Source organism: Hippopotamus amphibius, chromosome 8 (assembly GCF_030028045.1).
Source record: "Hippopotamus amphibius kiboko isolate mHipAmp2 chromosome 8, mHipAmp2.hap2, whole genome shotgun sequence".
Classification (NCBI taxonomy): domain Eukaryota; kingdom Metazoa; phylum Chordata; class Mammalia; order Artiodactyla; family Hippopotamidae; genus Hippopotamus; species Hippopotamus amphibius.
Genome location: NC_080193.1, coordinates 10,562,886 through 10,703,382, shown reverse-complemented (window position 1 = coordinate 10,703,382; position 140,497 = coordinate 10,562,886). Strand labels below are relative to the sequence as shown.

The 140,497-nt window shown below is 44.6% G+C and overlaps 8 protein-coding genes across 10 annotated transcripts; 4 read left to right on the top strand and 4 right to left on the bottom strand.

Annotated features, from left to right (window-relative positions):
• Positions 1–21,704: 21,704 nt before the first annotated feature.
• LOC130858073 (cytochrome c oxidase subunit 6A1, mitochondrial) lies at positions 21,705–23,612 on the top strand. The gene is made up of 3 exons (XM_057743842.1): positions 21,705–21,835; positions 21,982–22,124; positions 23,327–23,612. The coding sequence occupies exons 1-3, from the start codon at positions 21,733–21,735 to the stop codon at positions 23,408–23,410; spliced, it is 330 nt and encodes a 109-aa protein (XP_057599825.1). The 5' UTR covers positions 21,705–21,732; the 3' UTR covers positions 23,411–23,612.
• Positions 23,613–24,805: 1,193 nt separating this feature from the next.
• TRIAP1 (TP53 regulated inhibitor of apoptosis 1) lies at positions 24,806–26,961 on the bottom strand. Its single transcript, XM_057743813.1, has 2 exons — positions 26,708–26,961; positions 24,806–25,769 (listed from the first exon to the last, which is right to left on the bottom strand). Exons 1-2 carry the CDS (start codon positions 26,894–26,896, stop codon positions 25,686–25,688), a joined length of 273 nt encoding a protein of 90 aa, XP_057599796.1. The 5' UTR covers positions 26,897–26,961; the 3' UTR covers positions 24,806–25,685.
• GATC (glutamyl-tRNA amidotransferase subunit C) lies at positions 26,871–39,745 on the top strand. 2 transcript variants are annotated; one of them, XM_057743812.1, is made up of 4 exons: positions 26,871–27,040; positions 27,147–27,319; positions 34,159–34,262; positions 35,846–36,227. In XM_057743812.1, the coding sequence occupies exons 1-4, from the start codon at positions 26,960–26,962 to the stop codon at positions 35,896–35,898; spliced, it is 411 nt and encodes a 136-aa protein (XP_057599795.1). In that variant the 5' UTR covers positions 26,871–26,959; the 3' UTR covers positions 35,899–36,227. The 2 variants fall into 2 exon arrangements, with proteins under 2 accessions (XP_057599795.1, XP_057599794.1); XM_057743811.1 differs by lacking the exon at positions 35,846–36,227 and adding an exon at positions 39,248–39,745 and having other exon boundaries at positions 26,913–27,040.
• On the bottom strand, positions 37,103–43,671 carry SRSF9 (serine and arginine rich splicing factor 9). Its single transcript, XM_057743810.1, has 4 exons — positions 43,338–43,671; positions 40,777–40,937; positions 39,104–39,276; positions 37,103–37,594 (listed from the first exon to the last, which is right to left on the bottom strand). The coding sequence occupies exons 1-4, from the start codon at positions 43,523–43,525 to the stop codon at positions 37,451–37,453; spliced, it is 666 nt and encodes a 221-aa protein (XP_057599793.1). The 5' UTR covers positions 43,526–43,671; the 3' UTR covers positions 37,103–37,450.
• Positions 43,672–66,416: 22,745 nt separating this feature from the next.
• On the top strand, positions 66,417–68,882 carry DYNLL1 (dynein light chain LC8-type 1). Its single transcript, XM_057743814.1, has 3 exons — positions 66,417–66,570; positions 66,782–66,919; positions 68,454–68,882. Exons 2-3 carry the CDS (start codon positions 66,788–66,790, stop codon positions 68,589–68,591), a joined length of 270 nt encoding a protein of 89 aa, XP_057599797.1. The 5' UTR covers positions 66,417–66,570; positions 66,782–66,787; the 3' UTR covers positions 68,592–68,882.
• A 2,504-nt stretch (positions 68,883–71,386) lies between these two features.
• On the bottom strand, positions 71,387–86,347 carry COQ5 (coenzyme Q5, methyltransferase). The gene is made up of 7 exons (XM_057746985.1): positions 86,133–86,347; positions 81,691–81,840; positions 78,646–78,867; positions 74,548–74,654; positions 72,854–72,942; positions 72,157–72,268; positions 71,387–72,073 (listed from the first exon to the last, which is right to left on the bottom strand). Exons 1-7 carry the CDS (start codon positions 86,332–86,334, stop codon positions 71,972–71,974), a joined length of 984 nt encoding a protein of 327 aa, XP_057602968.1. The 5' UTR covers positions 86,335–86,347; the 3' UTR covers positions 71,387–71,971.
• Positions 86,348–88,953: 2,606 nt separating this feature from the next.
• On the top strand, positions 88,954–120,779 carry RNF10 (ring finger protein 10). The gene is made up of 17 exons (XM_057744460.1): positions 88,954–89,568; positions 97,783–97,988; positions 103,481–103,680; positions 104,914–105,004; positions 106,049–106,233; positions 106,313–106,449; positions 109,489–109,649; positions 110,881–111,006; positions 111,210–111,486; positions 111,701–111,834; positions 112,799–112,916; positions 113,157–113,258; positions 114,228–114,383; positions 116,191–116,291; positions 118,872–118,929; positions 119,027–119,185; positions 119,801–120,779. Exons 1-17 carry the CDS (start codon positions 89,412–89,414, stop codon positions 119,875–119,877), a joined length of 2,445 nt encoding a protein of 814 aa, XP_057600443.1. The 5' UTR covers positions 88,954–89,411; the 3' UTR covers positions 119,878–120,779.
• Positions 120,780–121,030: 251 nt separating this feature from the next.
• Positions 121,031–123,787, bottom strand: POP5 (POP5 homolog, ribonuclease P/MRP subunit). 2 transcript variants are annotated; one of them, XM_057744461.1, is made up of 5 exons: positions 123,718–123,787; positions 123,508–123,650; positions 122,349–122,498; positions 122,107–122,190; positions 121,031–121,998 (listed from the first exon to the last, which is right to left on the bottom strand). In XM_057744461.1, the coding sequence occupies exons 1-5, from the start codon at positions 123,735–123,737 to the stop codon at positions 121,886–121,888; spliced, it is 510 nt and encodes a 169-aa protein (XP_057600444.1). In that variant the 5' UTR covers positions 123,738–123,787; the 3' UTR covers positions 121,031–121,885. The 2 variants fall into 2 exon arrangements, with proteins under 2 accessions (XP_057600444.1, XP_057600445.1); XM_057744462.1 differs by lacking the exon at positions 122,107–122,190.
• Positions 123,788–140,497: the final 16,710 nt, after the last annotated feature.

Below are 140,497 nucleotides of genomic sequence, written 5' to 3'. Positions count from 1 at the left end.
GACTGACAGGCAGCACCCAGCCCTGGAGGGGAGACGCACAGCTGGGGCTGTGGTTCTGAGAGACTCTGAATCTTGTTGGAACCAAAAGCCCCACAGGAAGATTTTCTAAGGCAAAGAATTTTGGAACTCCTACAGTCTTAACTCCCTGGATTAGCGCCCTGTGACCAGACAATGGAGCATAGCAGGAAAAAGTTCAGCAATCTGGGCTTAGGATCTTTCTCTGACTTTGGGCAATTCACATCCCTTTTCTGCCTCAGTTTTTTAAATCTGTAAAATGAGAGCTTGATCAGTCTATAAGTTCACGCAAAGGGAATCAGATTGCCTGGTTCAAACCTCAGCCAAACCACCTACCAGTTATGTGACGTTGGGAATGACACTTACCTCTCTGAGCCTCAGTTTCCTCATCTGTAAAATGGGGATGGTAAGACCACCCATTCTTGTAAGAAGTAAATGAGATAATGCATGTACAGTGGAAAGCACAAAGTAAACGCTTAGTAATTGGTGGTGGTTGCTGCACTGTTAGAGAATGGTAAGAAAGGGGCTAGCTGGCAGCAGACAGACAGATATATATTTAAATTCCAAGTGTTCCCACCCAATCTTGCCAAGCTGAGCCCTCCCCACCTCCAGAATGCCTGTGCCTAGAATACAGAGTGAAATGGACAGGACTTTTCAGAGATTGTGGGTGGGAATATAAGGAAGGGTAATGTTTGAGAAATACTGGACAGTGCTCTTTTTAAGTGCCTGAAAAATGGGTATTGCCTTTAGCCCAATAACTCTGCTGCTGAGATACAAGGACAGTACTTGACGTAAAAGAAAAACATGTAAGTATAAAATGCTCATCTGAGTTGTTTATAATCACAAAAGCTTGGAAACAATTTAGGGATATGTTTGAATGAAGGATATTTTGTAACTGTTAAAATTATAGGGAATTCCTGGTTTCCCAGTGGCTAGGACCCCTTGCTTTCAGTGCCAGGGGCCTGAGTTCAATCTCTGGTTGGGGAACTAAGATCCTGTAAGCCACATGGGGACGGCCAAGAAAAAAAAAAAAAACTATGTTTGCAAGTCATTTATGATAACATAGAAAAGCATATGAAAATAAGCTAATGAATAAAAGGAAAACATAAATTTACATATATAGAAAGAATGTTGTTAAAAAAAAGAAATCAGCTCCCAAAAGGAAATGCTGCAGAGAAGCATTCAAAGTTTACATACTGAAATGTAAACAGTGGTTATTTCTGAATAGTAGGGTTTGAGTGGTGTTTATTTCCTAACTTTTCTACAAATATATCCTTTGTGTATATTTTTCCACTAGTATATTTTTTAAAGTTAAAAAGGCTTTAGAAATAAAACTAGAAGGAAAGAAACCAAAATGTTAACAGTGGTTGTCTTTGGATAGTTTAGGGGATTATATTTTGTTTAATTAACCTTGTATGTCTTTAATGAATTTTGTGTTTATTTAGCGAGTATTATACTTTCTTTAATGAACATATATTAGAATTTCATATATAGCTAAACTACATTTTTGTTAACTAGTTTAAAATTATAAATATAATATACACCCACATTAAAAGAAAACTTCAAACAGTACACAAAGGTACAAGGTGAAAATAAAAGTTCTTGAACCCCTCTTATCCTTTAGTTTCTTTCCCCAAAAGTAACTGTTACCAGTTTCATGTGTGTTCTTCCAGAAATTTTCTGTGCATATACACTTATACACTTAGATATGTTTATCCATTTAAATAGAGAGAAAGAGAGAGAGGGAGAGAGATTCACACAGTAGAAATGATTCTAAAATTTGCTTTGTTATTCAATGCAGTGTAGATTTTTGGGTATCTCTGCAAGTACGATATTCTGTTATAATGACTACAAAACACTCCACTGTAATGTGATGTGATAATTTCTTTAATTCATCCCTTACTGATGACCATCAAGGTTGATGATGAACCTCAAGTGTGTTGCTAGCTTTTGCTTTCGTAAATACTGCTGCAATGAACATATTTTTTTTTATACTACTTTTTCCCACTCATGTGACTATATCTGTAGAAAAGAAGTTTAGAAATGAACTTGCTGGGGCCTAAGGGTTTGTGTTTTTGTTTTTTTTTTCTTTTTGGTTGCAAGGCTTGCAGGATCTTAGTTCCCCAACCAGGGATTGAACCTGAGCCACTGGAAGTGAAAGCACTGAGTCCTAACCACTGGATCGCTAGGGAGTTCCTGGGTTTGTGTATTTTAAATTTCAAGATATTGCCATCCAGTAACATAGACATATACATTTATAATATTTAAATGTAAAAACATAAATATATATTTAAATACAAAATATAAATATATAACTATGTGTGTTTATATAAATTTAAATGTATATACTATGTATATATAAAACACAGGAAGAGAAAAGACAAATGGAAGAAAACCTCAATATGTGAAGTTGTGCCAGAAGTGTTTGTGCAGTGTAAGTATGCAAAATAAACAAAAATAAAACTGAAAAACTTTGCACAGAAATAAACCATCACAGACCATATACCTAAATATTAAAAGTGACTTTCTTTGGGGTGGGATCATGGGTGTTTTTTATCATTTCAGTGTTTGATACTGAATGTAAATTTCTTTTCTAATCAGAAAACAGTATCACAGATATTATGAAAAGTACCTCTTTTTTAATTATGACAAGCGATACATTATTGTGAGAATCATTTTATGATGCAGGCAAGTCAAATCATTATGCTGTACATCTGAAACATACAGTGCTGTATGTCAATATTATCTCAATAAAACTGAAAGAAAAAAATTTACATTAAAAAAAGGCAATACATAATCGTTGTACTAAGTCAAAAATAAAGAAAGGTGTTAGAAAAAAATGTTAATAATGTCCCTCTCCTCACCTCCAAGTTCATTCCCTGAGGTTAACAATGTTCAAGGCCTGGTGAGAATATTTCCATGCTTCGTTTCTAGAGCAGGTTATTTTTACACCGGAAAAGAAAGAATGAATAAAAGACCTTAAAAAAAATTTTTTTTTTTTTTAAATTGAGACCTCCACGGCCCTTTTGGAGAGCATCCCTCCCTACCACCCACTCTGCCAAATCGCGTGCCCTATTTGCACGTCCAAACCACTCAAAGAAAACCACTTGGGGCTCAGCTCCCCAGAGGCACCTGCGCCGCTGCCTTGATGCAGCCCCAGCCCCGCCGGCCCCGGGCCCGGGAGACGCAGGCTCCCCGCGCTGGGCCGCCAGGGGCCGGGACCAGGCGGGTCCGGGGCTGCCGGCGAGGCCTCCCTGCCACGTGGGTGGAGCCTGTGCCCGGCCTCCCTCCCGCCCGCTTTCTCTAGGAGTAATTAAGAGTGAAATCCTCCTCCTGGTGACCCCGGTGCTCCTGGCCCGGGCTGATTTACACATGAAAGGTCTACGGAGGGCCTGGGCTTTCTCCTTTTCACATTCACAATGAGGCGCGGCCTATAAATAAAACCTCTCTGAGAAACGAGAGGCTTCAAAAATGTCTTTGTGTGTGTGTGTGTGTGTGTGTGTGTGTGTGTGTGTGTGTGTGAGAGAGAGAGAGAGAGAGAGAGAGAAGGGGGGGGAGAGGGAGAGAGAGAGAGAGACGGGGTGGGGGGGAGAGAGCAGAGAAAAAGGAGAATGAAAAAGGGACATCCACGAAGAGTTGGTGTTTTTTTACTGAGTACTTACTCTGTGCTCGGCATCCTCACATCGCTCTTGTGAGACAGACGTGATAGTCCCTATTTTATAGATGAAGAAACTGAGGCTCAGGGAGGGGAAGACCTGCCCCAGGTCCCACAGTGAATAAGAGGGAAAGCTTGGGCTCAGGAAGTAGGTTGAGCGTGAGAGATACAAAAGGTGTTCTCACCGCGGGGCGGGCCGCAGGGAGGCGGGGCAGGGATGAACTGGGAGATTGGGATTGCCATATATACATTGATATGCATAAAATAGGTGACTAATAAGAAAAATATCAAATTGTACACTTTAAATACATGCAGTTTATTGTATGTCAATTATATCTCAATAAAACTCTTTTTTTTTTAAAGGGTAAAAAAATAAGCATCGTGGGAAAAACCGGAAATTTGTGGAGCTTGCGCTAATTTATTTGGCTGACTGTTTTTATTTGGGCATACACATGGAGATGCTTCCCCCTTTACAGACCTTAGGGCCTCTTCATCCAGCCCTGGGTGGACCCAGATCCCCTTCCTTTCTGCTGCTTTCTCTTTCTCATAGAGAATGTCCTAATAAAGTGTGAGGCCTACCCAGAAACAAACAAGCAAACAAACAAACAAACAAATGGTGTTCTAGGCCTCCATTATGTTGGTTATAGGTCAAAACTCATGGGACAATACACTAAAAAGGGAGAATTTTACTCTACGTAAAGCATACTGTAATAACCCTGACTTCAAAAAGGTAAAAGAAAAAAACAAAACAAAACATACACACACAAAAAACAAAGACACCCATGGGCCAAGGGTGAGGTCCCCTGGCTGCTTGGGGCTTTTCTGTACCCTTCTGCCTAGCAGGGCTGTTTCCTTATTCACCTCTGTATCCTCAGGCTCAGGCCTGATATTGGAGAAACGTAGATAGTAGGGAAATGTTTGCTTATTTCAATGAATGAATGAGCTAAATAATTCTCTCCAGATCCATTTCTCCATCTATGAAATGAGAAATTGATGAGACACTAAGGTGAACTCCTGCCAATCAGCTCAGAGGCCATCTCCTCAGGGAAGCCTTCCTGGATGCCCTCTCAATCTCAGGCTGGATCTGGTGCCTCTTCTGGGCTCTCACAGAGCCAGGTTTACTCCCATCTCTGCACACTGATCACACTGTATGGTGTTTCTTGTTTTTGTGTGTCCACGTGAATATTCAGGTTCCCTGCGGTAGAGCCTGTGTTTGTTTTGTACTCCCAGTGTGTGGCACATAGCAGGTATTGGAATGTCTGGGGAATTAATGAATTAATGCACTTATTAGTTCTGGTCTGAGGTCCAAAACTGAATCATGCTGGTGTTGGCTGGAGCTGGAGCTGCTTTCTGGTCTAAAGCAGCAGAAATGGTCCAGGGCACAGAACCAGGAAATCCCTGTGCAGCAGAGATGAGTTGAAAGGCCTGACTTCTAGAACACCAAGACAACAATCCTGCTGTGACCTCTGCAGGAAATCCAAGCCTCCTCCTGCACCAGGCAGGGGGGCCCAGGAGAAGAACAGTCAGACTCTCGAGGGCAGATGGTTTGGAGGGAGGCCCCCCTGGCACTGGGAGCTGGCAATCTGCCTGCTTCTGTCTAGGGCAGGGGTTGGGGTGGGACCTGTGAGGCACATGAATGTTGTCAAGTCCCAGCTCTCCTTCTTAGCTGTCATTCAGCCTCACCAAGCCTCCGTCTCCACGTCAGTGAAGTGGGCAGGGAGTAGAATCATACCTACTTCAACACGTTTATTAGGAGGGCAAAGGGATATAATGAGGTCAAAATGCCTGCTGCTTTGTACTGCTCGGAAAGATTTTCAACCCTCTACTATCCTTTCCTTTTTCTCCCAAATGTATTTCATTCTAATTAGAGCAGCCACTTGTGAGTTCCTAATAATAACATTAACTCTTCCTAAGGTTGATTGGGTGTCTGCTGTGCGTCAGGCACTGTACTCTGTGTATTTTCTCATTTCATCTTCACAACCATCTTGTAAGGTAGGTTTGTTATTATTCTTATTTTCCAGAGAGGAAACAGATTTACAGAGGTGCAGTGACTCGTCTGAGATCACACAGCCTCTAAGTGATAAACCTGGGATGTGAAACATCTGTTAACTCCAGGGAGCATCGAAATTTCCTGGAAGGTTTGTTCAAACACAGATGGCTGGGCCCCACCCCTAAACTTCTGAAGCAGCAGGTCTGGGGTGGAGCCTGAGAATGTGCATTTCTCACAAGTTTCCAGGTGATATTGCCGCCACTGGTCCCCGGAGCACACTTTGAGAACCACACTTTGAGCTGCATACCAAAATTTCTCTGCTGTCATTACCCCAATTAGGCATGTTAGGTCACATCCAGCCTATTACAATAGGCTCAATCCAAAGAGTTTTAAGTCTAGTATAGTTCATTTGGCACTTGGCATCTATGACCCGATATTCTTTATTGACTCAAAAAAACTATTATCCGAGGACTTCCCTGGTGGTCCAGTGGTTAAGACTCTGAGCTCCCAATGCAGGGGGCTCGGGTTTGATCCCTGGTCAGGGAACTGGATCCCACATGCATGCTGCAACTAAGAGCCCACATGTCGCAACTAAAAGATTCTACATGCCACATGCTGCAATGAAGGTCCCATGTGCCACAACTGAGACCCAGGGCAGCCAAATAAGTATATAAATAAATATGATTTAAAAACAAAAACAACAAAAAAACCTATCGTCCCTTTTAAAGGTGCAAAAAATAACTAGAAAATATAAATAAGCAGAAAGAAGGACAGAATTAGCTCTGGTCTCACCAGTTACTCAGAGAGATGGCTTTTTGTTATACACGGTTGTATAGCAGAAGCTCTCTGGGTTAACTAACTCACTGGGGAATTCCCTGGTGGTCCAGTGATTAGGACTCGGTACTTTCACTGCTGGGGCCTGGGTTCAATCTCTGGCTGAGGAACTAACATCCTGCAAGCTGCAAGTTGCGGCCAAAAAAAAAAAAAAGACAAAACCTACTAACTCACTGGATTAAGAACTTCCTGCTCACTGGAGCTGGCTCCTGGCTTAGCTAACACTCGCCTTAGCTACCGTGAACCCCAGAACAATGCAATGCCCGCAGCAGCTGGAGGACTGGCCTCTAGTAGGACCAGCCATGAACTCCTCCTGCTGACTTAACGATGTGGCTGTGCTTACCAAGAGTCAGCTGCGTGCCTTCTCCAATCACTCTTGTTATTAAATCATATACTTGTATATGACAAACTGATGACATAGGAGTGGGAAAAGACAACCGATGGTTCCACAAATGCAGTTGAATGCTCTGGAAAGATTCGTTTAAAAAGTTAGTTGGTATGCGTCATTATAAATGTGTCCAAGCCCATAGAATGTACATCGTTACATCAGAGTGAACCCTAATGTAAACTGTGGACTTTGGGTGATAATGACGTGTTAATGCAGGTCCATTCATTGCAACAAATGTGCCACTCTGGTGGGGGAAGCTGAGAATGGGGGAGCCCACATACCTGTGTGTGTGTTGAGGAAGGGTTGTATGAGAAATCCCTGTACCTCTTGCTAATATTGCTGTGAATCTAAAACTGTTCTAAAAATAAAGTCAATTAAAACAGAAAGAAAGGAAGAAAGGAAGAAAGAGAGAGAGAGAGAGAGAGAGAGAAAGAAAGGAAAGAAAGAAAGAAAGAAAGGAAGGAAGGAAGAAAGAAAGAAAGAAAGAAAGAAAGAAAGAAAGAAAGAAAGAAAGAAAGAAAGAAAGAAAGAAAGAAAGAAAGAAAGGAGCAAAACCCCAGCTTGACCCACAATGACCACATGGTATAAGCACAAAATAAATTTTCATCACAAACCATTAGGGCTGGGGCTGTGGGTAGAGGGGGTGGGGGTGAGGGAAGTTAGTTGAGTTAGGTGTGGCCTGCACAACTAAAGACTATTGGGTGGGGATGGAGGTGGAAGTCTAAAAATCTAGACAACTAGGGCCTTCAGATCTACATCAACTTTTAAGAAGCTCAAACTAGAACTCAGGGGAGTGGTTTCTGCAAGAAGGATGTGGGGAATGCCAACCAGCTGACTCAGATCAAGCTCAAAGAAAAAGCTCTGGCCCGACATCAAAAGATTGGTGAATGAATATACAGCAATAGGTTTTTAAGTTAAAATAGAACATTTCAGGGTTATGTCTTTTTTTTTTTATCATTGCCTGCTTCAGTGGACTTTTTCAATAAACCTATCAACTACTCATCTGATCAGATTGGATAAGAGAGGTCCTACTACAGATTATTTTTTAAATTAGAGACAAGAGGGAGGGGATTGTGCAGTTCTTGAATCTTTTTTGTTTTTTTGTTCTTTTTTTTATTGATCTCTATTTCGTCTTTCTGCAGCCAATGATACCTGATATTGGCACAGCACTTTGTAGTTTATAAAGTACTTTCAAATCTGCTTCATTTAATTCTCACAACTCTGGGCAGCAGCCATTACCCCCCTTTTTATAGGTTGGGAAACTGAGGCTCAGAGAAGGGAAATAAAAGCTTCAAGTAAAACTACCAGCAAGGCATTCAACTGAGGGAAGAACTTAGATTTACTTAATGAAGTAACTACCCACCAGGGCATTGTGGGTAGCAAAGGAATCAGAATGAAAGCACTAAACCTTTAGCAAGTGAGGAGGAGATGCCTTGGGGTGGGAGGTAAGGAGTAGAGACTAGGATGTGACGGTGTCTCGTTCATCTCTGGATCCTGGCATGCAGTAGGCCCTCAGGAAATCTTTGGTGCTTGGTTGAAGACATGAGGGGTGAATGAATGAATGAATGAATGATGTGAGAGACTTGGAGCAAGGCACCTCCTCTCCCTGGGCTCAGTTTCCCCTCTTTAAGTGGTTGAAAGCTAAGGTTCTCCGCCTTAGAAAAATGGACAAACGTAGACAGTTTTGTACTCCATTTCCAGATGTTCACAGAACACCCTCCTGAACCCCCACTATACATTCCTTAGGAGAGGGTGACCCACGGGACCCTGAGTAGGGAGTCCCTGAATTTGAGGCTCTGAGGTCCCTCTAGCTCCGATGCTAATAGCTGTAATGATAACAACACCAGCAACAATAATAGGATCCAGAAGTTTCTGGACACTGACTCTGGGCTAGGTACTGTTACTTCATCTAATCTCTTCCCAGCCCTGTGACTAACGATGATGCAGGCGTTTCCATTATCATCTCTACTTTGCAGTTGAAGACACAGAGGCTTAGAAGGACTCATTAACTTGCTCAGGTAACACGGCCAAGAAGTAGGGGCCCTGGTTTCCAATTCAGCTCTGTGGGCCCCGGAGTTTCTTTCTTTCTTTTTTTTAATATTTATTTATTTTATTTTCTGGCTGCATCGGGTCTTTGTTGTGGTACTTAGGATCTTCTTTGCAGCTCGCGGTCTTCTATCTATCTATAGTATGTGGGCTCTAGAGCTCTTGGGCTCTGTAGTTTGCAGCATGCGGGCTCTCTAGTTGAGGTGCATGAGCTCAGCAGTTGTGGCACACAGGCTTAGTTGCCCCACCCCCACCCCTGTATGTGGGATCTTAGTTCGACGAGGGATCAAACCCACGTCCCCTGCATTGGAAGGCGGATTCTCTACCACTGGACCACCAGGGAGGTCCCGACATCAGAGTTTCAACACTCTCCCACCTCCAATCCAGGAGAGTATAAACATATGAGATCCTCGGGGCTCTTTCAAGGCCAAAATCAAGTTGCTGTAATTGGAGAACGTATCAATATAATGCTGGCAACCATTCATCCCTTCAAACGTCCATTCCACAATTACGCGTGTGCCAGACACAGACTGGCTTACGAGGGCTCACGATGATCACGGTCCCCGACCTCCAGCAGCCCCGTTTATTGCATCCTTCCTCTGACAACCCCAGCGCCAGATTCAGGGTGTGAGCAGCTGCATGGCAGATTCTCAGGCCCTGCTCCAGACCCTGGAATCAGACTCTCTGAGGCTGGAGGTGGGAATCTGCCTCTGACAAGTTTCCTGGGGTTGACTCAGAGACAGTGAGGTGTGGGAACTCCTGGGTGGAGGGTGAGGTGACCTGGACAACAGCAAGCAATTGTTACACAGAGAAAAGTTTTCTCTGTGGATTACGGAGGGTGCCAGAGAAGGCTTCTTGGAAGCCTTTGAGATGAGACCTGAAGGGTGAGTAGGAGTGATCAGAGAGGAAGGGAAAAGAGACACAGCAAGGAAGAAGCCAGTCTCTGTCTTTAGGGGATTCACAGGGGGGATGGGGGAAGCGAGGAGAGGGGGCAGGGAACAGCAGCTTAGCAGAAGGATGCACCCAGGGGGCTCTGGGAATACGGAAGAGGCGCCTGACTCAGCCTGGGGAATCAGGGGTGACTCTGCAGAGAAGGTGACTGTTTTCCAACACCCAGGTATAAGCCTCATCTCGTCTTGAGTGAAAAGGATGGGTGTGGAAGAGAACCAGGGCTGGCTGGCGGTATGTTCTCCCTGGACATTAGAGGCCTCTTAGCCTACTAACAGTGGGCGGAAGCCACATCATCCTGTAATCTGGATGCTGTTTTCACCTCCATTGTCAATGCTAAGCCTTTGTTTGTTTGAACTAAGTCCTTCCATCTAGAGTCCTCAGTTCCCGGTAGTAAATGGCGGAGGACAATTCCTTTGTAATGGGACCCAGAGAACACCTGCTTAGATGCACCCTATTATAGAAGAAGCACAGGATCTCTTCCCTCTTGGAATAACCCTCCTAGACACATTGATGACAAGTATTAGGTGGATAGTAGGACTCTAGCCCTGGTCAGCCTGGACTCAAATCTCTGCCCCCCCCACCCCCCGCACCCCAGTCACTTTCTAATGACCTTTCCTCATAACTATGTTACGACCTTCTGGTGCCTCAGTTTCCTACTACTAACAGGATACTAATAGTACTTACTGTCTCTAAAGTGTTATTTTGAGAATGGAATGACTTTTCCTATGAAACGCTTAGAAGAGTGCCTGGTACACAGCAGGACCTCAGAAAAACTGGGTAATTAAAAAGAAACAAATGCACAGATTATGATTTGTGCTATTAAAAAAATGATACTTGCTATAAAGAAAGAGGAGCTCTTTTAGAGAGAGTGACCAGAGAAGTCCTCTCCAAGAAGGCTCCCCTTAAATAGGGGGAGGCACACCACAAGTTGGGGGAAGAGGGTTCCAGGCAGGCAGCACAGCATTTGCAAAGGCCCTGAGGTGGGAATGAGGTTGGCTTGTTCAAGGAACAAGAAAGCCAATACAACTGGAGTGTGATCCTATCCTTACCGTTGTCATCTTCCAGCCGAAAAAAGGAGGCTCAGAGAAAGCAAATGACTTGCCCAAGGGCACACAGGAGGTGCTGGAGGCAAGATTTGAACCTAGGTTCAGTTCGACTGAGGAATTTCATTTTTTTTCCAGCAGGGTTCAAGTTCATTCAATGTTTACAAACTTGAATGGAGGCCTAGAGTTTGATTTAAGCCTGAGAATGGGCCTTCATCCCAGGTAAGGTTTAAACAGACCTCCTCTCCATCAGAATCACTGGTGCCAATGTCTACCGACCTCAGCACAGAACATGTATGATGTTGGGATCAATGCTCTGTGCACAACTTCGGGGCAGGGTGTGGGGTAGAAAATAAGGAAAGAAATGGGATGCTCCAAGTTCAGGCTCACAGGCAGGCAGGTGCGCCTTGTTTTCTTCCCCTGCAAAGTCTACAAATGGAGACAAGGTTACAGGTGCCATTTAAAGCAGCAATGGCTCTAAAGCGTGAGCCTATGGAGAGCTCATACCTTCTAATTTATTTCTGTATGAAGTTTTTACAATTGGCATTTTGTTACTAGAAGAAGAAAACAACAGCAAAATAACAGCAAAAATCTTCAGGGAATTCCCTGGCGCTCTAGTCATTAGGACTCTGTGCTTCCACGGCAGGGGGCATGGGTTTGATCCCTGATCAGGCAACTAAGATCTCGTATGCCACATGGCAAAATAAATAAATTAATAATAATAATAAAAAATAATAGAAATCTTCAATGTAAAAATTTTTTTAGAACAGTTAGTATTTATTACTGTGCAGACTGTCATGGGAAATGCAGACAGTGGGTGACTGTCTGGGTGCAGTTTAGGATATAGCTGGGAGGCACATGAAGTTGTTAGCTAAAAATAGAAGATATGGACGTCCCTGGCGGTCCAGTGGTTGGGACTCCATGCTTCCAATGCAGGGGCCAAAAGTTCGATCCCTGGCCAGGGAACTAAGATCCCACATGCTGTGCGGCGTGGCCAAAACAAAACAATACAGAAGACATGATGTTATATTGCGTGGCAGAGTCCAAAAGTTGTGTCAAAAATTTAAAAGGCAGAATCATTTCATTTAAAAAAAATTAAGCACCTGGTTTGTGTCAGGCACTAGGTTTGGTGTTGGGATACAAGAGTAAGCAAGGTTGACAAGGTCCCTGCTTTCATGAAGCTCCTCGGCTACTTAGAATTTAGTGAGGGCTTACTAGGTGATGCAGTGGTTAAGAATCCGCCTGCCAATGCAGGGGACATGGGTTCGATCCCAGCTCCAGGAAGATCCCACATGCCACAGAGCAACAAAGCCCGTGCGCCACAACTATTGAGCCTGCGCTTTAGAGCCCATGAGCCACAACTATGGAGCCCATGTGCTGCAACTACTGAAGCCCACACGCCTAGAGCCCTGTGCCTAGAGCCCGTGCTCCGCAACAAGAGAAGGCAGGGCAATGAGGAGCCTGCTCACCACAATGAAGAGTAGCCCCCACTCACCGCAACTAAAACAAAGCCTGCACACAGCAAAAAAGACCCAACACAGCCACTAAAACAAATAAATAAATAAATTTATAAAAAAAAATTTAGTGAGATGAGGAGTGGGAAAGCATTTCTGGCAGAGGGGACAGAGGGGACAGCATGAGTAAAGGCCCTGATGTTAGAAGGGACTTGGCATATTTCAGAAACAAGAAGATTAGCTCACAGGATGACTGAGGTATCCTTAATGAAAATGGTGGCAATAGGCAGTGATTGTATATCCTTCAGGACCTTGAAGGTCAGAGTGAGGCACTGGGTTTTATCTTCAGGGAACAGGAAGCCACTGAAGGGTTGCAGAGAGGAGTCCCGTCAGATTTGCCCTTTAGAAGAAACATCACAGCTGCTCTATGGAGAACAGATTGAAGGTGATGAAGCTGTAAGGAGACAGAGCAGCCCTCAGGCTCATGCAGTAGTCCAGGGGAGAGAGAAGAGTGGCCATGATGAAACAGGGATGGAGAATGGTAGACAGACATTTCCAAAGTAAAATCCACTTGGTGGTCGATTGGTTGTGAAAATGAAAGAGGACACAATGAAAAAGATCGACTCCTAGTTTGTTAGCTTGGGGACTGGGCGGATGGTGGTACCTACAAGGGACACTTAAAATTGATAATCCAGTAGGAGAGCCAGGCATGGAGAGAGCCACCATCACATGTGGTACAGTGAAATGGGCTAAAAGAGAGAGGCTAGGGCTTCCCCGGTAGCACAGTGGTTAAGAATCCACCTGCCAATGCCGGGGATTCGGATTCGATCCCTGGTCCGGGAAAATTCCACATGCCGCGGAGCAACTGAGCCCGTGTGCCACAACTATTGAGCCTGTGCTCTAGAGCCCGTGAACCATAACTAATGAGCCCACACACCACAACTACTGAAGTCCGCACGCCTAGAGCCCGATCTCCGCAACGAAGAGTAGCCCCTGCTCTCCGCAACTACAGAAAGCCCGCACGCAGCAACGAAGACCTAATGCAGCCAATAAATAAAAAACTAATTAATTAATTAATTAAAAAAAAAGAAAAGAGAGAGAGGCTGGCAGGGCATCTGGGGGCAGAGCAGAAGGGAGCATAGATTCTGCCTGGGGAGCCTCAAAGGGAAAGAGATCACAATAAATGAAGCAGTTGGAAGGAGGCTGGAGGCAAGGAGGCTGGAAAGAGGGCAACGTGATGTGGAGCTTGGAGAAGACCTATGTGGCTGATGCATAAAGTGGGTGGAGGTGCCCCTGGGAGGCCCTGCATGCCAGTCCAAGAAGTTAGTGAAGAGAAATCATACCCTGTTCTAGAAGAAGAAGAGGACTTGGTCCTTCTTATATTTTAGAAAGTCACTGATGAGTGTGTGAGAGGCAGTAAAATAGGTGTTCATCTATGTACCGAATATCTCTAGAAAGATCTTCAGAAATCTCTAGCATGGTAACCTTTGGAGTAAAACAGGGATAGGGGAGGCTTTTCATTCTTTATTATTATTGTTATTATTATTATTTTGTAATTTGTACCATATAGATGTATGTATTCGATACTTCAACACTTAATTATGAAGGAAAAATATGTACTGAATAAAAGCAAAGACTTAGGGGTCAGACAGCCATGCATTTGAATCCTGGCTCTGTCCAACTTGTCTCCATGTATGTCAATATTTGCATCTCTGAGGCTCAGTTTCCTCATCTGTAAAATGGGGATAATAGTTCTTCCAAGTGTTGCTGGAAGGATTAAATGAGATAATATATGTCGAGGGCCAGTACCACAGGAAGGGTAGGCTAAACAAATGCTATTAGTATTAATAATTAGTAATGGTAACTTAGATGGTACTCACCCCCTCCAAGGACATCTCAGCTTGACACACGGCGGGGGGTGGGGTGGGGGAGTTGGTGGGGGGAGGCAGAATCAAGGGAAGGGATTCGGAATCAGACTCAGCTGAAGTCTGCCTCTCTAACCGAGCACCACCTCTCTAAGCAACTGTTGTGGCTCCTGTGCAATATGGAATGCTAGCACACCTCCCTTCTAAGATCAAAGAGCTATTATTGGGTGGGAACAATTAGTCAACTGCCAAGCACAGCACCTTGTGAGTTATGAGTTGTGAAGATGACGATTTTCGGGATGGCCTCTCTCTGTCTTCTTCTGTCTCCCAGGCCCGGGGGCCTCTCAGTCTCTCCTCTCTGCCCCCCATTGTGGGGTGAGGTGGGGTGAGGAGACATTCTCTAGAAAGTGAAGTTTTCCTGCTCCAACTGGGGGAAGATGCAGGAGATGTCTCACAAGCAAGGCCTTACGAAGGAGTCCCCGAGCCCGCGTTCCGTCTGTTCCTCTAGCAAGGTTCATTCTCTCTCCCTCCTTCAAGGATCCTAAGACCGGACAGCCACGTTGAAGGTCGCTGACGCGACTCATCTCTGGCCAGACTCGTGGGCGGCGCCCGCACATGCGGAGCCTGCCACCCACAGGGAGAGTGCGGTACTGCAGGTGAGGGCATCAGAGAAACCCCCATCCATCCAGTCACCTTTCCGTCACTCATCGCCTTTCCTGTGCCAGGCAGAAGGGGTCCCTGCCCTCATGGGACTTACAGTCTGATGGGACGAATACCAGCAATAGAAGTGCTGGTAGCAACGTCATAGTCTGCATTTTGGTGAAAGCCTTTGTTTTGATAGCACAAGTAATAAATATTCATTGCAGAAATTTTTAAAAGAAAATTAAAACCCAGACCGTACTTCTCTTAACATGTAAGTCTAACCCTTGCAGTACTTTTCCATGCATGTTACCAAAATGTAAATATACATTTCATCTTATTTTGTAGCCTGCTTTGTTGCGTTTAACAGCTTTATTGGCATATATTTCACAGACCATACACTGGTTCTTTTAGCTTAATGTAATAGTAGATGATTAATAATAATACAATACAGGGACTTCTCTGGTGGGGGCAGTGGTTAAGACTCCACACTCCCAATGCAGGGGTCCCTGGTTCCATCCCTGGTCAGGGAACTAGATCTCACATGCATGCTGCAACAAAGAGTTTGCATGCCACAACTAAGACCTGGCACAACCAAATAATAAATAAATATTTTTTAAAACACTGTTGAAAATAATATAATACAGGGGCTTCCCTGGTGGAGCAGTGATTAAGAATCCGCCTGCCAGAAACAGAGACACAGATGTAGAGAACAAACATATGGACACCAAGTGGGGAAAGCAGGGAGGGTTGCGGGGGAATTAATTGGGAGATTGGGATACCAAATTGTACACTCTAAATATATGCAGCTAATTATTGTCTGTTAACTGTATCTCAATAAAAGTTCTTAAAAAAAAAAAAAGAATTTGCCTGCCAATGCAGGGGACATGGGTTCGATCCCTGGTCTGGGAAGATCCCACATGCCACAGAGAAACTAAGCCCGTGCGCCACAACTACTGAGCCTGTGCTCTAGACCCCGTGTTCCACAACAAGAGAAGCCACTGCAATGAGAAGCCTGCACACAGCAACGAAGAGTAGCCCCCACTTACCGCGACTAGAGAAAGCCCACATGCAGCAATGAAGACCCAATGCAGCCAATAAATAAATAAATGTTTAAAAAAACTAATAATATAATACAAATTGCTGCTATTTGTTGAGCAAGATGCTGAGTGTTTTTACACACTGGGATTACATTCAGTCTTCCCAACAATCTTATTAGGTGGGTGTGTACTATGATTGTCCCCATTCTGCAGATGAAGAAACTGAGGCACAGAAAGGTGAAGTGATTTGTCCAGAAAAAGTAGCAGAGCCAGGATTTTAATCCAGCTTTGACTGAGAAACTGAGTTCTTAACCATTTTGTTATGACAGCTCTGTGCCAGGCTGTGTGGGAATTCAGAGGCATCTTGGAAAAAGGGTGAGGGGCAGGGGAGCTCTCCTGGAGCTCAGAGCGGAAATGAGGAGATGAAATAGTTCTCATACACGGTGTCGTGAGCTTAAACCTCACTGGGGGACCAGAGGCCAGGGGCATGGTGTCATCAGGAAAGTCTGCCTGTAGGCGGTGAGAACTGAGTCGGGTGTGTGCAGACAGAGATGGGCAACAGGGTGGGAAGAGCATTTCCAGCCAGAAAGGGCCAGCCTGTGCATAGCCTCAGGTGCAGAACTGATCACCTCTCTCCCAGCTTAAAAGCAAGTCTTCTCAGTATCCTTTGGATAAAATCCTAACTCATCATAGCCTGCAGGACACTTTAAGTTCTTGCTCCTTCTCTCCCTTCACACCTCCAAACTTAAGGCACTGATTGGAATTCTGGATACAGTACTCATATCTTTCCTCTGTGGTGATGTCTGCCTGGAAAACTCTCCCATCTCCCTTCCAAACAAAACTTGTCCTTGACTCACTCATATTTATTTGGGGGAGGGGGTGGCATGACTTAGATGTCACCTCCTACAGGAAGCATTCCCTGACAGCCATTCCCTAGTCCAGGCGAAATGCCCTTCTGCTCTGCTTCCGCATACCTTGTCCCCCCTACCCTAATCATGGCAATAATAATAGATAACAAAAAATTATTGAGCACTCACTTTGTGCCAGGCACTGTGCTAAGGTCACTTGAGTTATTGAAGGAGTATCACAGAGTGATTAAACGTGCAACATTTGAGGCCAGACCTCTTGGATTTGAATCCTGGTTCAGTCACTTAAAGGATGTGAAACTTAGGCAAATGACTTCACCTCTCTTTGTGCCTCAGTTTCCTCATCTGTGAAACGGGGATAAGAACAGTAGCTATCCCATAGGAGTGTTGTAATGATTACACTAATGCATGTGAAGGGCCCAGTACATGGTAAGTGCTTAACAAATGTTAGTTAATAACTATTATCCTGTTAAGTCCTTGTAATAACTCCAATTCAGGGACTTCTCTGGTGATGCAGTGGTTAGGAATTCGCCTGTCAATGCAGGGGACATAGGTTCAATCCCTGGCCTGGGAAGATCTCACATACCGCTTAGCAACTAAGCTCATGGGCCACAACTACTGAGCCGATGTGCCACAACTAATGAACCCCACCCACCTAGAGCCCGTGCTCCACAACAAGAGAAGCCACCACAGTGAGAAGCCGGCGCACCACAAGGAAGTGTAGCCCCCATTCTCCACAACTAGGGAAAGCCCATGCACAGCAATGAAGACCTAATGCAGCCAAAAGATAAATATAAATTAATAAATTAAAAAATAAAATAAAACATTAAAAAAAAGAAAACTCAAGAGCCTCTAAGAGGTCACTTGACTTGCCCATGATTACGTAGCTACGTAGCTGACCTGAGACTTGAACTTGATACCAAGGTTCATGCTGTACTGGCCCCTATTGTAGAATCCATCACACTGGTTGTAGTAACTGTTTACTTGTCAGTCTCTCCCTCTAGACTGGGTGTTCCATGAGGTCACTGCCATTGCCCCAGTCCAAGGACACAGTTGAGACCCTAATTAAATGAACTGATGCTGAGCATCTCAGACAAGTTATTCAGATGATGGAAGTGGTGGTCATCGCACCCCAGCCTCCCCTGCAGCGTGCTTGGAAAAAAGCTTCAGAGCCTTCTGCTTAGTACAGGCCAAATGCTCCTCTACTCTGCTTCCATAGAACCTGTACCCCTCCCCTGATCATGGAGAAAATAATGATAAACAATAATTGAGCACTTAATTGAGACTTGGGATTAGTCTCTTGGCAGACAAATATTTATTGGTCCAGGAACTGGATGAACTCTTAGCTGGGAGAAACCACAGTAGAAGTAGCAGGCAGAATGCCCCAGATAAGCTTTCCCCTAAGCAAGCCCTGTCCTTGGCTAGGCAGCCTCCCCCAGCCTCCCTCCAATCCTCCCATCCGCAGCTGGCCCCAATATTGAGGTGCCTGCATGCCAGCTCCCTGTTTCAAGGAACTAGAGCACCAGAGACCTTAGTGGCTTCAGCATGAGTGTAAACATCACCAGCTGCCAGAGAAGATGACGTCAAATCCAGGCCCGGCTGGCCATGGCCTTGGGGAGACTCCCTGCACAGAGAGGCCAGATGCCCTGGGGGTCACTGAGAGGCAGCACAAGCTGGGAACTGCCAGCTCAGCGCCTTGAAAACACATTTGATGGTGCCGTCCATTCTCAAGGACCCCATGACTTGAAATATTTTTCTTTCCAAACCTGCTGAAGTCAGAAATTATATAGCTCTTTTTTTTCCTTGCTAATCCCTATTCAGAGAATCAGATTAGCATGAGCTTGACAGGGTGACCTCTCGGAGCTCGTGTCTTTCTACCTAAAGCAAAGTCAGTGTGGTTCTGATCTTAAAAGAACTGGCTTGAGTTCCACACTGTCTGGGTCTGCTACTTACCTAAAGCTTTGTGATCTTGGGCAATTTCCTGCACAACTTCGAGTCTCAGTTTCCTTATCTGAAAAATGGGGAGAATAGTATCTAGCTCACAGGATCGTGGTTGGGATTAAGGAATATTCAGTAAAGTCCTATCATGTGCGAAGTGCTCACACCAGTGAACAAAACATAGTCCCTGCCCCCATGATGTGTGGTGAGGAAAGGCAGACAATAAACCAATAAATATTTAACACAGCAGATGGTGGTAAGTGCCACAAAGATAGACAAGGCACAGTAAGGAGGATAGAGTGTCAGGATGGGGACGGGCTATTTCACTTCAGGGTGGTCTGGGAAAATCTTTTTTTTTTTTCCTTTTCTTTCCCTTTTTTTTGGGGGGGGGGACTGCTTTGGGTCTTTGTTAGGGCTTCCTCTATTCGAGGTGGCTCCGCTTGTTGCAGAGCATGGGCTCTAGGCACTCGGGCTTCAGTAGTTGCAGCACATGGGCTCAATTGTGGCACACGGGCTTAGTTGTTCCATTGCATGTGGGATCTTCCTGGACCAGGGCTCGAAGCTGTATCCCCTGCATTGGCAAGCAGATTCTTAACCATTATGCCACCAGGGAAGGCCCCAGGCCTTTCTGATAAGAGATGGCTTCTAAGCAGACCCTTGAGTGAAATAAGGAAGCAATTCATGTCCCTACCTGGGGGGAAGCTCTTCCAGACAGATAAATGAGCATATGCAAGAGTCCTGAGGCAGGGGCGTGGCTGGTATGTTCAAGGAGAGGCAAGAAGGCCAATGTAGCTGGAGTGAAGTGGGCAAGGAGGCAGGTAGACTAGATGACATCAGAGATGTGGCTGTAGGCAGGGTGTGTAGGACCTGACAGCCCACCGTCAGGGCTTTGGCATTTACTCTGAGTGAGATGGGATCCATTGAGGATTTTGAGCAGAGGAGGCAAATGATCTGACAGATTTTAAAGGATCCCCCTCGCTACGACATAAGAACAGACTGTAGCAGGGCCAGGTAGCAGGGAGACCAGTTTGGAGGCTGTTGCAATTGTCTAGGTGAGAGATAACATCTTTGATTAAATTGGTAGCAGTAGGTGGTAAGAAGCGGTCAGATTTTGGATATAAAATGTGTGTGTGTGTGAGAGAGAGAGAGAGAGAGGGATCAAAGATGATTCCAAAGCGTTTAACTTGAGGAATGGAGTGGCCATTTGCTCAGGTGTGGAAGACAATTTATGTAACGTGCTTAGCATAGATGAGGGCATGAAATGAGTGCTCAGCAAACTAGCTATTCGTTGTATTGACGATTTTGGTTTCCTGGGCTGTCTAAACTCAGTCACTGAAGGCTTTGCAAATGCTGAGCATACCTGGCAATAACATCATAGGCATCATGCCTGAGAATATACTGTGTGCCAAACATATGACAGACAGAATCTTTCCTTAGTACCACCCTGCAAGATGCATGCAAGTCGTATGAGAAAATAAACATTTGTTGAATTGTTAACATATCCCAGGCATTGGGCATTTTTCACTTAATCCTGTCTCTAAAACAGAATTGTAAATTGCATGAGAGATCTTATAGCTCTTGCATACCACTGTGTACACCTGGCTCATAGTAGCCACCGTAGTTAATATTTATTAAATAAACCATCACTATTATGGATGGAGGTTGAGGAACTTCCTCAGATGGAGCTCTGTCTTAAATGATTGTTTGTTGGATAAAGGGATGAATATGTGCATATTACATTCCTATTTTGGAGAAGAGGAACAGCTGGGGGCAGATCAGATTTGAACCCAGGATATCCTGATTCTTGAGCTTGGACCCTTTCCATGGCTACACTGTGGGGCTTCACAGCCCCTTTGGCTGTGTTTGAGGATGCCTAGGGATTTGAGAATCCTAATTTCACCATAACATGCAAAAACCCAAGCTACTCAGAGAAAGAAAGATCAGATTGTGAAGCTCTAGTAATATGATCCTCAATTTTTGTTTTTGTGAAACTGCAGGACCTTAAAGCATTCGTTTTATCCGACTTGCTCAAGCTCAAACAGGCTGTGAGGGATGGAAACAAAATGTGAATCCAGCCTTCCCAAGCCAGAGTCCCTGTTTATTCCTCTAAGTAGGGGTTCTTAACCTGGGGCACAGAACTCTTAGAGGGTCTCCGGATGTACTTTATAGTGCCTTCTTCCCCCAACGTTGTGTGCTTCAGCTGTGCGTGGTTAGGAGCAGCTGCATTTTTTGCGAGGAAAGGATTCATAGTTTTCATTACATCCCTAAAGGAACCTATGGTCAAAAAGTTTAATTTTATCATGTGTCTATTTTTTAACTTTTATTTTTAAAACTGTTTTTAGATGAGTAGAAGGAAAGAAAAAAGAAATGAAGGGTGGGAAAGAATTGTAGAGATAAAATATAACCGATGCGAATTGTTTTTTCCTGTTGCTATTCATTCACTCACTCACTCATTTATTCATTCATTCAACAAATTTGTGTTGAGCACCTGTTACTTGCCAGGCACGATTCCAGAGTCTGGGGCTGCTGCAATGGCAAAATCTTGTCTCCCCTGATAAAATATAAACTCTGTGATGCCGACAAAATATTGTAATAATGATGATGACCGTTATGTCCTGGTGCCACGAAAAAAATAGCGCAGAGTCAGAGGAGGAGGAGGAGGGGAAATAGCATTTTAGATACGGCGGTTTGTGCTCAGAACCTCCTGCTGCTGTGCACGGACTCCAACGAAGGGAGCGACCCGGGATGCCAGGGTGCCCTCCACAAACCCTTCTTTCGCGCTGAACCTCACCAGGGGGCTGACCGTAGGCAGCAGGCAGCGCACGCAGGCGCGCAGAGCGCATGCTCCATCTGGCTGCGCACTCGGACTCTCTGGGCCCGGAGGAGAGCGCGCAGGCTCCTCTGGTTAAAAGGCGCAGCCCAATAGGAACTTCCTTTTGAGGTTGTGGTCCCGCCCCCAAGCCAAATTTTTGCTTCCGTTTCCGGCGCTGCGGCGATCCCAGTCGAAGATGGCGGCTGCAGCGGGTTCTCGGGTTTCTCGGCTGCTAGGTCGCTCCTGGCTGCAGCTGAGCCGGCCAATGTCGAGTGGCTCTCATGGCGAGGAGGGCTCAGGTACTGGGGCTGGGGTCGCGGGGCGGGCCTCAGCCCCACTGGAGCGAAGAGCGGCGGGACTGTGACCTTGGCTTGAGGCCTTGGGGGAGGGAGGTGAGACCCGGGCGGGTCCGCGCCAGGCCTGAGCGGTCGTGCCCCCTCTGCAGCTCGCATGTGGAAGGCCCTTACCTACTTCGTGGCGCTCCCGGGGGTGGGAGTGAGCATGCTGAACGTCTTCCTGAAGTCGCACCACGGAGAGGAGGAGAGACCCGAGTTCATCGCCTACCCTCATCTCCGCATCAGGTCCAAGGTAACCCCTTGCAGTCTCTTCTAGTGTGTATTCGCCTTTTATCCCAAATGCCCTAGTCCAAGTTCTTCATTCACTAAAAGCGTGGGTGCTGGGCGTGTACGGTTTCTCATGTAATCCTCCCAAACACATTTTTATTTCCTCCGGTCATGTCTCAGTTTTCTTCTTCAAGGTCATATAGTAAGTGCCCTTCAGCTTTCCTTTCTCCAAGTCATCCCACCTTTTGCCTTCTGTTACTGTCCTGAAACAGCTGTCGGTTGTACAAAACTTGGCGGTTTGGGAAACTCCCTTAGACTGGTAAAGTCGGAACGCGGTTCACCTTTCTAAAACCTGGGCATCTGGCAGCTACTAGCTCCATAACGAGACTGACAGCTTCTGTTCACTTCTATATTAATTATCGTCCCAACTATGCCATCCTTTGGCTATTGATGTAGATGTATTATAAACTATTACCTTATTTAGCCCTGGTAGGACTGGAAAATTAAGGTGGATCCTTAGATCCAGAAAGAATTTTTGAGTCTGAGCGCCACTCCTACTCTTGTACAAGAGAATTAGAAGCCGTACAGTAAGGTTTCTTAATCTTAGTACTATAGACATTTGGGGCTGGGTTATTCTTGTTGGGACAAGGGGCTGTCCTCTGAGTGATAGGATGTTTAGCAGCATCCTTGATCTCTAACCACTAGTAGTACCCTTTCTCTCCCCAAGATGTCTCCAGATACTGGCCTACGTCCCCACAGGGGCAAAATCATTCTGGGTTGAAAATCACTGCCAAGCAAAGCTTTTCAAAAGTAGCATGCAAAATACCTGAGAGTATGTTGCAGTTTCCAGTCCAGAGATTTGTTTCAGGTCCAGAAATCTGCGTTTAAGTAAGCATCTTGTCCCCGATACCCGCCTCTGTCATTCTGATACAGGTGATGGGAGGATTGCACTTTCAGAAACAAAGCACTGATGTACAGTTACCAGGGAGAGGCTTTTGAGTTACAAACTTGAGCTTGCTTTTCCTACTGTCTACTTTACGGGCTCCCCTGGAATTTATAAGAGCTTCCTTAAGTTATGGGAGGGCTGAAATATGCCAGTAGTTAAAGGTCTAATTTCCATTTTGTTTTTATGTATTATCTGTTACTCACCCTATTTTAAGCCGTTGGTGGCAGTGCAGTTTCTGAACTATTTTCTGGAATTGCTTAATTGACCTCTTCACTCCACAGCCCTTTCCCTGGGGAGATGGTAACCATACCCTGTTCCATAACCCGCATGTGAATCCGCTTCCAACTGGCTATGAAGATGAATAGAGAGCCTGGACCACTACGCAGTGGGGACCACAGTGCTGGTTTGCACCATTACTCTGCACACATGGACCAGAAAAGTGTATGGGACCTTAAACTCACCTTCTTATATCCGGTGATGACCATTATACTTGGGGACCATTATACTGATCTTCCGTCCCTTTGCTTGTGGCAGGAGATGGCTTAAATAAACTTAGTCATGAGCTGAGAGTTGCATTCTTTGGTGGTGTTTTTCCCTCAGAAATTAGCATTGATGTTATTTCTATTTCTGTAGTGAAGGTTTGTGGCTGCTGTTTACATGTTTCAGATCCAGTTCAGGCCTCTAAATAACAATGTCTGTAACAGTCCTGGCCTTGGTTTCTTGTGTCTTGGGTGGGTAAAGCAGAGACCATAAGTCAAGCTAGTTAAGGGTCAGAATTGGGTCCTGGGAGACTTTGGATGGCAAAAACTCCAGCATTTGTTGAAGAATACTCCCTACAGTCAGATAATTTCCCCTAAAGGTGTCAAGTTCTCATCTTGGGTCATCCCTCAGCTCCGTTAAGGCTGGAAGGGTCAGAAACTTTTGGAGAAATAAAGGCAGCGTGATATATTTCTGTATATAGTACAGGCTTTGTTTCTGTAATTAAAACCTTCCTATAGCCATAGGAATTAGGAGAAATCACCATTAAAGAGCAATTAAGATTTTCTCTTCAAAATTTAAAACCTTTTAAGTAGCTGAGGTAGTTGGGAGTCATTTTATGGGTAGGGTAAAGTCAAAATAGCATGAGGAACAATCCGAAAATACTTATTCCTTCAGTAGCAATTATAGTAACATTTGTTTCATTCTCAAGTCTCAGCCAGAAAGTTGTGGTTATATCAGAATAGATATACTTAACTCCAGCTTGCTATCTGGACTCCCTCAACTGAGTTCCAAATATCTTTTGTATAGTGGACCTTAACTTGTCAAAATATAAATGTGGACTGTATTGCAATGACATTAAGGACTGGTCACATTAAATATGAAGTTACTAACTGATACAGTGGAGAAGAGATAAAAGGATCTAGGCCTTCTGTAAATCGAGTTTCATACTATATGGCCACATATAAAAATTTAAACCATATTACTCAAGATATGCAGTTGTGGAAACTATATGACATTGTAAAGTGTGTAAGTGTTCACCTGATGCTGACATTTTTGGGTGCCATTATATAAACATTTTAAGAAGTTATTTGTGTAACTTAACTGTGGAAATTTTAGAAATCAATGAGGTTTCCATTTGCTATACTATACTACCTAGCTTAGATAAATACTCACTTTTAAATTATAAAACATAAAACTCCCCCCAGTGTAAATATGGGATGTGTGGGGTTACAGGGTGATAGTTGTTCCATGAAGTGCACTGAGTTCCAGGGACAAATAATAATAGAAACTAAATGTTACAATTTATTCCATCTTCATGATTACAGGCATTACAGGGCAGGGTGGGTAAACAAGGCAAATAAAGCACCCCCCCCCCGCCCCTTAACCAGATGCAGCATTTTGGCACTTTTATGATATGCAGGTTGACTTAATTCATTGACTTAACTTGAAAGCTGGCAACAGCAAATCTTTGCAATTTAGGATCTTCCTCCATAGCCGCTCCAAGGATCTTAATTCCTGAACCACAACATGAGCTCTGAAATGGTGTTTGCCGCAGTGTTCTGGAAGCTTTCACATCTTAATATGAGATCTGATACCTCTTGTTAATGTAGGGAACTGTTAAAAGCTGTCTTCCTCTTGGCTAACCCAGTCCACCAGCAATCTTAACCATTAAGTTACTGTATAAAAATAAAACTGCTCCCAAGCATTGATCGAAACTGTTGTGCTGGGAACCCTTTCCAGAGCATTAGCTCCCTGAGAGAAAAGAGAGATCCTAACCAGTTGCTTCCATGAACAGTAACCCCAGTACAGTGTACATAATGTCCTTCGAAGCCTGACACAACCAGCCTTGGTCATCCTGACAAGCTTACCAGTATTTACATACAAGATATATTTAAAACTGATCCCAGACCAAGCATTGCAATCATAATCCCAAATAATCCTATTATTTAGCACATTGCATTCCTGCTGATTGCATAACCAGAAATTTCAAAGCAAAGAGTGATGGTTCGTCATCTTTTACAACAGAGAAAAATATCAAGGAGGACAAGAAACTCCTCCCTCCTAAATTCATCAAATCAATGCTATCTTCACAGCTTTGACACGATCCAGAAGCCTCAATTGCCTGATTTGAGGAGTCCATTTTCAAGGTGACTGTCAAGGTCAAGAAGAGCTTTCAGGCTTTTCTTTGCCATGGCCCATGAACTCCAGTCCTTCAATAGGAATCTCCTTCTCCTTTATTGCTTTCTGATGGGAGAAAACACACAGTAAAGGTCTACATGAAGTTTGGTCCTACATGAGGACCAAACTTCATAAATACGATGGTGCAAAAGTAAATCCGACTGGACCATAAAGACTACCAAGCATGATTCAAACCCCATACATTTTTAACATAAGATTACAAGGAAATTTAGTAAAACCAGAGAGATTGCAAAGAATCGTTAACATCAAAATTCAGAAGTGGAATATTAAACACTATCACCACTCTATTGTGACAGAAGTTCAGATCAGCCCCAGGACTTACCGGCTGTGTAACTTTGAGCATGCCTCATTTTCCTATTTGTATGTGTGAGAAAGAAAGCAACTCCACCTGGAATTAGTTAACTAATTGGGAGTGCCTTGCCCGGGCTGTTCTTGCAATTCAGGTCAGTTACACATTCACTGGGATGGAATGAAGGTTTTCTAGCCAATTAAGAGAGTCAATAGGCCAATGAAGGGATTATAACAACGAAAGGAGACCCTCCGTAATGTCTAATACGCCAGAGAGGCTAACACCCCTCCTTGCGCCTCAGCAATAGTGGAAAAGTGCACCACCGCAAAATCCAAGGAAACTTGATTTTAGTGAACTTCGACTAATTACTTCCTATTTCTGGGCGTGAGTGTTCCATGCATAAAATACGAATAACTACGCCCACCTTGCAAGTTCAGGTTGAGCACCAAATGAACCAAAGAATGTTACTGGGCTCCGTAAAAGGTAAAGTGCTGCAAAGATATTTAACTTGGTCATTCGGAGAGGCGGCCTTGGTGGTGATGGTAGGGGAGAGAACTCCTGTCGCTGGTCTCATCGAGGCTTTTCTTCACCCTGCCCGTCCCAACCCCCTCGATGCGATGAGTGTGGCCAGGGACACCGTAGAGAGAAGTTGGGGCCCGGGGTAGAGACGAGAGGGGCCCGGGCCGCAGCTCACCTGAACACACTGCTGGTAGCGCTTGAAGAGGTCGGTGCACGGGTCCCCGGAGCCGTCCCCCTTGAGGAACTTCTCGGCAAACCAGCGATTGAAGCACTGGTCGTACTCGCGCTTCATGTCTGTGCAAGCCTCCCCTACGCTGTTCATGGCGTCGGCGCCCGCGGCGGTGACGGCGCACTCGGATGTCATCACTTTTAAGCGCGTCGCTCGGCTTTACGAGAGGACGCACTACGGAGGCCGAGAAGGAGAGAAATGTGGGCGCGGGCCGTGCGGCTGGGCCTCCGGGCCTCGGCTGGCGGGCGCCGGCGCTTCACTTCCAAGGCGGATCCTCAGGTAGAGGCCGGGGCGTCTAGGCGGGTACCGAAGCGGGGCGGGAGGCGCAGCAGGCCCTACCCGTGACCCGCACGCTCCGCCTCATCCCCCCCCCCCCCCCCCGCAGGGAGGTGGCCGGGTCACGGCCGAGCTGATCGAACACCTGGAGCGGCTAGCGCTTGTGGACTTCGGCAGCCAGGAGGCCGTGGCACGGCTGGAGAAAGCCATCGCCTTCGCCGACCGGCTCCGCGCCGTGGACACCGACGGGGTGGAGCCCATGGAGTCAGTTCTGGAGGACAGGTGAGCTCGCGGCTGCGGCCCCCGAAACCTTGCCTGCGGCGCCTTCGCTACCAGTTAAGGTGGAGATGAGTGTCTCATTTCACGGAAGGGAAAAGAGCATTAGCGAGATGAGAGAACTTGCCCGGTGAACTTGCTTTCACTCTTTTCCTTGTTCATTATGGACCCTGCCCCTCTGTTTTAAAATCCTCGAGGTCTCGCAGTGTAACTAGGAACAAAAGCCGAGCTGCTAAAGCTTCCCCTTCGAGGCCCAACTTCCTAGAGTCCCTCCCTACCGCGCCGACGTACTGCTCTTATCACTCCAACCACATTGACTTCCTTACCGTTTCTCCAACACGCCAGATGCGTTGCTTCCCTAGGATCTTTGCGCTAACTCCTTATCCTGTCTGGTTTTCTTCTTCTTCTCTGGGTTTTCTTCTTCATTTTATTTATTTTTTGTCGCGCCTCGCAGCTCACGGGATCTTAGTTCCCCGACCAGGGATCAAACCCGCGCCCTCTGCGGTGGAACCCCAGAATCTTAACCACTGGACCACCAGGGAAGTCCCGGGGTTTTCTTCTAACATTTTTCTTGATTATCTTATTTTTGTCGATTTGTAATGTTTCGTATTAATAGAATGTGAGTTCATGTTTGACTTGCTTGCTGCTGCATTCCTGTCTCAAAAATTTTAAATGTACATATTTTCTGACCTAGTGGTTCCCTATGGAAATGTCTGTGAAAGTGCATCAAGATGTGTTCACAAGTGCCCAGGGTATGCAAATCTGTTTATAATACAGATCAACCGAAAACAAACAAACCCAGAGACAATCTAAGTGTCCTTCATGGCTAAATACATCATAGTACACTGGAATATTTGTCAGTTAAAAATAATGAAATAACTATATGCTGATATGGAAAGGTCTCCAAGATATACTTAATAAAAAAGGCAAAGTTCAGAACATCGGGTATGGTATTATCAATACTTTACGTGTAATCTATTTTATATATTCTGGTGCATGCATTAAGTTTTGTTTTGTTCCCTGAAAGGGCATGCAAGAAACTGTTGATGATGGTTAGTGTTAAAGAAGGTGGAAATGCAGAGGGAAGTTTTAACTTTTCATTTTATACCTAGGGCCCAAAACACAAACGCCTAAGGGGGCAGAGTAATAATCCAAGTAGTGAAGTAGTGTAATGCAACAGGGAGGGTTGGGTCTTTGACAAAGCAGCTTGTGAATACTGAAAGGGTGCATCCTCTACCCACCTCTACCAATTGTTGCCAAATCTTAGTACATTTTTAAAGAAAATCCTCTTTTTTGAAAAGCAGACTTGTTTGCTGTTTGGGACTGCAGCTTCTTAGAAAGGATGGGTACGTAGCTTATAAAGATCGGGGCAGTCTACAACTCTGTCCTAGCCTTTTCCTGATGGAGTTTTCAAAAATAAACTTCTGGTACAGGAGGGAGAAAGAAAGCTGCCATTAGTCAGTGCCAGTCGGGAGAGCCACACTTATCTGTAACCATAAACTTTATGTAAAGTGCTTGCTAGCCTCATGGTCTCACTCTAGTCTTTGATTCCTTCAAATCCTCTATTTTGTAATCTTGATGCTCAGGTATAGGGAGGTCAACCAATTTGCCCAAAGTTACAGTATATCAAAACAGAAATCTGATGTCATTCTCCTACCCAAGCCCTTCAGGTGGCTTCCCAGTGCTCTTTAAGGTAAAAAGGAAAGCCTGGTGGGGCATCATTTAACCAAACCCCTGGCCAGTTCTTTAAGACAGCACTTTCCCAGAGCTCTCCATTTTTTTGCCGTGTTAGAATTCTGGGCTCTTGCCTTTACCCCCATCTCATCCCACTCATTCCTTTTTTTTTTTTTTTTTTTCGTACTTAATTTCCTTTCTTCTTCAGATTTCAACTGCCACTTCCTCAAGGAACTTTTTGTTCTATATTGAGTCAGTTCCCTTTCAGGACCTGTGGCTTTCATGGTAATTCAAAAGAGCTGTAATTTCATATATATTTATATATCTGTTTAGTTGATATTTGATTCTCTGCCCCTCTCCTACTGCTCCTCCACATGCCTGGGAGCATTTCTGTTATTGCTCATCTGCATCTAGCACTGAGCACTCAGTAAATGTTTGTTGAATGTTCTTTTTTTTATTGTTATTTTTTAAAAATATTTATTTGGCTGCATTGGGTCTTAGTTGCAGCACTTGGGATCTTTGTTGCCACATGCGAGATCTTCGTTGTCATGTGCGAGATCTTCGTTGTGGCATGTGGGATCTTTAGTCGTGGCATGCATGTGGGATCTAGTTCTCTGACCAGGGATCAAACCTAGGCTCCCTGCATTGGGAGCGCAGAGTCTCAGCCACTGGACCACCAGGGAAGTCCCGAATGTTCTTTATTAATATCAGTGGGAAGGGAGGGATTGGAAGCGCAAAGCGGAGTCAGAATTTCCCAAGTCATCTAGAGGGTAAGTATAAAGAAAGGCAGCTATTACTTAGGGAAGAGTTTGTGGAAGAGAAGAGGGATCTGGATCTGGTAACTGGAATAGTGATTTGGTATTCGGTGATTTGCAATCTTCCCATAAATTAAGAAACCAGTTTGGGGTAATGATTCCATCTTAGATGTGGCATTTGTAGGATTTTCATGTTTTGCACATAGTACCTTCACTGACATTTGAAATGGAACCCAGTTAAGTGAAGACAAATGTTAAAATGGTTTTAGGTGATGGCCACATGAGCTGTAAAGGCTCTAACTGGCTAATAGAAATCCCCTGGCCCACTAATAACCTATTATTTGTTTTGAGCATTAGCGTGCTTATGTACCAGGCACTAAGATTTTATATGCATTATATCTCAATTATCAAATATAATCCTGAAAGGTAAGTACTAGTATTTTTTTATAGATGAAGAAACTGAGGCTCAGAAGTTTATGTAACCTGCACCAAAGTTTCACAGATAGTAAGAGGAGAACCCAGGACTTGGAACTCAGAGCTTCTCTCGAGTACTGCTGTAGATAAGCCTTCTGAAGCCAGCCCCCAGGAATTCCCTGGTGGTACAGTGGTTAGGACTTGGCACTTTCACTGCTGGAGCCTGGGTTCAATCCCTGGTTGGGGAACTAAGATTTGGAAAAACGTGTGGCACGGCCAAAAAAGAAAAAGTCAGCCCCTGGAACCTTTATTCTTTTTTATCTCAAATCCAGAGACTGACTCAGGTGACATCTCTGATTGCAGCCACATAACTTCAACAGTTAGCATGTCCCTAGGAGCCTTATTTGCCAAATCGATTAGCTCTCATTTCAGTCTACATGAAACTAGACATAAATTAAAAGGCTTGTAGGTGGAAGTAGAGTGGTGTCCAGAGAAACAACTCCTGGTAGCCTTGATAACAGGGAAGAGGCAGAAAGAAATTAAAACAACAGCAGAACTGTCCCACTGGTGAGCCCAAGGGCTTCTTCTGCCATGCTGCCATAGTGCTTCCCATTAAGTTAAATGCATTTCCCACAGTTACTGGTTTAAGTGCCTTATCTGTGAGCTTTAGAGGGCAGAGATTTCTAATTTACAGTCTAAACTTTTCTCAGCCAGGGTTTTTCATCTGATTGAGAACACAGAAAGATCAATGTACTCTTTTTTCAATTCTCCCAAGGATGGTACATAACTAACAACTAGGCCAGATGCATATAAGTTGATTTATTATTAAAATGGTGTCCTTCGTATCTGGACCAAACTCTCCTGTAGAACCCTGACTGAGAAAGATGAGGTGAGGTAGACATTCAGTCAGTCATAATTGATAGGTACCTAAAGAGCTCATCTGGTCCTGTTTGTTTTATGCATGATTCCAAGGTCAGGAAAAATTAAGCAACTTGCCATATGAGGGATCTCCTTGGTGTGCCACCTTCACAGAGACCCTGGGTTCAGTAGCCTATGATTAAGAAACTAGGCAGCTATGGATTTATTATACAAACAACTCCATCTTAAATAGTAATTAGGTGGAAATGTGTGATATTTAAAGAGGTGAATTTTGTCTTTCTGGAAATGTAACTTAATAGGAAACCCGATTAGCAAATGAGTGAACAAATCAATTGCTACCTACTGGTGGGAACAGCAGCTTTTAACCAACTCTTGGCAGTAGTATAGTCTTTTTGTCAAAATCTCCAAGTGCCCAGAACAATTAGCAGCCTCCAGTCCTTATGGACTGGGTGGATTGTGAGTGGTAACAGGTTAAGTGCATAGGTATTCTCTGAATGACTAGTGGGGACTGAGGTGTACCTGGAGTGTACAAACTCTTTATAAAAACAGCAAGTGCTATTCAGTGCCCACCTCTTTTTGCCCGAAGAATGCAAGCCCAGCAATATCAGACCTTCTTTTTAAACATCATTTCATTTAATTGTCCCAGCAATTCTCTGAAGCATTTTACAAATAAGGAAACTGATACATGGAAAGAAGTATAGGGTTGGCAAAAAAGTTCGTTCGGGTTTTTTCCATATGTTATGGAAAACACCTTTTTTCTTTTTAAAATAAATTTATTTATTTATTTGGCTGTGTTGGGTCTTCATTGCCACATGTGGGCTTTCTCTAGTTGCGGCAAGCAGGCTTCAGTAGTTGTGGCACATGGGCTCAATAGTTGTGGCTCATGGGCTCTAAAGTGTAGGCTCAATAGTTGTGGCACACAGGCTTAGTTGCTCTGCAGCATGTGGGATCTTCCTAGAGCAGGGATCGAACCTGTGTCCCCTGCATTGGCAGGCGGATTCGTAACCACTGCACCACCTTGGAAGCCCTGGAAAACATCCTTTCTGTAAGATGTTATGGAAAACCCCAAATGAACTTTTTGGCCAACCCAATAAATTGCACATGCAGCTCTGGGGTTTGAATCCTGCAGTGATTCAGGAGCCCAAACTCTTAGCCATTTTGTTATATTGGCCAACAGAAATATAAACTCCAGGACGTACAATGGTCAATTTTACAGATGATTTTTATTTTTATTCTCAAGTTTCCTTAAATGAGTTCATAATCCTTGTATGGTTAAAAAAAAAAAATTTTAACCTTCAATTTTTTGGCAAGAAACTTAAGGTCTAGAAAGATCTTATTCAAGGACACACAGTTAAGGACACACAGTGCCAGTCCTGGAACGGAATCCAGCTTTCCACTCTTTGTACCATGAACAAGTATTTATCGTGACTTGTCCAGGGCTGGGTGCCCCAAAGAAACAGAACCAATCCTTTCCTAAAAGTATCTTATCATTAGAACTTGGCCTTCTATGCAGCCTCTACGCAGATGTTCAAGTCACATCCTTGTCCCATTGTCCCATTAGGTTTAGCCCTCAGTCTGTGTCTGGCTCTGAGCAGAAAGAGCTTGGCTGCTACCCTGTTAGTGAATGAGCAGACTGCTTATTTTTCAGCCCAAGTATCTGGAAGCTGATTCAAACCTCTTGTTGTGCACTTTTTTTATTTATTGGCTGTGTTGGGTTATTGTTGCTGCACACGGGCTTTTAGTTGTAGCGAGCAGGGGTTACTCTTCATTGCAGTGCAGTGGCTTCTCTTGTGGAGTATGGGCTCTAGACACACAGGCTTCAGTAGTTGTGGCTCACAGGCCTTAGAGCACAGGCTCAATTGTTGTGGCTCATGGGCTTTGTTGCTCCGAGGCATGTGGGATCTTCCTGGCCCAGGGATTGAACCTGTGTCCCCTGCATTGGCAGGCGGGTTCTTAACCACTATGCCACCAGAGAAATCCTGTCGTGCTGTTTTTGTTTTTTTTTTAAATTTACGTATTTTTTATTTTTGGCTACTTTGGGTCTTTGTTGCTGACTGCAGGCTTCCTGTAGTTGTGGCGAGCAGGGGTTACTCTTCGTTACAGTGCGTGGGCTCCTTAGTGCGGTGGCTTCTCTCATTGTGGAACACAGGCTCTATGCAAGTTGGCTTCAGTAGTTGCGGCAATGTGGGCTCAGTAGTTGTGGCTCTCAGGATCTAGAGCACAGGCTCAGTAGTTGTGGCGCATGGGCTTAGTTGCACCAAGGCAAGTGGGATCTTTCTGGACCAGGGATCAAACCCATGTCCCCTGCATTGGCAGGCAGATTCTTAACCACTGCACCACCAGGGAAGTCCCATCATGCATTTTTAAACCTTAAAACAGTAATGAAGCCCCACAGATGTGTTCAACTCCTATTTGGTTTCACTAGTTTGCCATCTAGAAGAGTTTAACAAAGCCACTAAGCTCTGAAAACAGTGCGAAATTCTTGAGGTATGTTTGTGGTACATCTTGCAAGGGTAGGTACTTTTATATCCACAAAGGTAGTTGCGATAAAAAAGCACTCATCTTAGGGGTAACCAGAACTGGACTTGGATCCCTGTCCTGTCACTTAGCAGCTTAAGTCATTTATAACCACTCTTGAGCAAGTTTCTGCACCTTGCTCATTTCCCATCCTCCCCCTCCCACCCCCATCCAGCTATTTCTTGACCGTGGTTAAGGTGTGACATCACCTATTCTGAGGACCTCTCCCTCACCCAGGCTGGGTTAGGCCCCCCTATCTATTCCCTTGGCAAGCATTGCTTATCTGTTAGATTTAATACATTGTATTGTAATTACCTTTTTACCTATCTTGGCCAAAAGCATCTTACCCATAGTAATCATCAAAAATATTTATTAAAGATATCAATCCTGAGGAATAATTACCACTTACCTCACAGGGTTGTTGGGAGAATCTATAAATGGTAGGCTGCCTTATATGGTCTACTGTTGACCACAGCTCCTCCATCTTTTGAGCAGTGACCATACTCAAGAATATGCTGCTCCCTTGTTCTCCCATTCTTGACCCTCTCCACCCATGCCCTAGAAGCCATGTTCTGAGAAGGTAACCTTAAGCTTCTGGTTTTGTAGATGTCTGTACTTGAGAGCTGACACTGTGGTAGAAGGCAACTGTGCTGAAGAACTACTACAAAACTCCCATCGAGTTGTGGAGGAGTATTTTGTGGCTCCCCCAGGTACGTTTTGCCCAAAATGCCCTAACAGACTGACCCACAGTAAACTAAGAATGCAGTAGGAACTGCGAGGCCCAGATTTGCTATGTGAAAGCACTTTGACAAGTATAAAGTGGCAAAAGATGAAGGTAGTCAAAAGGTACTAACTTCCAGTTATAAGTTAAACAAATCCTGGGGATATAATGTGCAGCATGGTAACTCTAGTTAACAATACTATATTGTATATCTGAAAGTTGCTAAGAGAGTAGATTTTAAAAATTCTCACCACAAGAGAAGAAATTGTAACTACGTGAAATGACGGATATTAACTAATCTTATTATGGTAATTATTTTCTAATATACACAGATATCAAATCCATACCTTAAATTTATACAGTGTATGTCAATTATCTCAGTAAAACTGGAAAAAAAAACCCCATGTATTAATAACAACAAAGAAAGTATATATAGGTGGTGGCATTAAGGCGGCGGTAGATTCCAGGGGTCACATTCACCTCTAGGGGCCAGCTGGTAACAGGAATGAGCAAAGCAAAAACAGGACTGGGGCAGGGAAGAATGTGTACAGTGGCAAATCTGGAGCTCAGACTCTGCCTAGAGAGGCAACTGGCATGGGCTGCTTCTCATTCAGTGCCAGGCAGGAATGGGAGCCCATTTTCCCAGAGAACCTGGACATCTGGCATTTTGTGTGCTATTTCCCAAATTTTAAGTGTTAATTCAAGAATTTAAAAAATAAAATACCATGAAAATAAAACATACCTGCAAGCCAGATGCATCCTATGAGTCATCAACTTGCAACCCCTAGTGTGGAGATCTGCATCTTCAATCCTCACTGTAACTATTTTAAAACTCTGGGCCAATAATAAAACCCAGAACCTTGGGTGGCTGAACTGCAGATAGGTGAGCCCTCAGAGCTGCTGCACCCCTCTGGACATTTGGGAATGAGATTAGCCTAAGCACTCCTGGTAGATGGCTTTCCAAGTGCCAACTTCAAGTTCAGAAGATGCCTCTGAGTGGAGAACCACCCTGAGCAGCCTCCAGAGACAAACATCAGGCCTCTGGCTCAGGGATTACCTCTTTGATCAAGACCAACCAGTTGAAGCTCTGGTTGAAGCAAAGATGGGAAGGAAAGCTAAAAAAAAATGTTGAGCTCATGCCTCTCATTAACTAAACCATCTCCGTTAATTGTGGAGAGAAATAAGATTTTATAATCTCAGTTTCAGAGTCTGATAGTTGTTGCTGTTTCCTTGGACACATCCATTGATCACACATGCTGTTTCTCAAACACAACCTTGTGTCAGACTTTGCTTCTTGGGAAAAACTGAGCTCACAGTTGTAGTCTCTCCATTCCTCTTCTATACACATATAAATGTCTAATTAACCTGTCTCTGCTACTTATTGAAAAGTGTGCGTTAATTTAGGCTTCACTTATAACTGTGGTTCTGTCAGATACTCATAGTTAGAAAAACAGAATAGCTACACTTATTTCCATTGCTTATTTTTCATGACAAACCAGTTAGCTCAGTGTAGAACCAGTTGGGAAGCAGGCTTAACTATAACATTCCTTTTTTGTTATTGTTTTCAAACAGGTAATATCTCTTGGCCAAAGTTGGATGAAAAAGAGCCCTTCTCACACCGCTGAGTAGCTATTCTGGGAAGGGGCACACTATGAACACATAAAAGTGCAATGACTATATTTTGTTATTATGAACACTAATGTTCCCACTTCCTTCAGTCACCTGAAACAAGTGATGGTTAGCTATCTTTTAGTAACTAATTCTTCTGAAGACAGAATTGTTAAAGATCTAGCCAAAATAAGGCAGAGTCCCTGATGCCAACAGAAGTAGAAGGTATGGCCAGTTTCCATGGAAATGGATCAAGTGTACTCACAGGCCGTTCAGTATGGAAGACTTTATCTCCTCCCCAAAAGACTGTCTACCAACCTGCTCTTAAGTAAATTTTTCTATCTAAGTAGCTATTAGACATTACATCTGATCTCTATGCAACAAGCTGAGTTTTCCTTTTCAGTTGCTGTTTCCGTGGACTTGAGCAGCCTTTTATCATTACTGAACACAAATTTTTTCTTAGGTACCCACTTTGTTCAAAGCAGAGGGCTTTCTGCTAAGGTTAAAGGAGTACGGAGGTAGCTTTGGGAGGTGATGGATATGTTTATGGCCTTTGTGGTTGTGATTTCAGGTGTGTATACTTAACCCCAAATTCACTGAGCTGTATATATTAAATAAGTACAGCTTTTTACAGGACAACTGTATTTCAATAAAGTGGTTTAAAAAAAAAAAGTCCTGGGCCTGTGACAAAGTAGGCCCCCTGCCCCATGATTACGGAACTGAACAGATTCCAAGATAGTGGGGTTTTTTGTTTGGGGATTTGTTTTTTTTTTAAATCTCAGATACCAAGGACAAATGAGACAAATTTAGGAGTGAAAGTGACAGAACCAAAATTTAAGAGAGATTTTTTTGTCCTAACCAGCTGCCAAAGTTGGTTTTGGCTAAGAGTTTCCCAATGATCTTTATGCTGGTACCCACTTTTAAAAGTCTGTTTTTAGCCTTCCCATTCCCTTCCCCTATCTGCAGTGCTCCCCTTTTCTTTAAAGCAGCTTACTTCACATGGTCAGCTGAATTATAAGAGAACCCTGAACCTGCCCTTGGATTGAAGTTCTCAGACCACCATCACAGCAACTATCTTTATCCCCAAATAAAGTAATCCACTGCTGCTCCTTACCAATTGGGTACAAGCTGCCACTGCAACTCAATGATTTTTTTTTCTTAACTATACCAATGTGCCTGTTTCCTGAAACCTATGCACGTAATCAAGGACAACCACACGTCAATTACTAAACGTTTAAAATATATTTCTAAACAGAATGGGCTGACTCAGTCACAGTAACTGCTGATCTCCATAGAAGAGCAACCCACAAAGATACAGCACTGATTTTTTCCCATCATCAAGGGTGAAAAATATACAACTTGTTTCTGAACCAAAACCATAATTGCCGCAGTTAAAAATGTTTCACTGCTAATATGGCCCTGGTAGAAATAATGTAGTTTTATTTCCTTAAAAAAAAAAAAATTAAAAAAATTTCCTAAGACACTAAATCATCAATCTGGAATGTAGATTCTGAGCAGAAAGCAGCTCAGTTCACCTAAAAAATAAAGAAAAAATTCCCATCACCTGTCTCAGTAGGGTCTGAAAGGAGAGAAGTAGTGTGGGGAACCCCTGCTTTGGTATGGAGAGTCACGGCCCCTTGACCCAGACCGAGACCGTGAGTAGCCATAGCTGGTGCTTCTCTCTGGATAAACTCGGATGTAGGAAGTTTCACCCTGAAATTCAAACAAAAAAGAAAAAGAAAAAATAAGACCCAGAAGAATAAAGCAAACCAACACCTAACATGGCTGCTTAACAATAAAAGTTAAGTACTGAGCGCTTACTGTTTGCTTGGCACAATGTTATCTCATTAAATCCTCACAATAGTGCAGGGGATAGGTATTCTTGCCCAAGGTAACACAAATAAATGGCAACTGGACTGTGTGGTGAATAACTCAAATACTAGCTAGTACTCTTAACATATCTGATTAATGCCACTGACCCCCAGAATCTAAGAACTGGAAAGGATCTCGGAGGTCAGATATATAGTTTAATCCCCTGCCACCTTACAAATATGCATCTTCAGGTAGGTACCTATGGAAGGAACTAACCTGTATTCAACACCTCCCAGGTGTCAGGACCTAGGCTAGATGCTTGTATCTTCACAAATTAACTTCCTAGCAAGTCTTATAAGGGAATGCTATTATTGTGACTATTTTTAATAAACAGCAGAGGAGTCATGTCCAGGCAGGCCTACCTCCAGGCCCACCTCCAGGCCCTTTGCCCTCAGCCAGCATTCTCAGATCTAAAGATGCTAAGATGAAAGAAGCCAGATGCTTTTTCCCTCAGTGAAGTCAGTAATTTGATTTATCCTTACTGAGGCCCTGCTTTGTAGTATCACTGAGGACAAGATGCTGTTTTGTTTGTGCTCCAAACTGAAGTCCTAGAGGATAGTCTGAGCAAAAGCAATGTTAAACCATGCAGCCTCCAAGGCATAAAGCTAGGGAGGTATATGAATTCTTACAAAAAGAAATGGGCCCAGAAATTAATGTCCCCACATAATCCCTAAATGCCATAACAAGTCAGGACACGATAACAAGAAAAAATGTCCAATTGGTGGTCTGGTATCTGGTCTCAGTGGTATCAAAGGAACAGTCACCTTCTGAATCAGACTGAGGTCCAAATCAGCAGCCACCTACTTAAAAGGAAGGACACTGAGAGCTCAGTCCCCAGGGTAAGGTAATGAAAAGAAAATGCCTATGGGCTCGGGTTTCAAAGAGGCTCCTGTACCACTTTGGGAAAGGCAAAGTGAAGTGACAACTCAGCCCTAATAGCAGTACCTAAAAGGGCTGAGATGATGAGGTTGGCTTACAGAGCCCAAACTAGACCCAGAGGAGGGAGAGCCATAATAATTAGGTTTCATTAATTATTAATATAATTAGGTATGGAGGAACACTGAGGATTAAGCCAGTTATGAAAGAGTGTTACTAAAGGATAGGCTCACCACATTATGACAGACTGCACCAGTATTCTCTCCGGGTTAAAAATACTATGCAGACTTCTGTTATAACCCTGCAGGGCTCAGACAAGATGAATTCCTTGGCTTTGTCCACTTAAAATAGATCTTTAATGGTATCGTGAGGTCATCAAATGGCAAACTCATGCCTGTTGCTACTTCTGCTAGGTCAGCTTCAGATGGAGTGAAGGTCTGGGTACAAGCTCCTAAACAGAAGGTGGGAACCCACCTCATGAGAGCGGAACTTGGTGTCATCCAGTTTACGCAGGGCATATTCCATGTCTTCCTTTCTGAGATATTCAACCATCCCCATTCCATCTTTCTGCACATCTGCATAACAGACGTCTCCAGCTTCTCGCATGTGATCTTTCAGGTCCTGCCAGCTGCCTGATGGAGGAAGTCCTAGGCACGGAGAACATAAGAGAAGAGGCCGCATCCTTCATCCATGTTAGGAGCCACTGAGACCTAGGGTCCCTTCTCCATCAGTCACTACTTTTAAATCCTGAGGGTCCCCAAATCACAAATTTTGATAAGGGACACAAAACCAGAGAAGAGTAATAGAGTATGTGTGGTAAACCACCACAAGAAGCTGGTCCTGTGCTAACCTTCCAGAGACCACACCTTTCCGACAGAGCAAGATGTTCATCCCATTACAGGTTTAGTATCTGTTAAGAATTCAGAGCCTCTCTTTCTTTGTCCTTCATAATTAATAACAAACTCTGAAGACTTTGAGTTCTAACTTTTTCCACTATGAAATTTATCGGTACCAATTATTTCTTGCCTGACTGGGTTACCAGGACATGGGAATTTTGAAACCATCCAATAAAATAACCAAAGTGTAGCTGAAGTAACACAATAAAAATCTAAAGTTCGTTTTCTTGTAGGTGTGAATGACTGACAAACTAGACAAAGTACCTCTTAAAAGATCACCAACACTCTTCAATACAGTAGGGGAAAAGGTAAGACTCAGATGCTAAAACTAGTCAGGAGTCATACAACCCTACCTGATGTCATGAAAGGGAAATGTGCTCCTGCTCTCAAAGGCTGTGTTTACCGCTCACAGCTCAGGACTGCAGCCATTTCCTAATAGTTTTCTAAGCAGGATTTCAGAGCAGCATGGAGAGAAAAAAAGATATGTATGACATCCTGAAGGAGGGAATAGAGTTCTGGGGTTAAAAAATTACAAAGGGACACAGGCAGATACTGACAGTATCACTCTTAAGCACCATGGGAGTTTGCTGTAACTGTGTGACATTCACATCTAAGATGGTACCAGGCTCCTTGATATACTTTACTCCACCAGGGCCCTGAAACACGCCTGCAATGTGCAGAAGGCTCCAGGTTTTTACCAGTGTGTTCATATTTTAAAAAGATGCATAAACCTCTGAACATAGCATTTCATCACTTGTCAACACGATGTTTTGTTCTGTACTTTGCAATACAATCACTAAGACTCCAAGTTGTAGCTTTGGTTTCTTTTTTACATAATTCCAAACCCATCACAAAATCTGGCCTATTTTAGGATCCAAGGCTAGGTGATTTGTTCAAATCTGGCTTCTGGAGTGTCTTACTACCAAGTCCGACACCAGGGTACATTTCAAAAGAAAATGTCTTTAGAATTCCAGCTCAAGGGGTTTTGCCATCATCTTCCCTTTCAACACTAGAAAACTCCTTTATAAGAAGAAAGTTTATGTTCTATCAAGGCTGCACTATTAGTGCAGTTTCACTGGCAAGGTACCTGCCTCACTGGCAGGGGTTCAGACTGTCACCGTGCATGGGCTGTTGAAAAGAAAATCCCACACATCCCACGCACTGAAGAATAACAGCTAACATTTCTTGGAGGCCAGACTCTGTTCTAAGTATTTTACATGCATCATCTCATTTAGTTTGAAAAGAACATACCTGAAACAAGAACTCGGAAATCAGATCTTCTTGTAGGAGGCCCATTCCTCCCACCACGGGGCCACCCACCCCGACCTCCATAAGTCCTGGGGAACTCCACACGAAGCCGACATTGGCCATAATCATAACCGTTCCTTCCATAAATTGCATCCTCAGCATCTCTGCAAAGAAAAGTTTGGAGTTAGTGCTGCTCAGGACGGCCGACTGACTTCCCAGTGAGGGGCATGAGTAATAAGTATAAAAAGAAAACCTCAAGTGCGAAAAAAACAAAAGAGCATAAAACCCAGAATTTGATGCACTACTGCTTTGGTTTGAAGACCATTCATGATATTGGAATTAAACTTTACAGCTGTCAAACAGAGGGCCCTCTATGTAGGTAATGATAACGCACAGATAAGAGAACTGATTCAGAAAAAAATAAACCATTGACAGATGGTTGATTTTGCAAATAAAAGTGTTTCTCTAACCTTGGTGAGCTGTTTCTCAAAGTGTACACCACACACTAGTCCTTTAATATTCTTCCTCAAGGCCTAGTACATTCAAATCTACAGAAAGAAAAACCCATTTAAAAAGAGGTAAGGCTCAAAAGACAAATGCAAATTAGTGTTTTGTGAGGAACATGGAATTCCCTCTAGTGTACCTTTTCAGCAAGGTCTCTTTAGAGGACTAAGTTGTCAAAACCACTCTGGGTACAGTTTCACCAAAAAAGAGGTAAATATCCAATAAAGTAATACTTTAAAGTTTTTCCTAGGGCTCTAGGAGTGTTAGGAACACCAAGTTTGTTCTCCAGTATTGATAGGAGAGAGAATGCCCTCAGAGGCTGAGAGGACAAACAGCTGAAGACATACTAATGAAGGCATCATTCAGTTGTCACAGGCACATAATCACTATCAAGAGTCTAGTCCCAGGATTAAAAGCAAAGAGGACCACATCCAGTTCAGCCGTAGCTATATTCATACTACAGTGGGAGAGAGGCAGAACTGCTAGGGTTTAAGACTACGAATAAAAACTGACCTTAGTTCAAATCACTCTTCTGCTACTTACTAGTAGTTGTCTTGGGGTAAGTATGTAATTAAGATTTTACATCTAAATGTGAGTAACAAGCCTGTCTCACAGGGTTTTCGTAAGGATTAAATAAGATACGTGTGTGTGCTCTGCTTGAAACTTGGCATCTAGTGATATCAAAAGATAGCTTTTCTATTATGAAAGGAATGAGGGAAAAGATGACAATGTAGCATATCATACAGTAAGTCTGTATTTGAAAGGGCAGAACAGGAGATTCAAATCCTACCTTCCCTAGTAGCCTTCTCTTTTATCAACTCTAAATCCTCACTTTCCTCATCTGTAAAATGTAATTAACAGCACCTACCTTATAGGCTGTTGAAAATGCTAAACAATACACAGTATGGTACATGACATAACAACCGTTAAAAAACACACCGGAACTGTTACTAATTAATAGAGGTGCAACCTTTTCCAGTTTAGGTGTGTGTGAAAATGCCTGGTTCCATTTTTTGAGGCAAATGGCAAGACACTAGGAATAAGCTCCGTCAGAGTCTTCAACCATCAGAGCCTCAGGGTGAGTCCTGCCTCCCCATCCTCAGACGCTCCCCTTGCCTCGTATCACCGCCGCCCCCCCCCCCCCAAGATGGGCAGGATACCCCACGGGCAGTCCTGTCGTGAAGCCCACAGGGCGCAGACTAGGCAAAGCACTCCCTGAACTAGTGCTGGAAATCAGGCAGCGGGCTCCGATTTACCCCGAGTGTGGTAACCACAGTGCGGTGGCTTCTAAGAACCAACAACCGCAGTTTTGAAAGTTCTCAGGCCTTTTCTGGGGCAAGGGCCGACACTCTTTGCAAGATCACAAGAATCCCTTTGAGCCGGTTTCGGGATCGAGTTTCCAAATCCTCGGGGCCCTTAGCATCTAGCGGTGCCTCCCTTATTAGAGAAGAAGTGAAATCACAGACCCCCATCAGACTGTTTTAGAAGTTTTCCCAAATCCCGGATGCTTTTCTCAGAACGAGGCCCTGGCCCTGTGGGGCGGGGCGCGCGTGAATGGAGATCTGTTCCATCAAAGAGCCCCCTTTCCGCGCTCCAAAGGCATGCACACCCCCGCACGGTGCGCCCCCCCGCCAAAGGCGCGTTCCAGCCGGGGGGAGGGATGGGCAGGGAGGGAGACCGGCCTCCTCACTCCTCACCAAGTCCTCTCCGGGCCGGCTCAGCGGCCACGCTTACCAAACCCTGGGCCGCTTCCCCCGAAGGGAGCCTGTTCTGCCGCGAGGGAGAAAACGGGCATCCGCACCATCCCTGAGGCCGGTCTGGGCGGGCTTCGGCCTTCCCAAGACCCGGCTTTTATGTTTTCAAGTAAAAAAATAATAATAGAGGAAGTGACGGAGCCAAGGACGGCCCGGAGCCCCGCGGTGAGCGGGAGGCCTCAGCCTCCGCCCGGGGGCGCCGCGAGGGGTCTGCGGCGAGGGGGGAGGGGAGGCTCTGGAAGGGAGCGGGGCAGAGGAGGGGAGGCGGGGGCCCGGAGCCTCGGGCCGGCGGCGCGGGGCCCTCACCGGGGGTCCTCGAAGCGCACGAAGGCGAAGGGCACGAGGCCGTGCCGGTTCTTGAGCTCGATGTCGCGGATGCGGCCGTACTTGTAGAACAGGTCCTCCAGGTCCTTCTCGCGCACGTCGGTCGGAAGGTTCCCCACGTAGATGCGCCCGTCGCCCTCGCCGCCGCGCTCGTCCGCCCAGCCCGACATCCGCACCGCCCGACGCCACGGGCCCGCCGCAGCCCACGTCGCCGCCGCCGCCGCCGCCGCCGCCTCAGCCCGGGCGCCCCCGCAGCGTCCCCGCGGGCTCGGAGGCGCTCAGCCGCACAGCATTGTGGGAACAGGAGCGGAAGCGAAGGGGTCGGAGGAGGCAAAAGGAATACTCTTAAAGGGGACGCGGCTGCGGCGACTGCGCGTGCGCATGCGCCCCCTGTAGGGGCAAAGGAGGCGGGGGGCGACGACCGGGAGAGACCCTGGAGTCCGGCGGTTAGGACTCAGTTCGCGAAGGCAGGTCACTCGCCAGCTGCGTCGATTTGGGCAAGTGACTCTGGCTCCCTGGGCCTCAGTTTTCTCCCTCTGTAGCGCGGCCTGCCACACAGGCTTTTGTGAGCATTTGCGGAGGTGACGCGGTGTGGCGCCCAGGGTGGGCCCCGCGGGTCGTCCCTCCGCGTGCTGGGCGCCGTAGGGAGGGAGTCGGCCGGGGCCTCAGGCGGACCCCGCAGCGGCCTGAATGAGTCCCCGACCGCCGGGCTGAGCCGGGCCATCGCGGCCCCGAGCCTCAGGTCTGTAGCCCTGTGGGCCGCTCTGTCCCTGTTTTACGGTTGCTTAGGACTGAGGGGGTAAGAGGCCTGAGACGGGCTCTGTGGCTTGGACTTGAAGTTTATTGGAGGCAAGGAGGGAGTAAAAGAATCGTAACTGGGAATTCCCTGGCGCGCGCTTCCACTGCAGGGGCGCGGGTTCACGGGTTCTGTCCCTGGTTGGGGAACTAAGATCCTGCAAGACGCGCGGCGCAGCCAAAATAATAATAATAATAACTATAGCGACTGTCACTAGAGAGTGCTTCCCGCCACTTGTGCTCTTAATCCTCACCCAGTATGGAGGGATTCCAATATTACGAGTGAGAAAACGGAGGTATCATAGTGGGGTCAGGATTAGAAGCCAAAGCCATGCTTCCAGCCTATGCGTTGCAGGGGAGCTCAGGTAGACTCCCACCTTGGAACGTTTCCACATTTACATTCCATAGTGCAGAGCATTGAACCTGGGGACGATACCGGAATGAGATCTTGCATTTAAAGGGTCTTGATCTAAAAAGATTTTTCATGTTAAAAATGAAACCTCTGTGGATTGATGGATGGGTAGATACATGGGAAAGCAAATGCAGTAGAATGTTAACTCCGAAATCTAGATGGTGGGTGTATTCAGTGTGTTCACTGTACCATTCTTTCAACCTTTCTATATATTTGAAAACTTTCATAGTAAAATGTTGGGGGGAGTTATGAAACAAAAACAAATTCTGTTAGTGCTAGCAATAGCGAGAGGATAAAACCAAACATTTAATTTAAATGTAGCCGATTTGCAGTCATACCACCTTTGAACCTTTTAAAATCAACACAAACAAAAAATTAGATGTTCACACATAACTACTGAGTGTATAGCTTTTTGGAAGGCAGATTGATGATATATGTCATGCCCTGATCATATACCTCTTGATCCAGTGATTCTGCTTGTAGAATTTTATCACAAGGATGTAAGAAATTTTGTACCTTCATTACATTCTGCGCAATTAAAAAAAATTAAACTCCTGATAATAAGGGAGTGGTTCAATCAATAATATTGAATGTTACACAAATATTAAATGATGTTTTGAAGGATATTCTGGTCATGGTAATTTAGTTATAAAGTGAATTAAAATGGTGTACATATACACACATAAGTACATATTCTGAAGGAATGCATTAAACTGGTTGACACCAATTGTCTCTAAAGAGTGCAGTTGTGGGAACTTTCACTTTAGATGTCATACATTTCTGTAAAGTTGAAGATTGTTACTGCAACTGTGTTTTATTTTTATATTCTGGGAGGAAAAAGGAAATAAAATGTTATGCAATATTATTCAGTTCTGTGCAGGAGAATACATTTTTTTTTCATTGCTTGTAACAAAAAAGCATGGAAGAAAATAACCTTCCAAACGTTGTGGAGATATCTCTTGATGGAAATAATTTCTATATTTTTATTTGTGCTCTTCTGTGTTTATGAAATTGTCTGTAATTAGCATGTACTACTTTCATAATTGGAATAAAACAATAAATTATTTCGAAAATAAAACAATCAGAACCATCTGTTGTATTCTGGATTATGTAAAGCTTCTAGTTGTTCTTTGCTGGCCTTCAGAAAGCAAGCAGGAAAGAGCCCTGGCCAGAATATATAGGAGCTTATGTATCCTAAAGGCATCCTAAAGCCCACATGCCTCCTTATTTGGGCGGGGGGTGCTTAGGTGTATCAACACCACCCTCTGAGTCCTGCCACTCCTATATGATTGTTGCCTGGAAAGTGCTGGTGGAGACAGTTGGGTAGTCTCCTGGAGAGACAGAAGTGGAGTCAGCTAAGTGACCTAATAGGACTCTAGGTGTAAATAGTAATGATTCAACTTGTATTGTGCAAAGTCTTGCAGCTTGCAATCACCAAAGATGATCCTAGAAAATGTGCGCAGATGTGGGGATGTGACAAGTACAGCCTTTCTGGATTAGGAGGAAGACAGCTACATTGCTAGGAGGCATCATCCAGGGAACCCTGAAGGTGAATTTTGTTTCTGGGAGCCCAGGTACTAACCTTTGCAAGTTAAAACCCAAATGAAGGGCTTCCTAGGTGGCGCAGTGGTTAAGAATCCGCCTACCAATGCAGAGGACACAGGTTCAATCCCTGCTCCAGGAAGATCCCACATGCCATGGTGCAACTGAGCCCGTGCGCCAAAAAAAACAAAAACAAAAAAAAAACCCAAATGAAGCCAAAATTATGGCCTAATGCTTAAGGGGCCCATGGACTCCATTCTCTACCAAGGCCACATGTGCTAGGCGGGGACACCCTTTTGAGCTTTTGCTCATATAGTTATTCAACATCATCAAGTGCATGCTATAATTTAGGCCCTGTTTGCATGCAGTAATACCACTCTGTCCTCAAGGTGTATATTCAAGTTGTTATTCAAACGGTCATTTAGAACACAGTTGTGATAAGGGTGCTGTGAGACCACCTAATGCAATCTTAGCGATTATAAGGGAGAGTTCCAGGAGTTGTTTGGGTTGAGCCCTGAGCGACCAGTAGGAAGAAGGAGAAGGCTTTTCCGACAAAAAGGACAGCATGAGTGATTGCCCAGATCGTGAGATTATGGCAGACCAGGGGTAGTCCCCACCACCCTACAGTATAGCTGGGGCAGAGTTCAAGTAGGAAAAAGGAGGCTGAAGGAGCTGGGGCTTGTGCCTGCAAAGCCTAGTAGATTGTATTATGGAGTTTGGATTGAGGGCAGTAGAGGGCAGTGAGTAGCCACTGAAGGGTTTTTTTGTTTTGCTTTGTTTTTGTTTAATATTTTTGTATTTACTTGGTTGTGCTGGGTGTTAGTTGGGGCAGGTAGGCTCCTTAGTTGCAGCACGTGGGCTCTTAGTTGCGGCATGCCTATGGGATCTAGTCCGCTGACCAGGGATCAAACTCGGGCCCCCTGCATTGGGAGCTCAGAGTCTTATCCACTGCGCCACCAGGGAAGTCCCCATTGAAGGGTTTTAAGTTATGTTGGGATGAGACCTTCTCTGAAGGAAGTGGAAGATGAGGGGATGAGAGATACAGAGTAGGGGAGGAGACACAGCTAATTTGAATGGAGGGCAGCTGCAGGATAGTAGGGAAAGGAAAGGGAGTCAGGGAGAGATGTGGCAGCAGCTGCCATCATAGGGAAACTTGAGGAAAGAGGAGAGATAATGAAGGGGTCATTGTAGGAAGTATTGCTGTGTAATCACAGTGTAAGCCCCCTTCTGTGACTTCATTAAAAATCTGCATTGTCCATTAATGATTTTAGAATTGGATTCGTATTGTTCTGGGAAGATATGACGGTGTGCTCAGATTAGCCTAAAGGTGAGTATAGGTAAGAACAGAGATAGTCCCAGGTGGCCTATTGACTAGCAGATTATATGGGGAAGTAACATGAAAGTGGGTGCAGGGAGACACCAACGGGAAGACCACTGCCATCATGCACGCAATGCCAGTGGCTGAGATATCCCAAGGACAAAAAATCATAGGACTTGGAGATAGATTGGTCGTAGGGGCTGAGGAAGGAGGAGGCGTCCACGTCGATTCCCAGGTTTCTGGCTCAGGGTACTGGCTAGGCAGTGGTATTGTTCTGAGATGGGGAATAAAGCAGAAGGAACTGATTTGCAAGGGGATGAACAATGGCGAGTTGAGATACGTGTAGAGGACATAAGAAGGAAGGATAAGAAGTGTGATGGCTCTAGGCTCTGTGTGCCCTCTCCACTGAGAACAGAATTCCAAGTGCATGACCAGGTGATGGTGGATGGGCATTGGAGTCCTCAGATACATGGGATAGGCCTGCCCTTCCTAAGGGAGGAGCTTTCACTTAAGCTCTATGTGACTCAGTAAAATTCATCATTCCTAATATGGTAAGAATGGCACCAGTGGGACTGTTTTCAGACTGAAAAGAAGCCTTTGGTCTTGGCACACTGTTAAAGAGTTAATGCATTTCCCACAGCAAGCCATTTACTCCCTACTAGGGAGTAGGGCAGTGCCCCCCCAAAATAATAATAAAACAATTAACACTGGGGATAAAACATTCTACGAACCTGCCCATCTGGTTTCCTCCCTTTCCCTATGACATCAGTCCCCTCTGGCATCGAAGCAAAATGTTTTCTTCTCTGCCGGGCTAAATCATGAGGTTCTCCCAGACCCTGGCCCTTGGGAGCAGTAGGCAGAAGAGGAAGTGATGGGGGAGTAAACCATCGGTGGCAAAATGAGTCATCTCAGAGAAACTGGTCCAGACTGGCAGGGAGGGCTTGGGCTGGGTCGCTGTGGAATGTGTTTCTGGCCACCGTACCCTGGGAGCTTTCTGTCATTCTTTGCCAGTATATTTGTGTGACGGAGTAAAATGAAACATTCTGGACAGCAACATAATTAAGAACTGAGCTGTGCAGGGGAGGAAGGGGACAAGCAGCAGCAGAACTAGGAGATCTAGGGAGAGTTTGGAAGCGGGTGCAGAGAGCTTCAGGAAGCAAGTGCCATGTGTAGGAGGATGAGAAGAGGAGAAAGGTGGGAAAGATAATTCAAGAAGAGTTGCAGTACATCGTGAATATTTGGTGTTTTCTTAAGAGAAAATCGCTAACATTTTCAGTTGTTTTTGGATAATGAACTGATGGTTCTTTGAATGTGGCCAGACAGGTAGGAACACAAGGGCCTGATTTTATATGAGGTACATCTAAAGCAGTGAATGTGCTGAATTTGCAGCAGCCTCGTTGCTTCATTTTTGCCAACTTGCTGTATTCTGAGATGGAGGCCTCAAAGAGCTTGTCATGTCAGGGCTGCCTTTTTTTTTTTTTTTTTTAAGATTTATTTTATTATTTATTTATTTATTTTAGTTTTGGCTGCATTGGGTCTTTGTTGCTTTGCACGGGCTTTCTCTAGTTGTGGAGGGCAGGGGTTACTCTTCGATGCGGTGCGCAGGTTTCTCATTGCAGCGGCTTCTCTTGTTGCGGAGCATGGGGCTCTAGGCACACAGGCTTCAGTAGTTGCAGTGCGTGGACTCAGTAGTTGTGGCTCGCGAGCTCTAGAGCACAGGCTCGGTAGTTGTGGCACACAGGCTTAGTTGCTCCGAGGCGTGTGGGATCTACCCGGCCCAAGGATCAAACCCGTGTCCCCAGCATTGACAGGTGGATTCTTAACCACAGAGCAACCAGAGAAGCCCTACTTTTTTTTTTTTTTAAAGTTTTATCATTTTTGGTGATTACCATAGGATTTATTTATTTATTTATTGGCTATGTTGGGTCTTCGTTGCTGCTTGCGGGCTTTCTTTAGTTGCCAGCAGTGGGGACTACTCTTCCTTGTGGTGCGCGGCTTCTTGTGGTGGCTTCTCTTGTTGTGGAGCTTGGGCTCTAGGCACTTGGGCTTCAGTAGTTGCAGCACCTGGGCTCTAGAGTGCAGGCTCAGTAGTTGTGGCACACGGGCTTAGTTGCTCTGCGGCATGTGGGAATCTTTCAGACCAGGGATTGAACCCGTTTCCGGGTGGATTCTTAACCACTGCGCCACCAAGGAAGTCCTAGGGCTGCTTTTTCTTGGATCCATGGGCTTTTCAGGAATCACTGAAACACTGCCCCGCCTCCCAACCCTAGCATGACCCTGCAAAGGTGTGAAAGTTGTAAAGTTGGATGCAAAATATTGCATGTGAGCAGGAAAGCCCTGACTCTGCAAGAATATCTATACAGTTCTATCCAACAGAACTTTGAATGATGATGGAAGTGTTCTCTATCTTGGTTCTATATGGTAATCACATGTGGCTACATGTAGCTCTTAAGCACTTGAAATGTGGCTGCTACAGCTGAGAAACCAAACTTTTAATTGCATTTAACTGTAATTACTTAATTTTAATTTTAATAGTCAAATGTGGCTAGTGGCTACCATATAGGACAGTACAGTTTATCATTTTCAAAGGTCCGTAAACCTACACCCTCCAGCTCCGCACCCTCAAAAAGTTAAGAACCACTGGGACCAATCCCTTCCCTTTACAGCTCTGTTGTGTTGGCACACAGTAAGTTTTTAATAAACACCTGTTTATTAACTAGTACTTAAAGAAGAGTTGCTCTAGTTCCAGAAAAAGGGAACTGAAGTACAAAATGACAAATGGGCTTCTCAAGTTCACCAAGTTTTATTTTCTAAGCCCTAAGTTCCTTACCCTCAACGCAGAACTTTTCCCTAAACGTTTTCCACTCTGTCACATACCTTGGAAACTTGTTTTATGGCAGAATGAACCAGAAACAAGCAGAGGGTGGGAGGGGTGTGAAACGATTAATGACAGTGCTGATAATGTTTTTTGATGTAGCAAGAGGATGCATTGATTTAATACAATCCTAACACTTTTGCACTCAATTTTGTATTAAGCAGATTTTTTAAAAATGCATTTTAAGGCTTCCCTGGTAGCAGGTAGCACAGTAGTTAAGAATCTGCCTGCCAATGCAGGAGACACAGGTTCGATCCCTGGTCTGGGAAGATCCCACATGCCACAGAGCAATTAAGCCCATGTGCCACAACTACTGAGCCTGTGCTCTAGAGCCCAAGAGCCACAACTAATGAGTCCACATGCCACAACTACTGAAGCCCCCACTCTCCGCAACTACAGAAAGCCCACGGGCAGCAATGAAGACCCAACATGGCCAATTAATAAAAATAAATAAATAAAATTTTAAAATGCATTTTATTTTTATTTTTTAATTAATTAATCAATTAAGGTTGTACTGGGTCTTAATTGCAGCATGTGGGATCTTCAGTGAGGTATCTTTAGTTGTGGCATGTGGGATCTTTAGTTGCAACATGTGGACTTCTTAGTTGCAGCATGCGAACTCATAGTTAACAGCAGGCATGTGGGATCTAGTTCCCTGACCAGGGATCAAACCCGGGCCCCCTGCATTGGCAGCGTGGATTCTTACCCACTGGACCACCAGGGAAGTCCCTAAGCAGATTTTTAAAGAACTACATCAGTGTAATTTGGTAACAGCGCCTCAAAAGTTAACACATTCCTTAAAGGTAAAAACAAATGTGAGAAATATCTGCAGATTTTATAAAAGTAAAAAAGAAAACAAGAAAAACAACCTTCCAAGCCATACCTCCCCCAGTGCTAACATGTGCACAGTAGCTGAATTTCCTTCTGTCTGGCTGAGGCTGGCTCTCCCCCTCAGCCAGCACATGTGCAGGGCTTCTGTGAATGTCACATTGACAAACGTTCCCTGGAGCTAGGCAGCTGGGGCCCAGTTTCTTTTGTTATTCCATCCTTCTCGTGGGCTGCCAGTTTTTTCTTGTCATGGCACACTCCTTGACGGTGCCTGTAGGAGACCAGGGTTTTTTCCCTCGTGGAACACTCTGACCCCAGCTCTAAAAGCCTAGGCTTGTGTATGTGGCATCTGGGACTTAGTGGTTTTCCCCACTCCTTGCCCACTTGACATCTGTTCATTCATTCAACTGGGTATTTACTGAGCTGCAGAATAGGCTGGCTCTGTGCTGGGCGCCAGGGACACAAGAGTGATCAAGGCCTGCACTGTTCACAGACAACTAAAGGGGCAGTGGCAATGGGTACTCCTGCAGCTTTTAACCCAGAGCTGAGCGGGGTGTTCAGGGAAGACTCCCTGGAGGGAGCAGCTTCTGAGCTGAGACCTGAAGTACCAGCTTATGTTAATCAGGTACATGAGGAGAAGAGAAGAAAAGCTCTCCAGGCAGAAGGAAAAGCACATACTAAGAAAGCTGGGATGACAGAAAAGAGCTTGGTGCTTTGGGGAAGCTACCCAGCTCAGCACAACTGTGGTGGGGGTGAGGAGTTCTTTCTTTCTCACTCTAAAGCCACCAGTGACTTAGGGTGAGAAGTCCTAATGTAAATCAGAGCCTGGCTGGGTTAGATTATGCATGTAAAAAGTATTTCAGCTGCTCATACAAATGTTTATTGTATATCCCTGACTAGGATGATTGTAAAGGGGATGAGATCCTCAGGCTGGGGGGAGGGGAGAGCCTGAGGGGAATATAGTCTCAGTCTCCTAGGGGAGCTGTGCAAAGCAAAACGGTGCTTGTTTGAAGCCAGAAGGAAAGCAGAAGAGGGCCCAAGCAGAGGAAGAAGGGCTGCAGGGGGTGCTGTATTCAAAATGCTAGGATGAGCATTAATAACTATAATGTATTCAAAATGCTAGGATGAGTATTAATAACTACAATTCCCTAAGGAACTGGAAGCATCCTCAAGGTCCACCCAGAGGGTACTTGCTACATGGGAAACATGCAGTTCTGAGTACCATACAGATGTTAGAAAGATGAAGCCTATACATAGTTATGAAAAGATCCATGAGATATTTATGGAATGCCTACTGTTTGCACTGCGCGAGATGCTAGGGTCCCAGTGGTGGAGGGGACAGTGTCTGCGCCCCTGGAGAGAGCCCCATTTGCACCCCTTCATCTTGGCCTTCATGATTTGCCTCCAGCAGTCTCTTCCTCATCTCCCATTACTCCTGGACTGCCAGCTTCTCCAGGATCTGCTGTGTCTGAAAGCCTGTACCACGTCTTGCAGGGGCTGCTGCTTCTCCTTAGAACATTGATTTCTGCACCTCTGCCTCCCCTGACCAAACCCTCCTTGGCCTTCAGGTCCCTGACTTAGTAAGTTAGTATTCAGTGATGCCAAGACCTGTGTGAACACAGCCTAGAACTTTCCTCCCAGCTTGTACCTCTCTGAAAGGTCTAGGTGTCCCCTACTGCTCCTTTCATTCCCTCAGTATTTTTGCCAGTTGATTTGTCTAAGCACATTCTAGAATCTTTTTATCAAGTTCTATGTGGCACCTCCTAGTTTTTTTTTCATTAGAATGGTTGTTAAATCTGTAAACTTGCATGGGGAAAATTTTTCCATTCTTGCTATATTTGGCCTTCCTAATCAGAAGTTTGGTATCTCTATTTTTTTTAAATTGTTATTGATTGATTGATTGATTTTTGGCTGTGTTGGGTCTTCGTTGCTGCACACAGGCTTTCTCTAGTTGTGATGAGTGAGGGCTACTCTTCTTTGTGGTATGTGGGCTTCTCACTGTGGTGGCTTCTCGTTGCAGAGCATGGGCTCAAGGTACACGGGCTTCAGTAGTTGTGGCACATGGATGGGTTCAGTAGTTGTGGCGCACGGGCTCTAGAGTGTAGGCTCAGTAGTTGTGGAGCACAGGCTTAGTTGCTCCACGGCGTGTGGGATCTTCCTGGACCAGGGGTCGAACCCATGTCGTTGGCAGGCGGATTCTCAACAACTGCGTCACTAGGGAACTGCCTCACTTTTTATTTATTCACATCTTTTTTTTTCTTTTCTCCTATTTGTGGCTTATAATTTTCATATTTATTGAAATCTATATCTGTAGCACTGTGCTGATACCCAGGGACTACCTGTGGTGTCTTTTTTTGACACCACCTCTGACATCAAATATGTTGTTTTTCCACACCAATTCTCCAATTCTCCAACGCCAACTCAGTGTCCAATAATTCACAACTACCCACAGGTTAAGGGCTTAGTCCCACAAGACTTACCTTCAGTTCAAGTGGCTGAAAGTAGAGTTACCAGTCTACCCATACTTCTTCCTGGCTGACTACAAACTTGGGGTTCCTATAGACTGTTTATCCCCCAAAATTCATATGTTGGAAGCTAACCCCCAATGTGATAGTATTAAGGGGTGACATTTGGGGGAGATGATTAGGTCATGAATAGGATTAGGGCCCTTATAGAAGAGCCTCAGAGAGCTCCCTCGCCCCCTTCACCATGTGAAGACACAGAGAGAAGATGGCCACCTATGAACCAGGAAGTAGGCCCTCACCAGAACCTGACCACGCTGGCACCCTGATCTTGGACTTCTAGTCTCTCTTCCAGTGGGAAATACATGTCTGTTGTTTATAAGCCACCCAGTCTATGCTATTCTGTGACAGCATCCTGAATGGACTAAGACAGGAGTCATGAGCATGGAGGTGGTATTCAAAGCCTTGAAAATGGAAACTGTGAGAAGTGGTCCAAAGACTGAGGCCCAGGACACTTCTTCCTTTAGAGGTCAGGGAGAAGAGGTAGAGCAAGTAGATGAAGCTGAGGAGGAGCAGCCAGTGAAACAGGAGGAGAAGAGGGAGAGTCCCTGGAATGCTGGAAGCCAAGTGAAGAATGAGCTTCAGAGAGGAGGAGAGCAACTGTGACAAGTATATCAATGAAGGATGCTGAGAATTGGCCACTGGATTTAGCAGCATGGTGGCCCCTGGTAACCTTGATAAGCTGTTTTGGTGGAATGGACTGAAGAGAGAATGGGAAGTGTCTTAGTCTGTTTGGGCTGCAGTAACAAAATACCGTGTGCATCTCATTCAGCGTCCACTTCCTCTACACACAAAATGTAAACTCCATGAGGACGGGAGCCAGGTCTGAGTTGCTCTCTTTCATGTCCCTAGTGCCTGGATGGGGGCCTTGTACCAAGTGGGTGCTTGATAAATATCTCTTGAAAAAAATGAACACGTGACTAAGATGCAGGACAGGAACTCTCAATGTTTATCCTCTAATTGGCCAAAGCACTTAGGCAGGAAGAATTAAATAAGTATGGTGCGTCTCTTGAGCAGGTGCTGAGGGATGTGCATCTCTGTACCTAGCACCTAGCTCGGGGCCTGGCCCATAGTGAAAGCTCAGAGAATGTTGCTAGCTGAATAAGCATTATCTCTTCTATCTACACGTACTCCTCCCATTTGTGGTGATTTCATCAAGTCCCATGGCTTTAAATGTCATCTATAATCTGATGACTCCCCAAATTATAGCTGTAGCCAGGACCTCTTCCCAGAACTCATATATTCAACTGCATATTTGACATCTCCACTTGGAATGTCTAATAGACATCTCAAACTAACATAGCCAAAACAACTTCTTGTTTCTCTTTTGGCCAGCCTTCCCCACCTCAGTCCATTCTTCTCATTGTTCAGGCCGCAAGTCTTGGAGTCATGCTTGACTATTCTCTTTCCCTCACACCTTGCATTCAATTAATCAGCAAATCTGTCAGCTCCACCTCTAGAATATATCCAGAATCCAACCACCTCTCATCCTACCTCTGTTGCTGCTATCCTGGTCCAAGCCACCATCACCTCTCACCTGAACTGTTAGAATAGTCTCTTCCTGGCCTCTCTGCTCCCACTGGCTTCCCCACACTCTATCCTCCACCCAATAGCCAGGTCATCAAGTCTTGGCTCAAACGGCACCTTCTCAGAGAGACCTGCCTGGAAACCTCTATCTAAAACAAGATCTCTCACTTTGTCCCCTTTGGTTCTCTTAGTCTATCTTTTACCCATTGTACTTATAAGGGTCAGATATATTTTGCTTATTATCTTTATTCTCTTGCTAGAATATAAGTTCCACGAAGAAGGGATTTTGCCTGTTTTGTTCTCTTATGCATCCCTAATAGGGTTCTGGTCACCAATTACGATGTGTGGGGAGGTGGGAGTTTCCCTCACACCAGCAAGCAATTCTCTGGACATCAGCTTGGTGTTCTACAATTCAACTCAATTCTGATACTATCTACTCAGAGATAACATCAGATTCCACTGTCAAGGGTTCAGTACTACAAGACTGCCCTCCAGCCCCACTTCAGGTGCCAGTTGCAAGCCCAGGTTGTTACCTGTACTTTTGACCAATCGGCTATAAGTCAGAGCTGCCCACAACCCTCTCCTTGAGTTCAATTAATTTGCAAGAGCAGCTCACAGAACTCAGAGAAACATTTTACTTACTAAATCACTGGTTTATTATGAAAGGATACAACTCAGGAACAGCCAGATGGGAGAGATGCAAGGTATGAGGAAAGGGTGGGGGACTTCCATGTCCTCTGCAGCCCATCACCCTCCCTGAATCTCCACGTGTTCACCAACCTGGAAGCTCTCTGAACGCCGTCCTTTTGGGTTTTATGGAGGCTTTATTACACAGGCATGGTTGATTAAATCATTGGTCACTGGTAATTGAGCTCCGTCTCCAGCCCCTCTTCCCACCTCAGGGGCCAGAGGTGGGCCTGACATTTCCAAGCCTTTAATCCCATGGTTGGCTCCACTGACAACCAGCCTCCACCTTAGGTGCTTTCCAAAAGTCAGCTTATCAGCAAAAACCTAGTTGTAGTGGAAAGGGGCTTGTTATGAGTAACCAGACACTCGTGAGCTTTATGGCTCTGAAGTGACTTCAGGAACTGAGGACAAGACCAAACATTATAACAAAAGATGCTCCCCTTGCTCTTGTTGCTCAGGAAATTCCAAGGATTTGGGAGCTGTGAACTAGGAACCGGACAAAGACCAAATAGATATATATTTATATATAAATTTATTTTTGTTTATTTTATTTATTGATTGTGTTGGGTCTTCATTGCTATGCACGGGCTTTCTCTAGTTGCAGAGAGCGGGAGTTATTCTTCATTTCGGTAAGCGGGCTTCTCAGTGCAGTGGCTTCTCTTGTTGTGGAGCATGGACTCTAGGCATGTGGGCTTCAGTAGTTGTGGCACATGGGCTCAGTAGTTGTGGCTTAAAGGCTCTAGAGCACAGGCTGAGTAGTTGTGGCGCATGGGCTTAGTTGCTCCGCGGCATGTGGGATCTTCCTGGACCAGGGCTCAAATCTGTGTCCCCTGCATCATTGGCAGGCGGATTCTTAACCACTGCACCACCAGGGAAGTCCCCAAATATATATATATTTTTTTATCATAAATCATAATGTCAACCCCCAGCACCCAGAACAGTGACTGACACCTGGTTCTCTCTCAGCAGTTATGAAAGGAGGTCTGAATGAACTGTTGTTTTAAAAAAAAATTATTCTTGGGACTTCCTCGGTGGTGCAGTGGTTAAGAATCTGTCTGCCAATGCAGGGAACACAGGTTCGATCCCTGCCTCAGGAAGATACTACGTGCCATGGAGCAACTAAGCCTGTGCGCCAAAACTATCGAGCCTGCGCTCTAGAGCCCGTGAGCCACAACTGTTGAGCCCATGTGCCGCAACTACTGAAGCCCACATGCCTAGTGCCCATGCTGCACAACAAGAGAAGCCACCACAATGAGAAGCCTGCACACCACAATGAAGAGTATCCCCCACTCTCCGCAACTAGAGAAAGCCCATGTGCAGCAACGAAGACCCAACACAGCAAATAAAAAATTTAAAAAAAAATTATTCTTATTTAGCTCATTTATTTATTTATTTTTATTTTTGGCTGCGTCAGGTCTAGTTGCAGCATGCAGGATCTTTCACTGTGGCATGTGGGCTTGTCACTGGAGTGCGTGGGCTTCTCTCTAGTTGTGGTGCATGCGTTTTCTCTTCTCTAGCTGTGGCGCATGGGCTCCAGGGCTCGTGGGCTCTGTAGTTTGCCGCATGCAGGCTCTCTAGTTGGGGTGCGAGGACTCAGTAGTTGTGGTGCGTGGGCTTAGTTGCCCCGTGACACATGGGATCTTAGTTTCCCCACCAGGGATCAGAACCTGCTGTCCCCTGCATTGCAGGATGGATTCTTTACTATTGGATCACCAGGGAAGTCCCCTGAATGAACTCTTGAGTTCTGTACAGTCAGGTTTTCTCCCAGTCAGTAAAAATGGAGATGCCAGAAATCAGATATCAACTACCTGTCCCTTTGTCTGGAGCCCTAGAATAATTGAGATTTAACTTGGGTCCACTTTGCATATAATTAAAGAGTGACAGCAAGGTCACCTAGTGAGTCAGAGGAGGCTCCTAGAGCACACTCAGGTCCTGCCTCATAGTCTATGCAGGAGGAAACTTGTTCTGTAATTGTTGGACATCCCATCCCTTTAAGTAGGCGCACCTGCCTTGTGGTCCTTACGCAGGGCTGTGAGTTTGGGATCTGTGGCATTCAGACTCTTCCTAGATTATTAGGGCGCTGATGCTCAACTAGGGGGCAATTTCACCCTCCAGGGAACATTTGACGCTGTTTTCAGACTTTTTTTTTGGCCATGGGCCCTTAGTTCCCCGACCAAGGATTGAACCTAGGCCCTTGACAGTGAGAGTGCAGAGTCCTAACCACTGGACTACCAGGGAATTCCCTGTCTGCAGGCATTTTTGGTTAACAACTGGGTGTGAGGTGCAATTGGCATCCAGGGGGTAGAGGCTAGGGATGCTGTTAAACATCCTCAAATGCACAGGACAGCCCCCCACAACAAAAAACTTTCTGGTCCAAAATGTTGGTGCTGAGGTTGAAGAATCTTGGTTTAGGGTACCATAAATGATAATTGGTATCTAGCATCATTGACCTTTGCCATGTGCCAAGTCTTATACCACCTACTTTATATGCATCATTTCAATCTCCAAATTGTCCTTGAGAAACAAGGTCTATGACAGTCTCCATTTTACAGGTGAGCAAACTGAGACTCAGAGAGATAGAGTCACTTACCGAAGGTCAGACATCTTACTAGGGGCAGGGTAAGGCTGCACACCCAGGTCGGCCTGGCTTCAAAGTCTGTACTTTCAGACTTTGGGTTGTTCTGCTTACTGATTGGGAGCTGAGGGGGGCCCACTAGCCTCTCTGGACATGCTTGAGTTTACCTGCTGCCCCCAAGGACAGGGAGCTGAGCAATCAGACTTTGGAGGTATCTGTCCATTCAAGCAAGGCTTGGCTATGGGCCAGAGGGAAGCTTTTTCTTCCCTGAGTTGTCCCAGTCTGTCTGGTCTCACTCTCCCTGCACTGCAGTACAGTACTTGGCTCCAAAACTCAGTTCCCTTGCCAGCCCCAGGCTAGTGCCAGCCCTTCTTCATGGGGAGAAAGTTTCTAGATTCAGACCTAGGCCTTGCACAGTCTCCCACAGAGCCTCCTTTCTGGACGGGGGCTTCTTGAATCAACCCCGGAGACTGCAAGGTCACGTTCCTCACACTTCATTTCAGGTAAGGGAGGGTTGGAGCTGCTAGGTTGGTGACAGAACTCATGGTCCAAGAAAGGGCTTGAGGTCCCAGAAAACCTTGAAGAGTGATTGCTGGACAGGGCTGGGAACAGTGCAGTCCTGGGCCAGTGGTGGGGTAGAAGTGGAGCAGGCTGTGGTTTTTTCTCGCCTGTTTTGGGAGGGTAGAGCTCCAATCCCTCCAAGAAATCCCTCAGTGTGCTTTGTGAACAATTCCAAAAGGCTTTCTGAGGGCCTTGGGAAAGTCTGATGGCTAAAGTACAAAGGTAATTTGTTCAGGGAAGATCAAGACAGTCAAGACCAGGGACTTCCTAGGTGGCGCAGTGGGTAAGAATCCACCTGCCAATGCAGGGGACACGGGTTCGATCCCTGTCCCAGGAAGATACCACATGCTACGGAGCAACCAAGCCCGTGCACCACAACTATTGAGCCTGCGCTCTAGAGCCTGCAAGCCACAACTATTGAGCCCATCTGCTGCAACTGCTGAGCCCACGCACCTAGAGCCTGTGCTCTGCAACAAGAGAGGCCACCACCATGAGAAGCCTGCACACCACCATGAAGAGTAGCCCCCACTCACTGCAACTAGAGAAAGCCCATGTGCAGCAACAAAGACCCAACACAGCCAATAAAATAAATAAATAGATACATTTATTAAAAAAAAAAAAAAAGACAGTCAAGACCAGTCTAGGGTCAAGTTTGAGAGGAAACAATACTGAATTAGTTTGAAAAATCCATCCTTTCTTTCAATCCATCCATCCATCCACCCAATATATATTTAGGGAGCTCCTGCCAGGAGCCATGGATTCTGAGAGTCTCCAGGGACATGCATCAGCTCCCTTTGTCTGGGGAGGTAAGGCAGCTTAGAGGTTTCATCTACCATGTGGGACTGTGGAGTCAGACAGAGCAGGGTTCAAATCCCAGCCCTTTCATTTCCTAGCAGTGTGACTTTAGGCAAGGGAACCTCACCTCTCTGAACCTCATTTTCCTCATCTGTGTAATGGAGAGATCAATAACTCTTGACATCCACCTCGTAGAGTTCTAAGAAGTCAAGGAGATAATGTGTCCCAAATGCTTGGTACATAGCAGTAGCTACCATCTTTTGGACTTTTGCTAGGTCTTTAGATGCATTATTTAATATAATCCTTGCTACCACTCTACAATGAAGGTACTATTTCCATTTAAAAATCAGGAACCTGTACCTCTGAGAGGCTAACTCGTAGGGCACACAACTTAGGTTATTCCCAAGTCTGTCGGACTCCGAAGCCTATGCTCTCAGAGGTTTTGCCTCCCTCTAATTATAATGTCCAGTAGTAAGAATGGTAAATGAATGTTTTCAGGCTCAGAAGGGTTCTCAAGAAAATTTAGCAGCTAGCAGTGGAATATAGTGAGTTGCCAAGACATGGGATGCTACGGAACCCCAGATGGTCCAATTCAGTGGAACCTGGTGAGGGAATCTTGCATTCATTCCAGGAGCATAGGTTGTTCTAGAGCAATCATTCTTTATACTCTTTGGGTTCTGAATCCCTTTGTGCCTCTGATGGAAGATATAGATCCTCTCTCTAGAAGAATGCCTATGAGCACAACACACATCTTGTACATAATTCCTGGGGACTTGTAAAACCTTTGCAATCCATCCATGGACCCCCTTTAAGAACCCTCCTCTCGGGCAGCATTTCCCAAATGTGGGACACCTATCACTAGTGGCGTCCCAGATCAGTTTAGCAATATGAGGACAAAATGTTTTATATTATAATATTTATATTTTATAGTTACCTTCTGTTTATGATGAAAGAGACTAGTTTTCCATTTATGGTAATGATATAAATTTGACTTTCAAAAATATACTTATTAAAAATAGGGAGTTTAACTAAAGCAAAATATTGAAGAAATAATAGTAGAGGTAGGGTGCGAGTATGGTAAAAATCATGAGGATGATTTAGGAAGTGTCTCTGGGGTTTCTATTTGGTGGAGTCATAGTGCGTTTACTTTAGCGTCATCTGAACTTCCAGAAGACCCTGGAAATGACCTGTTCTTGGGCTCTCTACATCTGATGGTATGGTTCTGATCAACCAAAAATGCTGCTGAGTCTCCACGTTCATGCCTTCCCATGGAATGCCCCTAGTGTCTGTGATGAGCTGGACCTTCCCTGCTGCCAGTCAGAACTACCCCAGACACTGTCTTCATGCTGCTCTAGTGCAGGCGTTTTGATGCCATACCCATTCATTTACTCAGCATTTATTCAGCAAACACAATGCGCCAAGTAGCAAGCATAGGCCACGCTCCATTCACTCCCAGAAAGTGTGAAATCCCTAGCACCCAAAGGTAAAGCCAACCTGTCTGATATGATGGAAAGAGCACTAGATTTGGAATCAGACCAGGATCTTAGAAATCTGGTTCCATAACTAACTCTCTGTGTAATCACAGGCAGGTCCTTTCCCTTCTGTGGTGTCTTTTCTGACATGACTTTTTTTTTTTTTTTTTTTAGCCAAACTACATAGCTTACGGGATCTTAGTTCCCCAACTGGGGATCGAACCTGTGCCCTTGGCAGTGAGAGCTTGGAATCCTAACCACTGGACTGCCAGGGAATTCCCTGACATCACTTCTGATATTATGTTTGTTTGTTTGTTTTTCTAACACCAAATATTTATTTTTCCACATCAGTTCTCCAACATCAGCTTGGTGTCCAATTCAGTTCTGACACTGACTCCCAGAGTTAGCGCAGACCCACAGGCTAAAGGCATAGACCCCCCCAGATGCCAGCTGCAAATGGGGTTCCCAGGCTACCCTCACTGTGCCCAGCTGACTACACATTTGGGTTCCCACAACCACCTCCTCAGGTTTGATAATTCTCTAGAATGACTCACAGAACTTAGAAAAGTGCTCTACTTACTATTACAGATTTATTATAAAGGATACAACTCAGGAACAGCCAAGTGGAGGAGATGCATAAGGCAAGGTCTTGGGGGGTGGGGTGATGCAGAGTTTCCGTGTCCTCTCAGGGTGCACCACCCTCACAGCACTTCATGGTTTTGGAGTTTTTATGGAGAATTCATTACATGGGCATAGCCACTGGTGATTGAAGTCAATCTCCAGCCCCTCTCCCCTTGCAGGAGGTCAGGAGATGGGGAAGGTACGGGAAGGGGACATGGGTAGGAATAGGGGGCTGAAAGTTTCAACCTTCTAATCATATGATTGTTTCTTCTGGTGACAGCTATCTAGATGTCTGAAACTATCTGTATATCTGAAAGCATCTTGGCCCCCTCCCCACAGTCACCTTATTATCTATACTCCAGTGTAGTCGATAGGGACTCATCATGATAACAAAAGATGCTCTTATCACTAAAATAATTTCACGGGTTTTAAGAGCTCTGTGCCAGGATCCTTGAACAAAGACCAAATATATATCTCTGTCCCTATCTATCTATCTATCTATCTATCTATCTATCTATCTATCTACCTACCTATCTATCTATACACACACACATACACACATTCTATTATACTTCTCTGAGTCTGTCTTCTGGTTACAAAAATAAGAGTATTCAACTGGATAAGAGGTTGCCAATTGGAGGCCCACAGGCCACATCTAGACTGCACTGTGTTTTAAGAAATGAATTTGTGACCAACATTTTAAAATGATATTTCTCATAAAAATAATTCAGATTTATGTTCTCTCTTGAAAATCAGATGATCTTAGCAACACTGGGTCAACAATCCCAAATAGCAACATCTGCCTGGCACCTTTAAAAAGGGCTTTTCTATTTGCCACAGTCCCCTCTATTCCCTATTGCTCCACCTACCTCACCTCACTCTTTGATGGTACCTGCTGGGCTCCTGTATTTCTAAAGCCCCTTCAAACCCCAAAACCAGGACTTCCCTGGTGGTCTAGTGGTTAAGACTCCACCCTTCCACTGCAGGGGGTGCAGGTTTGATTCATGGTGGGGGTACTAAGATCCCACATGGTACATGGCACAGCCAAAAATTAAAACAAAACAGCCAAACCTATTATATTGGAAAGATTAGGTTACTGTTGACTAGAAACTCCTTGAGGAGGGGGCTGTAACTGACTCTGGGTATATATTTCAAGCATCCAAATCCTGCACAGTACATTTCCTTTACAACTAGGGGATATTGATTGCCTGCCTCATCGTGTGATAAGCACATAGGAAATGAGAAATGATTCTACAAAAATAAGTGGTAACGGATTGAAAAAGGCAGTTGGTTCCTAGAAACAATAACACCCAAAAGGTCTATTGGGGTTAAACACAGGCCAGAAAAGTGTGAGTTTCTGGTAGTGCTCTTCCTTCACTTTTTTTATTTTATTTTATTGGCTGTGTTGGGTCTTTTTTGCTGTGTGCAGGCTTTCTTTAGTTGCGGTGAGTGGGGACTACTCTTCGTTGTGGTGCTCGGGCTCCTCATTGCCATAGCTTCTCTTGTTGCAGAGCATGGGCTCTAGGCGCGTGGGCTGCAGTAGTTGCAGCACATGGGCTCAACAGTTGTGGCTCACGGGCTCCAAAGCACAGGCTCTGTAGTTTTAGCTTATGGGCTTAGTTGCTCCGTGGCATGTGGGATCTTCCTGGAGCAGGGATTGAACCCGTGTTCCCTGCATTGGCAGGCTGATTCTTAACCACTGCGCCACCTAGGAAGCCTTCTTCCTTCGCTCTTAAAGAAAATAATTAGGGTCAAGAGCTAGTTGAGATGAGCAGCAAACACAGGAGACGCTAGGGAAGACAAGTGCTACAAATGGAGAAAAACCTACAGGCATTTATTGAGCAAAATCCTCTTTTCTGTTAGAAAACCTTAACATCATCCCATTTCAAACTCCTTTTCTTCAAAGTTATAAATAAGAAAAAAATCACGCTGTCTCCTCAGCTAAATGTATTAAAGTAATACTGAAGTTAAGAGAATGGATTTTAGGGTTATCCAGACCTGGAATTTATTCATTTATGAACAGTGTGACCTTGTGAAAGTCAATTTCCTCATCTGTAAAATGGGGATATAAAGCCTGGTATTTTTAACTCAATGCATATCTAAGCCAATGCGTGCTCTGTGGCAGACGCTGAATTCCATGCTGGAGATGCAGTGGTGAACAAGACAGGCAGGGACAGATAGACAATAACCAAGCAAATAAATATGTGAGATAATTCATGTGAATTTATTCTGAAGCAATAAATGAGGCAAGTACAATGGAGGAAATAAAAAATAAAGTTATTTCAGTAGAGAATAACTGAAGGGTGGTGGTAGAGGGTAAGTGGAAGTGATTCTTTAGGGAAGGAGGCATCTGAGCTCAAATCTACATGAGCAGAAGTTATGTCAAGAGGGAGATGGGAAGAAAGGGGTCCCAGGCACAGCTGTTGTGAGGAACAACTGAGTGAATGCCAAGAACTTGGTGGCAGGCCAACACTCAGTACACAGCTGCTGTTCTTATGACCTCATCCCCTTTAACCACTCTCAGCTCCTTCTGTTCAAACAAGGAGAAGCTGGCCAAACCATAGATCAGAGGGATTAAAACTATATATATTAAAAGTAAAGGCCCCCAAGAGATTCAGGTTCTGGCATCATCCTTAGATTCCACAACTCTGAATCATACACCCAAGTCAGGTAAGAAGCACTAACCCAGCCTCACTTCTGTTGCCAATCCAACTTCTCCTCAAGAGTGACACCCTGTAGAACTACTGTAACTCAAGCCCATAATTGCACAATTGGGTACCTGAAGTTGGGAAAAGCCTCTTAACTTGATTAATTGATAAGCATATGTCATACCCAAGCTTCTCAGTATTCTCACCTGTTTCTCTTTGGTGTTGTGTGCCAGTGATCAGATTGTAAGGGGCTCTGGATTAATGAGAGTGGGTGATCAAGTAGAAACAGGCAGAAATACAAACAGAAAGCTTCTGGTTACATGATTAAACTGATAACTTGCTTATGGAAATTCAAAAACACATTATAGGCATTTAAGCGTTGGTTGTTCAGAACCTTGCCATGACTCTTGGGACAATTCCATAAGTTGACAGTTATTGGTAAGGTTCTTCCAGCCCTTACTGTGTGCCACAAGTTGTCTAAGAACTTCAAATGCATTAGTTTATTTAATACTCCCAACATGGGGACTTCCAGTGGTTAAGAATCTGCCTTCCAATTCAGGGGACTTGGGTTTGATCCCTGGTAGGGGAACTAAGACCCCACATGCCGCAGCACAGCTAAGTGCAGGCACCCCAACTACTGAGCCCATGCATTCAGGAGCCCCAGCATCACAACTAGAGAAAAGCCTGCGCATGGCAATGAAGAGGCTGCCTGCGGCAACTAAGACCGGAAACAGCCAAAATTAAATAAATAAATAAAAAATACTCCCAACATGCCTATGAAATGGTTTCCTTTTATATTTAGTCCCTTTACAGATTAGAAAACTGAGGTTCACACAGCTAGTAAAATGAGGGGGCTAGGATTTAAATATTTAAATCCAGATATGATCCAGCTCCCCAACCTGCCCCCCACCCCCACCCCCTCCCCCAAGTCCTTGCTTTTTTAACCATTTAGTCTCCCCTAACCAGAGGAAATACCTCTGAGGGATGCCTTTCTATTCATTAGGGCTCCTTGGCCCTAGAGAGAAATCCCTACTAAGAAACTCCCACACAGGAAAGACTGCCTCGTCTGAGTAAGAAGCCCCACCCTGGACACACACACACACCCCCCATCAGCACTCCCAATTCCACCCGGAGGGTCCCCCAACCCCTTAAAGGAGGTCTGCATTGCCCAGCAAGGAGACCCCACTCTTGGGGATAATCTCTTAATTCATAAGGAAACCCTCTCCCATTCCTGAGGACCTCCGACAACACCACCCCGACTCCCATATTTCAGAGGAGGTCTGGCTCCGTAACTTGCACCGCCCAATGCAATATGAAAATGTGGCGTCCCTTTTTTTTTTTTTTAATTATATATATGTATGTTTCAACAATGAGACAGCAGAGCATTAAACCAAAACCCTGGGGCTCCTCTTCTGCTACTGCACAGATCACTTGCCTACGAAGCCCGCCCTCCTTAAGAGACACCTTTTTAGTGAGGGGACTGGCTACCTCGGTCAGAAAGGGTAAATCCTTCTGACCTGTGGTGGGAGGGGGGGACGTAGGATGCCCAACTTCTGAAGACTATCCTTTTTCGAGAACACACCCTGGGACAACCTCCGTAAATTTGGAATCACTTCTCTCGGCCTGGGCTGAAGCTCCCTTCGCACCTCTCGAGCCGCTGGGAGGGCCTCGCGACCCCGCCCCAGCACCACCTTCGGGGTGTTTGGGCCTCACCGCGTGCGGCGCATTGCCGGGGCAACCGACGCCGAGAGCGGTGCACTATGGTCTGCAACAAAATGCAGGAGAAAGATCCTGAGGGAACCATTCAGTCCACGGGCCAATGGGAGAGTCCTGAGGGCTCCGTCAAGCCAATAGGGAAGCTTGGAGGGGGCGGGGCCGGCGGGAGCAGGGTGGGGCTTAGGTACTAGGCGGCGGCGGCTGGCGTGGGGCTCTATAGATGCGCCACGGCTTCAGTAGCGACTGTTGCTCCCGAAGGGTCTGAGCTTCGCCAGCCCCTCCCCCAGGAGACCGTTGCAGCCGGCCAGCCTCTGCTCCTTGGTGAGAGACTCGGGGGACTTCGCTGTGCGCCTTCGTCCCCTGCCGGACTTCTCTCGCCGTTCGGTCCGCGCGCGCCGCGCTTCCTGAGGAGTGGGGTGGGGGCGTCGTCCCAGGGTGGCGTGGGGCGGGCGGAGCGGGCCGGGAAAGCTGGCGCTCGCAGGCGAAGCGCGTACCCCAACTCCTCACCCTTTCCCCGGGCCTCGCCCCTCAGGTGACCATGTGTGACCGAAAGGCCGTGATCAAAAATGCCGACATGTCGGAGGAGATGCAACAGGACTCGGTGGAGTGTGCTACTCAAGCATTGGAGAAATATAATATAGAGAAGGACATTGCGGCCCATATCAAGAAGGTGAGGACAGGGCCCGGGCGGGGAAGAGGGGGGGTTCAGGCAGTTTGCGCGCAGCTAGGGCGAGTCACAACTTAGTTCCTTCCCCCCGATCCTGCGTTCCCAGAGCGCTGGCAGAGATCCTTGTGGGCACGCAAGGTACCGCGGGTGTAGAGGCTTCCAGAAAAGGACGCAAGTGAATTTTGCGCTTACCCCTCAGCGCCCGAAGTTTTTTTTTTTTTTTTTTTAAACCCAGCTCCACGGGGAAAGCGCCACCTAGCAACGGTTCCTAGGATCAGGGAGCAGCGGTTCCCCCTTCTGCGTGATTGCTGCGCCCAGGATCCATCTGGGTGTTCCAGAGGGGGGAGCTGCGTGGGTGTTTCCAGCAGGGCCGGAGGGAGATCTTGCCAGCCTCCAGTGGGGAGTCAGTCGGCAGTTGAGGGAAAGTGGGTGGTAGTGGTGGTTGGGGACTGGGTTGGGGGATTGGTAAATGGCAGTCTGTAGAAAGCTGGCAGGCCTGCCAACTTCTCAAGCTATGTTTTCTAGAAGGGAAGGAAGCTGGCAGCCTAAGCCGTGGGAGGGTTTCAGTCGAAAATGAGAAGATGAAAGACTTAAGATGGAACAGAAATAAATACCTTTTTTCACAAAGGCAGCAGCAGTGCGTTGGTCTAGCTTGTAAGAATGTTGTTCCCCTTAATCTAAAAGACGTTCCCGCTGTGTATAATATAATAGCAGCCAGATTTGCCTAACTCACCAGATACTTGTAATACTTCCATAGAAAAAGGCTAGCTTTGGCCCCTGCCTAGAGCTACCCAGTGAAGCCTAGAGCCTCTGGGGGTGGGGAAAATAAGGAAAACCTGTTACTGCAATTTGCTATCCTTGAGGACCAGGTGGTGGGTAGATGAGCAGCATCAGGATAGATGTGGGGAGAAGGGTTATTGACAGTAAAGATAAAATTTGCCCAGGTGGCTGTCAGGTTCTGCTTCCAGCGTTCTTTGTAGGGACAGTGAAGTGCCAAGTGTCTTGTCCATTTAAATTTAAGTTTTAATCCACAGTGGTTTAGATGCTCATTGAGGCTTTGTTCTTTTGGAAGTCTTTTGTTTTCAATAATACTGAGATGAGTTATAATGGGGGTATTTGCGGCTAAATATTTTCTTGGGGTTTTGGGGTGTATGTCATACAGTTGGAGAATAGTTTATTTCTGTTCAGACTTAAAAACTAGAGGATAAACTAGAACTGATGTCACCTGCTGTCAGTATTATAGAAGTTATGAAGGTGTCATTACCATGATAACAAAGCACTCTGTCTCTGAGACTGCCCTTTTTGACTTTTACCTCCCCAGCCCCCCCTTTCCAGCTTAGCTCAGATTGCAAGTATGTTTGCATTAATGCACTATGTAGGCGATTTGGAGCTGGGGAACATTCTTTCTTCTAAGAATTTGCAGATGCTGACGTTCCTCCTTTCTGCTCCTACAGGCTCTGCTTATCTAGGAGACAAACTCTGACCTCTGGTTTACAACTAAAAATCTGTGTTCTTTTTCTCCTCCTCCTTCCCCCAGGAGTTTGACAAGAAGTACAACCCCACCTGGCACTGCATTGTGGGGAGGAACTTCGGTAGTTATGTGACACATGAAACCAAACACTTCATCTACTTCTACCTGGGGCAAGTGGCCATTCTCCTGTTCAAATCTGGTTAAAAGCATGGACTGTGCCACACACCCAGTGATCCATCCAAAAACAAGGACTGCAGCCTAAATTCCAAATACCAGAGACTGAAATCTTCAGCCTTGCCTAAGGGAACACCTTGATCTTTATTGTGTTGTTTTGTACAGGGCATCCTCTGTACTAGTTTGTTGTGGTTATAAAGCAATTAGCAAAACAGCTTACATTTGTATTTATTTTCTATTCCATACCTCTCTGCCCTATGTTTTTTCTCTTCAAAATCCATTCCTTTAAAGAAATAAATCTGTTGGAGAAGTGTGCGTTAATTACGATTTGTTCAAGTAATCTAGGGTTGAAGATGGCCTATTATTTGATCTGGGTAGGTTGGTGGGGATGATTCCTTGGAGTTTCTGTGGGATATAATAGACTAGCCTATTCAACACTCCTGAATTTCATTCTTGCCCATCCTGCTGCTCTCGTGCATGGAAGAATACTACTCAGAAGTGCATGCTGAGAAAATGCATGGCAGAGAAACTACTGGATTCACTCTTAATCCTAATCTGATACTTTCCTTAAATGCTCATTTTGTTAAAGTTACTGCTATAGAGTGTTCTAGGCCTTAGGCCTCAAGTGGTGATGAATGTATAGTAGAACTCCTTTAAGCTTTCTTTGGCTGTAAAATGGAAATAAGCTGGTAAGAAAGTTGGGCTAATGAGAAGTTTGTTGGGCTCTAGAGTTTTTCCCCCTCCCCTGCCTTAGCCAAAGTACACTCTAAAGATTAAAGGTGGTCTTGAAAGGGAAAAAGGTTTTGAGCAGCAGCCCTCCATGTGATTCTAATAAAGTCTGCAGGAATTTAAACTTAAAAGCCTGCTGTGCTGTGCTTTAACTAGCTGTGTTCACATGTGAATTGAAGCTTTCATTAAAAGACCCAATTAAAGCTGTGGGTAAGTAAACTTCACTAAAGGTTTCCTGCTATCAATTTTAGAAAGACAAGTCTTTCCTATGAATAAAAGCGAGTATGGCAGACTTGGCTTTTGTAGATAGACAGGAAATATTCCAGCGGCTCAGACAACCCACGCCCATCCTGGTAAGTTGTAAGGAAGGTCTTGGCTTTTAAGTTCCCCTTTGTTTTCAGTATTCAGGTGAGGTAAGGCTTCTTGTTTTAGACCTTGTATCTATGACATACAGTTAGGGTGTCTGTAGCTACTGCTACACAGAGGGGGTGATTGATGACTCCATCTTAAGAGCAGTGGTGGGTCTGTAACATCTTTGGGAGGTTGCTTGTCTTTTTTTTTCAATTCATTTTTTATTTTTGGCTGTGTTGGGTCTTTGTTGCTGTGTGCAGGCTTTCTCTAGTTCTGGTGAGCAGGGGCTACTCTGCGGTGCACAGGCTTCTCATTGTGGTGGCTTCTCGTGGAGCATGGGCTCTAGGCGCGTAAGCTTGAGTAATTGTGGTGCATGGGCTCAGCAGTTGTGGCTCACGGGCTCTAGAGCACAGGCTAAATAGTTGTGGTGCATGGGCTTAGTTGCTTTGTGGCATGTGGGATCTTCCTGGACCAGGGATCAAACCTGTGTCCCCTGCATTGGCAGGCGGATTCTTAACCACTGCACCACCAGGGAAGTCCCAGAGGTTATTTTTCTTTACCAGGCCTTGGGGTTTTAGAAGTTCTAGTGAATGTTAGGACTGGGAAAGTTTCAGGATAGAGGGGCAAACAATTGTTTTACTATTATGGCAATTAAAATGGGAGAATGAGTTTTTCCCCTGCTTTCTGCAGGAAAGGATGAGGAGGTACTGTGGAACAGGGGACTGCACTTGGGGTGATTTAGAAGTATTTACCCGAACAGACTGAAAATGTTCCTGTAATTCATCTTTTTTCTAGCTCCTTTTCCTCTTTTGGGACATGGCTACATTTGTTTGAAGCCCACCAGGTGTCTGGCCTCCAAAGCTGCATCAATCTTGTCAATTTTCACTCTACTTCCAAATAGTCTCCAGCAACAGACCATAAAGCTGCTTTCAGGCCACAAACAGCTGGACAGTGGGAGTTCTAATTTTATCAGGCCAATATCTATTCCCAGGAAATGACAGCTTTTAACTTTTATTTCTTGATTCAGATATGAGAATCACATTGCCACTGAGATAGGACTGGGTTGATGGTCTATGAAGTTTTCTCAGTACCTGCTCCTTGCTAATCTCAAAGGCTCCAGCTGGCTGAAAATCTTAAGCTAAAAGTTTTTCTCTAAGGTTTAGCATTTTATCAAATGTTCTTAGGTGCTGTTCTTTGACACAATTGTATATAGAGAGCTGTATCTGGAAGCTTTTCAATAACGGCACGATCTTGTGAGTGTGAAAGTACATAAATGACCCTTACCGTGCTGGGGTGAGAGGCAGCATATATGAAGACTTTTCAAACAGCCCTAAGCTAAGTTCTCTGCGGTTAACTGCCAACCAACTCATAGGTTGATTTCTGCAATTTCTTACCAACCTTCCTCCACCCCTGCAAAAAATCTTTTAGTTTCATCCACACTGAAAATAGGTTTGGCCTCATTTTAACATCAAACAGTGGACTGTATTAAGGAGACAAGAGCTCTGCCCAGCTCTACCGCGTACTGGAGCAGGTTTGGCTAGATAGCTATCAAAGTTTTTGGTTTTTTTTTTTTTCCCGGCTTTAAGACCCTTTCTTCAAATGTATTCTGACGAAGCTCTCTAGTAAGACGTGAAAGCAGAATACTGCTGGTACATTTATTCTCTCAACAAAGATTTGTCAAGTTGTTTTCTTCATGACAGGCACTGAGAACACAACAGTAGCTTTTGGTAGAAGAGGACTGAATGGATGATGAAAGTGTATTTGTTTCACCTCCCTCAAGAAAAAAATGACAAAAGCCACAAAAATTGTAAATTCATTTAGTGTTTCAGTGCACAATTCTAGTTGTGATCTTTAGCCCTCTAATTTGGGCCTTGGCTTTTGGCCCCAGACTTAGTCCTAGGCTGAAAAGTGGACTTGGGTACAGCTAGGAAGTTTTCTGGTTCAAGTCATCACTGAGTTCTAATGATTCATTATCCCTCTGGAACGCAGCACTGGCAGAGAAGCTACAAATACACTTCAAAACTGAGTTTTAGTGCTGGTTTTACCTTAACCACATACTGCACAGCCAAGAAAAATTAGTAGGAGTTAAGCAAAAAGTACAGACCAAATATCTCTGGGAGAAGGCCTGAAGCAAGCCCCCAAAGGAAAGCTGAAATTAAGTGACAGGAACTTGATTCTTTCACTTTGAGATTGGTCACATGAGAACATGAGTCCAAGGCACATGGCCTTAAGAGGAGATGTTCTGCTGCTGGTCTCACTAACCAGATTATCCTTCAGCTCCAGACTTTTGACAGGATATGACTGGTTCACACTCCAGGATCTTAAACGAGTTACAGTTTGAAGCCAGAGTGAATGGCTACAATGCCTGATGTTAGATTTTCATAAGTCACCTTCTGAAAACCTGCATCTTCTATCATCTCCTTGAACTGCTCCTAAAAACACAAAGAAAGATATAGCAAAAATTGCCTGGATTTTAACTACAGTGCCTTTGTTGTAAGCTATAGAAGTTTTGTACCTGAGATGGGAACTGTCGGATACTCTCCACAAGGTATTGATAGGATTTCCAGTCTCCTGCAATGACCTCTCCCAAGACAGGAATGACCTGGAAACTATATACATCATAGAGCCTAAATAAAAAGGCAAAAGATTAAGATTAGAACACGACCATTTATAAGCAAAAGTCTAAACCTGGGATTATAAATTCAAATGCCTATAAGGGTCAAGCAAGTACCTGAAATAAGTGGGCCAGCTGCAAGATCAGTAGGGAGTAGTGAGGGCGTGGTGACAGGCACAGTTAGGAAGTACCAGAAAAGTGGGGAAGGGGCAGTTACTACTCAGTTCTGATTATTGCCATGTAGGAATATGGGCTTAATCAGTGGCCATATATTTGATTTTTCAAGTGAAGCTGGAAGTCTAGATTTTTATGTAAAATTTCCTGATTTTAAAATATGGACATATAAGTCAATTTCTAAAATATCATGAGTCAAACAAAATACAAATGTGGGCCCACTTGAGTCTCTGGTTACTGGTTTGAGACCTTTCTGGCCTAGGTGGTGTCATTCAGAACTGGCTGACCTCGGAGGTGGCACTGTGACTCTGGGACTCTGAACTATGAGGTTCATGCTTATAGTTTACTGGCTATTTTCCATCCACTTTGGGATGGGAAACCCTTGGCTAGATGATGAAAATCAAGCCCTGTGAACAATACCAACCTGGATATGAGGGGATTGTTTACTTGGCTGAACTCCAGACAGAGAAACCGTCCTCCTGGTTTCAGGACCCGATGGGCTTCCTGGAGCGCCTGAGCAAGACAAGAACAACAGGACACACTCTTCAGCAGCCCTCACTCAACCCCGGGAGGCTGAGGCAGTGTCAGCTTCTGTGGGCATTATAAAAGGTATTTCCCACAGATCCCATGTTCATTCTCAGTTGGGAAGCTGTAACAGCAGAAATAACCCGCAGTCTCCTAAATTTTTTGGGCATTCTGCTGCCCGTGACTAGAGAAGGTTACTTGGAGTAATCTAAACTGACTCAGATTGGTACAATCTCCACAGGGGACAATTTTTGAATTACTTCTCAAAATCACAATGGATATGCCTCTTTGATCCAACAATTTTACTTCAAGGAATCTATCTTACAGAAATGCTTCTACTGTGGAAACGACATGCATTATTCATTACAGCATGATTTGAACAGCACAAGATTAGAAGCATCTTAACCATTAATAAGAGACTGGCTAAATTATGGAATATATACACAATGGAATCCACGCAGCTATTAAAAAAAGGAAGAGCCAGTGTTCTTTACATGCTGACGTGGAAAAGTCTGCAGGTATAATTTTAAGGGAAAAAAAAAGAGCAATGGGCAAAATGTTTCATGTGCTAATATCTGTATAAAAAAAGAAAAAAAATATGGGACTTCCCTGGTGGTGCAGTGGTTAAGACTGTGCTCCCAATGCAGGGGGCCCAGGTTCAATCCCTGGTCAGGGAACTAGATCCCACATGCATGCCACAACTAAAGGAGCCCATGTGTTGCAACTAAGGAGCCCCCTTGCCACAACTAAGACCCAGTGCAACCAAATAAATAAATATTTTTTAAAAAAAGGAAAGAAAAATACACTTAATATGCACAACACATCTTTGCAAGGATACATTAAGAAATTGGTGATTGCAGGGGGAGGAGGCACTGAATGGTTGGGACACAAGGATGAAGACTTACTGGTATATCCTTTTGTGCCTTTTGAACTTTGCATCTATTAAAAATATATTTTTTTAATTTAACAGGAATAATAAACTGGCTATAGACACAGGACAGGTCGTAAAAATGAAGCTAAAGTACACCATAAGGGATGTCCCACCCAAAGCAGGTAACCAGGCAACTGGAGTCCACATTACAGAAATGAAACTGGGTGCCTTGCTTACCATCTTCAAATGTCTGGATAGAATGTTCAAGCAGAAATAAAGAAGAGCTGCATCAGATTGAGCTGGACATTCCCTTCTTCCTACAGAGGAACCACGAATCTAACTACCTTCTGCCAAAAGAGGGTCTGAGTGCCTTTTTCTGTGTCAGCCTTGGAAATCCCTCTGATCGGCAAACTCAGAGTCAAGTGGCTTCACAAGTGAGAGGAACCAGATGAAATGAGAGGGCAAGACGGACAGTCTCAAAGATGTAAATAACCAGCCAAAGCAACAAAGGCTTCTATGGGGATCTGCTCTGTGGTTTTGTGTTTTTCAATTCTGTGAGCAGGAAAATTGTCAACTTAAAAAGGATTAAGACCTCTAAGCCTGAAACATTCAACTCAGGAGCTGGGCCCAGAGAAGAATCTCTCTCCTTCCTCATTCACCGTGCAGCCACACCAGAAGAACTAATATCCTGAGTCACGCAAGCAGATGCAGCTATTCGTTACCCGATCAATGTGTGTGACGTTCCGGATCCCAAAGGCAATGGTGTAAACATCAAACTTCTCCTCATCAAAGGGCAGTTCTTCAGCATCTCCCAATACCCAAGCAAGTCCTGAAAGACAAAAGCGGTTCCAGTCTCAGTCTGGGCAGCTGTCTCCTCTGCATCCAGTGAACTGTCAAACCTGAGAAAGGGGCCATGAGAACCCCTAAATCTGCAGTCAGCTGGACAGAAGTGTGGGTACCCTGGACACCCTGTTTGCGGCTAGCTTGTGAAGTGGGGGCAGTCTTGTGGCAATAAGCCCTTAAACCTGTGGAATCTGATGCTAACTCTGGGTAATTAGTGTGGGAACTGAACTGAATTGTTGGACAGCTGTCTGGCGCTGGAGAACTGGAGAACTGTCTGGTGCTGAGTGAACATCATACATGCAGTATCTGAAGTGGTGTCGAAAAACACACACCTGCCTTCTCCAGTGGATTCCTGGCCACTGTCTTCATGGCGTCCTCCAGTCCTGAGAACTTGAAGCTTGAGCCCTTGAAGTTTAGCAGGAAGTCCCCCCAAGGTTCTCAGAGTAGATACTGGTTACTTAGTTACGCCTTACCCTTAAGCAATTTTTATCCAACTAGGTGTTCTGTGTAAAGCACTGTGGTTAAGAGCCCAGGTCCTGGGGTTGCCTGGGTTCTAATTCCAGCTTCCCCATTTATTAGCTATATAATCTTGAATAACCTACTTTGCCTCAGTTTCTTTATCTGTAAGATGGAGTCAATAATAGTACCTACTTCAGACAGTCATTGGAAGTATTCTAAGTACAGAATTTAGCATACTTATATTGGTTCTACTGGAGTCATAGAGAAGTAGAGTATCTTGATGCCAAGTCTGGTCATGAATTCAGAAAACACCCAAGGGAGCTCCCTACCAGGGTAGCTATGTCCTCTGAGGATCCTGATTCAGCTTTAATATTACTCAGTTTGCAGTGAATCAGACGTAAAGTATGACACAGAAGGAAGGAACTATAGAGGAAGGTACCTGGAAATAACCCTCCTGGAAAGCACACTAGCAGTATTTAACAAGAGCCTCAGTAATAAGCATACCCTTTGACCCAGCTATTTGATTTTTAGGAGGAGGACGTTAATGACATTATCATCAAAGCTACTGTTTACTAAGCCCATGACTGGTGGGGTCTGTTTTACCGCTTTACATACATTATCTTCTCATATCCTCGTACCCACTCCGTAAGACAGCTGTACTGTCATCGTGTTTCAGGTAAGCAAAGCTGAGTATCAGGAAGATGGAAGTAACTTGCCTAAGGTCACAAAGATGGATTAGAACTCAGGAGCCCGTGTTTTGAAAAGTTATGGTAGGACTTCCTAGGTGGTGCAGTGGTTAAGAATCCGCCTGCCAGTGCAGGGAATAGAGGTTCGAGCCCTGCTCTGGGAAGATTCCACATGCCACGGAGCAGCTAAGCCTGTGTGCCACAACTGTTGAGCCTGTGCTCTGCAACAAGAGAAGCCACTACAATGAGGAGCCCGCGCACCACAATGAAAAGTAGCCCCACTTGCAGCAACTAGAGAAAGCCCGTGTGCAGCAACGAAGACCCAATGCAGCCAATAAATAAATAAAATAAATTTTTAAAAAAGTTATGGTATAGTACCTCCTACCATGAAGTGGTTATTATGTTCTCCATTTAAAAACAATTTTTTTTCTATTTTCTCCATTTCATAGATTAGGTCATTGAGATCTGGAGAATCTAAATATTTGTCCAAATTTATACAGTCAGTAAAAAAATAATGAATGCATGCAAAGATTTACAAATAAGGATGCACAACATTGTGCTGCATGCAAAAGATGTTAGAAAAAAACAAAAGATATATGCAGTTTATTGTATGTTAACTGTATCTCAATACAAGTTCTTAAAAAAAAAAGAAAACAAAGAGCAACTGGTTGCGTAAATTGGTTATACAAAGTGTGAAACATCCATATGAGGGAATATCAAAAAAATTATTTTAAGGAATTTTTTTTTTTGCTGCACCATGCAGTTTGTGGGATATTAGTTTCCTGACCAGGGATGGAATCCAGGCCCTCAGCAGTGAGACTGTGGAGTCCTAACCACTGGACCACCAGGGAATTCCCAGGAATTTTTAATAACATGGAAAAATCTCACAATACAATGCTGAATTAAAGCAGGATACGAAGTGGTATATACAAGATATTCTCAATTTTATAAAAAGGAAATGATTAGGAAAAAAGCTAGGGAGGAAATATATTAAGATATTAAGGGTCATCTCTGGACGCTAGAACTACAGTTAATATTTACTTCTTGACACTTTTTCAAATTTTTTATTTCTAAAATCCAAAATTTTCCCAAATATATCACTTTTATAAGCCATCAAATAATCTTTTTAAGGTTCCTGCCCTCCAAACTTCCATTTTGGGAGGAAGTGCTACATGTAAACAAAACACAGAACAGTATCACACACAAAAATGCCTTGACGGTAACATTACTTTTTTAAATTATTAAATTATTTCTAGGATCTTCCTATTTAGTTTTAATTTTTTTTTTTGTATGATATTTTTTGCAAAGGCATTGTTACTGGAGATTGCTGAAGCAAGGAAGAAAGATACGAGTAAAACCATACTATGCGGCATTTAATGATTCCTACGCAGGTGGATTTCTTGGCTGCTAGGAGAGCCTGAAGGGCAGCTATGCTATGGAAGAGATGATTCCAGAAGTGGAACATTACCCATCACTTCCATCTTTGTTCTCCACTCTTCGTGGCTGAGCACCAGAGAGAAGGGAAACACGTTTCTCAGTAGGAGTAAGAACACAGTGCCTTTGTCTAGAAACACTAGTGACTGCCGGCCTTCTGATCAGTGTTACTGGTTAACAAAAGAGCCCTTCATTTGGGGGGCCAAGTGGGCTGCAGTTCGTCTAGGCAGCTAGTTCTGGAGGTGGGAGGAGGAGGAGGAGGAAGAAGAACTGAGCTAAAATAACCATGGATACTCATGGTGGGGGAGGTGGTGGGGGAGGAGAGAAGTGCTGATATAGACCCGAGGGGCTCGGTTTTCTTTGTTGTGTACCACCGCCTCTCAGGGGGCTGCCTGCAGTGCTCAGCCAGCGTGGAAGAGGGCAGTGCAGCCGCTCTGAAAAGCTGGGTAAACATGCTGCAGCTGCCAGATGCATACTTCTACTTGGGGAAAAAACTGGGGGCAAAAGTATTTCAAAATATTAAAACAAACAGAAAGCCAAATGTAAAATGGGTATCTTTAAGCTAGAGCAGAAACTGTCCATGTGGAGGCTGCAACAGGTTCCTGGAGCTACCCAGTCACTTTCCACATTGGCTGTTGAGAGTAGCATGCTAGCGAAGTTTGAGGAGTACCATTTATGCGTGATTCTTCAACTGCATCAGTTGGGCCCTCTGAGAAACCCATGGTGAAACAGAGGCAGGAGGACAAGTGCTTTTTTTGCTTTTTTGGGGAGTGGGGGGGGTGAGGGGAGACACCTGGGAAAAATATAAAGGAGAAGAAGCAAGGCTGTGTGGGAAAAGCCATTAGACCTGGATGCAGATCTGAGAAAGCCTCAGCTGACCTGATTTGGGCGGGGGGAGGGGGCGTGGGGGGCGGGGAGCCCTCTAGAGCAAAGACTGCCTGTGACAAGAGCCCCATGTAGGAAATGTCCAGGCCCCAGGAGCCCTGGTTCGAAAGCTGAGGCAGAGCTTGGTTTTGGGAGGGGGGTGAAATGGCTCAAGAATAGGGCACTGGGGTCACTGGGGAGCTGCTGGGAATTAAAAGCCAAACTTCTGTCTCAGGGTCCAAGAGCTGAGACCCAAAGAGTGAGCCCCCGCTCCGGATCTGCTACTTAAATTGTGTTACTTGAATAAGACACTTAACCTCTTTGGGTCTGGGTTGTCTCCCCTGTCACATGTGGCTGATAATCTAACTCCCTGGATGCCACATGCTGGACTCAGCCACACAGATTATCTTCCACTCCAGCCTATCTGTAAGTTTTTGAAACCTGGAAAAGAAAGCACTTCAGCATTGTACATATTCCATCTTATTTTATAAACATATAAATATCTCCTCCGGGTCCACTTTCTGCAGGACTTACCAGCTTTGTATCCTTGAGCACGGGCTTTCTGTTTTCCCATATTTAGCATCTCCTTGTTGATGTCACAGACCATGACATGAGAACCGCCCAGAGAATCCTCTTCATTCTGGTACTTTTTGGCAATTTCTTCCCAGGATAAATTTTGTTGGGCCCTTAATTGCCTCTTCTGCTTTCTCTGATGCTGCGCCTGAACATAATTAAGGAACCGGAATGCAATGTCACCTGTGGGAAGTCAACAGGAGGAAAGATCAAACACAAACAAAAACCCAGAGTTTCTTAAACCCAAAAGGAGCAACAAAGGTACAGGGGTTGAGGAGTGTATGAAAACTGAAGTTTTGTACTCATCTCAACAGTAACTTTTTTTTTTTTAACAGCAATTTTTTAACTTTTAAGATTCTTTAAAAAACCTTTAAAGATTGCATATGTAATGCATGGACACATTCTTACTATAAAAGACTCAATACCTAAATATATAGAATAAAACATGAAAGTTGTGGGACTTCCCTGGTGGTGTAGTGGTTTAGAATCTCCCTGCCAATGCAGGGGACATGGGTTCAATCCCTGCCCCAGGAAGATCCCACATGCCGCAGAGCAACTAAGCCTGTGCACCACAACTACTGATCCCACATGCTGCAACTACTGAAGCCCACGGGCCTACAGCCCGTGCTCGGCCACAACATGAAAGTTACATTCTCTGTCCACATTCTAAAGATTGAAGTGTTAACAGCTTAGTGTGCAGCCTTCTAGGCATTTTCTAATAATTTTTATGACAGTAATATAAGGGTACAGTCACAAGCAACAGTTACCTGCCACACCACTTCCCACTCCCAGTTCAGTCCCCCACAGACCATCTTTCCCAACTCCTTTAGCTGTTTACTCTGTTGGTTACAGCTGTTTCTTTACTCACCAAATTTATAATGATAGCCTGCCCCCATCTCTGCTTGCCTCTATCCTCCCAATATATTTATATCACTTTTCATAATGCCTCACAGATACCTTTGTAACCTAGAGTAATAAACTACTCAATACTTAATTTTTTTTATTTTAATATTTTTATTGAAGTATAGTTGATTTACAATGTTTCAGGTGTACAGCAATATGATTCAGTTATGTATGTGCATATATATTCCTTTTCAGATTCTTTTCCATTATAGGTTATTATAAGATATTGAATATAGTTCCCTGTGCTATATGTTGTTGTTTATTTTACATATGGTCCTTGTTGTTTATTTTACATATAGTAGTATGGATCTATTAATCCTTGTTGTTTATTTTACATATAGTAGTATGGATCTATTAATCCCAATTCCAAATTTATCTCTCCACCCCAGTATTTTATTTCTTATTCCATCAACTGCAGACACTATCTCTTGACTCATAATATCTCTTGACTCCCTTCAATCTTCCATCATATATATATTTTTACTGTCAAGCCTGAGTATTTGTTCTATAGCTATAAGCCTTCTGTGCTTTGTTGATGGTTTGAGTCTAAAAGCTGAAAATCAAGTGTTTACATTATTGTGACCAGGTAAATACTGTTCAGGTAAAGCCAGTGCTTTCTGGGATGACATTTCCCTTTTCATAATGCTGTTTCCTTGTCTTTGTTATTTTCTTACACTGTAAGAAATATATCCTTAACTTTTTCCATTGTTTCCATCCAATTAGGTAGGTATTCTCCAGTCACTTCCCTATATATTTAAATATAATTATATGTATTCACATGAAACAACTTAAAAACATAAGTGGGGATGATATTATATGCATTGTATACAACTTTTCTTTTTCTTCCCACTTAATATGTCCTTGAGGCCATTCCATCAGTATTTATAGGTTTTCCTCATTCTTTTAAATAGCTACCTAATATTTTATAGTATTGAAGTATCTTAATTTAAAGCCATTTCTTTATTGAGGTAGAAATAGGTTACTTCTAATTTTTCACTATGACTAAAAATTATGCAGTGAGCATATTTATAGCTCTACTTTTTCAATGTCTTTTTAAATACATGGGATTACTTTTTAATTGCATTTTCTAAACAGGCAGTTGCCAGCATGTGGTAATGTCACTGGTTGTGATACACTGGAGATGGAGGCAGCTCTGACTGAACCTGTTCTGTGACTATATATCTGCGCATGTTTTTTCTTTTTTTCAGACTAGATGTCTAGAATTGGAATTGTGGGATTCTACACTATAAGCATTTTAGATTTTGATAGATTTTGCTAAATTGTCTTCCACCTACTGCCCTCCGTGCTTCCTTTTGGGGAGAGGACCACACCAACAAAGCCACACATAAACATGTTTTAAACATGGACATTATTCTACTGTAATTTATTATTATATGTTACTCTATTAGTATAGATTATCACATTATTACATTATATTATACATTATGACGTTTTTCTCTCCAAATGCCTAGTGTGCACCAAGTAACAAAGGACCATGCATAAATAAATGAGCTTTTGATATCTGATATGACAGTAGATTAGGCAGAAAAGGCTGCCTAGAAAGCTTCTATAATATGATAAAAAGCCCCACCACCACCCTACCCCCCGCCAAAGAAAGAGGGAAAGTGGGCTAAAGTTTAAACAGAAGGCAAAACCTTCTGTTGTTTAGATGGAGAAATGCCACTGGAGTTAAAAGTTGGTCTTTTTACTTTGTAATGCTCTGAATTTTAGAAAAATGACAGGCACAAAGCTGATATTCTGTACTTTTGACTGACATTCAGTTAAAAAGAAAAGAGTAAATCTTTCTGAGAAGTGTATTGGTTTTCAATTACTATCTTCAGCCTAATGGTAGGTGAGCTAGCTCATTCCAACAAGAGACACTAATTTTTTTAAACTATTTTATTTTTACTTTTTACTTATTTATTTATTTTGGCTGCACCAAGTGGCATGCGGGATCTTAGTTCCCCCACCAGGGATCGAACCCATGCGCCCTGATGTGGAAGCTCAGAGTCTTACCCACTGGACCGCCAGGGAAGTCCCAAGAGACACTAATTTTTATAAAAGGGGCTCAGTGGTACCCCAGGATACCAAACTGGACATTACCTGTGCCTCCAGCAACATCCAGCAGCTGGGTCCCAGGAAACGGGCGCATCTTCCATAGCAGCAAATCCTTCCAAACACGATGGATACCAAGACTCATCATATCATTCATCACATCATACTTCTTGGCCACACTTTCAAACACCTGATAGACTTGACATGAGAGAAATACAACATGATTGGACTATTCACAAGATTAACCTGGAAAAGTTGTAAATGAAAGAGGAGAAAGCTTTCCCCCATGAAATTAACTGTCTGCAAGGTGGAGCCAAGCCATAATGCTCAATGCCCAAACCTGCACCTTAACATCACCCCTTTTAAAAAAGCCTTAAATTACATCACGTAAGAAAGAAGTCAACCTCTTTTCTGTTATCTTAGTTACCTTTACCTATGACCATTACCTTGTAATAATGCCATGCACATACTTAAGTACTAAATCGGTTTCTTTTTCTTTTTCTTCTTCTTTTTGGCCGTGCCATGTGGCTTGCAGGATCTTAGTTCCCTGACCAGGGATCAAACACGCGTCCTCAGCAGTGAAAGCACCAAGTCCTAACCACTGGACCACCAGGGAATTCCCTGGTTTCTGTTTCTTATAGGAAGGGACGGGGGTGGGGTTGGAATGTTTCTAATAGTATAATAAAAGACAACACAATCCATTAGAAAAACGTGACCAATGGATGGGAAGACCTCAGCTCATCTCTGTGTGCGTCACTGAGAAAAACCTCAGGTACAATTTGGTGGGCAGGATGTAAATCAGGGCCAAGTCATGAGGACCCTTTATAGGATCAAGGCAGAATGTGGAATCTGGGCTAGCTGAAGAGTTAAGGAATTTACTATCCAAGACCCTTTAAAGCACAGGGTACACAACTTCTTTGCACCTCGATTTCTGCCCATGAGATGAGAACATCAGCACCAGCCCCCTACCTGCCTGCCATAAGGCTGAATTAGGCAATGAAGGGGAGATACGTTGAATTCCTCAGATGAAATGTGCTGCTTAGACCCAAAACATTACTGCCTTCTGTTTAATCAGCAGACTATAGAGCCCCTTCTTTAACTCAATCTTGAATGTCTATTCTCAACCCTGGGATCCTATAAGCTTGCTCTTTGCCTTTGAACACCTTTTGGGGTATTTAGAGGGACACGAAGGCTCAACCCACTGAGTATAAGCCCTTCTTGCTTTCCATGGTTCTAATGTGCAAGAATTTCAGTTACTGTGGTTTAGTTCAATAACACCAGTCCTCTAGCAACATCATTCAAATAGAATGGTATATTAACTGTAACTGCATTAAGTACCAATTTTGCTAGCAGTTCTTCAGTCCACAAATCATACATAAATAACAGATACGCATCGTGATCAGAAACCAGTCATGTCACTTCCTTCACAGTTCGTAGGTGGTTGGTCACTATACATCAATTATTCAGTTCACAGACAGCAAAGCATGTAGCTGTGTTACCTTCTTATCTCAGTTGTAAATCCCTGTGGCATTTTACAAAACTAGATAATCGAAAGAGGAAATCGGCCAATGAAAGTGAAAGTGCAACAAAATAATGAAAAGTGATAACCCTGGAGGTGAAATTTGTATCCCTGGAGTTACAGAAGAAACATGACCATGGGAATGTTGATATTGCTGCCACTTGAGAGATTTTAGATATGCAGCCAGAGGAACTTTGGGAAGATGAACTTATGGATGTAAATGAGAATGTGGTTGTGATGAAAAGGTTGAAGATGTCCCAGAGGAAATGATGCCAGCAAAAAGTTTCACATTAAAGGAAGTCTTGGAGCTATTTCATGACATTGAAAGTGAAAGGATAAAATGTTAGAAGCTAATTGAAACTTAGAAAGAAATATGGCATGTTGATGGGAATGTAAGTTGATACAGCCACTATGGAGAATAGTATGGAGGTTCCTTGAGAAAACTAAAAATAGAGTTACCATATGACCCAGCAATCCCACTACTGGGCATATACCCAGAGAGCACCATAATTCAAAAAGACACATGTACTCCAATGTTCACTGCAGCACTATTTACAATAGCCAGGACATGGAAGCAATCTAAATGTCCATCAACAGATGAATGGATAAAGAAGATGTGGTCCATATATATAATGGAATATTACACAGCTGTAAAAAGGAACGAAATTGGGACATTTGTAGAGACATGGATGGACCTAGAGACTGTCATACAGAGTGAAGTGAGTCAGAAAGAGAAAAACAAATATCGTATATTAACACATACATGCGAAATATAGAAAAATGATACAAATCAACCAGTTTGCAAGGCAGAAATAGAGACACAGATGTAGAGAACAAACATATGGACACCAAGTGGGAAAAGTGGGGGTGGGGGTGGCATGGGGGGGTGGGATGAATTGGGAGACTGGGATTGCCATATATACATTACTAATAAGAAAAAAATATCAAATTGTACACTTTAAAATATGCAGTTTATTGTATGTCAATTGTATCTCAATAAAAGTTCTTAAAAAAAAGTCTAAATGAAAAAAAAAAAAGTATGGCAATTTGCTGAGGCATGGAGAAGGTGCTTATTCCTTACTATAAATTATAAGACAAAAAGGTAGCAAACACTTTTTAAACTACTCATGGTAAATTTTTTACAAAGATTTAAAACAACTTAATTCTCAATCTTTCTAATTTCTTTATTAGATTTTAATTTAATTTAAAATTTTAGGACTTCCCTGGTGGCACAGTGGTTAAGGTCCCTGGTCCGGGAAAAGCCCACATGCTGTGGAGCAACCAAGCCTGTGTGCCACAACTACTGAGCCTGCATGCTGCAACTACTGAAGCCCACACACTTAGAGCCCATGCTCTGCAACAAGAGAAGCCACCTCAATGAGAACCCCCCACTCACCACAAATAGGGAAAGTCCTCGCAGAACAATGAAGACCCAATGCAGCCAACAAATAAATAAATAAATAAATGAAATAAAATTTTAAATTTAAACAATTTAAAAATTCTAATTGGGCTTCCCTGGTGACGCAGTGGTTAAGAATCTGCCTGCCAATGCAGGAGACATGGGTTTGAGCCTGGGTCTGGGAAGATCCCACATGCCGTGGAGCAACTATGCCCGGGCGCCATAACTACTGAGTCTGTGCTCTAGAGCCCATGAGCCACAACTACTGAGCCCATGCACCGCAACTACGGAAGCCCACACACCTAGAGCCCGTGCTCTGCAACAAGAGAAGCCACCACACAGAGAACCCTGTACGCCACAACCAAGAGTAGCCCCGCTTGCCATAAGTAGAGAAAGCCTGCCCACAGCAATGAAAACCCAACACAGCCAAAAATAAATAAATAAATAAGATAATAAATAAATCTTAAAAAAAAAATCAATGTAAAACATTTTTAAAAGGTCTCAGGGCCTCAATAAAAGCTTACTGTCGTTTTACTTGGCTCCACTTATTTCACTGCACAATCAGTTATCAAACTCCTAATGTGCATCAGGTGCTGAGGATGCAGACATAAATGAGCCACTGTCCTAGCCTGCAGGTTCACAGTGAAATAAATGTTAACTTAAATTCAGTACTCAAAGAGTTGTAGTACAGCTATATATTTAGTAAGGCTGAGGTGAGAAGTAATACAATGTACTAGTCTGTAAGAGGATGGGAAATTCAATTGTAGGCTCTTTCTCTTATTTCCTGAGTGACATAGGCCAAGTTAAGGAACCTCTTGGAGCCTCACCTCACCCATCTGTAGTATCGGCATAATACCTTCCCCGTTAAAACTGGTACAGTTGGAGTTTTAACTTTTGCTTTCCTGTGTCTATGGTGAACACAAAGAAACTGCTCAACAATATCTAACATTTACTGAGCAATTACGAAGTGCCAGGCATTATTCAAAATTGTTTGAATATGCAAATGAAGTCATCTAATCTTCACCAAAACTCTACCGACAAAGTTACTATTATTCCTATCCGGCAAATTTGGAAGCTGAGGCACACAGAAAATAGTTTCCTTCCTCCCTTCCTTCCTTCGCTCCTATAAAAGATGGCCTATACCTTTAGCAAGAGATTAAGAACATGGGCTCTGCACTCAGACCAAACTGGGTTGGAATACTAGTTCCATCACTTACTAGCTATGTTAAACGGGGCAAGTTTTTGCTTAACGTTTAAGTCTCAATTTCCTCATGCATAACATGGGATAACAATACTCACCATCGGGAAGCTGAAATGAGAACTGGAAATAATGTCTGCACACTGCCTGGCACATCAGAAACGCTCAACTGATGAGTTTTTGTGAAAATTACTTAAAAAGAGGAGGTGTCTCAGTTTGGCGGGGTCAGGCTGAGGGTACTCCTTGGAGGTCGGAACTTCACTAGCTAATGCATCAGCGCTGACTGGACGTTAAACCAACCCTTAGTTTGGGCAGATGAAACTAGATCGCAGACGGTCAGATTCCGCACCCCCACCCCCAATCCACCCCCTCACCTTTGCCCCCCTTCTCCTCTTCCGACACAGTCTCAAACCCGAAGTGCGTTTCGGTTGCCCGCTTCTCTTGGGACAAGGGCCGTGCACCCAGAGGGCCCCCGGGCCAGGAGCTACGAATCCCGGGAAGCCCGCAGCCCGGCAACACCCGCGACCACCCACGGCCGCAGAAGCTCCATAGAGCCCAGCTCCTGGGGGCCGCCATCTTGACAGTCGGGTGACCGCCGCCAGACAGGACGTCGGGTTGCATCACTAGATGGCTGACGGCGGCCGGTCGGAGACATTATTAGCTGAACGCTTCCTGAAACCCTGACATTAAGGAGCTCTGCGTGATCTCTGGGATCCTGAAGCTATGCAGTCTTGGAGTCCCCGAAATCCCTTTCTCTCTCTCTCTCCAAATTGAATACAGAATTCACCAGGAATGAGCGGACCTTAGAGAGAGCCCCCAATCACCTCTCAGACGCCGCGTCTCTGCATCTCGCCAACCTGTAGTACTGACTCCCAAGATATCGAGTAACTCTTGTTTCCTGGTGCAGGAGACGGCAAACGGGGGTACAGTGTGGTAAAAGTCTAATATTACAGGGTCAGTTCTCGAAATCCTTGGTGTGCACAAGAATCACTTGGCTTGATCTTTAAAGTACACGTTTCTGGGCCCCAAATACCAGAGATTTTGAATCAGTAAATCTGATATGGATACTGGGAATCTATTTGGCCAGACTTCTCTGGCGATTTCTATGCGAGGGGTTTGCAGGCCAATGTTGAGAAACATATGCTAGACTACTTTGAATAATAAACATAGGAAAGACTGTTTTTTGGGCTTGCCATTTTAAGAACATAGGCAGTTCATAAATAGGAAAAAGCTCTGATATCTATTTAGTAAGTCACAACCAAACACCACTCAGCCTCCCTCTCCTGCTATCACAAAGCTACATTTCTAGCTCCAACTAGTACAGAATGAGTGCTTTACTTCAACCCCAGATTTTCCCCTTCTTTTCTATGGAAAGGGTAATGTCGACCATCTTGCACAAAAGAGGATGGAGGTGGTAAGTTTTATTTGGATTTCTGTACGTTTCTGCTTTAATTGTCTTTAAAGTATGTTTCCTGTAAATGTTTCACAAGGAGAAAGCGCCAAGGACCCTAAGAAACTATTTTGAAAATGAAAAATCTCTTCTTGGCTTAATGTAGCCTGACAGATAGACACCTACCGCTTTATTTTGGAAGAACTGCACTGGGATTTCTCTCGTTCCCTCTCTTAAGAGTGATAGAAGAAAGGAATGATTCACCCATGTAGTCAGAGTTCTCACATCTTTGTTAAAGGAAACAAAAAGTCATCTGGGAGTCAGAGTTTCTTCCACATCTGTTGGCTCTTATTCAATCTAAGACTAATGATAATAATGACAACACAGCACTTCTTCATACAATTACTTCATTTCATTAAGTCATTTATTAATATAAATCAAAGTCCATAAGAATGGACTTTAGGGTTTTATAGACTTAATTTGATGCATTTTGTAGCCATTCTCTCATTTCAATATGATTCATGGGGGAAAAAAAGCTGGAAAAGGGAAAGGAAGATAAGGACTGGTGGAGGGCATTTAAGGAAATTTTAAAAATATGAGATTAGTATCTAATTTCCTTTATCCCAGTCAAAACTGTTAACTTCAAGAAATTGACTTGTATATACTTATTAATGTTTGGTATAACATGTGATAATTAATAAGGAACCCAAAAGGGCCTAATTAGGAGAAGTCTAGGATTTTGTCTATTTATTTATTTGTTCATGTATGACTGCTGAAATTCTGCTCATCCTTCTATGCTAAGCTCAAGTGACACCACCTCTGGGGAAGCCCTCCTCTACCCCTCCTAACTTTTTGTCCTTCTCTCTTTGAGGCCTCTGCTCTGGTCAGCATTTTGTGTGAACTTTATTATAGTCCTTATCCATTCTTTCATTAATGTATCTTAGAATTCTTTGTGCTGAACACAGTGCCTGGCATATAATAGGTTTCTAACTACAGTTAGCCTTATTTATTGTTCTGTTTATATGAATTATCTATTTATCTTTTTCGCAGTGTTTTTCTGTGATCCTTTGAATCTCAAACTGCTATGGTTGGAAGGAATCATTTACAATTTTCCAAAGTACAGATGAGTGTCATAAGATTCCTAAAATACGTATGTGATTTTCGAAGTCTCAGTGTCCATATCTGTAAAATGGAGAACGGCTTATCTTACAGGTAGTTGAGAACATCGCTTATTAGCTGTGTGATGGTGGCAAGTGATCTAAGCTTTTTGAGCCCATTTCCTTGTCTTTAAATCTGCGTATTGTGAGGATAGATGTGATACTCCGTATAAACTCAATGACAACTATTATTATTAACAATGAAATGAAATATTAACAATGATTTATATTAATAAATGACAACAATGAAGTGAAGTAATTGTGTGAGGAAGTGCTGTAAAGTGATACTAAATGTATTGTCCATATTATCATTATTATTAGATTGAATAAGAGCCATGAATAAATTGATATTAATACTAGAATAAGAACTATACCTTAATGAATCAATAAAGGAATCCCACAGGTATTCCAATGTTTGGATGCATTATTATTAGTGGTGTATATTATTATTACGCACATTAGTGTACTAAGACTAAAACCTGTACTGCAAGTCCCATTATTCCTGCAAGATCTCTCACACATTGGCAAGCAAAAGAAAGAAAGAAAGAAAAAAAAAAAACCTGGACCCGGATGTAGGCGGAAAACTACGTTTCCCAGCGTGCTTCACTCTCACATCTCCACTATATATAGTCCATCCGGGTTCTTCAGGATGCTGTTTGGCGACTCGTCGCCATTCCCGGAGCAGCTCGGCCTCGGCCCAGAGGCGAGTGTCGGTCGCTGTGTCGGAGACACCTGTCCCCGACACCAAGACAGCCAGCCCTCTCCCCTGCTCCGCGGCGGGAGAGCGTGTCCGGCCGGCCGGCGGGGCTCGCGCACCCTCCCTTGCTTCCCCTCCCCCCGCAGCCTCCGCCCCGCCAGGCCCGGCCCGGACCTCCGAGCCCCGGCCTTCTCCTCCTTCTCCGTCACTGCCGCCGCCGGGCTCAACAGCCCCGCCCGCCGCTTCTCCTTCCAGTTTGAGAAGCCGAGGAAGGAAACAGGGAAAAATGTCGCCATGAAGGCCGAGAACCGCTGCCGCCGCCGACCCCCGCCGGCCCCGAAAGCCATGAGCCTGGGTCCCCGCCGCGCCCGCTCCGCTCCGACCGCCGCCGCCGCCAAGGCCCCCGTTGATGCCGCAGAGCTCCCCCAGCGCCGCCGCCACCGCCTCCGACATGGACAAGAACAGCGGCCCCAGCAGCTCCTCCGCCTCTTTGGGCAGCAGCAAAGGGCAGCAGCCGCCCCGCTCCGCCTCGGCAGGGCCGGCCGGCGAGTGTAAACCCAAGAGCGGTAAGGGCGGGCTCCTACGGCGGTGGGCAGGGGGACTGCCGCTAATACTGGGGAGGATCCTCGCTTGGGTGTCAGATGGGTTACCCAGGGACAAGCTCCGTTTTCTACTATTCTTATCTATCTCTTTTCCGTGGGTGCCGTTACTTCCAGTTAACACTTAATGAAAACTGTAATGCGTGGTATACGTAAATCTTTGCATTAAAGTTCGAAACAGCTGGGTGAAGTAGGTGCTATTCTTATCCCCATTTTGCAGATGAGGAAACTGAGGTTCAGAGAAGGTAAGGTCACCCAGCTAGTATGTGCAGCAGGCCTGAAGACCTGGTTTGTCTGACGCATCAGTGTATGCTCCTTAAAACCTCTAAGTTGACCCACCCTTTAATGTTGAATTAGCATTGGATAGTGTTCAAGTTTAAACAGAGGAGGGTGGGGCCCAGAGATCTGTAAAACTCAAATCTCATGTTGAATAACCTGGCCCCAGATCTCCCCAGATGAAGAGGACTCATCTTTGATTGGCTTTGTTTAGTGTGGAGTGGTGCTTAAGAGCACAGGCTCTGGATTCAGTCTTTTTAGGTTTGCCAGACCTCCAGTGGGTGTCTCAGTTTCCTTACCTGTAAAGGTGGACATAATGAGAAAATAACTTAAAAAACATATGAACTAACTGATGGTTTAGTAGGGTACCTGACACCTGTTATGCACCAGATGCGTATCATGTCTATTTCCTGTTAGGTTAGAGTTGTGTCCTTTTACGGGGGAAGATTTTGTCATTTTGTGATTGTGCCTCTCAATATTAAGTTATGACCATCGTGATGATACTAGCTACCATTTATTGAGGGTTTACCACGTGCCAGGTACTGGGCTAGGCTTTTATCTTTTTTTTTCGATACTCCAGTCACTAACCTGTCCAGCAGGGTGGAATTGTTCACATCCAGAGAAGGAAAAAGGTGAGAGGCCAGGAGTTCAGGAGTTGGCAGTCTGGAGTTGAATGTTCTTCCTCTTACTTCAAAGCTCTGCTCCTTTGTATTTTGATTATATTAGCAGTAATAGGAAAATGTTTTTGATGGGGATGTGTGACAGAGAGGGGAACATTTGGAGTCCCCAGATGTGGAGGTCCAGTTGTTTAAAACTTCCAAGATTAAGAAAGCTTCAAGGCTGACTTAAAAACCAGAAAAACAACTATAAGGCTGATTTGAGTTCAGAGTTTATCTGCTCGATACAGCAAACTTATTTACCTGGTATGTCGAGGACTTCTGGAGCTTGCTTTTGGAACTCAGGTGGAGGCCAGTTGTTTTGATAAGAATGAATGCTTTAAATATCTAAGCAGGGATTAGTGTAGACTCCTGGGCCACATCAAGCAATATTATGTAGACTAATTTTGGGGTTTTGTGCATGTGTAGGTTTATCGCCAATCCCCCTTAGAGATAGAGGTTTGCCAGTCCTCTTGGCCAGTGTTGGAACTGGTTTAGAGTGGTCTGCATTTTTTTCTTTTTCTTTCTTTCTTTCTTTCTTTCTTTCTTTCTTTCTTTCTTTCTTTCGTGAAAGCATTTATTTTATTTTATTTTTTGACATATAATAAACTGCAAGTATTTAAAGTGTACAATTTGATTTTTTTTTTTATTAGTAATATATATATGGCAATCCCAGCGTCCCAATCCATTCCCCTGCAACCCTCCCAGTGCATATTTTTCAGTGCGTAAATTACTTCTGCATCCTATTCCTAGATGTTAAAGATTCTAGTTCTCCAGCTATCTGAATTCTCAGCTAATTTTTCTGGGATTCCTATTTAAGCCAGTAACATGTGGTCATGAGTCAATTGCAGTAAATGCCTTAATTTATTTTTTAGTGAGGCAGTACGTGAAGGTTTGCCACAACCCAAACAAATATAAAACAGCAACAAAGCCGAGGTATGTAAGGCATTTTGCTCATATTGTCCCTGACTTTGAATATGTTGATTAGTGGAACTAACTCTCATTACCCAACACGATGATACAGAATTCTGTTGTGGTTTGACCAAAACAAATATTTGTCAGTGTTAACGTTTCAGTCAGTCTTGGATAGAGTAAATATTAATTGTTGGGTTCATTCTGACTAAAGTGAATTTTTTTTTTTTTTTTTTTAACAAATACATAAAGGGACTTCCCTGATGGTCCAGTGGTTAAGACTCCAAGCTTCCACTGCAGGGGGCATGAGTTCAATGCCTTGTTGGGGAACTAAGGTCCCACATGTCACACGGTGCAGCCAAAAAAAAAAAAAAGGTATTTTATGGTGGTTTTTTCCTCCCCTCCGGACGTGCCTCGTGGCATGCGGGACCTTAGTTCCCCAACAGGGGATTGAACTCATGCCCCCTGCAGTGGAAGCTTGGAGTCTTAACCACTGGACCACCAGGAAAGTCCCTCAAAACAGCATAAAATACCCTTAACACATTATTCACCTTACTAATTGAAAGCTTTTGAGGAAGAAAGTAAAAATTCATGTAAAGGACTTGTTTGCTGGGTTTTGTGAAATACATAGTTGTGCCCTCTGGTAGCATTAATTTTTGTTTAATATGTTTGTAAGGGAGCTTGAATATGTTTGCCATTGCTATTGCCTACTTTTCTGACTACCGCTATGTATATTACCTTAGCAAAAGGGAAGGGTAGGTCTGTAGCTAAATAGAGTTCTTCATCAGCCATGATCCTCGGTTTGCATTTGGGAACAAATTCAAAGACAGAGTAAATAGAGATTAAAAACTGAATATTGGCTAAGGTTGAGCTGAAAGGTAGCATATACTACCTTAAGAATATTACAGCTAGGACCAGCGCTACCATAGCAGATATCATTCAGGACCTCTTACACAGTGACTTCTACTTCTAGATGGCCACTCTAACAAGAGTAGATTCAAATTCTGTATAATTCCATAAAATTTCTGTAGGATTTCAAAAGCCGATTCAACACTTGATTCAGCTGGAAATTGTTGAAAGGACCTCTTGAGTTTAAGAGTACTGAATTGAAGGAATTATATAGGAAAGGTAAGGTGAAAAGACATGTCTTTCTGTCGTCAAAGTAACAAAAACAAGAGTTTTTCAGTTTTTAAATATTTAGGGCCTCCTAGGTGGCGCAGTGGTTAAGAATCCGCCCGCCAATGCAGAGGACATGGGTTCAATCCCTGCTCCAGGAAGATCCCACATGCCACGGAGCAACTAAGCCCGTGTGCCAAAATAAATAAATAAATATTTAATTCCCCTTTCCGCTCTCATTTCCCTATCTCATATGAGGGCAAAAAACCTTTGGTTTTTATCCTCTAAACCATGCATGTCATAAATGGTCCTTTGCTTCCTAGTTACATGATTAATATACTTGAGTCTTTGTTCCTGTGACTGGCTTGTTTGCGCTTCATGCATGCAGGAAATAAGTAAATTTGGCTACCAGGATTTACTTGATCTTTCCGGCCAGATTGGCATACCACAGTTTCTTTGCCTTAGCTGATTGCTTTAAACATTCACATAATACTCTTGGATCTATTCCTACAGTTTTATTCCAGTAGGGCTGAAATGTAGTTCTAAGAATGTTCAACAGTGAATATCCCAGGAACGTAGCCCAGAGAGAGATGGGTTAGCGTTTGGGGGGAGTCATTTAGAAAGAGCAAAGAGAGTAAAAAGAGGCAAGAAAGAGACCAGGCTGTTTATGGGCAAACAATGGACCCTGGCCTGGAACTAGGCTCTTGCCCCAACCTCCTGGGTGGGGGATGGTACTGCCATGGAGGTTAAAGGAAGGTCAGGTATTATGAAGCAGTTATTTTGAGGTTGGTGGTATGAAGCACTGTCCTGACACTCTTCCTCTGATTCCGGTACCAGAAGCCAGGTTACTAGTGGTAATCTGCCTTGAAGAAAGCCTCTGAGCTGTAAATGGACCTGGAGGTTTTGATTGCTTTGAAAATTTAGGTGACTTGAAGCCTTCAGTAAACACCATTTATGGAGTTATAAGAATTTCCAGTCTGGTTGGTTTGAGTCCTTGGTTTCTATGGCTTTTTGGAAGTCTAATAGGTGCTTGACAGGAATTTTAGATTAATAATAGGCTTTCAAATAACAACAGCAACTATGTGCTGGCCACCACAGTAGGCATCTTACAGAAGTTTCCTCTTAATCCTCATGATCCTGTGAGGAGGGAGGGGAGAGGATTAGGCCTGTTTTAATAACAAGAAAACCAAGGCTTAGAGTGATTGTCCAGTTAAATTCCTAAGAAGTCCCAAGACAAATATTCCTAAATACACTTTATATAAATTCACTTAGCCAGCAGGTAACTTATTGACACATGCGTCATTCCTGATCCCCCCGCCACCTGCTTCATTCAGAGTTACTAATTTCAGCTGGATTCCGTTTGTTATCAGTTGATTATGTAGTAAGGCCATATGTTGCCCCTCCGGAGGTGCTTGTCAACCACTCTGGACGATGGGTAAGCAACTTGCTTGTGACTACGGCGTGAATCAGCAGCAGAAACTTCCTGGCTGGTATTCTGACCTCTAGGCTGTGCCACCTGTTAACAACTGCAGCTAGAAATGTTGATGATGCCAAATTTTTTAACTGAAAAATCTATGGCCTGTGATTTGGTAATGGGAAGAGACTGAGATATGCTTACTATTACTTGGTAGAGACCTTTCTTTTAGGGAAATGTGGAACAGCTGAGACACACTGGGTTAAGTTTTCAAGTCTTGCTGACTCTAGAATCCTGAGTTCTGGATTTGAGCCATTTAACTAATGGTCCATTTTGGAATGTGTCTTGACAGTAGTTTTTGGCAGTTCTTAGCTCTGGGTGTGCATTAGAATCTCCTAAGGACCTTTTTTTTTTCCCTCAAATAAGGATGTGTGGGACTCTTCCCTAGCAATTCTTTCTGATTCTTTAGATCTGGGTTGGGCCCTGACATCCATAGTTTTAAAAGTCTCTGCAGATGATTCTCTTGTGCAGCCAGGATTGAGAACAACCACTCTGAAATTTAAAACTTTCAACAGAGAATATGTTTCTCCTAGGAATTTAGTTTGACTTTTTTGTCTGTTTTCCAAAATCTAAAGCAGATCACCTTATTGCTATCTCATATCAGATAAAGGAGGACAAATTCATCCCCCATATTATTCACATGTATATTGTGGCACGTTGCCTATAGGACACCTCAAAAACAGCACTCTGAGTGTTATCTCTGGGTCTCAGGCCTGACTGTACCTTCAATCTTTAGCTGTCTGCTGCCTGGGTCTAGAGATAAGAGCCAGCCTCTCACTTTAGATGTTGGACTTCATGCTGGTAAGTAAGTGAAAGACAGGATGAGGGAGTTGATTTTAGCAACTAAAATCATGAATCCTTATGTGGTCAGTTGTAGTGTTTTAGAAGTGAGCAGTTTACTGTCAGGAGAGCAGTTCTGTAAGCATTATGAAACTGTTTCCTTGCTGGTGTGGTAATAAGTGAAGAAATGAAAACAGCCTTCCTCCTGAGTACCAGTTTACTTTCTTGAGTCCTTGAAGTGTAGAATCTGGCTTTACCTAAATCTGTATGGTCTAAATCTGTTAGGTCTTGAAAACAACAGGATCAAATGCAGGATCATCTGAAATAGTCTTGGGTAATGAGGTTTGGAGAACCTGTGTTTTTAGTATATGCCTATCTTCTTCATAAAACCTCATTTGTTTTCATGGTAAAGTTAGCTGGGGTCCTTTATCCCTCTGAAATTTCTATTTATTTGAAATCTTGCTATAAACTAATTCCATGGGTTGAGAGCAAGGCAAAATTTGAGATCTGAAGCTTCACTTTCTAATTGTCACCACTGATGCCATGTTTGACAGTAACTGTTGCTAACTGAAATAGCAGGTTGAAGTCTAGTTCTTAAATTCTAATTTAAGATTAAACTCTGGTCACTTTCCCTAACTGGGATTGAAAGGTGACTAGTAGGGCTGAACCCTAGCCTGGCAGTGTGTCTTTGACCATCTGTTCTCTGCTTACAGTGCTGCCATCTCACATGACTATTTGGTCAGGTTTGGAGAGGATGGCATACCTCTCATTTATCCCATGCTGCTGGCAAACTGAGTGTGAGGTGGTTGCTTTCAAAATTTGATCTCTGATTTATCAGCTGACGTTTCCTTTTCTCTGAGGATGTGCTTACCTTGAATTTATTTCGTCTGCTGTAAAAGAAGCTGGTCATCTTGTCTAGAAATAATTTATTCCAGGTACCTATAGTTTTTAAATTATCCAAATTGTTAGTATACAGAACAGTAATTCTGTTTACTTAAGTCAGAATTGTAGAGGGTGAGACCTGAGCGCAAGAATCCCTTGAAAGCTTATCTGGGTGATTCCTACAAACTGTCAGGATTGAGAACCACTGTATTAGGCCAGAGTGAATAGCTTCATTTCCTAAAGGCAATTGTCATTAACAGCTGTGTTGCTTTTCTAGACATGTTTCTATTAGTTATATATTTTTAACATAAACAGGATTAAGCTGTATTTGTTGGAGGGGGGCAGTTTGTAGTTTCTGAGGCTCATGCTGGAATTGTGACTTTATAAAACTACCTCCTTAAAGTTTGAGGGTAAACCTAATGGATTTCTTCATTAAAAGTCCCCCAACTTCTATTTTCTTTGTTTTTGCTTTTAAAGCCATTAAAGTAGTGTACCGACTTGATTTGGTCAGATTTCTGTGTTGAAATAAGGCAAGATGGAGTGAGTCAAGGGGCAAGAAAGATTAGTCTTTTTTTGTCTAAAGGCTAATTTGGGGACCTTTCACCTTTGTATACTTGATATGGTTCTCAGATAGGTTTTTATTTTGCCCCCCTCCCTTTTTTTTAAAGCTGATAAACTTTGGCACATATTAAATATGTCTGGTCAGGGTTCTTTGTTCAATTTGGGACAAAATAATCTATGAAGTTCAGCTCCTCAGTAGAAAAAATGGGGCTAAGAATTACAAAGGAGCTCTTTACACAAAATACAAATGGTCAACAGACTGAAAAAATGTTGCTAGTCATCAGAGAAATTCAAATTTAAAACAAATTATTTTGACCCTCCAATTTAACAAAGTTTTTTCAACTCAGTATTATAAAGAATGTATAAAACAACTACACCCTAATTTAAAAAATATGTCAGAAAAAAAAAGAACGTAGTAAACTAGATGTTCTCTCTTATAGTGTAGTTAGAATATAAATAAATTGGTCTGATGGTTCTGGAAAGCAACTTGAGGATGTGTAAAAGGCTTTATGATCATACTTAATCTGCTGATTCTACTTTGAGATTTTGACATAATTATATACACAGGCCTCGGTATAAAGAGGCTTCCAATATTATTATATTAAATTAACAAAAAGTCAGAAGCCACCTAAATGTACAGCAAATTGGTTATGTTACACTGTAAGCATATGGTAGACAACAGTTTGGCCATTCATCATGTTTTTGAAGCCTAGGGGTGCATGAAAATACTCACAGAGTAATAGGTGGAAGACAGTATATCTTATATGCTTGTCATTTTGTGGAAGATGTGTGATGAGTGTATAAAATGGAGAATAAAAGAAAGTTAAACACTTTATAGGTTGGTATTCTATGGGCACTGGCAAATTTATTCTTCTGGATTCCAAAATTGAACATATGTTCTTATAATTGGAGAAAATAAGCAAGAAAGTTTTTAAAAGGCTATAATGTACGCTAATATACTCTTAGAGTCCAACCTTTGTCAATTTAATAGCTTCTCAGTTTGACCTCTAAAACATACGTAAATATCATTTTGCTTTTGTGCCCCTTAAATATAAATCTGCTAGGACCTAAGCTACGCCATTGCAGTATAGGGTCTAGTTGCATTGTAGTAATTTAAAAACAATGTCTTCTGTCCTGCCTCCATATAAAGTGCTTTTCCCTAATGTAGATAGACACCTTTTCTGTCACTGTGTCTGAATGGACTTTTATCAGTGCAAGAGCAGTGATTAAGCTCTGTTGTAAAGAAAGACATTGTGAACTGAGAGTCTATGTGATTTGATCTATATTGTGTCCCTCGTGAGGGAGAGATCCTTTAGGCCTCATTAAAAAAAAAAAAAAATTCACCTTACTATGTAATGTCTTGCCCAAAGCACTAATGATGCTCTGGACAAACCCAGATTTTTTGGAGGTTATGGAAGGGCCCACTTACCCTTGTTTAAACACAATTTTATTGGGAGGTGAAGAGCAGTTGACAAAGTACATGTATCATTCCTTAACCAATTTTTTCACATTTCTTGGTTTCAGATGGAAAGAACTCAAGTGGATCCAAGCGTTATAATCGCAAGCGTGAACCTTCCTACCCCAAAAATGAAAGTTTTATCAACCAGTCCCGTCGCTCCAATTCACAGAAAAGCAAAACTTTTAACAAGATGCCTCCTCAAAGGGGCGGCGGCAGCAGCAGCAGCAGCAAACTCTTTAGCTCTTCTTTTAATGGTGGAAGACGAGATGAGGTATGGAATTTTAGACTGTCCTTTCTAGAACATAAGAAGCATGAGGTCTGATCCCCCCATCCCCAGTTTATTAGTGGTTGGGGGAAGTGGGGGAAGCAAGAGGTCCCTCCTCAAACTACTTGAGTAGTTGAGGAGCGAAGCAGTCTTGAGTAGTTGAGGATTAACTAGGTTTGGAACTTTGCCTCCTTTCTTCCCTTGAAGGTAATGAAAATTTCCTTGGAGGAAGAAGACATTATAATTAGGGATTATGAGAAATGACAGCAAATTTGGGGTACCTTAATTTGTATCATCCTTAAAAAAAATTGTATCCTTTTATTATCACTCTTGATTTATAGGTACCCTTTGGAATATTTAGGTAATAAAATGTCATTAATTAATGACAAATTTGTCCTGTAGTATGTAGCAAAATGTAAAATGCTGTATTCTTAGTCCCAGGTACTCTGACTTTAGGAGTTTCTTAGGTATCTTTCTATAAGTGCATAAAGACTTATGTACAAGGGAGTTTACTGCAACATTGTTTGTAGTTGCACAATTTAGGAAACAGCCTGAATGTGTCAAAGTTAAATATATTATTGGTTAAATGTATTATCCTGCTGTTTGAACATTCCATACTATGTAACCAGTATAAAGTAAGAGGTAATGGATGTGCTCATGGAAGAAGTCACCATAAATTTATTCCTCACCTACTCTGCACTAAATACCATTTAGAGTTTGGAATACAACATTGGTTGGAGCTTGTATTCTAGTTTGGGGACACAATAAACAAATCATTATGTAATAAATACAATGGTAAGTGCTTATTAAATTTTAAAAAAGTAGACAGAGAGGTAAAGGGTTAGAGAGTAACAGTAGTTGTAGGAGGTGGCTAAGGAAAGCGCCTCTGAGGAGGTAAAAGCTTTTCTGAGGACTCTCTGAGTAGAGTCCTGAATGAAGCAGGGGAGCATACAATACAATTTTGAGCAAGGGTGTGTGCCAGAGCGAGTTTACATGTACAAGGGACCAGAGACGGTAGTTTTTGGTGTGCTTGAGGTAAAGCAAATAGGCTACCATGAGTGGAGAAGTAGGAAATGAAGCCAAAGAGTCAGAGAGAGAGATCAGATCACATGGGCCCTGGAAGGAGTTTGGCTTTTGTTCAGAGAGGTGTGGGAAGCTATTGAGGGGCTTAAGAAGAGAAGTAAGGTAATCTGACTTGGAGTTTTACAGGGGAAAGTGGAAGCAGGGAGACTAGTTAGGAGGTTATTGAGATATTCCTGGTGAGAGTGATTGGAACAGAGTGATAGTGATGAGAGGTGAGCAGATTTGGGGAGAAATTTGCAGGTAAATCCAGCAGGATTTTTAACTAGATTAGATATGGAGTTTGAGCAGAGAAATAAGTGATTAATGTTTTTGCAGAGGCCCGATTCAGGTACCATTTGTTGAAATGGAGGCAATTTCAAGAGGAGTACAGGGTTTGGGGGCAGGGAGGAAAGGGGGTGTTGAGATAAAGAACTTTATTTGGAAGTGTTATATTTGCATTGAGATGCTTGTTGGATCTCTAAGTGTAGATTGGCTGTTAACTGAGTCTGGGGTTCAAGGAGGAGACCCTGGCCAGAGAGCTATCCATGTACACTTGGTGTTTGCGACAATGGAACTAAGGGGGATCATTGAGGAGTGAGTGTTGCAAAAAGGGAATAGGTTCAAGGACTGAGCTTGGAATAACGAACCAGCAAAAAGAGAGGAAGAGAACTGGAAGCCTTTTGGAGAAAGTGATCAGATTTGTCCTGTGCTGCTGATAGGCTGGGTAAGAAGATTAGGATGGGGCTTCCCTGGTGGTGCAGTGGTTAAGAATCTGCCTACCAGTGCAAAGGACACAGGTTTGAGCCCTGGTCCGGGAAGATCCCACACGCCATGGAGCAACTAAGCCCGTGTGCCATGACTGCTGAGACTGCATTCTAGAGCCTACAAGCCACAGCTACTGAGCCCCTGGTGCTGCAACTACTGAAGGCTGCGTGCCTAGAGCCCGAGCTCTGCAACAAGAGAAGCCACTGCAATGAGAAGCCTGTGCACCACAAAGAAGAGTAGCCCCTGCTTGCTGCAACTAGAGAAAGCCTGCATGCAGCAACGAAGACCCGATGCAGCCAAAAAATAAAACAAATTCTTAAGAAAAAAGATGAGGACAGAAAGTTGACCATTAGATTTGGAAACGTGAAGGTAGATTAGGTTGTTGGCCTGCTGCTGCTGTGGTGGAGTGAGGACAAAAACCTGATTGGCATAGATTTAGAGAGAATGGGAAGAAGAAACAGTGAGTTTAGATAGTTACTTTTTGGTGGTTTTGCTCTTATAGGGAACCAGAGAGGTGAGACAGTAGCTTGAGGGGAATGCACAGTCAAGAGAGATTTTAAGATTAAAGAAGTTGCAGCATATCTCTGCTAATGGGATTGTTCTGGTCAGAGGGAAAAGGTGATGCAGAGGAAAGAGAGAATTGCTAGAAGTGTCCTTGAGTTCTTGAGGAGTTGGGGTCTGGTGCGCAACTGGAGGAGTTGGCTTAGGAGCTTCACCAGTTCATCCACAGTAACAAGAGGAAGGCTGACTACTGGTAGGAGGGCAGAGGAGGAGTTCTCTTCTGATTGTTCTTATTGTCTCAGTGAAATATAAAAGATGAGCTGAGACGGAGGTTTGGAAACCTGAGGCCTGGAGTTGTTGTCTGGGTGACTGGGAGGAATCAATGGAGCACAGAAGTGTAATAGCATTGTGGTATGACTGCTGGACAGCACAAAGGTCTGTTTTAGTGAGGCTGGTTGGTATGGTGTGGTTGTGTTCTTTAGCCATGTTTACCTGCTCTGATGCTGGTGTGGATTAATCAGGGGAAAGTTTTGCCAGGTGAGTACAGCCAACAACGAGAAGGGGAAGTGGACCAAAGGATCAGAGCCAAATAAGGAAAGAAAATTTGGGGGAAGGGGGTTGAATCACTGATTTGGAGATCCCATTGGGGGTGAAAAGTTGTTAGCATCAGAACTAAGCTGGGAAAGGAGTGAGTTGCTGGTGGGGTTCTCAGAATTAAGGTGGTGGAAGAGGTGCAGTTGTTACCACTGTGGTCTAGAGTGTAGAGCAGTGCCGTCCAATAGAAATGCTAAGATAGAAATGCTAAGCCACACGTGTAACTTAAAGATTTCGTTACCACAGTAAACAAGTAGAAACAATGAAATTGTTAATATATTGAATCCAGTATAGCTAAAACGCTATTTCATGATGTGATACTGGCCACATTTCAAGTGCTTAGTAGCCCTTATATCTGGAGAGTAGTGGCTGCTTTGTTGGACAGCACTCCCTATGCCCACGGGAGTGGGTGGCAGAGGTGGGGTGGAGGGCAACCTGATTGGAGGAGGGGCTGTCAAGGAACTGAGAGGTGCACATGTTGGAAGTGTACTCAGGAGTTATGGGCAGTATCAGAGAGAGACAGTGGGCCAGTTAGGGTAAAATGATGAAGGTAGGAGGTTGAGAATGTGGGGGATTTTGTTGAGTGAACACAAGCTCTTATCTAAGTTTGGGGCATTGGGTGGGCTGACTAGGGGATGCAGAGCCATATGGAGGTGAGAGTCTAGGGGGTCAGAGATAAGGGATGACCTGGAAGTCTTGGGTGAGTTACATAAACAGCGATGGGGGGAGGTGTTGTCTCCCAAGATCTGTTGTTAAGGTAAAAAAGATTGCCGAACTGTATGGCATGCCACTGTATTTAATCATAAAGGTCATATACTCTGATTCTTTATTTATAGAATATCTCAGAGGGTATATTGGTTGCCTCTGGAGTAGAAGGTATCTTTGGCTGTATCCCCTTTTGTACTCTTAATTTTTGGCTGCACTGCACGGCATGTGGGATCTCAGTTCCCTGACCAGGAACTGAACCTGTGCCCCTTGCAGTGGAAGCAGGGAGCCTCAGCCACATGACCACCAGGGAAGTCCCCTTTTTTGTACCCTTTAGATTTCTTTCTTTTTTTTTTTTTAAGTGTACAATTTGATTTTTTTTTATTAGTAATATATATAATGGCAATCCCAATCTTCCAATACATCCCACCCCACCCCCCACCCTCCCCACCCTGCCCCGCTTTCCCCCCTTGGTATTCATATGTTTGTTTTCTACAGCTACATCTGTGTCTCTTTTTCTGCCTTGCAAACTGGTTGATCCGTACCATTTTTCTAGATTCCACATATATGTATTAATATACGGTTATTTGTTTTTCTCTTTCTGACTGACTTCACTCTGTATGGCAGTCTCTAGGTCCATCCATGTCGCTACAGATGTCCCAGTTTCGCTCCTTTCTGCAGCTGAGTAATATTCTCTTGTATATATGTACCACATCTTCCTTATGCATTCATCTGCTGATGGACATTCAGGTTGCTCAACCACATGAGCAACCAGGGAAGTCCCCTTTTTTGTACTCTGTAGATTTCTTTATCACATATGTGCAAGCCTTTGCATTTCTTTTGACTCAATAATTCCTACTACACATTCAAAAGAAATAATTCTCGGTGCTCAAATATTTGTGCACAAAAGTCTGTCAATAGTGTGTTTATCATAGGATTATTTTGTTGATGCTGGAAAAGCCATGAACAATCTGTGTCCTACGCTAAGGCATTATAGTATACCCATGTAATATAATGGTGTATAGCCATTTAAAGTGACTGTTTAGCAGTATTTAGTGACAAGGCCAAGTGCTTATGACATTAAATGGGAAAGTGGTATTAGAAAATGCACTAGCTGACTTATAGCAGGTACCTGTACCACTTCAATTTGGGAATGTCAAAAGGACAGAAAAAACCCCAACACAATAAATATTCCATCTGTGTGTGCACTGGTATTTCTCATATGTGGTTTCTCCTCACTTTCTAAACTGTTGCTGAATGTGCTGATTGGATTTATTTCTGGACACAGAGCCAGTCTGCCTACATGTTCTAATTCTGTCAGTTTTAATTAACAATGAATAGCGGTGTGTATCTTAAACAGGAGGTCTCTGGCAGGATCCTGAAGCCTATGGCAGTTAGCAGCTGCCTGCAGGCCGCCTCCAGAGTATAGTTCCACAGACTCCTGTTGGCCAGAAACAAATGAGAGAGCAAGTAGCTAACAAGAGTGAAGGTGTAGGAGTCTTATGGAACTGTGGAAAGGTTAATCCGGTAAGGTGGAAAGGTTAATCCAGTAAGTAAGTCTTTGTGCCTCAAGATACCTAGAGGAGTACACGGTAGGTTTTGTCATTTAATGGTTAATTGCCACCTAGGGCAGACTAAATAGTTTATAAGTAATTGTATGTTAGAGGCTCTTTTTCCCTTTTCCACTCCCATCTAGGTCTTGAGTAGACTTTTGCATTACCCCCTCCTAGGAAGATTGTTTACTAAATATAAGCCTGTGTTTTACTTAGTATTTTAAGCTGTGTAGAAGGAGGGGGTGTGCTGGTTTCTGCTGTCATTCAGCAAGTGTCATCCTAATCTAAAATCCTCTGATTTGTTCTCATTCTCTCTAGGTAGCAGAGGCTCAACGGGCAGAGTTTAGCCCTGCCCAGTTCTCTGGTCCAAAGAAGATCAACCTGAACCACTTGTTGAATTTCACCTTTGAACCCCGTGGCCAGGCAGGTCATTTTGAAAGCAGTGGACATGGCAGCTGGGGAAAAAGGAACAAGTGGGGGCATAAGCCTTTTAACAAGGAACTCTTTTTACAAGCCAAGTGAGTATAGCTACTCTTAGGAGGGAAGTGAAATTGAGCCTTTGGGCATTTGTGGTGCAAAGAGGCTTCTTTTACTTTATTTTTAATTAAAAAAATTTTTTTTATTATTTTTTATTTATGGGCTGTTTTGGGTCTTTGTTGCTGCGCCTGGGCTTTCTCTAGTTGCAGTGAGCGGAGGCTATTCTTCACTGCAGTGCACGGGCTCCTTACTGCGGTGGCCTCTCTTGTTGTGGAGCACGGGCTAGAGGCTTATTTTAAACTGCTATGGGAGAGAGGTGGAAAGGAAGTTGATTCTTTCTCTTTCACCTTGCCTTGAAAACACAAATGTGTTTCAGGTGGCTGTTCTTGGTGCTCAAAAGAATATGATGCTTAAATAAATAAATGCTAAAATTAAATAATGTTTTCGTATGATGATGAGGCAGAAAAAGTGTTTGTTTGCTTTGAAATTGAATCCAGATATGAATCTTGTTTTGGCCTTCAACCTTGGGTAACTTACCTAACCACTTTGAGATTCAACTTTTTTTTTTCCTTTATAAAGGAGGAGACATTACTTAAGGAAGAATTGAATGCCAAGTTGGAGTGCTTGGCATACATTTGCTCAAATACTGATTCTCTTTTGTTTCCTTTTGTGTGGCATTAGTTGTAAGGTTTGACCTTGGATCTAGACTGAAGTAACCATTTAGTACTTTACATAAACTGGTGGGAGTTCCCTGGTGGCCTAGTGGTTAGGATTCTAGGCTTTCAGTGCTGTGGCCTGGGTTTGATCCCTGGTCAGGGAACTGAGATCCCCCAAGCCGTGTGGCATAGCCAAAAAAGGAGGGAAAAAAAAAAATCAAAACAAAACAAAAAACTGGTACTTAAATGGTTGAGTGGAGACAGTCTTTTCTACTTCCTTGAAGACTAGTGGTTTCTGGGGGTGAGGGAGGAAATCTGGCTTCCCTTCTGGTTGATGGAGCTACAGTCTAGGTTAATTTTAGTTCAGGGGAGGCCTGCAGGCAGCTTGGCTGGGCCTGGAAGCAGAAGAACAGAGTTCATGGATTTAGACTCCTACCCCGCTAAGTCTTTGGATTCCTTCCAGAGCCAGGACTTAGAACTGAGGCTGAATTCTGTGCTTCACAAACCATGGCTGCTGATGGCCTGCATTTCATTTCTAAGTGAAGAGATGATGAATTTCTGCTGAGGTCTTGTTGGTGGATTCTGACGGTCTGCCTTCTTGGCTCTCCTTCTTTCTAGCTGCCAATTTGTGGTGTCTGAAGACCAAGACTACACAGTTCATTTTGCTGATCCTGATACCTTAGTCAACTGGGACTTTGTGGAACAAGTGGTGAGTAGCTCAGCTAAGCTTCTAAGCGATTAGTGGGAGAGAGAACCAAAGAAAGGGACTGTGGTGACAGCAGCTTTTGGTTGGCTTTACTGCTGATCCCCCTTTCTGCCTGGCCTTACTGTAGACATTTTTCAGAGATCAGTGCTGGTTTCTTCTGGAGTTCATTTTGTGCTAATTGGCTCTGGCCTGCAGGACTGGGTGTTGGAGGGCTCTGATCTGTGGGATAAAAGCCGTCCTGTCTACTACCTCTTCCCTTCTGGGAAGAAGTAACCAGAGGAATATGAGAACTCTGGTTATCCTCCTGACTCAGGATGGGCTCGTTATATGGACACTGCTTCATCAGTAGCCATATGTAATAATCAGTATCAAATTAGGCCTTGGCCTGTGACAGGTGAAATGAGCCACATAGCTGTACTCCTGTCCAGGCTACTGCTGCATGTGTCTTCTCTTGAAGTTATGGGCTCTGGGTATCCCCTTGTCACTCCTAGGTTATATGGTGTAGAATACCTTTCAAAATGATAGACCCCCAAAGCCTGGACTCCCATTACTGTGAAAATTCATAAAATCATCTGAGAATGACATAGAAGGCCTATGAAACTTAAGTTCTATATGCATAAGTTCTATATGTCTCTTTTTTTTGAGACATATAGTATAAAGTAGAAGTCTCATCGACTCCTCTGTTGGAAATTATTAGTACATTATTTCTAGACCCCTTTTGTGCCTTATGTATGTATACATATAAATCTTTTTTTGTAAATGGGATCATAATGATTTCTGTCATTGTTTCTCTTTGATGTAGAACCCCCGAAATACCCTAGTGTCATATAGTTGTTCTGTTACATTAAACTATTATTATGGTTTCCTTCATGACTTGCTTGAAGTGCTATTGTATATATATGTACCTGCACTGTTGAACGGTTTCATGAAGATGTGCTGTTAGAAACGTATAGGGGTGGGGATGGAAGAGGAGAGGCTTTAACTTTGACAATCCCTAGTCAATTCTGAAAGTAGTTTATTTTAACCTGTGGTGGCATTTTGTTTCAGCGCATTTGTAGCCATGAAGTGCCATCTTGCCCAATATGCCTGTATCCACCTACTGCAGCCAAGATCACCCGCTGTGGACACATCTTCTGCTGGGCCTGCATCCTGCACTACCTGTCCCTGAGTGAGAAGACCTGGAGTAAATGTCCCATCTGCTACAGTTCTGTGCATAAGAAGGATCTCAAGAGGTAAGGTGGAGGTATTTACTAGATTAGACCCCAGTCTGCTACCTCCTTACCCTGCTACATATAAATGTCCATGTTACAGTGTTGTTGCCACAGAATCACGTCAGTATGTTGTTGGTGACACCATTACAATGCAGCTGATGAAGAGGGAGAAAGGCGTGTTGGTGGCCTTGCCCAAATCCAAGTGGATGAATGTAGAACATCCTATTCATCTTGGAGGTGAGTTTGGTTAATTTGGGGGGCAGATAATGGTTGGGTATACCCTTTAAAGCTACTGAATATATCTTTCAATTGTTAGAAATTTAGCCTTTCAGCAAGCCATTTCTAGCATTTCCAAATTAGTCTCAGTGTTCCAGTAGGTTGGGGTGGAGTTTGCAGGAAGTGGTTTAACTGTTGCTTTCAAGTTTGGTTCAGTTGTAAAATGAAAAATTAAAATACATCTAAAGCTTTATTGAGTAGTGTCTGGTGCTGTGCCCAGTTTTTGTGGATTCCACAGTCAGCCGGTCTTGGCACCTGTCATCAGGAACTCAGTAGTCTAATAGAAGAGACAGACTGGTAGCCAGGCAGTTCGGACCTAGAGTGTGGTCAGTGCTATGGAAGTGAGCATTGGATTAAAGTGGTATTTCAGTTTCTGGGCGAAAGAGATTTTTCAATAAATGTTACGGAAACAATTGACTCTTACGGAAAAAATAAAATAAAATAAAATTAGATCCTTATATCATTCATAAAAATGAATTCCTGATGGATTGAAGAATTAAATGTAACAAAATCCAAAACTTTTAAAAGAAAATATAGGAAAATATCTTTATAAATCTTCAGGTTTTTTTAGCTGGATGGATTTTTGAACTAGGCTGAAACAATAGATGCTATGAAAGAAAAGGTTGATGAATTTGATTTTATAAGAATAAAATCCAACAAGACTTCTCAAAGTCAACAGATGATAAATAAACTTAGGGGAAGATTTACATATTTAAAATACAGATTAATGTCCAGAACATATAGGTGTTCTATAAATTAGATTAATAGTCTAGTAGAAGAATAGGCTAAGCATGTGGCAAAGCATTTCCCAGAAAAGGGTACCTGAGTAACCTCCAAGTATCTACAGAGGTTTAACTTTGCCTAGAGTTATGCAAATCTAAATGCCTCCCCCCCCCCCCACACACACACACACACAATGAGGCAGATACAAGCATACCTCTTTTTATTGTGCTTCACAGATACTGCGTTTTGTTTTGTGTTTTTTTTGGCACATGGGCTTAGTTGCTCCGCGGCATGTGGGATCTTCCTGGAGCTGGGATCAAACCTGTGACCTCTGCATTGGCAGGCAGATTCTTAACCACTGCGCCACCTAGGAAGCCCCTGCTGCGTTTTTTTTTAACAGATTGAAGGTTTGTGGCAACCCTGCCATGACAGATGATGGTTAGCATTTTTTAGCAATGAAGTGTTTTTTAATCAAGATATCTACATTGTTTAGACATAATGCTATTGCACACTTTATAATAGACTACAGCACAGTGTAAGCATAATTTCGCATGTACTGGGAAACCAGAACATTCGTGACCCACTGTATTGTGATGCTCACTGCATTGCAGTGGAACTAAACAGTCGTATCTCTGAGCTATGCCTGTGCTGGGTTTTGGCAGGGGTGGGGAAATGGGTACTGTTGGTTCTTGGTAGGAGTTTAAATTGATAACAGCCTTTTGAGGGGGTGGGGAGGGGGACGGATTTGGTAGCATTTAAAATATGCACAACCTTTGATTCAGCATTTATACTTAAATATCATTAAAAAATCATTTGTACCAAGAAGCATGTATAAGGATTTTTTTGTTACAGTGTAATAGAAATTGGCAATAACCTAAATGTGCCACGAGAAACTTACTTATTAGAGTAAATCATGCTGTCGAACACTATGCAGAAGGTAAAAATGAGATAGATCTGTGTATTAACATTTTTTTTTATAAACTTATTTATTTATTGGCTGTGTTGGGTCTTCGTTGCTGCACACAGGCTTTCTCTAGTTGCTGCGAGCGGGGGCTACTCTTCATTGTGGTGCGCGGGCTCCTCATTGTAGTGGCTTCTCTTGTTGTGGAGCATGGACTCTAGGCACGTGGGCTTCAGTAGTTGTGGCACATGGGCTCAGTAGTTGTGGCTCACAGGCTCTAGAGCACAGGCTCAATAGTTGCGGCACCCAGGCTCAGTTGCTCCGCGGCATGTGGAATCTTCCGAGAGCAGGGCTCGAACCCGTGTCCCCTGCATTGGCAGGCGGATTCTTAACCACTGCGCCACCTAGGAAGTCCTGTGTATTAACATTTTGAAAGATTTTATGACACATTGAATGAAAAACAAACTGCAGAACAAATTTAAAGTTTATCATATATGGACAAACCTTTATTTATGAACATGGATATATATGAATGTATAGAAAAAGGTGTGAAGGACACATTCAGATTTGTAAATGGTTATCTCTGGGTGGCTACTAGGTTGGGAGGGTGGGAAAACAGGGTATTTCAAGGGTTTCTCAAAAGATAACATAGTTTTAAACTTTTTTTAAAGTCCACAAAATATGGGGGGAGGGAAGTAAAGGAAGTAAATCATCCATGATCCTTTTACCCAAAGGTACCCCCAAAATGTTAATTGTAGAGGTTTTTTCTATGCATGTGTATTTTTGTGAGATTGGGATTGTTTTCTTCTTTGGCATCTGTTTTTTCCCCATGTAATATGGCTATTTCTCCATGTCACTGAATGCCTCTTTCTTAGAAAAGTATTTTTAATGTCTGCAAAATTCTCTTTAATGAATATACCATCATGTCATTAACTATTTCTTTATTGGAGTCACTAGTTGGTTGCAGCTTTTCTGATACTAAAGATAATGCTATAATTAATGAATATTGTGTGTTTTTTGGGGGCGGGGGGGGGCGCTCTGCCACGCCGCTTACAGAATATTAGTTCCCCCACCAGGGATTGAATCTGGACCCTCAACAGTGAAAGTGCGGAGTCCTAACTGCTGGACTGCCAGGGAATTCCCAGAACATTAATTTTTTGACTATATCTTTGGTTTTCTTAGGATAGCTTTCTTGTGTTATGGAGTCAGAGTTATAAACCTTATATTAAAGTCATTGCTAAATTTTTTTAAGGAGAATATGCCAAATCGTTCCATTTTCACCTTAGGAAAAAAACTGTGTATCAAAGTTCCTATTTAGCCACACAGCCGTGAGCTTTGAGTTTTGCATTTCTGTCATCTTGTTGGCTTTCTTATAGATGAACAGCACAGCCAGTACTCCAAACTGCTGCTGGCCTCAAAGGAGCAGGTGCTGCGCCGGGTGGTTCAGGAAGAGAAAGCAGCGCTCGAGCAGCAGCTGGCAGAGGAGAAGCACACTCCCGAGTCCTGCTTTATTGAGGCAGCTATCCAGGAGCTCAAGGTGAGATGGTGCCCTGGAAATGGGTGGTGGTGATTAGTTACATCAGGCCCACATTTAAGACTGTAAGCAGAGAATGGCTAAAAAAGCAGATTTGCTCTGGGCTTTGGTGATAGGAGGGAAGGGGTTGGCCTAGTGGATTTTGAAGTGCTCTCTGGAGCTGAAAGAAACAAGTCAAGGTGATCTTATAACTGAGACCTCTGAGTTTCTTAGATTAGCTGTGCTCTTTATTAAGCGAGGTAGGTTTTTTTTTTGTTCTTTAGGAAAACACTTGGATTTACTTTTGGAGATGTTTTATTTGAGGGACATTATGGCCTCTCCAGCAGGCTCTAGCAATGCCTGCTGAGGATTTTAGAGCAGCAAGAATCATCCAGATATAGAATTCCCTATGTCCTGTATCCTCTACAATAGGAATTCTTAAGCTTTAACAAGCATCAGAATCACTGGTTGTTGGGCTCCACCCTGATAGACTGATTCAGTATGTCTAGGCTCAGTAAGCTTAATAGTGTGCATTATAACAAGTTCCAGGGTGGTTCTGATGCTGCTCACCCGCAGATCACATTTTGAGATCACTGATCTATGTTAGAACAGTGAAAGCCCACATGAAAGGGGCTGTGCTAAGGTACTGTACTTACCTCACTTAAGCTTCATAACCCGATGGGATAGAACAACTATCTGCTTTCATGGATGAGGAAGTGGAATCATGGGTTAGAGAGTTTACTTGAGGACATATAACAAATAAGAGCTGAAGCTGGCGTTTGAGTTCTTGTCTCTCTGACTCAAGTCCTCTTTGGGCAGGGTTCCGTGTATTTACTTTTTATTTCTTTCTGTAACGCAGAGCATTTGTTCAAATGCATCTCAGGGAGAAGAAAAGCTACGTAGAAGCAGAGCTGTCCAGGTTGAGGTGGGGGTTGCCCAAACCCTTGTCTCCTGCACTGGGACTCTCTCTAAGCTTAATTTGTAAAAACTACAAAACTAGTTCTTTGTCCTTGGATTTCTGTTCAGGAAGCTTTTGTGTAGTATTGTCAGTATCATTGTCAGATGCTAAGCAGAATACCATCCCATTTGAGTACCAGATGCATTTGTTTCCTACTTCCTTTGGAGATTGAGAATTTTAAGTACTCACACTCTTCCTTTTTTGCCTTTTAACTTTTGTTCCTGTTGAGAGAGAGGCCATTGTAAGCTTTGGTCCTTCAAACGAAGTATGTTTCTGGTTTCCTTTCTGGTGCTCTAGACTCGGGAAGAGGCTCTGTCAGGACTGGCTGAAAGCAGAGGGGAGGACACTGGTGTGGTGGATGCTCTGGAACAACTGGTGCTGATGGCTCCCTTGGTGAAGGAGTCCGTTTTTCAACCCAGGAAGGTTAGTGTCCCTGTTACAGACTGAATGGCCACCGTTCCTCAAGGTTGCTCTTCAGCTGGTAGGCACTGTTGTGAGATCTGAACTTTTTTGGGAGGAGGGAACTGAGTGTTTTCCTGTGTGCTGATTAGTTCTTTCCCCAGTGGTGTTAAATCAGTGAACGTGCCTGTCTCTGCCTTTCTGTGACCTACAGTTTGTCCCCACAGGGTGTGCTGGAGTATATGTCTGCTTTCGATGACGAGACCACCGAATTTTGTTCTCTGGGCTCTTCTTCTCACCCTCTTGCTCTTCCTCTGGTGGAGGAAGAGGAAGCAGTGTCTGAACCAGAGCCTGAGGGGCTGTCAGAGGCCTGTGAGGACTTGGAGCTAGCAGAAGACAATCTTGGAGAGGGGACCACTTGTACCGAGTCCAGCCAGCAGGAACCCATCACTAAGCCAAGCATCACACACCTGAGCAGCTCTCCTTGTTACTACTTTTACCAAGGTGAGCCTCCCTGAGGAGGAGGGCTGGGTTGCCGCTTAACGTTTCAGAGAAGTGATCTGGCTCTCTAAGCAGAGGGAGGTATTGCTGCTAGATCCTGGGCTCTTGGGTCAGTTGTGCCTTTCAGCTTGGGGAGGGAGAGTCGGGCCTGGTATAAGGAGGGCTGTGACTTGAGGACTGGCCAAGACTGTTGTGTGATAGAGCCACTTGTCTTCAGCGGAGGACGGGCAGCACATGTTCCTGCACCCTGTGAATGTGCGCTGCCTCGTGCGGGAGTACGGCAGCCTCGAGCAGAGCCCTGAGAAGATCTCAGCCATGGTGGTGGAGATCGCTGGGTACTCCATGTCTGAGGTAAGGGCCTGCCTTGTGAGGTGGAGGGGCGGGGAGTGGCATTAACCTAATCTCTTTGTGGTGGGCCTGGCCGATCCAAGTTCACAGACCTTCAAGTCCTTTAGTTTTTGTGGTTTTAAGTCTTGTTGTCAGTGATGGTGCCTGCGAATATTTGAAAAGTTAAATGGTGTTTCCCAGCATGCTGGGGTTCTGTTAGGTCAGTCACCACTGTTCTCTGTATCACAGGTTCGTTTATTGTAGTTTGGGAATAGAGATGTCTCCTAGTTTCATTTGAGATGAGTTTATTTTTGTTTCTCTTTCTCCTTATTGCTTGGGAGAAATGGCCAAGAAGACAAAGTCCTTGGAGGCTTTAAGCTAGCTTACATAAGCTCAAAATGAATTTTTACATATGTGAATTTTTGCCCTTTGAGAGTTACCACTGTATTAATCACAAATTTGTTAAAAGCCTCAAATTTAGAGACTTTTTAAGTACTACAAATTTTCCATCAAACATGCAGAAAAAGAATAAAAAGAAAATTAAATTAGTTGGCTTCATGTTTTATTGTTTTAGGCCAAGCTTTGTTCAGTAGGGAAACCTGCTTTATCTGCCTTCCCAGTTATCATTAATTCTGTCAGTGGTTCCCAGATTTTTTTGCCAATAAATAACTCTTATCTTCCTTATTCTCCCGTTTGTTGTGGACCCCTAGAAAATCAGAAACAGCTGATCAGCTTTAGATCATTCATTACCAGGCTCAATTAATTGATTTGCAGCACAAACCAAAAAACTTTTAGGTGCTTATTTTACCTTATTGTAGGTTGACAGTTTCTGTTCAGCTTTTCAGAATGGTGATAACTTGAGCACTACTCTTTGAGCCCCAGTGCCATCTGAGAGGGTGTGTTATACTGCTGGATATCTGGGGTGGGAACCTCTGCTCTCAGAGTTAGGCCTGATCTGAGTTGAGCGTCGGTTCCTTTTCCCATATAGGACGTGCGACAGCGTCATAGATACCTCTCTCACTTGCCGCTCACCTGCGAGTTCAGCATCTGTGAACTGGCTCTGCAGCCTCCTCTGGTCTCTAAGGAAACCCTAGAGATATTCTCAGGTGAGAATGCCCCATGCTTTGCTTCCCTTTATAGTAGAATTCAGGGATTCTTGTGACTAGAAACCCAGTGTGGGAGGAAGTAAGGAGCCTTGTCATGATTCTCAGAACCTCCTGATACACTCCATCCATTCATCCAGTCCATCTGGGCCCACTCGTGTGCCCTTAGCTACTAGTCAGCTGGGAGGAGTTAATGACCAGGCTGTCATGGGTCTGCCTCCTCACAACCTCTCCAACCCACAGATGACATTGAGAAGAGGAAGCGGCAGCGCCAGAAGAAGGCCCGGGAGGAACGCCGCCGAGAGCGCCGGATTGAGATGGAGGAGAACAAGAAACAGGGCAAGTGTAAGTTTAAGAACGCTCATCTTTGATGAGCACAGCTGTGCATTATTATACGGTGGGCCCAGGGGCCAGACTGCTTAGGTCATATCTCAGCTCTGCCATTTGCTTTCTTCAGCTTTTAAATGTGACTTGTGAGAGTATCTCCTTCATAGGCTTGAGACTTAATGAGTTGATGCTCGTCAAAGTGCATAGCACATAGTAAAGAGTAAGATTAAATTCATCCTTGGCATAGTGGGTGAAAAAACCTGAGGGGCAGGGAATTGGAGATTTGCTGAATGCTGGGGATAAGTGGCCCATGTGCTCCCTGGATACACTGTTGGCCTCACCTTTAACTCTGGAGACATCTGTACATAGCAAGTCTACCAGAAGAGTCTGAAATAGTAGAAACCTATTGGCAAACTAGGAAATACATGCAGGAAGTTAGGTTTGAGCTCTTTCATACCAGTAAGTAGTCTTTTGATCTGATTCTTCAACATAAGTGTCATAAAACCAAGGATTGTGTGACATGTGGGCTTAGTTAACTTCTGGAAAGGACTTAACTATTCTTACTCCATATGATGTGGTAAACATAAATTTTACTTCTCTAACTGGGATAAGTATATAGCTGGCATCCCAGTCTTAGTGTAGCTGTTTGGCACAAGTCCTAAACATTGAGAAAATGAATGTTTCAGGAACAAAGGCTTTTTAAACTTTTTTATTATGGAAAAATATTCAAACACAAGTATACAGAATAATATAATTAACCCCCAAGTTTACCACCCAGCTTCAACCATGAATAGTAAAACAAAGGCTTTTATAGCAAAACAAAGACATATTATAAAGTGACAGTTATTATAAATTTGGGTTTTAAAGGTCTGTCTCCATCCTTCAGACCCCTAGGGGATTCACGATTCATGCTGACCGTCCACAACTGTTGGAAAAAATTTGAGGAATTCTGTAAATGGGCCTACCATTTTTGTTTTTCCTTTGCAGACCCAGAAGTCCACATTCCCCTAGAGAATCTACAGCAGTTTCCTGCCTTCAGTTCCTATACCTGCTCCTCCGATTCTGCTTTGGGTCCTACCAGCAGTGAGGGCCATGGGGCTCTCTCCCTTTCTCCTCTTAGCAGAAGTCCAGGTTCCCAAGCAGGTAAATAGAGTTGGGATTTAAAGAATGAAGTTGACCACCAGCCACAGACCTTAAACAAAGCCCTAGTGTCCATATTTACAACCCCGACCTTGGCTTGGTGTGGTCTTTAGGTGACTGACCGTATTTGGGTAGTTAATAGATTCCTGAGGTATGTCAAATTTTTACCATTTGATTCACTTTTCCATTGGCTGTACCAACTACTTTATGCCCTGCTGGCTTCTAAAAACTTCAGGCAGCTCATACAGCAGGATGGTTAAACCTAGAATCTTCTCTGCAACCCAGATGTTTTATTTCTAGTTTCTGTCTTTGAGATACTCCCCCTGTTATGTGTGAACATCTTTATATATGTCTTCTTATTGTAGCATAGTTTATAATAGGGGGGAAAAGCCAGCTACAAAGTCTACTGGTAGGGAAATGGCTAAATTACAGCATTTATACTATGAAACTCTTTAAACCTATTGAAAAAGGAAATAGCTCTCTTCCTGAGCTAATGGGTAGACGTTTAAGATAAAGGAAAGTTGTAGAACAAAACATGATACCATGTTTTTTCTTATATATAGAGTATATTAATGTATTATGAAATTAAACAGTTAAGAGGAGTTACTATAATTTCAGAGCTGTCTTTTCTGATCTTCATTCACCTGGCAGATAGTTTTTGACACTTAAAATTTATTTTTGTCAGGCATTTTCAATTAAAGGTCGAAAATCAGAATATTTAAAACTCTTGGTGACCCTTGTGATCATGTGCCTATCACTTGGCAGATTTAGGAGCCTGAGACTAAGGCAGGGACTCGGTTAGTGGCAGGGACTGGGACTAGAATCTGGATCTTGAGGGCTGCACAACCATTATGCTCTTCAGTTTAACTGAGAAGAGAACGACTATACAAAGAAGTAGGGCAAAACACTGACTGCATCATCTGTGATATGAAGATTGTTTTCATGTTACTAGCTTTCCTGAAGGTATATTGGCTTTAATGTATTTAGGGAAGAGCAGTTGGATGGTCCTAGGAATAAAAGTACCACAGAGCCCTGGCTGACTGGGCTGCTCTCTCCCCTGCTGCTGGGAGAGTGAGTAGGCCTCTCCCTCCCAGCAGCGATCAGGGCAGTAGGTAGACTGATCTGTGGGAAATGTTCACCTCTAGTTTAGAAAGGTTGGAGAAGGCTGTTACCTAGGAAGTGTCAGGGAAAAGCTTGCATCTTGCTGGATTTCGTTGCTCTGTGTGTTTTGGATTCTAACTGAATATTCCTAGGTCATAGACACCTGCTGGCTGGAACATAAAGGCTGACCTGATTACATTTTGTATCTTTTTTCTTGGAGCTTTTTCCTCCATATACAGCCAGTCCATGACAGTCCAATACCTCAGGCCTTGAGAGCTGGCTGATGTGGAAAGAGTTTTTATTGCTGTGGGAATGGGTTTTGCTGTGCCTTCTAGTGTTATCATAACCATGAAACTTTTCTCTCCCTATACTGATCACTTAGTGTGTGAACAGTAGGCTATGTTCTGGGCTTTATAAGCACGTGGCCAGGGCTTCCTAGGTGGCGCAGTGGTTAAGAATCCGCCTGACAATGCAGAGGTCACGGGTTCGATCCCAGCTCCAGGAAGATCCCACATGCCACGGAGCAACTAAGCCCGTGTGCCAAAAAAAAAAAAAAAAAAAAAAAAACCCTATTTCAAAATAAGCACGTGGCCGAGTTGAAGGTGGACCAAGGTTAGCTTTCTGAGGCAGGGTTCCTCTCTCTCTTATTAACAGGACACTAACTCTTTGGAATTTGACTTGTATAATCAGGTCTCTGGTTCCCTTTCAGACTTTCTGCTGACCCCTCTGTCACCTGCTGCCAGTCAGGGCAGTCCTTCATTCTGCGCTGGGAGTCTGGAAGAAGACTCTCCCTTCCCGTCCTTTGCCCAGGTAAACCCTGTGCTTGTGAAGCAGCCCAAGGGTATTTAACATGAACTCTGCTGCTTGTTTTGTTGGAAATTCCTCTGTTGGAGACTGGGAGACTTATACAGGCTAATGTTGCACTGACTCTAATAATCATGGAAGGCTTTTTAAAGAGGGAAGCTCATGGGTTTAGTCTCTGATTATTACCATAGACTTACCAAGGAAGGAGGCCAAGAGTAGCTGAGGAAGAATCAGAGTTTTAATTATTTAACAAGTCATTAGATACTTGTGTACTGAGCACTGTTCTAGGGGCTGGGGACACGTCAGTCAATTTTAACTGGTCCCTGGTTCTGGGACCTCTGATTCAGGTGGTATGTATCTGTTACATATAATAAACCATTCTTCTTCACTTTGGGAAAGGAAAGGTGGTCTTGGTTAACTAGCCAAACCAGCTTTCTTAAGGAGTTGGGTTGGAGGCAACACTAGGCTAGTGAGATTTGATGTCGAATCAGTACTAATCTTTAAAACAAGTGAACACTCAGCATTCCTGCATTCAGATAACTGAAGAAAATGGACAGACAGCTTGACAAGCACCCTTGTAGGAAGTTAGTATTCCCTTCTTTGGGGCGAGTTTAGAATCATTAGCTTCACAGTTCTGTAGAGCAGTTAGTCGATATGGATGTTTCTCACGTACAAATGGCAGCTTGTGCTGAGAAATAAGCAGGAATTGAACTTTGGTGAGGAGAGTCCTTGAAGTCAAGGAGGATGAAATAATTGAGAGCAATCCTGAAAATGAATTGCTAGGTTTCACCGGTTATAAGCAAGTGGCTCCCAGGAGCTAGGTCAATGCCTAAGTTTTTTGTTTTCGTTTTTTTAAATAGCTAGGTTTTACTGCCATTGCTTTTTTTAACTTTATATTTTGAAAAATGTCAAACTTAGAATTGAAAGAATAGCATAATGAACATTCATACCTTTCACCAGTTGTTACTGTTTTGCTGTATTTTGCTTCCTTTTTCTTTGTTTTCATTTTGTTATGTTGAAAGTTATAGACCTCACAGACTTGAGAGATACATGCCCCCAAATGACATTCTCCTGTATAACTACAGTTATCAGTATCACATCAAAGACATTCAGCTGCTTTAATCCTAAGATAGCACATATTTTTATTTTCCCATTTGTCTCAATGTCCTGTATTATTTTCAGCCAGATTTTTTTTTTTTAATATTTATTTATTTGGCTGCATCAAGTCTTCGTTGCAGCATGTGGGCTCTTTGCAGTGCGCGGGTTTCTCTTTAGTTGAGGCACATGAGCTCAGTAGTTGCAGCAGGCTTAGATGCCTTGCGGCCTGAGGGATCTTAGTTCCCCAGCCAGGGATTGAACCTGCATCCCCTGCATCGGAAGGCAGATTCTTAACCACTGGGCCACCAGGGAAGTCCCTGTTTTCAGTCAGATTTAATCAAAGACTAATCATTGCATTTAGTTTGTCAAGTCTCTTTAGATCCATAAGAGTCCTTATGGCTTCTGTTTTTGGTTTTTTACATTGTGGCATGGATATTTTTGAAGCATCCAGGCTAGTTGTTCTATATATAATCCTACAGTTTGGATTTTTCTGATAGTTTCTTTATGAGTGGACTCAGGTTAAACATTTAAACATTTTTGGCAAGATTAAAATATAGGTGATATATTTTAATGATCTCGTAAGAGTAAGATGATTCACATGTTGTACTATTGGACCCCAAACTGCAAGGGACGAAGGGAGCAGATCATCAAAGTGGTACATGATGAAGAAAGTTCATCAGTGAAATCCACGTCTGCCAGTCGAACTCATCTTGCACAACATGCAAGCCCCACTTTGGGACACATTTAGGACAGGCATTCCTCCTTGAATTTTCTTGGGGTTGTCTCTTGGTAAAGTTCACCCTGCATGGCAGATGGGGTGCATAGTGGCCCCCAGCACTCACAAAGCTGGTCTTGGCCAAATGAGATGAAAAAACTCCACACTTACCGGCAGGAGGGATTGTTCTGATTTTACTGTACTTGCAGGAATCTGGTTTATGGCTCGATCTAAAAGTTAATAGTTAAGGACCTATTGGAAAAGCAAAGACCACAAGGTAATGAGGGCTGTGGGAGCAGTTTCGGGATAAAGTTAAATTGGTTTTTGTGGCCTTAAGTAACTGAGGTTTGATAGCCAGGTGGTTTGTTTTAAAATTGGAAGGTCCTGTACACTCCTTACTCCAAGAGGTTGATGTTTTTAGGTGTTTCCAGGGGAGCAGAAAATTTGTCAGAAGCAGGCAGTGACACAAAGTCAGGATTCCCAACTTCAGAATCTGAGTGTGAATCTCTTGTGCCTTCTTTGCAATATTCTTTACCTGTTTCCTAAGGAACAAAACAACTTCAGTTTCCCACCTTGTGGGTTTCACTGCCAGTTCCATTGGTGGGGATATGGACGACATGACCAAAACAGTGTTAGGAGAGAAGTATCTAGAAAATTTTTTCCCAGAGGGGGTAGTTGGTTCTTTGTCCCCCATAACCATCAGTGTCAAGGTAGGAGTCTGGAGAAGAAGTGGGGTCAGTTACTTACTTTCCTCCCTTTTCCTACTTTGGCAGATGCTGAGAGTTGGAAAAGCAAAAGCAGATGTGTGGCCCAAAACTGCTCCAAAGAAAGGTGAGGACGGCCCTCTGGTAAAGGGGAAATTTGGCCCCTTTCAGAAAGTAAAAGGCTCTAGTGTTGTTTCTGCAATTGTAACACTGGTGTTTTTTAGATGAAAGCAGCTTAGGTCCTCCTGCCCCTGTGGACAGCGATGGGGAGAGTGATAACTCAGACCGCGTTCCTGTGCCCAGTTTCCAGAATTCCTTCAGCCAAGCTATTGAAGCAGCCTTCATGAAACTGGACACGCCAGCTACTTCAGATCCCCTCTCTGGTAAAGGCACAGAAGTGGGGTGCTCAGCTCAGGGCTGTCAGTCCCTCCTGGACCCAGTGGCAGACATCACTAATTGGTTGCACTTTGCCCTCTGAGCCTCAAGGCTCACATCCTGGTGTCAACTAACATTCCATTTGGTATGTCAGCACCTTTTTTGCACCCCCAGATTAGTTTTTTTGAGGCCTTGGTGTGAAATTCTGAACTTTTTTTAACCTTCTAAGACACAGTGGTGGAGGGTAGATTTCTGAATCCCGAGTTGGTGAGGGTGGCTAATAGATTGAGAAGGTCAGGCTCGAAGAGCACCCCCACTCTGTGGTGTTCATGAACTAGATAAGAACAACACTAGCATTCATGGTGTGCTTCCTATATGCCTAGCATTGTGCTAATTTTATTCTCCCAGTAACCAATTTGAATGCGTATAACTCACAGATGAGGTAGGCTGGGGACATAAGTGATGTGCCTGAAGACAAACACCCAGAGTGTACAAGGACTGGGATTTGAATCCGGGCTAATTCCAGAGCCTGCACTCCTAGCTGCCTGAGACTCTCATTAATGAAAACTGGCCAGGGGGCAGGGGGATGGCATTCTAAGCTAAGCTCTTTCTGTTTTGTTTAGAAGAGAAAGGAGGAAAGAAAAGAAAGAAACAGAAACAGAAGCTCCTGTTCAGCACCTCAGTCGTCCACACCAAGTGACACTACTGGTCCAGGCTACCTTCTCCATCTGGTTTTCTTTTTTCTGCGCTTTGGTTTTGCTGCTGTAATTTTTAAGTATTTGAGTTTGAACAGATTAGCTCTGGGGGGAGGGGGTTTCCACAATGTGAGGGGGAACCAAGAAAATTTTAAATACAGTGTATTTTCCAGCTTCCCGTCTTTACACCAAAATAAAGTATTGACACTCACAAGAGATCTCTTTCTACCAAGGTTTTTAGTTTGTTGCCAGGTTAGTCTTTTTGACCCATGTGTAATTAGTTTTTCTCAACCCGAACTAAGTTTGAGTCCCTTGAAGCAGCCCAAACCAGTATTAGTGTTACAGCCCTGCTCTGCTGTGACATCTTGTGTCAGGGCTCCATGCTTTCAGCACACCTGTTGGTGTGTCTTTTAAAAATAGTTGAATCTTTTCTATCCATTCAGTTCTCCTCTTGTTATCTTTAAGAATCAGAAGGATGGGAATAATAGGATTTAGGACACCCAGCTTGAATTGCAGTTTTTCTTCTGACAAATAAGCAGGCTGTGGTGTCAGACCCAGGCTGCACTTGCTTGTGAGATGGAGCGTTTTGCCTCTTGAACGTGGCTTCTGTTTGGCAAGGAAAGCTGTAACTGTCATTGACTAAGGAAGCCCTGGGACCTGGCAACCTTTAGATCAAGCTTGTTTCAAGTGACAGTGGCCTGAGTTACAGAGCAGAAGAGTCTGGCACACCCGGAGGCAGAGCAGGACAGGTTTAAAAGCAGTGGGGTTGCCCACTGCCTAGAGCAGTCTTATGCCTTGTGTTGAGCTGAATTTGAGTGATGTGAATTATTTTGCTGCTTAATAAAGTGACCTCTAGGTGTAATAGACTATGAAGACAAATAGTTGCAATAAATCACCTGCACAAGCATTGTGAGCTTTCTGGTTTCTTTAAGATGATTTCAGGTCAGCTAGACATATACTCCTCACACAGCTACTGTGAGCTTGAATAGTTTGCGTAATGTCTTTCCTAGCCTAAGGCCTAAAGAGTTCTTCAGCTGGGCTTAGCTCTAAGCTCCCATTCTTAAGAGGAAGAGACCCTAAGTCAGGAACTCTTTCTGGGTGGATGAGGGGGCACATGAAGCAAAAAAATCACAACTCTCTGTTAAATGTGTAAGCGACTTTGAGCAACATGCATTTTATTAAGGAGAAAATATGTTCTAGAAATGTCTTTCATAGGTAGCAGATCAAAACTGATCATAAGTCTCTTGTCCCTCCTCATTTCTGTGAGTGTGTTGTTTCACCTGCCTTCAGGTGCCAGGCAGGTAAAAGGCAATGGGGAAGGGTGGAACTGCAGAAAACTACCAGAAGTTGGCAGCTACTACTTTACTTTGTAATAATGAGGTCAGGCAAGACAAGGTTTTTTCCCCACTCAAAAGTGCAAGAACTGTATTTTTCGTCAGGTTACCTGGTTAAGTATTAGCAAGGAACCTGGAATTCTTAAGCTTCCGTGGGTCAGTACTGAGACCAGCTATAGATCTGTGCCAGTTTAGTTGCTGTGTCTCACTCAAACTGCTACTCTGAATGACCTGGATTACTTAGGGCCCATCTTCGGGGAAGGGGGGTACAAGGTCTCAAGTGGGAGGCTAAGCATCTAGTACCACATACAGAGCCGGTCTTCCCACCAAGGCAGTGGGTAGAGGGGTGAAAGAGAGTCCGGGAAGTGTGGACTTGACATGCGCACTAAATGCTGCAGAAGCCAAATACATTTATTAAACCTGCTCTCAGCCAGGCAGTTAGATACAGAGATGTCTGTAACTACAGGGGCTTTACAACCTGCAGAACCACTTAACCAGGCAATACTGGGTAAAAGTGACTTTGATTAGTTTTAAGCAAATAAGTCCATTTTGAGCTAGTCATTTGGCCTCTGGTCAGCAGTCATCCAGTTTGAGAACTGCAGAAGATGCTGCTGCCTCCCTGAATGTCCTGTCCCAACAATGGGCCCTGAGGCTTGGGCACAGGGCAGTCTGCAGAGATTCACTCCATTGCCTCGGCAGCTTCCTCACCACCGCTATCTGAAAGCTCCTCCCCAGCCGACTCCTCTAGTAAACAGCTTCTTGTGACAGACTTCTGGATAGCCTCCCGCTCTCCTGGAGAAAGAGCATGGGTGATTAAAGATGTCTTTGGGAGTGACCACTCATTCAGCTGGAGGGGGAGGCCAGTCACTGCTCAGTGGGCACAAGGCTAGCATGCGTTACCTTCATCTGTGCAGTTCTGCAACAAGATTAACAGCTGTCTCCTGTTGTACTGAATCAGGAACTTCTGACATGTTCTAATTGTACCTGGCACATGAAAGAGCTTTGCGGTCAACAGCTTGTGAATGAGTCTTGCAGAGCTAGGAAAAAGTATCTTGCTCTTCCAGGAGAGCAGGAAGACCCACCCACCACTGAAGACTGAACCTGTTACCTACTGAAAATCAGACATATCACATGCACCCTACCTCCCACATGTAAGGTGTTGAGAAAACACTGGTAACGGTGTCCTTTGTTCTCCAAGTATGTGATGAAGGGAAGAGCTGACCACACAAGCCGGTAGAATTCCTTCCTGCATCGAAGTAGCACTATTCCGGTGTAGGCATTGAGGTATCGCACTACAGCAGGGGAAAAAAAAACATTTGGGGAAACTTTGGCTTCTCAGGAATGGGTTAAAAGTCTTAAATTGAGAGCCTGTGTTGTAGAGATTGTTTGAGGTAGTGGCACTTGGGATGCATCAGTGAGTAAAAACTGATTTCTGAAGGAAATAAATTAGGACAGACCTTCAGTTACAGAAGGGAGATAATATACAGTGCCTTGCACACCACTCAGAACTGGTGAATTTAGAATTTAAAATGCTCTTCCAATCCACTGACTAGTTAACTCAATACATGGGTGGGCACAGAGCTTCATCTTCCTCAGAAAGACCCCTGGCTGAAACACAAGCTGTCCTGCAGCTGGGCTATGCAGGCTCTTGTAGCAGCCAACTGAGTTTCACCTGATGTAGGAGGGTTATGCCTCTGTACATTACCTTCTTCGGGTTTCAATTTCCAGCATATGGTAAAAGAGGGAATGAATTTACATAGTGGGGCTGTTGGGAGGGCCCTCTTCTGCATTTAGATACACACGTTCTGTACTTTACGGGCCCTTTTTGGGGTTAATTTTGACTGTTTTTTCCATGTGGTGTCAACGTAACCAGTCAAATAACTTAGAACTATACACGGCTTTCTTCATTTTTTCACCATCTTATTAAACTCAATCCACATGTCAAATAGGTACAGGGGGTTCTTGCCCCAAGTCCCACTGCCTACTGCTCTTAGCTCTCCGCCTAACTTTGGACTCACCCAGACCTTGGGCTCAGGCTGAGATTCCTAAAAATATCTTTTTTTTGCCCCGCTTCATGTGGGATCTTACTTCCCTGACCAGGGGTCGAACTCGCGCCCCCTGCAATAGAAACGCGGAGTCAGCCACTGGACCGCCAGGGAAGCCCCAGAGGGCGACATCTTACATAAAACTGTGCGCAGGGCTTGGCCGTCCCTGGGGTCGCTCGTGCCCCTTCTTTCTCCCTCCTTAGGCCACAGCCCCCTCCAAATCCCTCCCTCCGCCGGGTTCCCCAGCCCCACGCACCCGCGAAGCCGATGGAGCAGGCGGCGGCGCCGAAAGTGCCGTGCACGCGGGCGATCGTCTCCCGCACCAGGCCGCCCAGCACTCGGTCCTCCAGACTCAGGCGGCAGCGGGGGTCGTCAGACACCACTTCACAGAGCAGGTACCTGCGGCGGGCGAGAGGGAGGTGAGCGCGGGGCCAGGCCCGCAGGAACAGGGAAAGGGGACGCTCACCTGTGCTTGAACCGCACCATGGCCGCCTCCGCCCCCGGCAGCGGGACGCGCAAACCGGATGTCTGCTTTGCGTTCGGCGGCCAATGGGAAGGGAGAGGGAGGAGGAGCTAGAATGTAGGCGGAGCCGCGCGTCAGTCTCCTTCGAGCCCCGCCTCCCTCTGCGGAGCGCAGGCGTCCTGCTCAGCTCTTGGCTGATGTAGTTGTTTGGAAGCTGGACTCCACGATTGAACAGATTGTGTCTGTGATGGGTGGTTATGCCCCACGCGGGAGTTTTCACTGCTGTGTAGGATGCAGCCGCCGCATTTGGAGCCTCCAGGATATTTACTTTCTATTACCTTGCAACACGGTCGTGCTGTGCACTTACATTTTCTCCCCAAGCTGGACGGTGGAACTTTTGAGGGCAAGACTTTGCACTCACAGGCCAGGGATTGACAGAGGGGAAATCGGACCCTAATTTTCAAGTTAGAGCTCAGTTTAATTTCCCTATACAGCCAAATATGTTATTACTGTCCAGACCTTTCAACAACCTTATGGAGTCGGATGTATTTTCTCGTATTTTGTTTGCAAAAACCGTCCGTGGTCGTTATATTTTCTCTGTGTGTGTGTGTTTAACAGAAACGCACAAAGAAGCAAAAAAATAAAATAAAATAAAATAAATTATAACTCCAGCACTGAGAATAATTTATCACGTAGTGGGTTTTCTTTCTTCGTTTTCCCCCTGTGCCAGCGGTTCTCCAATGAGGTTCAGGACCACTGGGTTTTCAGAGACTGTTTCCGGGAGTCCCCAAGGTCAAATTGCTTTTATAATAATGCTGTTACTTGTTTCACTGTCTCAGAGTGGACAGTAAAGTTTTCCAGAGGCCACATGTCATGTGCTGACATTATTGCTCTGATGGCTTAGAGAATTGTGTATTATTTATTTTATTTTTATAAATATATTTATTTATGGCTGTGTTGGGTCTTCATTGCTGTGCGTGGGCTTTTTCTAGTTGTGGAGAGCTGGGGGCTACTCTTCGTTGCTCGTTGCGGTGCGTGGGCTTCTCATTAGGGTGGCTTCACTTGTGGAGCACGGGCTCTCGCGGGCTTCAGTAGTTGTGGCGCAGGGGCTTAGTTGCTCCACCGCACGTGGCATCTTCCTGGACCAGGGTTCGAACCCGTGTCCTCTGCATTGGCAGGCGGATTCTTAACCTCTGTGCCACTAGGGAAGCCCCCGTGTATTGTGTTTTAAACATTTGTCAGTTTTAATAAACATGGTATGTATCAATATATTCCACAAAACCAAAGCTCTTTGGGATCCTCAATAATTTAATGAGTGAAAAGGGGTCATGAGGCAAGAAAAAAGTATGAGATGAGAACTTATGCCGTATGTTAAATTATATTTTTCCTTTTTACTTTCTTTTTAAGAATAGAATCTTACTGTTTAGTACTCTTTTTTCCCCTTGAATATCTTTTTAAAAAATTATCTTAGAGGCATAACATACATAAAGTGCATATTAAGCGTACAACTCTATGAATTTTTACATATGTACAGACTTTTGCAACCGTTGCCCACATTAAGAGATAGAGCATTTCCAGCACCCAGGAAGGTTCCTGTGCCCTCTGCCCAGTCATAAACCTTCCCAGAAATAGTCTCTATTCTGACTTCTGTCATGATAGATTAGCTTTGCCTGTCCTTGAACGTTATATAAATATAAATCTCCAACAGCATGTTTGTGTGCGCGTGTGTCTGGCTCCTTACTCTGAGCATATTGTCTGTAAGATTCATTCTTGTCATTTGACTATATTTTCATGTCAACTGTCCTCCAAGGTTATCTTTCAGCTGCTAAACTGGTCAATATTCCCACGATGGACGTTTAAATTAGTTCCAGATTTTCTTGTCACACCCACCGCTTTGGTGCCCAGCCTTGTAACTAGCTCTTTACACCCATCCCTGATTACTTGTAGACCTGTCATGGGACTTGGCGGGCTCTGTGAGGTCCATGAAGGGAGTCGGGTTTCACAACTGATTGTTTGCAAGGTGTGGAACGAGTTCTCAATGGTTTCGCCTCTAAGTCACCTTAAAGGAGGGATGCTAAGGAAGGAAGGGGAGGAGGGAGAGCAGTGGCCCTTGCCAAGGGACCAGGGCTCTTTTCTCCTCACCCAGGAACCACCTCTTTATCCCCAAACGGTTTCCGCCGGCGTCCTCCTTCGGGCAGCAGGGGGCGTCCGAGGCTCGTAGCACGTGGAGAAAGTCTCAGCCTCTGAGCCTCTCCCCTCCCCTTCCGTCCCTAAAATAACTCCCCTAACACTTTCCAGCCTGCCTTCCACTCACTTAATCCCAACACCGCGCCCATTTCATAGGTGCCCTCGGGGCTCTGACCAAAGCCACACATCCAATAAGGAGCAGGATCAGAATTCGAACTCCAGCCCATCCGACTGCGTGGTCCTGGCTCTGGTCTACACCTCAGTTGTCCTCCGGTGCACGGTGTCGCTGTCCACGTCGTATAAACTGGAGACTGCAGACGTAAGTTAGAATCTCCTCCCCGTCGTTTACCAGCCACGTGCTGTCGGGGCGGTTAATTCACATCTCCAGGATCTCAGTTTCCTCCTCTGTGCAACGGGATAATAACGGTTCCTCCCGCGTGGGTGCATATGAAATTTAAACCGCGTAACTTGGGCAAACGCCTGGCACAGTGAGCGCACAGGAAACGCGGATCTGAGCGAGTGATTTACTGCCACCCGCAGACACAGCCCGGGGGCAGCACAGCGGGACGGTCCTGGGCCTCCACTCCTCCCTGGACCCGGCCGGGCGCCCTGCTTGCCGGCCCCACGAGGCTCCCGACGCCCGCGGGCCGGGCGGCCGGGAGGGGCGGCGGCGGCGGCGGCGCAGAGCGCCCCCCGCGGTAATTAGCCCGCGTCGGCTCCGGCTCTGCCAGCCTCTAATTACACGTCTCCTAATGAGGCCGGCGGCTGTTTGCAATCACCCGGGTCCCCGCCGCGCCGCGCGGGAGGCCGCGGGGGCATCCATCCTCGGGGGCGTGGACGGCGGCTGCCTCCCGGGCCCCGAGGTCCGCTTGGCGGCGGCGGCGGCGGGTGTGCGCCCCGGCCGTGCCTGCCCCCCGAACGCGTGCCTGGCTTGCCGTCGGTCTTTGGAACCATTATCATTCCCACTTTACAGGTGAGAAAGCGGGCTGAGTGAGGCTCGGAGAGGCGAACTCACAGGCGCAGAACTCACGCTGGAATAGTCTAAGCCTTACCTCCCTGACCCCCCGAGCCTGGGTGCTGCCTGGATCAATGGGGTACTTGCTGTTGTGTGATTCCTGGGACTTCTCAGAAGAGTGGGTCTCAGATCAGATAAAAGGTGGAATTGGGAGGGGGGGTGGAAGAGCTCCTTTGACTCTTCCCCTCTTTCCCATCTGAAGGTTCTCACCGTCAATTTGCCCTTTTGGATCAGACACAAAACCGAATATCAGCTCCAGTAAGGCCTCTAAAGCTTACTTGGAAACGTAAATCACACATCGCGTTTCACAGACTGGGAAACAAGGCGCATTCCCTAGGAGGTGGTTTGGACAGCTGCTAAAATGCTCCCATGAGAGTGGGAAGCTACAACTGTGTACCTTGTTCTCAGGGCCTTCTGGGGTGGCAGGCAGAATAGCTGCCTTTATACTTCATCCCAAAGTTCTGGGCTACCAATTTTTTAAAAAGTTTTTATTGGAATATACTTGATTTTGTTGCATTAGTTTCTGCTGTACAGCAAAGTGAAGCAGTTATACATATACATATATCCACTCTTTTTAAAATTCTTTTCCCATGTAGGTCATTACAGAGTATTGAGAAGAGTTCCCTGTGCTATATTAGTTATCTGTTTTATATATAGTAGTGTGTATATGTCAATCCCAGTCTCCCAATTTATCCCTCCCCACCCCCAACCCACCCAAGACTGCCATTTATTAGTCTCTCACTCTGGACCAGACACTGTACTGAGCACTTTATGGGCTTGACTTCCTTTTGTCCTCACAACAACTCCATGAATGTAGCCCCCGTTATTCTCTGCAGCTCAGGCAGGGAAGTGACTTGCCCAAGGTCACACAGTAATTTTAGCAGACAGAGACTTTTTGTCTTACCCCCAAACCTGTGCTCTTGACCCCTTGCTCTCAACCTCTTCTAGGATGTCCGGGACCTAGAAGGATGTTCAGAGAGTATCTCCAGCATCCAGGGGGGTCTCGATCAGAGCCTGGACGCTGCCATGGTAGATGGTGGCAAAGAAAGATTGTTTAGCTTCAGCATTTTGCTAAGCAGCCGCTGCTCATTAGGGGCTCCTGCTCCTCTAATCCAATCAACCAGTTCCTATAATACCTTTATGGGGACCATCTGGATAAAATGAAACCCTCCATCTGCCTGGCCAGGGGCCCGGGGAACTGTTACATCCTCTGGGTTGCTGGGGCAGGCACAGCCTTCCCTGGACCTCAGAGAACACATCCTGCTTCTCCCTCAGCCTCCCTGCCTTGCCGACCTCTTTCCCTCTGCCCTGCCTGCTGTGAGGATTCACTCATCCCCAAATTAATTGAAATTACAAGGGCACTGCTGTTTGACCCAGCAGTTTCTCCACCAGGAATTTATCCCACAGAGATTCTTGCACTTGTGCCTAATGACAGGTGGACTAGGATGCGTCTTGTGGCGTTGTGTGTGATAGCAAAAGGCTACCTCAATGTCCGCCAGAAAAGATCCACTGTATGTGTATATTTATTGAACGACCATGTGCAGGAGAATTTGCTAAATGCTTTATATGGATTGACTCACTTAATCCTCACAACTACCCTACAAAGCAGGGACTTAGTTTTATTAACTCCACGTGACAGATGAGGAAACTGAGGCTCAGGGAGACGAAGTAACTTGCCGAAGCTTCACATAGCCGGTAAGCAGCAGGGCCAGGAATTGGACCAGGCAGTTCTTGTCCTTAACCACTATCCTATTCAGCTTCTCTTTCTTTATGTGCCTGAAAAATTTCTAGAAGGTGACACAAAAACTTTGATGGTGGTTACCTCTGGGGAGAAGGATTACAGGTGAGAAGCAGGAGGGGGACCTCACTTACTGTGTCCCCTTTTGTACCATATTATTTTACCACGTGCATATGTTAGTTTCATAATTTAGAGGAGTTACTGAGCCCCGGTCATCACCGTATGTTATAACTAATCCTTACCTCAACCCTGGTCATGGGTTCTATCATGACCTCCATCTTGCAGGTGAGGAAGCTGAACTCACCGAGGTGGTTTTGCCGGGTGACATGCCTGGGAATGGCAAAGGGGGACTGACTCTCAACCCGGTACTCATTCCCCTAATTTATATTAGCCTCCAGGGCTTGGAAGGTCCAGTTGGGAGAAAAGTGGTTAAAAACATGAAATCCAGAGCCAGCTTACCTGGGTTCAAGTCCTGACTCAGCTGTGTGACCTTGGGCAAGTCACTTCTCCTCTCTGAACCTCAGTTTCCTCTCTGTGAGAATTAAATGACTTACCTCCATGTCAAGTGCTTAGAACAGGGCCTGTCTCATCGTGAATGCTCAAGAAATGTTGAGTGTTTTTATGTATTGTCCTAATGCTATCTTCCCCAGCTTCAAGCTCAGAGCAGTTCTATCTCCCAGCTGGTGGGTTCAGCCGTGGCTGCTCCAGTCCACTCCCTGAAGGCAAAGGTCCAGCACTCCCCCCAACCCTCCAGCCCCCCAGTGCCCCAGGCTCCAGCAGAAGTCCTTCGGGATCTGTTCTCCTGGGTTATCCCACTGTGGTGGCTGTGATCAAAATTGATCACATCACCAGAGCTGCAATAAGGGGCAGAGCCGCAGGGCTGGTGTGGCCCAGATCCAGGGTGAGGCTGCGACGGGCGGCCTCCCAGTTCGGGATGTTCCCAGCGCCTTCCCACCACTCATGCTTGGAGGGAGAAGGGTCTCAAAATAGCTGTTGCTTCCCCAGCACGGCGCTAGGCCAGGGACAGGAATAGACATCTGGGGGTGGCCGCCTCAGCTTCCCTCAGGAGCCCTGGGGGATCGGGAATAGGCAGAGGCCAGACTCCCCCCAGTGTAGGGGGCGTGGATAGTTCAGCTGTCAATGTGCAGTGACCCACCGGTGATGGTCCAGCCCATGCAGAGTGTTGCCCCAGCTGGGCTGGGAGGTCACCAGCAGGTCACCAGCACTGGCTAGATCCTGGCCAGGGCCTGGACTCTTAGACCAATAGGAAGTGCCCTTCAACACTGGCCCCCACAATCCTCTCTTGGCAGGTGGGGAAACTGAGGACCAGAGAGGGATTCACATGCTTGAGATCACAAAGCTGGTTAGAAGCCAAGCTGACAGGAAAGGCAGGCCTTGGGGCTTTGAGAGCCTTTATAGGCTGGTGGTTAAAGGACTCAATATATGGGTTCAAATCCAGCCTCCACTACTTACATGACATGTATACATATTCTTGGGCCTCAATTCCATTACCTGTAGAATGGGCACAATAATAGTTCCCACCTCCTTTAGTGGTTGTGAAGATTGAATGAATTAATACGTGTGGCTATTATAGTTGTTAGTGTTTTTGCATCAGATTCCTCACCTGTTCATCCCTAAGGCATTGCCAGGCACAGTGCTAGGCCTAGATGGGAGTAGCTTACGCTGTGGCAAGAAGAAATTGGTTGGTATTTCAGGGAACCTGCCATGTGCCCGTTAACTATGCAAAGCACTTTTACCTGCAGCATCCCGTTTATTCCTCACAACAACCTATGAGGAGCCATTATCATGACCTGTTTTATGGCTGAAGGGAGTGAAGCTCTAGAGAAGTGAAGTCACTCCTCCAGGGTCACACAGCCAGGAGGTTGCAGAGCCAGGATTTGAAATCTGGGCTGCCTGCCTGCAGCACTCATGCAAACTACTGCATGACACTGTCTCTTTACTGGGGAGATGGACAAAGATGTTCAGTGGGTGCAGTCCAGAGGTTAGGTAGGAGGTGGTTTTTTGTGGGGTTTTTTGGCCGCACCTCACGGCATGTAAGACCTTAGTTCCCCAACCAGGGATCGAACCCGTGTCCCCTGCAGTGGAAGTGTGGAGTCTTCACCACTGAACTGCCAGGGAAGTCCTGGGTAGGAGGTGTTGGGTGGCTGGAGGAGGGCTGTACTCTGCCAGCCTTGAGCTTTTCACCCCTGCCCCCAGCAGCCCCTCCCTGACGTTTCTTCTCCAGGCCCCTCCTGGTAGCCAGGGCCTTTTAGGTGCAGAGGGAGGCAGAGGAAGTCCACAGCTGAGTCTCACTCACACACCAGTCCTGTGTCAGATGTGGGTGGTCCCCAGCCCCCACCTGTGCTCCCCTGGGTTTCTCTGAGTACCTACTATGTGCCAGGTGTGTGCTAGGCTTTGAAGACACAAAGAAGACGTTGTCTCTGCCCTGAAATTGCTCAGGGTGTGGTGAGAGAGACAGGTTGCCAAAATGGCAAGAGCAGTACAGGAGCAGCTGCTGTGATGAGGGTATAAGAACGGGAGCAAGTAGGTGCTGGGAGGAGGTACCTAATTCAGCCTAGAAGTTAGGGAAGGCTTCCTGGAGGTGGTGATGTCTGAACTGAGGCCCAAAAGAAGACAAAGAGTTAGCCAAGAGAAGAAAGAGGTGTAGGAAAGAGTGTTCCATATAGAGGGACAGCTTGTGCTAAGGAGAGGAAGTGCTGAGTTCCAGGAACTGTGAGGAGCAGGGACTAGAGGTGTGGGTGAGGGGCAGTGGGGCTGCAGAGATGAACAGGGACACCAAGGGGCTTGGATACTATCTGGAGAACTGAGAGAATGAAATTGGGGGCTAGAAGTTTCCCCCTTGTTTCAATGGAGGATGGACCTCAGGAAGTTGGACTGAAGGTGGGGAGTTTGATGGGGAGGCTGCTGCCTGGGGGAAGAAGAGAGACTTAGACTAGGGTGCTGGAGGGCAGGATGGAGAGAAATGGGTGGCTTTGTGAAGCTTTTAGAGGTGAATTGGTTACCTGTTGCTGTGTAATAAATCACCCACAAACTTTGTGGCTTAAAACAACTTATTATTTTTTATTTTTAAATATTTATTTTATTTATTTTATTTTTGGCTGCATTGGGTCTAAGTTGTGGCACGTGGGATCTTCGTTGCATCATGTGGGATGTTTTGTTGTGGCGCGTGGGCTCCTCTCTAGTTGTGGTGTGTCGGTTTTTTCTCTCTCTAGTTGTGGCATGCAGGCTCCAGGGCGCGTGGGCTCTGTAGTTTGCGGCATGCAGCCTCTCTAGTTGAGGCATGCAAACTCAGTAATTTTGGCGCGCGGGCTTAGTTGCCCTGTGGCAGGTAGGACCTCAGTTCCCTGACCAGGGATGGAAACTGCATCCCCTGCATTGGAAGGCGGATTCTTTAACACTGGACCACCAGGGAAGTCCCCACAACTTATTATTTTTCATGATTCTGTTGGGCGACAGGGCAGTTCTGCTTCATGTGGCCGGGGGCACTGGGATGGCTGGAAGATTCTGAAGTGGCCTCACCCACAGAGGGCTCATAGTTGGTGCTGACGGCCGGTCAGCTGGGGCTGTTGGCTGGGGGGCATCAGTTCACTTCCATGTAGCCTCTCCATGGGGCTTGGGTTTCTTACAGCATAGCAGCTGGCTTCCAAGAAGTGGAAGCTGCTATGTTCCTTAAGGCCTGTCTCAGAAGTCCAGAACGTCACTTCTGCTGCATCATAATGATCACAGCCAGTGCTAAGACCAGCCTCATTCAAGGGCAGGGGAAATAAACACTACCTCTTATATTATTATTTGTACAATTCAGTGGCATTTAGTGCATTCACAATGTTGTGCCACCAACACCTCCCCCTAATTTCAACTTTTTTATCATCTCGTAAGAACACCCTGTACCCGTAATGCCATTGCTCTCCCTTCCCCCTCTCCCCAGCCCCTGGCAATCACTAGTCTGCTTTCTGTCACTATGGATTTGCCCATTCTAGATATTTCATATAAAAGGAATCACGAAATATGTGATCTTTTGCATCTGGTTTCTTTAGCATAATGTTTTTGAAGTTCATCATTGTAGTGTGTATCAGTGCTTTGTTCCTTTTTATGGCTGAGTTATATTCCACTGTGTGGACATTCCACAATTTGCTAATCCACTCATCTGATGGACATTTAGGTTGTTTCCCTCTTTTGGTGATTGTGAACAGCACTGTTAGATCATTTGTGTGCAATTTTTTTTTCAAATACCTATTTTCAATTCTTTGGGATATATACCTAGGAGCTGGGTTACATGGTAATTCCATGTTTAACTATTTGAGGACCCACTAAACTATTTTTCAAATCAGCTGTACCATTTTACACTCCCATCAGCAATGTCTGAGGGTTCCTATTTCTCCATATCCTTGGCAACATTTGTTTAATATAAATCTGTTTGTTTATTTATTTATTGGCTGCATTGGGTCCTCGTTGCTGCACCTGGGCTTTCTCTAGTTGCCACAAGCGGGGGCTACTCTTCCTTGCAGTGTGTGGGCTTCTCATTGCAGTGGCTTCTCTTGTTGCGGAGTGTGGGCTCTGCGTGCACGAGCTTCAGTAGTTGTGGCTTGCGGGCTCTAGAGCATAGGCTCAGTAGTTGCAGTGCATGAACTTAGTTGCTCTGTGGCATGTGGGATCTTCCCAGACCAGGGATCAAATCCGTGTCCCCTGCATTGGCAGGTGGATTCTTAACCACTGCGTCACCAGGGAAGTCCCCTAGCATTTTTTTAAATTAAAGCAATCCTAGTAGGTGTGAGGTGATACGTCATTGTGGTTTTGATTTGCATTTACTTAATGACCAATGATGTTTGACATCTCTTCATGTGCTTTTTTTACCATTTGTATATCTTCTTTGGAGAAATATACTTTGCACATTTTTTAGTTGGGTTGTTTGTCTTTTTGTTGTTGTGTTGTAAGAGTTCTTTGTATATTCTGAATGTTGGACCCTTATTTCCTCCCATCCTGTAGGTTGTTTTTTTCACTTTCTTGATAATATCCTTTGATGCACAAAAGTGTTTCCTTTTCATGAAGTCTCATTTATCTATTTTTTCTCTTGTTGCTCATGCTTTTAGTGTCAAATCTAAGAATTCATTGCCAAATTAGAGGTCATGAGGATTCACCCCTTTATTTTCTCCCAGTTGTTTTATAGTTTTGGCTCTTTAGGACATTGATGCAATTTGTGTTAATTTTGAAGAAACAGGCACAAAGAGGTTAAGTAACTTACCCAATGCCACCCAGCTAATAAGCAGCAGAGCTGAGATTCAAACCCAGGCCATCTGGCTTCATTGTGCTCACTGGTGGGGAGAGCATTAAATAGGGCAATGTGTTCAGGGAAGAACACTCTAAAGACATGACATTTGAGTGGAGACATATAAGATGCCAGCCATAGGAAGTCCAGGAGACTGTCTCTATGGAGTGAGGTAGGGGTCTAATTTCATTCTTTTGCATGTGGTTAAGCTCTGCTTCTTATAGGAGGTCAGCATGCCCTTATAGGAAGTGGAGGGTGGTTGGAGGCCATCTTTGGAGATAGTACAACACAGCAGGTCTTGGTGATGAGTTGGCCATGAGGGGTTGGGGAGGAAAGGGGGTGGAGAAGGCAGTCAGGGTGACATCCACCTTTCTGGATTGAGTCTTTGTCACTGGGCAGATGGGGAAGCCTGGGAGAGGAGCAAGACTTAGGTGAAGGGAAGAAGAACTCAGTCCTGGACATGTTGAGTTTGAGCTCCCTGAGGCATCCAGGCATCAAATAAATGATAAAGGAAACGTGGAAGGATGCTAAGGTTCCATGCATTCAACAAATAGCTGTAGGATACCTAATACTAATACCAGGTAACATTTGTGTGGTGCCAACCACGGGCCAGGCACTTTGCACTTTTTTTTTTTTTTTTAACATTTACTATGTGCTCATTGCTTGGTGCTTTACAAATGTTAATCTAAAATTCTTACAAAAATTCAAAGTGATGGGTATTCCTAGCTCCATTTTTCATATGAGAAAACCAAAACTCATTTTGGTTCCTCAACTTGTCCAAAGTTGCATAGCAAGTTAGCAGCAGAGTCATAACTTAATCACAGACCCTCTGTCTCTTCAAGATCTGGGCTTTTTCACTTTTCAAAAAATTGAGCTATAATGTACATGCAGTAAACCGAACAAATTTCAAGTTTGTTCATTAGGTTTTATATATACTACCTCCCAGGTACAGATGTAGAACATTTCCAGCCCCTAGAAAGCTCCATCCCAGGCATATTTAATTCTCACAGTGACCCTATTATTATTATTATTGTATTGTTACTTGTCCCCATTCTTCAGATGAGGAAACTGAGGCTTAGAGAGGTGGAGCCACTTGCTCAAGACCACAGGGGGGTGGAATCTAGATTCTAACTCAGGCCTGTAGGACTAGGAACTTGGAGTCCTTTCCACCCCAACTCCACCCTGAGATTTCTCCTGAAGGCCAGACTCCAGACTCTCAGGCTGTCTGAGACCAGGCTGAGGACCACCTCACCCCCCACTGGGCTGGAACTGGACTCAGGCCTCGGGGGTCCCTGGGAGCAGGAGCTGGCCTCTGCTGAAGGATGGGAGGCCCTCATTTGTGGCTTTGTGGGGAATGCAGGGTCAGAGAGGATATGGATTTATGATAAGGAGAGAGGAATGAAATGAGCTCTTCCTCCTGTCCGTCCCCATCAGTCACGGAGGATAAACAGTGGGCAGGAGTCCAGCTGGGGCCCTTTCCCATCAGTAGGCCCTGGGGGAAAAGCTCAGCTCTGCCTGGACCTGCTTGGCCTGAAGTGAGGAGAGGAGGGGGCTTTGGACCACTTCCTAGGCATCCCGGGAGCAGCTGGGAGGACCCCAGGAGTGTCCTCTGCACCTCTTCCCACCTCCATGTGTCTGCTCTGCACACACCGCCCCCCCCCCCCCCACTCTGACCTATTCTCCTGTCCCTCTGCTCCAGCTAAAACTGGCCTCCTTGCTTTCTTTCTAACCTGTCCAGCTTCTACCTGCTTCAGGCCCTTTGCACTCAATGTTCCCTCCATCTGGATCCTTTTGCCTCCTGGACTTCCTAGGGCTGGCGTCTTGTCATGCATCTCCACTCAAATGTCACGTCTTCAGAGTGTTCTTCCCTGCACAAATTGCCCTATTTAATGCCCTTCCCACCAGCCAGCACAAAGGAGCCAGATGGCCTGGGTTTGAATCTCAGCTCTGCTGCTTATTAGCTGGGTGGCGTTGGGCAAGTTACTTACCCTTTCTGTGCCAGTTTCCTCAGCTGTAAAATGGTGTCAATGATCATAGTGCCTACCTCATAGGGTCATGGTAAAGATAAAATTATTTCACATCGGCAAACGTTTGGCCCATTGTAGATGCTTTATAAAAATCTGCTGGTATTCACATGACACTCATCCTATTCTGAAATGATCTTGGTTACTGGTTTGTGTACTTGTTACCCCAATTAGAATGTGAGCCCCATGAAGATGCTGGGTCCATCTACGTTGTTCACTGCCCTGTGCCCAGTACAGTGCCTGGACCGCAGTCATAAACGTGGGTTGAATAACTCAAGTGGACGAATAAGCCAGGCTGCTAGATGATTCTGCTGCAGCTCCCCAAACATGCCACGCTCCCTCTCATTTCCTGACCTTTGTATTTGCTGTGCTCTCTGCCTGGAGTCATTCTTTCCCCAGAGGAAGGGAGGGGAGCAAGGAAGAAAGACTGCCTTGGGACTTCCCTGGTGGTTCAGTGGTTAAGACTCTGCGCTTCCAGTGCAGGGGGCTTGGGTTCAATCCCTGGTCCAGGAATTAAGATCCCACATGCCTTGAGGCCGGGGGAGAAAGAAAAAAAAAAGACTGCTTTGCAGCTGCCCAGGTGTCTCTCTTACCCCCTCCTCCCTGCCCCCTGCATGAGGCACCCGCAAGATAGCAGTGAGCGAGAATCTGGACTCTCTGGGACTAGAATCACTTGTTACTACCCCCCTGTTCTGGAACTGGGGAAACAGGCCCAGAGAGGAGAAAGGACTGGGCCAAGATCTCACAGCCACTTGAGGGCAACATTCTCCCCACTGGACCCCACGTATGTCACCTGGAGGCTGTTTTCAGTGTCCGTGCTGGTCCTGCCTTCCTGCATGAGGCCTGGAGACAGGTGGCAAGTGAGGGGCTTTGGGCTACTGCCCTCTGCCCCAGGGAGGAGGGGCCAGGGCAGCCAGGCCTAGTGAAGGGACACACTTCTGGCTCTTCTACTTGGTAACCATGTGACCTTTGGCTCTCTGAGCCTCAGTTTACTCCCCTGGAAGATGAAGAGATGAAGACCCACCCTCTGGGGTCACTGGAAAGATTTATATTAAAAGTCCTCAGGGACCTCCCTGGCTGTCCAGTGGTTAGGACTCGGCGCTTTCACTGCAGGAGCCTGGGTTCAATCCCTGGTTGGGGAACTAAGATCCCGCAAGCCGTGTGGCATGGCCAAAAAAAAGGTCCTCATGTATTGAGCATCTATTCTCAACTACCCCATGTGGCAGGTGTGAATTTTATGTCCATGTTCCAGATAAGGAAACAGGCTCAGAATGGGGGCAGAGTGACTTGTCCAAGATCACACAGCCAGCAAGAAATAGAACAGCGATTCGAATCCAGTGGGCTGACGACAGAGCTCACATTCTCAGCAGGTGCTCCAGCCCTGGGCACTCAGTAGGCACCCAACGGAGGGTAGCTATGGGTACCCCTCTGACTGAGGCCCTAGGAAAGCCTCCCACCATCTTCGAGGACAAGAGCCCCTCCCTGCAGACCACATCTTTTGTTCATTTCCCTCCCCTCTGATCCCCGCTTGGCGACACGAGGGCTCTCACAACCTCTCTCTGATGGATTTTCGGATTATCCCCACCTTGATTAGTTCTAGAGTCTACCGGCAGAAGCAGGAGTTATTTTGGGGCCTGGATGACTCCCTCTGGCTGCCTCTGACCTCCCTGCCCCCCAGTCACAAACACCTCTGCCTGTGACTGCACAGTGGTTCGTTAGGGTTCATTAACTGCTTCCCCACCGCTCACTTTCTGCCCCCTGCAGCTCAGACTGGAGGCTGACACCTGCTCTCTGCATCCCTCCCTTCCCGCCCCACAGCTGCTTCTGCCTCCCCAAGATTTGGTAGGCCCGGGGGATGTCAACTCTTTCCTCATCCTTGGCCATCAGGCTTTGCCTCAGAGTGGGACCCTCCCTCCAATTTCAGGATGTTTCCGGCAAAACCCTACATCCCATTTGGATGCAAATATTTTCTCCCCTTTCCTTTTGGAATCCAGTCCCCAGTGTCATTCAGCCTGGGGTGGGAGTGGCTCAGAAATTTCCAAGGCTAAATTTTATGGTAGGTATATTTTACCACAGTTGAAAAAAAATTCCCAAGGGGACTCAGGACACGGTGGGGGGGGGGGGCGGGGAGATGTTATGTCACAGAGCGTGGGGCTGACATCACAGGGACGCGGCGTGGGTTCTGCTGTTGCTGTCTGTTCTCTCTGCTCTTGGCTCTCCCTTCCAGCTCTGAGCTCTGCCAGGGCCGCCCGCAGGCCTTGCTCGCTTTTCAAAAATAACTCTGGAGTCTCTCACCAAGGTGGGGGGCTGCTTCCTTGGTGTCCCAGGCTGTGTGTTAATCCTTTCAAGGCCAGACTCCCTGAAGCTGACTCAGGCTGGGCCGGGGGCAGGTCATCAGTTGTCTGTCTGAAGTAGTTCAGATGCTAACATCCGAGTCTAGCATCCATTACCTTCGAGGAAGCAGGGCCCCCCTGGTGCCCACCAAGTCATTCATTCATTCAGACATTCAACATTAGTGCCCGCTGTCTGCAGAGCACACCTCTGGGTGGGCTTTAATTCTCTTCTCATTTGTTTTTGAGATATCTCCCTGCTTCTCATTGAATTTCCACTTCCTTCCCTAAAGTAGGGGATCTTAATTAGGGTGGCCAGTCAGTCCCACAAGGAAACAGATGGCATGCTCAAATTGGGCAATTTCAGGAAGGCTGAGTAAAGGGACAATCTAGGTGTGAGCAGGGGGTAAGGAAATCGCTGTCACCTCCCTAGGCCTGGTCGGCTGGGCCCAGGGAGCAGTTCTATTACCCAGAGGGAATTGTGTGCAGAGAGCCACCTTCAGAGAAGCTGTGACCTTCTGTTGAAGGAGCAGCCAGCCCTGCAGGGAGGTGCCCTGCAGGGAGGGAGCAGAGGACCTTCCTCTTCCTTCCCCTTTCCACCTCCTCCTGGGGGCTCCCCATTGGCCAAATCCAATTAGAAGCCAGAGGATATGGGAGATTGCTGAGTCTGAAGAGGTTGCTCTTCCTGGGCACAGAGCAGGGTGGGAAAAGGTGAGAGTGCCCCTGGATGGACAGACAGAGGATTATCAACTTATCACCATCTGGTAGTAATAGGAGGAGTAGTACTAGGTCCCATGATACATGCTCAATAAATGTCAGCTACTGTTATTAGTGCTTGTACTAGTTATTTACTGCTGTGTAACAAGTTACCCCAGGGAATTGCCTGGTGGTCCAGTGGTTAGGACTCTGCACTTCCAGTGTGGGGGGCACAGGTTTGATCCCTGGTCAGGGAACGAAGATCCCACAAGCTGCACAGCCAAAAAAAATAGTTACCCCAAAACTTAGTGGCTTAAAACAATAAACACATATTACCTCACACAGTTCCTATGGGTCAAGAATTGGGAGCGGCTCAGCTGGACGGTCCTGGCTCTGTCTCTCCTGAGGTTACAGCCAGGCTGTTGGCCACTCATCTCAAGTAGTTCACTCCTGAGGCTGGCAAGCCCGGTGCTGGCTGTTGGCAGGAGGCTTCAAGTTCTTTGCCATCCAGATTTCTCCACAGGGCTGCTTGAGAGTTCTCATGGTGTCGTGGGTGGCCGGCTTCCCTCAGAAAGAATGATCCTAAAACAGAATCCTCAAGATGTTTTCTACCTCATCTCAAAAACCCCCGACCGTCATTTTGACAGTCCTCTGTAGGTTTCACGGGTCAGCCTATTCAGTGAGTGGGGTGGGGCAGACAGCAGCAGGAACTCCAGGGGCAGGGGTCATTGGAGGCCTTCTTGGAGGCTGGCTACCACAGTTCCCAGTACATTCACTCATTTAATCCTTTCCAAATCCCTAGGAGATTATCTAAACAAAACAAAACAAAAATCCCTATGAGTATTTTTTAAAAATATTTATGTATTTATTTAATTTATTTTTGGCTGCTCTTGGTCTTAGTTGCGGCCTGCAGACTTCTTAGTGGCAGTAGGCATGCGGGATCTAGTTCCCTGACCATGGATCGAACCTGTGCCTCCTGCATTGGGAGCTCAGAGTCTTATCCACTGGACCACCAGGGAAGACCCCCATGAGTATTATTTTTATTATTATTGTCACTTTTTTGTTTAGGAAACAGAAGCACAGAAAAGTGAAATAGCCTGCTCAAGATTATACAGCTAAGTGGCCATGAGTTGAATCCAGATGGAGTATTTTTTTTAATCAGTTTTATTGGACTATAATTTACATACAATCAAAACACTCCAGGGACTTCCCTGGGGGTCCAGTGGTTAAGAATCTGTGCTTCCACTTCAGGGGGAACAGGTTCGATTCCTGGTTGAGCAACTAAGATCCTTCATGATGCGCTGTACGGCCAAAACAAACCAAAACACTCCAGTGGAGATGTAGACCATTTTCATCCCCACCCCCCAAATTTTCCCTCCTGCTCTTTGGCAGTCAGTCCTCTTGGGCTCTGCTCCAGGCAATCTCTGATCTGCTTTCTGTGATTATACACTGCTTTATCTATTCTAGAATCTCATATAAGTGAAACTATGCAGTATGTTCTCTTTTGCT

Coding starts and splice junctions, on each gene's coding strand:
- LOC130858073 (XM_057743842.1), top strand. CDS start 21,733: ATGGCGGCTGCAGCGGGTTCTCGGGTTTCTCGGCTGCTAGGTCGCTCC. Junction 21,836..21,981: donor TCATGGCGAGGAGGGCTCAG/GTACTGGGGCTG, acceptor CCCCCTCTGCAG/CTCGCATGTGGAAGGCCCTT. Junction 22,125..23,326: donor ATCTCCGCATCAGGTCCAAG/GTAACCCCTTGC, acceptor TTCACTCCACAG/CCCTTTCCCTGGGGAGATGG.
- TRIAP1 (XM_057743813.1), bottom strand. CDS start 26,896: ATGACATCCGAGTGCGCCGTCACCGCCGCGGGCGCCGACGCCATGAAC. Junction 25,770..26,707: donor GCTACCAGCAGTGTGTTCAG/GTGAGCTGCGGC, acceptor TTCTCCCATCAG/AAAGCAATAAAGGAGAAGGA.
- GATC (XM_057743811.1), top strand. CDS start 26,960: ATGTGGGCGCGGGCCGTGCGGCTGGGCCTCCGGGCCTCGGCTGGCGGG. Junction 27,320..34,158: donor GAGTCAGTTCTGGAGGACAG/GTGAGCTCGCGG, acceptor CTGGTTTTGTAG/ATGTCTGTACTTGAGAGCTG. Junction 34,263..39,247: donor GTATTTTGTGGCTCCCCCAG/GTACGTTTTGCC, acceptor GTGATCTTTCAG/GTCCTGCCAGCTGCCTGATG.
- SRSF9 (XM_057743810.1), bottom strand. CDS start 43,525: ATGTCGGGCTGGGCGGACGAGCGCGGCGGCGAGGGCGACGGGCGCATC. Junction 40,938..43,337: donor GTGCGCTTCGAGGACCCCCG/GTGAGGGCCCCG, acceptor TTTTCTTTGCAG/AGATGCTGAGGATGCAATTT. Junction 39,277..40,776: donor TTTCCGAGTTCTTGTTTCAG/GTATGTTCTTTT, acceptor CTCCGTGCCTAG/GACTTCCTCCATCAGGCAGC.
- DYNLL1 (XM_057743814.1), top strand. CDS start 66,788: ATGTGTGACCGAAAGGCCGTGATCAAAAATGCCGACATGTCGGAGGAG. Junction 66,920..68,453: donor TTGCGGCCCATATCAAGAAG/GTGAGGACAGGG, acceptor TCCTTCCCCCAG/GAGTTTGACAAGAAGTACAA.
- COQ5 (XM_057746985.1), bottom strand. CDS start 86,334: ATGGCGGCCCCCAGGAGCTGGGCTCTATGGAGCTTCTGCGGCCGTGGG. Junction 72,943..74,547: donor ACGTCACACACATTGATCGG/GTAACGAATAGC, acceptor TGTCTTGCTCAG/GCGCTCCAGGAAGCCCATCG. Junction 72,074..72,156: donor TCCGACAGTTCCCATCTCAG/GTACAAAACTTC, acceptor TTGTGTTTTTAG/GAGCAGTTCAAGGAGATGAT.
- RNF10 (XM_057744460.1), top strand. CDS start 89,412: ATGCCGCAGAGCTCCCCCAGCGCCGCCGCCACCGCCTCCGACATGGAC. Junction 106,450..109,488: donor ACATCCTATTCATCTTGGAG/GTGAGTTTGGTT, acceptor GCTTTCTTATAG/ATGAACAGCACAGCCAGTAC. Junction 116,292..118,871: donor CCTTCCCGTCCTTTGCCCAG/GTAAACCCTGTG, acceptor CTACTTTGGCAG/ATGCTGAGAGTTGGAAAAGC.
- POP5 (XM_057744461.1), bottom strand. CDS start 123,737: ATGGTGCGGTTCAAGCACAG. Junction 122,499..123,507: donor CTGCTCCATCGGCTTCGCGG/GTGCGTGGGGCT, acceptor CCCCTGCTGTAG/TGCGATACCTCAATGCCTAC. Junction 122,191..122,348: donor CAACACCTTACATGTGGGAG/GTAGGGTGCATG, acceptor TTCATGTGCCAG/GTACAATTAGAACATGTCAG.